Source organism: Rana temporaria, chromosome 3 (genome assembly GCF_905171775.1).
Source record: "Rana temporaria chromosome 3, aRanTem1.1, whole genome shotgun sequence".
NCBI classification, from domain to species: Eukaryota; Metazoa; Chordata; class Amphibia; order Anura; family Ranidae; genus Rana; species Rana temporaria.
In genome coordinates this window covers 358,321,362-358,423,960 of record NC_053491.1, presented here as the reverse complement: position 1 = coordinate 358,423,960, position 102,599 = coordinate 358,321,362, and the positions used below count along the sequence as shown (strand labels likewise).

The 102,599-nt window shown below is 44.0% G+C and overlaps 3 protein-coding genes across 7 annotated transcripts; 1 reads left to right on the top strand and 2 right to left on the bottom strand.

The window, feature by feature from the left end:
- Nucleotides 1-9,053: 9,053 nt before the first annotated feature.
- On the bottom strand, nucleotides 9,054-20,354 carry TEX52 (testis expressed 52). Of its 3 annotated transcripts, none has more exons than XM_040345238.1 (6): nucleotides 19,343-20,354; nucleotides 19,074-19,234; nucleotides 18,471-18,562; nucleotides 17,721-18,361; nucleotides 14,898-15,408; nucleotides 9,054-9,690 (listed from the first exon to the last, which is right to left on the bottom strand). In XM_040345238.1, exons 5-6 carry the CDS (start codon nucleotides 15,386-15,388, stop codon nucleotides 9,444-9,446), a joined length of 738 nt encoding a protein of 245 aa, XP_040201172.1. In that variant the 5' UTR covers nucleotides 15,389-15,408; nucleotides 17,721-18,361; nucleotides 18,471-18,562; nucleotides 19,074-19,234; nucleotides 19,343-20,354; the 3' UTR covers nucleotides 9,054-9,443. The 3 variants fall into 3 exon arrangements, with proteins under 3 accessions (XP_040201172.1, XP_040201174.1, XP_040201173.1); XM_040345240.1 differs by having other exon boundaries at nucleotides 9,054-9,687; XM_040345239.1 differs by lacking the exons at nucleotides 17,721-18,361; nucleotides 18,471-18,562; nucleotides 19,074-19,234.
- An 11,063-nt stretch (nucleotides 20,355-31,417) lies between these two features.
- On the bottom strand, nucleotides 31,418-75,709 carry FOXM1 (forkhead box M1). Of its 2 annotated transcripts, XM_040345235.1 has the most exons (10): nucleotides 75,570-75,708; nucleotides 63,183-63,859; nucleotides 59,656-59,804; nucleotides 58,021-58,221; nucleotides 52,775-52,903; nucleotides 50,538-50,573; nucleotides 45,453-45,510; nucleotides 41,095-41,264; nucleotides 40,900-41,007; nucleotides 31,418-31,871 (listed from the first exon to the last, which is right to left on the bottom strand). In XM_040345235.1, exons 2-10 carry the CDS (start codon nucleotides 63,817-63,819, stop codon nucleotides 31,617-31,619), a joined length of 1,743 nt encoding a protein of 580 aa, XP_040201169.1. In that variant the 5' UTR covers nucleotides 63,820-63,859; nucleotides 75,570-75,708; the 3' UTR covers nucleotides 31,418-31,616. The 2 variants fall into 2 exon arrangements, with proteins under 2 accessions (XP_040201169.1, XP_040201168.1); XM_040345234.1 differs by lacking the exon at nucleotides 31,418-31,871 and having other exon boundaries at nucleotides 39,101-41,007; nucleotides 75,570-75,709.
- Nucleotides 75,710-75,773: 64 nt separating this feature from the next.
- On the top strand, nucleotides 75,774-82,651 carry RHNO1 (RAD9-HUS1-RAD1 interacting nuclear orphan 1). Of its 2 annotated transcripts, none has more exons than XM_040345236.1 (3): nucleotides 75,774-76,017; nucleotides 76,263-76,568; nucleotides 81,966-82,651. In XM_040345236.1, the coding sequence occupies exons 2-3, from the start codon at nucleotides 76,401-76,403 to the stop codon at nucleotides 82,530-82,532; spliced, it is 735 nt and encodes a 244-aa protein (XP_040201170.1). In that variant the 5' UTR covers nucleotides 75,774-76,017; nucleotides 76,263-76,400; the 3' UTR covers nucleotides 82,533-82,651. The 2 variants fall into 2 exon arrangements, with proteins under 2 accessions (XP_040201170.1, XP_040201171.1); XM_040345237.1 differs by lacking the exon at nucleotides 75,774-76,017 and adding an exon at nucleotides 76,056-76,135.
- The last annotated feature ends 19,948 nt before the right edge of the window (nucleotides 82,652-102,599 follow it).

Below are 102,599 nucleotides of genomic sequence, written 5' to 3'. Positions count from 1 at the left end.
ATGAATACTTTTTGCAGGCACTGTACTTGCCTTTGGGGATCTGGAAAACATATTTCCCTGTTAGTACATGTAGGATGTTTTGGATCCCTGGCAGGTTTTGGATGTACGTTTTTTTTCAGCCTGACTTATTATTTAGCCCTGATGCATATTAGGCTATTCAGGAACAGATGCCACTGTACAATCTGCACACTTGCAAAAACCCAGCAGCTGCATATGGAGCTACGAGTTTGCAGACTCATCAGTATCGGTATTTACTGAAAAGATTTTTAAGGAAACATATTCTAGGTCTAATATTGGAGTAGTGATTTTTGGCCTTCCTCTGACAATGCTACTTTCCTTGCTTTTGTGCTGATCCCGTGTAACTAGCCTGGAATAAATATGTAACATATGAAGGGGGGGGAAAAAAACACTTCAGGAGGGTTTGTTTTAATTTTCTGCAGCATGTGGGGTTAATCTACAAAAAGTTTTGGCAACATCAGCCAAGCTCTGTCATGGGATTCTGGACTCTTTCAAATATTTAGATCCATCTGCAGAAAGTTTAGCGGGAAGGTTATTCCCACGCTCTGTGTAAGGCAGGAACAGACGGATCCATTAATAAACATTGGTCGCCTCTCTCTATATACCGTCTGCCCATGGTGTTTACTTGTACCGCGTGCTGACGCTTCTCAGATGGTTCTGTGAAAGTGAGCCTGTCCAGAACTCCAGAATTACAGCATGGATTCACAGAAACGTCTGCCCGGAACTGGAAGGTTCTAAGGACCCTAACGATTGGTTCCGAATGTTCACATTAACCAACAGATTGACAGCTTGCCAACCAACCCTCTAATGTAAATGCACAGCAGGTACTGTAATCTGCCAGTAGCTGACTGAATCCAGACTTTAACCACTTTCCATCTGCCCACTGTACATACATGATCTAGACGGCTGCTTTTCGAGGCACTGTACATAACTGCTTCCCCTTTGTGCCACTCGTGTGCACGAGCACCCTGTGTGATCACTGGCCCTGTACCATGTAATCACTGTGACCCAATCACAGAGATAATTATAAGCAAAGGCTGAATTTTGTCACCAGCGCCGTGTTATCGCTCACACATTAATCACTAATCACCTGTGAGAGAAAACTGGAGCCGCTGTGCACGGCAACCAATCAACTTCTATATTTCATTTACAAAGCTTAACTGAACAATCTAAAGATAGCAACTGATTGGTTGCCATATACAACTGCTTTTTAACAAGAGAATATACAGCTGCTTTAGTTTTGATAAATTCCCCCCAAAGTGATCAAGAGCAACATTTTTACAGTGTCCCTTGCTACCCATAACAGTACTTTCTCACCAGACGAGTGTCCCTGATCGCTAGCCCCACCAGTTAGCCACAAGAGTTACAATGTCACCAGACTAGTGTAAGCTTCTCACAGTATTTCTGATCACCACTACACTAGCCCCAGCGTTAACTGACCAGAGCATCCAGCAACAGTGTTCCTAAATGTCACCATACCAATGCAATATCACCAGACCAGTATAAACCAGCAACAATGTTCCTAATCGCTAGTAACACCAGTTCCAGTGCCATTAAACTAGTATAAGCCAGCAACAGTGTCCATGATCACTAACTACACAAGTACATTGTCACCAGAACAGTGTAAGCCAGCAACAGTATTCCCGATTGCCTCCACACAAGTCTCAGTGTCACCAGACCAGTGTCAGTAAGCAACAGTGTTTTTGATTGTTGTCATACCAGTCCCATTATCACTAAACCAGTGTAGACCAGCAACAGTGTTCCTGATAGTTAGCCACACCAGTCCCAGGGTCACCAGACCAGCGTAAGCAGCAATGTGTTCCTGATATTTGTCACTCCAGTACAGTGTCACCAGAGCCAATGCAGCCAGCTACAGCATTTTTGATGCTAGCCTCACCAGTGCCATCAGATCAGTGTATTTTACCAACAGTGTTCCTGATTGCCATCACACCAGTCCTGGTGTCGCCAGGCTAATGAAACGAGCAACAGTGTTCCTAATTGCCACCGCACTAGTACCAGTGTCAGTAGACCAGTGCAGTCGGCAAAAATGTTCCTAATCACAAGCCACACCACTGCCAGTGTCACCAGACTAGTGCGCCAGCAAAAGTGTTCCTGATCGCTAGCCACACTAGTGCTATTGTTGCCAGAGTCAGTGCAGCCAGCAACAGTGTTAATGATTGCTAGTCACATCATTGCTAGTGTCACTAGTCCAGTGCAGCCGCCAACAATGTTCCTGATTGGTGTTCTGGCCACCATGCCAGTGCAGTGACCCTTGTACCTGATGCCTAAACTGACCCTGGCCTGTTTATCAACCATATTTTTGCTGCCTATACCAATCATTTTCATGATTGCTGAACACAATTTTGCCTGCCACCTGAACAGACCCATCTGCAAGTCCCACTGACCTGACTATGTTCCATGCAAGACCCCAGTCCCAGGCATCCCGTGCGCACAACTGCACTCCACAGGTACTCGTTTGTATACCCTTTGTTCAGTGACCTGCAGTTCCTGGTCAGTGAACATGGCATTCCTGGGGGCAGCACATACCAGTAGGCTAGGCTTGCTTGGCTTAAAGGAATGGGGGCTGCTATATGGGATTCTACACAAAGTTATATTCTCTGACACTTGTACAAAGTGTTCTTGATACAATATTGGTTGATTTTTATGATACACAAGATACAATCTCAGACACATAATCAGTCCAAACATTAAAAGAGTCTCATACATGTGGTATTCCCATACTTGTGAGGAGTAGCAAAGTGATTTGGAGTGAAATCCTAAGTTATCCCATACTGTGTATGAAAAATATCTACATTAAATTGACAGCTTTATTTAAAAAAAAAAAAAAAACGTTTTTTCTTCCTTAATTTTTAAAAACTTGTTACAAAAATGAAATTTTCAAAAGACTCACCATGCTTCCTAAAAATACCATTGGGTGTTTACTTTCCAAAATGTAGTCATTTTGTGGGTGCTTCTACTGTTCTGACACTCCAGGGCCTCCATAAATGTGATAGATAGTCAGGAAATAAGTAATTTATGCTTCTTGAAGGCCTAAAGGTGCTCCTTAGATTTTGGGCCCCTCTTCGCAGGTAAGCTGAGAAAAAGTTTTACTCATGTGGTACACCCATACTCGGGAGGAGTAGCAGAATGTGTTTTAGGGTGTAGTAGTTATAAGTATGCTCATGCTGTGTGCTAGAAATATCTTAAAAATTTACAAGGTTTCCTATTATATTACAACTTTTTTTCTGCCTATTAATAGTGATTGGCTTGGGCATGTTCGCCAGGAAGCTGCACACTGCCAATCATAGGCAGTGAAACATCTCACGACTGACAGCTGCACATACACATGATGCCTATGATTGGCGGTGTGTAGTGTCGGCTTCCTGGCGGGTTTGATCAGAACACGCCTAAGCCCTTCACTACCTATTACCATAAGCAGCAAAAAAGTCTCAATGATGTGGTATCCCCATATTCACATATTTAAGAAGTAGAATAATGTGTTTAGGAGTGTAATTGTAAGTATGTCAATGCTGTGTGTAAAAAAAATAAAAATAAAAAATGACAACGTTGTGAAAAAAAAAATCTAATTATATTTACTTTCTTAATTTTCCAAAAATGGTGGCAAAAAATTACAACTTTGAAAAAACTTCCCATGCTTCTTGCTAAATATCTTACTTAAATTCCTACAATCCAAAAATAGGTCATTTTGAAGGTGTTTGTACTGTTCTGGCATTTTAGGGGCCCAAGAAATTAGATAGTCAAACATCAGAGCTGATAAATTTCAAATATATATATATATTTATATATATATATATTTATATATATATATATATATATATATATATATATATATATATATATATCTTACACACATACACCATGGTTTGTGTAGTCTATAACTTTCACACTGACTGAATAGTATATAAATGAAGTTAAAAAAAGATTATTTATTTACTGTTTTAGAACACAAAGGGAACAAGATTTTTCCCAATGTTTAGGCTCCATGCACACTGGATGCTAAAAAAAAGCTATAAAAAATGCCAGTAGCTTTGCAGAGAGCTTTTCAATTTTTTTTTGCGTTTTTGCAATAGCGTTTATTAGCGTGTTTTCGCTTTTTTTTTTCAATGGATAAAAAAAGCTAAAAAACACTGGCGAGCTGCGTTTTTGAGCGTTTATTAGCATTTTGCTTTTTTTCCTGCCGAAAAACTTTACTTTGAACGCAAATTTCTTGCGTTCAGAAAAAAGCCAATAATCTCCACTGCTCACTAAAGCTAAAAAACGTCCATGTGTGCATGGACACTTAGGCTAACATAGAGTGCAGTTTATGGGCTTTTAAAAAAAACACCAAAACGCCAATAAACTGCAGTTTATGAGCTTCAGTGTGCATGGAGCCTTAGAGCCGGTTCACACAGCCGTGGCACGACTTCGGGGGCGACTCTGCAAGTCGTCCTGAGGAAGACTTCAGAGGCGACCTGCAAAACGACTTCTGTATAGAAGTCAATGCAGGTCGCCCCGAGCCACCCCCAAAGTCGTACAGGAACCTCTTTCTAAGTCGGAGCGACTTGCGTCGCTCCTATTAGAACGGTTCCATTGCATTCAATGGGACGCGACTCGTCAGGCGGCTGAGTCGCCCCAGTGTGAACCGGCTCTTAGTCTTTTTCTTTATATAGTGAAAAGTAAACAAACAGTGGTGAATAAATAACACCAAAAGAGAGCTATGTCTGTAAAAACAATGATATAAAATGATTTGGGTACAGTGTTGCATGAATGAGTAATTGTCAAAGTATCACAGTATCAAAGCAGTTGTATAGAGGTTGTATAGTCCCATAGACAATTTTTTTTCTGGAGGCACAATGAGCTAGTATGCACCGCATACTAGCTCATTATGAAATACTTACTTTAGAACGAGGCATCGGTAACTTACCTGGTCCATGCCGAGGTAGCCGACATGTTGCCTCGGGGTGGCTTCCGGGTATCGCGGCTCCAGCGCTGTGAGTGTCTGGAGCTGCGTGTGTGCGGGAGACTTCTTTCCGGCAAGGTCCGGCGTCTGCCAGGCCTTAAGCAGAGAATCCCCTGTGCGCATGCGCCGCTGCAGTCAGCGGCTCATTGCAAGGGGAATATCTCCTAAACCGTAAAGGTTTAGGAGATATTTTTTTTACCTACAGGTAAGGCTTATTATAGGCTTACCTGTAGGTAAAAGTCCAAAAATGTACTATACAAACACTTTAATGGTAGGTTTTTTATTTAAAGCGGTTGTAAACTCTTACATATATTCAGTGAAGTGACTGGCCTCAGGTGACACCCACTGGCATCCGAATCGCTAAAATCAGATGCATGGGGATACTTTTGACATCCGTCGGGAAGATCGGATGACAATCAGATGGAAACGGACAGATGGTCCATTTCCACCCAACTGCCCCATATAGGAGAGCGGGCTGTGTCATCCACCTGTTCAGCGGAGAGATCCTCCACTGAACAGGGAGATCTGCTCTGTCTGAAAGGGGCCTTACAGTGCCGTTCCCTTTACATCACAGCCCCCTTCACATTAGTGCCCCCTTTAAAGAGTATTACTCGTTACATTAATGTAAAGGGGACAGCACTGTGATGTAAAGGGGCACTGTGATGTAAAGGGGACTGCACTGTAATGTAAAGGGGGGGGGCTGTGATGTAAAGGGGAACTGAGGACACTGATATAAAGGGGGGACTGTGGGCTGAGGATAGACTCAGTGAATAGCCCCTGGCCCCCCCCCCCCAGGGGAAATTGGCCAAAAAGGTTGGGGACCTCTGTGTGTAGTTGATTTTTTTTATAGTTGTAGACATTATCTGCGAAATGCAAATGCAATTAGCTATACTTTGTAACATCCGAATACATAATTATCTCTCTGCTACTTTTGTTGCCAAGAGTAGAACTATTTAGATCTTCAGAGTTTGCTGCTTGCACCAGCATTCCAGCTACCAAGAGCCTTTTCTGAGCATTCTTTATTTTTTAGCTGAGCATTGGCAGCTTTGAATCCAGAATCGACAAAATGCTCATTGCTTCCAGGTTCATTCACTAGAAATATGAGTAAATGGATTTTTACTGGTCACTTTCCCTTCTGCCAACAATGGCTTGCCCGAGCCCCCAGAATGGCAGTGGAGCCAAAGATGTGGGGGTCAGCCCATTCAAGGGTGTGTGGAAGTGATTGGGTGGCTTTAGCAGCAGAGTGTGACAGTTTAGCCAATGACTGCAGCTTATAGATTTTCAGACACTGAAACTACCTTATATTTGAATTCTCAAACAGGCATCACTTTTGGCAGGTGCTTTGCTGGGCTCCCCCTCCACCCAGGCCCGTCGCAACAGGACAGGCAAACCAAGCAATTGCTTGGGGCCCCGAGCTAGAAAGGGGCCCCCAAGCTGGCCTGTCTGTCTGCTGCTATGTTCACACCGCACCCCCTCCGCGATTATGTCAATGACAGCGCTGCAAGGCACGCAGGGAGAGGCAAGCTATAGTGGCGATGGGGGTGGGGGGGCTGTGCTGGGTGCATGGTGACACACCGCTGCACGAACCATCCCCTCCTCTCACGGCGCGGCTGTGTCTGAGCGATCCCGATTCCTGCCCGGCGCCTGATATCAGGCAGACGGTAGACTGCAGGGGCGAGGCGAATTGATGGAAGTGGGGGGGGGGGGTGCAGGGTGACACACCGCTACACCAACCATCCTCCCCCTTGCGGCCGCCGCTGTGTGCCTGAGCGATCCCATCCCGGATATCACACATGAAGCCGCCTCCCCCTCCTCTGTTATGTGTACACAGGGGAGGGGGACCTCACCTGCTGTGCATGTGCCGCCGTGGCCGCCGCGCTGATCTGAGGTACTGAATAGGGGGGTCCTGCACTGATCGGGGTAAACTGAAGGTGGGTGTCTGCACTGAAGGGGGGCTAAACTGAAGGGGGGTACCCTAAAGGGGGGATCTGCACTGAAGGAGGCTAAACTGAAGGTGGGTGTCTGCACTGAAGGGGGGCTAAACTGAAGGGGGGGTGCCCTTAAGGGGGTTCTGCACTGAAGGGGGGCTAAACTGAAGGTGGGGATCTGCACTGAAGGGGGTACCCTGAAGCGGGGATCTGCACTGAAGGGGGGTACCCTGAAGCGGGGATCTGCACTGAATGGAGCTAAACTGAAGGTGGGGGATCTGCACTGAAGGGGGGTATCCTGAGGCGGGAAATTGCACTGAAGGGGGTACCCTGAAACTGAAGGTGGGGGTATGCACTAAATGGGGTCTAAACTGAAGGGGGGGTCAGTCTGTGATGGGGGGGTCAGTCTGTGATGGAGGCACCAGTCTGTGATGGGGGGGCCAGTCTGTGATGGGGGGTCAGTCTGTGATGGGGGCACCAGTTTGTGATGAGGCACCAGTCTTTGATGGGGGCACCAGTCTGTGATGGGGGCACCAGTCTGTGATGGGGGCACCAGTCTGTGATAAGGGCACCAGTCTGTGATAAGGGCACCAGTCTGTGATAAGGGCACCAGTCTGTGATAAGGGCACCAGTCTGTGATGGGGGCACCAGTCTTTGAGTGTGGGTGAACTTAAACTGTATCGCTATGCTGCGGTTCCTGTAGGCTTTGTGTGCATTCAGGGGGGGTTGGGGGGCCTCTATGTCCATTTTGCTTGGGGCCCCCAAATTCCTTCAAACGGCCCTGCCTCCACCTGTCCGGCCCGCACTCCCTGGCTGGACCTTTGGATCCTACCCAGCTATACTGTGGGTCCCTGTAGGCCGTTTATGTGGGGCATCGTTGAGGCCCTTTTTGGGGGTGCCAACCACCCGTATGGAGACAAGTAACCAGGGATCCTCAGGATTCTAATCTTACTCTGGTCCAAATAGAACTCAGAAACACAACCTGTGAGTTGGTAACTATATACTCTAAATGTATTTGTCCTCACCTAAACTTTACTATGTATTATGTACTTTACTATTATATATCTATTTCCATTATAGTTTGCACCATATACCTTTTCCTCCGAAGAAGACCCATATGTGGGGGTCGAAACGCGTCAGGAACAACTTGACTCGAAGATCAGCCATTCATGTTGATCAGTGTCATGTAATTTTGGTGCTATATTTTTACATGTATGTGTTCTCAATGTAAACTGTACCAGAGCTCATTGTTTTACAACTTTTCAATTTTTCTACTTATTAAATATATTTTTTCTACTTTTATACAACAAATTGGTACGTCTCTGTAATTACTTATATAATTTTTTGCTGCCTAAAAACCCCATTGGGGAGCCCTTCCTTCTTCATTATCTTTTTAGGGGTGAGCAGCACTTCATTCATGACTGCAGCTTAAGGACAGATTTTTAATTATAAAAGATGTATTTTTTTGAGAAATGACACTGTTGCTGTATGATATCATGTCGATAATGTATTTATGCAGACTTGTAAATCCACTAAAAAGTACATATTAAGACTCCATGCACACTGTCCTAAAAATCGCTGCCAGTAGAAGCAGCTGTTATCCTATGTGTCCATGCACCTTAGGACGATTACAGGCATATTTTAAGTTTATCGTTTAGAGGCAGGAAAAAATACCCTTCTGGTTTGTGTTTTTGATTGGAGTGTTCGGTCAGAAAATAACGCTAAACACTCCTAAACGTGCCTAAATATATGTACAAAAACGCCCTATAAGAGTGTTCTTTTTTTTTTTCAGCCAAGGGAACTGCGTTTTTTTAAGCCCAGTGTGCATTGAGCCTTAGGCCCCTTTCACACGTGCGGACCGTATGTCCGCTTTTTTATCCATCCGTTTGCGGATGAAAAAGGGACATACATTGGTCCCTATGTGATTGCAGGTGTCAGCGGATGAACATGACCGCTGACACCCGTAATCGTCCGCCTCCGCAAACATCCGATTTTGCAGACGGAATGAGATCCTATTTTTTCTTCCGTCTGCAGAGCGGATCGGATGAACACGGACATACGGTCCGTGTTAATCCGCTTCCCCCCATAGGGGAGAGCGGAGAAAAGACAGGGCAGTCCCTGCACAGTATGCGGAGACTGCCCTGTCATCCGCCCGCTCAGCGGGGATCAACGGAGCGATCCCCGCTGAGCTTACGGACACACGGAGGAGGGGCCTAAGTATTCCCAGAACACCATGTTGCCTACAGGCCAAGGGATTTTGCACAGCTGTGTGGCATAGAATATTGAAGCGACACCAGAATGAAAAAACATCTGGGCTTGTATGCTGTACCATCTGCATGTCTTACCGTGCTGCAATGCCTTAACTCATATTTGTTATTGCTGTACCATACAGATCCATCATAGTTTTATCCTCAACAGTCAGGGGATGAGTGTACATCCTTAGATAACAATAAAAATATTCATAGTTTGCCGGGCTCTGCACTCCAAAGTGTATGTTGCAACGCTGACCAGTACTCTGATGGCTTTATGTGCATTCTTCAGGTTACTTGCATTACAGTCTTTGGTGTGCTTATTCTGCTGTTATGTGGCACCACAGTCCGTGCACCTCTCTGAAGTTCCCGATACCTCTGCAGGATCTCGCTGTAATTTGGGGAGTTACTCTTCAGGGTCAATTTGCGTGGTTTGCGCTGGTATTCGGGGGCAGAGAAGAAGCCAGACTCCTCTGGGGCGGGGACTGCATGTTCCAAATCGCTAGCAGCACCTCTGTCAAGCGACGAGTACCTGCTGAAAACACCAAAAGAATAAAAAGTGATCTGCATGGAGTTTGCATGTTCTCCCTGTGCTTGTATAGGTTTCCTTCAACACCCCAAAGACATGCTGGTAAGTTAATTGGCTTTAGCATGTGTATGTACGAATTAGAGTTAGGGACCTTGTAAGCTCCTTGAGGGCAGAGACTGATGTGAATGTACTGTATGTAATAAGTGGTGCGTAAAGTTTGAGTGCTATATAAAAAGACCTGTAATAAATAATGGATAAATAAATAATTTATATTAATAAACCCCTTGGCGCTGGCTGTACGCAAATATTTAGCCTCCCAGCGCCTGGTCCTTAGTGCAGAGGGACTGTATATTTGCGTTAACTGCTCCCAATACACTTGTGCCGAGAGCACAAACCTGGAACACTTACCATCACTTTACCGCAAGTTTTCAGACCACATATCAGTCAATCACAGTGGCTATCCTATTGAGAACATCCAATTGATGACGAAACGCGCCTGGGAGGACGTGCAGTGACGTCACCACGCTAAGGAGGAAGGGCTCCAACAGTTGCCGGCCGGCACTTTCGTTTTATATGCTGTTTTTATATCGATGTTCGTAAGTACGCCTACGCTTTTTAATAAATGCCAATATCTATACGGAATTACGCTATGGTGCACTTTCTTTCCATTCCTACATTCGGATGAGCCTGAGATCGTGCCTGGTGTCTTCCTTGGGACCTGTCTCTCCTTGTATTCCTGTGAGTCCACAAAGGCCGCGGCTGGGCTATAGCCGACTGCATATAAAGCTTGCCCTCTGGTAAGCGACCTTACATTTGGGTGAAGGGATCACTTTAGTGTTACAATACCTGTCACTTTGGGTGGTGTCTGCTTCCAGGATTCTATATCTGCATGAACTTTATTGTCATCTGGAGACATATGCTGTTAATTGCACTTTACGGACTTGATTTACACCATATCCTAAATGTGATTTATCTATTTAGAGTCTTTTGGCAGGGCTTTGTTTTGTATGCACACAGAGGTGCCCGGCGCCAAGAGGTTAAAGTAGAAAGCCCTAACTGGATGACATATAGTTTGCTCTATGCACTGTTCACCATAATTGCCATTTTTTAAATCAAATACTTGTTTTCACTTTTTTCATCCTTTGTTATATCTCAGTTCTGCTGATCTCCTTCAGCCCCTATGCAGCCATTTCCTGTCTACATGCACTCCAGTGATGGCTGTATGGCATTTCTCACAGTGGGTGTAATGTCAGTTGAATTGGCCACTTGTAGTCTCTACCAGATAGGAAGCCCATGTGACAGGGTGACAACACACAAGCATGACTAGGAGACAGAGTGCTTTCACCCTATAACAGGAAATGCCTGAATGATGGCCTTCATGGCAGGATCACTAGGCAATATTGTAATGACAGGTGCAAATTAAAAATAACTTTTGAACTGACATCTACATCTGACAAAACGTATTTTTCGATTTTAGCGAGACTTCCTTTTACTTTTATGAGTTCATGCTATTTGTATATGTACAGTTCTCAGACGACTATTTCTCTCTCTGGTTGCTCTTCAGCACTCAGTGCGGAGAGCATGTGAGAAAGAGAGGATTGTGCACTTAAAAAAGCTGTGAAATTTCCAATTATCATTCTATACCTCCTGGACTAAATGAATCCAGTCTGTTTGGCTGTCTTTCTCCTCTGTCCCTGTCTGTCTTCTATCTATTTTTTCCTGTCTGCATTGTCATTTTGTATTGGAGGCCTTTGCATAATGGAAGATTTTATCAGATTCTAGTGATCAATTTTACATTAAGGAAGGTATAAAAATGTGTAAAAAAGTTGTTTTTATTTCCTTACCGGGGTAAATTTAACACATAATATTTGAATAATTAATCTTTACCACTTGCAACTGGCAGCTTTCCCTGCTTTTTTTTCTACAGCTGTGAAAAAATCTCAACGGCAGGAAGATCAGATTACACAGACTGAAGAATGAGAAGAGACAGATACAACTTTCTTAGCAGAGATGGGACTGCCTGGATTTGTCAACTCTACACAGGTTGCTTAACCGCGTCAGCCCCGGACCATTTTGGTGGTCAAAGACCAGGCCACTTTTTGCGATTCGGCACTGCGTCGCTTTAACTGACAATTACGCAGCCGTGCGACGTGGCTCCCAAACAAAATTCACGTCCTTTTTTCCCCACAAATAGAGATTTCTTTTGGTGGTATTTGATCACCTTTGGGATTTTTATTGTTTGCTTTATAAACAAAAAAACAGCGACAATTTTGAAAAAAATACAATATTTTTTACTTTTTGCTATAATAAATATCCCCAAAAAATAGATAAAAAAATGTTTTCCACAGTTTAGGCTGATACGTATTCTTCTACATATTTTTGGTAAAAAAAAAATCGCAATAAGCATTTATTGATTGGTTTGCGCAAAAGTTATAGTGTCTACAAAATAGGGGACTGTTTTATGGCATTTTTGGTAATATTTTTTTTTTTACTAGTTATGGTAGCGGTCAGCGTTTTTTATCCTGGCTGCGACATTATGGCGGACACATCGGACACCATTTTGGGACCATTGTCATGTGTACAGCGATCAGTGCTATAAAAATGCACTGATTACTGTAAAAATGACACTGGCAGTGAAGGGGTTAACCACTAGGGGGCACTGCAGGGGCTAAGTGTTCCCTAGGGAGTGATTCTTACTGTTAGGGGGCGTGGCTACACATGACACGTCACTGATGACCGTTCCCGATCACGGGACACTGTAATCAGACAGCAGCACCCGCCGCAGTGGTGCTCCTTGGATTTTGGACCCCTCTATGCGGCTAGGCTGTGAAAAAGAGTCACGCATGTGGTATTCTCATACTCAGGAGGCATAGCAGAATGTGTTTTGCGGTGTAATTCTAAGTATGCCTTTGCCGTGTGTGAGACATAACTTGTTAAAATTATAACTGTGTGAAAAATAAAACACATATTATTTAAAGGGGTTGTAAAGGTAAATGTTTTTTCACCTTAATGCATCCTTTGCATTAAAGCGGAGGTTCACCCTTTAAAACATTTTTTGACACTACACAAAGTCGCGCCATCCTACCGACACAAGGCCAGTGTTTTTTTTTTTTGTCAGCACAAACCTGTTAATCCCGATTTTCACCTCACGGCGATCCCGCGGGAGTGGGCGTTCCCAAGCACTGCCTGTGATTGACAGGCTTCCGAACGGCGCATACTGCGCGTCACAGGTTGCCGACAGAACCCAAACGATGGTGCGCAGGCGCCGTATAGAGCCGCACTGACGTTCGGGTTTTTCCGGCAACCTGTGATGCGCAGTATGCGCCGTTCGGAAGCCTGTCAATCACAGGCAGTGCTTGGGAACGCCCACTCCCGCGGGATCGCCGTGAGGTGAAAATTGGGATTAACAGGTATGTGCTGACAAAAAAAAAAAAACACCGGCCTTGTGTCGGTAGGATGGCGCGACTTTGTGTAGTGTCAAAAAATGTTTTAAAGGGTAAACCTCCGCTTTAAGGTGAAAAAACATCCGACAGTACAGGCCCCCCCCCCGAACCCCCGTTTTACTTACCTTACCCCTCGAAAAGTCCCGCACGCGCCCCCGTGATCCTCTTCGGTTCCCAGCCTGGCCGTTAGTTGGCTAGGCTGGACTGATTGATAGCAGCGCAGCCATTGGCTGGTGCTACTGTCAATCACATCCGATGATGGGGCGCACCGAGTGATACATTCGGCGTCTATGCCCGCCGCTGTATCACGGGAGCGTGCCCGCAAAAGCTTTCCACCATGCGAGCTCACATGAAGGTGGAAAGCTCTTGCGAAGAGCAGCCGAGACAGCCGCCGAGGGACCCCAGAAGACAGGGTTCGGGGACACTCTGTGCAAAACGAGCTGCACAGTGGAGGTAAGTATGACATGTTTGTTATTTGACCAAATTTTTAGTGTTCCTTTAATTTCCTAATTTTGCAAAAAAATCGGACAAAAATTTACAACCTCTCAAAAATTCACCAAGATAAATACCTCGTACTAAATAACATGGACTGTTTACTTTGCAAAAATAGGTCATTTTGGGGTGTATTTGTACTGTCCTGGCATTTTAGAGCCTCAAGAAATGAGATAGGCCATCAATACATATATACCATAGCTTGTAGACTAGACTCTCTATAACTTTCACACATACTAAATAATATACACTGATTTAGGTTATTTTTTTTACCAAGGAAATATAGCAGAATACATTTTGGGCTAAGTTTATGCAGAAAGATTATTTACAAAATGCTATAACAGAAAAAGGAATAATAAAACAGAAAAGGGATTTTTTATTTTTTTTATTTCTGTATTTTTTTTGCAAAAAAATTAAAACCCAATGGTGATTAAGTACCGCCATAGGCAAACTCTCTCTGTCACAAGAAAATTATAAAGAAAAATCACTTTGGATACAGTGTTGCATGACTGAGTAAATGTCATTCAAAGTGTGAGAAGTGCTGAAATCTGAAAAATAGCCTCAGCAGAAACAAGGTGAAACAGTCCAGTCTTAAATTGGTTTAAGTGTTACGGGACCCTGCATTTATTATATCTGGTCCCCCACAGGACACAGAAATACAATTATTTTTGTAAATATCAACAGCTAAATACCCTTTCTTATAAGCAGTATATAGCAGTCTTGTGACTTTTATCAGTGTCTGGTTAAAGCTTGTAGGAGGAGTTTTCATTCTCCCCTGGCTGTCCTTAGAGGCTGTAGGACCCCTGACCCTCTGGACAGTGCTGATTGGCCCTGTGCTGATCACATCCACTCTCCCCCAAAAATAAAAATAAACTCTCTAGCAATACACACTAAACACTAAACTGAGCATGTGCAGAGTGACTCCAAGGGCTCTGTCTTATCAGGAGATGGATTGGGGACAGTGGAAGATCAGAGAAGACAGGGTCAAAAAGCCTTTTTACACAATGCACAGGATTAACCCCTTAGGTTTCACAGTGAGTATACCAACCATGCTTTAATGCATAACCAGACTGATTTTACCGTTGATGGTTTACTTTAAACTTTTCTAATCTTGCTGAACTGGAGGGGTTTGGTGATACAGGTTTACAGTTACTCCCACTAGCAGCTAAGGCTCGGTTCACACTGCTGCGACATGGGATGTAACTTGTGAGACAAGCAGTAGGAACTAGAGCAACTTCAAAAGTCTTAGGCTTATAACAACGAATTTGGACCACTCACCGTTTGTACCCAGGAGGTGGAAGTATGTTCCCTTGTGAGTCTATAGGAGGCGATCTTCCTTGGCTCCGTATATGTAAAGCACATGCTTCACTCTCATCCCTCCGAACCCCGCTGCAACGAGCAAACTTACTCCATGTGTTCTCCTCCATTCGGGAGGGTGCAGGGATGGAGTCCTGGGGTCTGGGGCTGGCTGGGGCCGCGGTTACCTGTCTCCACACAGCACTATTATATGGTCGGTCCGGCCGCAGCGGAAGGAGAGGGGGCAGCCGGCTGACCTCTAGCCAAGTCAGATAGCCCAGGGTGTGAGAAGTGGACTGCTCCATCTTTAGAGGGCTCCTCAGTCTTCTCAGCAGCTCCAATTTTGCATCACTGTAAGGAGGGCTCTGGAGTAATATCCGATGGTTTCCACGGGGTGCAAAGCCAGGGGAGTGAACTGGGGGATCGGGTAGCAAGGGCACAGGGTGGGGGGAGGGAATTACTGCCGTTGACATGTCTGTAAACCTCGAAAGACCTGAAACAGAAATCAAGCTTTAAAATCAGGTCAAACCTGACCCATAGATTTATACTAAGAGAGATCAAGGGGAACAGTTAGGCCGCATGTACACTGCTCTGCAGGGGCGGACTGACCATTGAGTCACTCGGGCACTGCCCGAGGGCCCCATGCCACTAGGGGGCCCCATCAGGGTTGCCAGGCTTAGTAAAACCAGGGACAGTATGTAAAAAATCTGTTTTTTTTACATCTGTCCCTGATATGTCTGAAACCGACATGCTTTTGATATGAAAATCCCGAGATTTTAGCTGCCCTGCCTCTGCACTGCCTCCTGGCGTGGTGGCCATCTGTACGCCCAGGGGCCCCATAATCTTCTATTGCCCGGGGGCCCCATGAGTTGTCAGTCCGCCCCTGCTGCTCTGGTAAACGGACGTTTAGGAGCAGTTGGGCATTTTTTTCCTGAACTCTCCTCAATGTTATCTTATCAGTATATGTACACAGGGTAGTTTATAGTAGTTTCTAGGAAGTTGAGTTTAGAGGCTTTTTTGGAAGGCAAAAAAAATGGGTTCAGAAGCTGAGTTTAGAGGCATTTCAAGCGCCAAAAGCTTCTAAAAGTGTTAACTCGCGTTTAGCGGCATTTCGTTTACAGACGTTTTTTTTTAAAAATGCTTCTAATATAAATGCGGCAAAACTGACTTTTTAAACGTGGGTTACTATCTGTCAAGTTAAATTGTTCAGGATAGGTTGTAAAAACGTCCCGTGAACACAAAAGCCTAAAGCTCAATAATTGTGCAACACTACATAACAAGCAAGGCCTGCATCGATAATAAGCAAAAATGGCTGCCCTGATGTCCAAATATATTTACAAACTACACACACAATTTGATTTCAAAAACATTTGTGCACCCCGATGAGATTATTTAACACCCTATATAGGAGGAGAAATATGGAGGCGGCCGTTCCTGACCTCCTTCTTTTAGTTTTCTGGCCTCAATGTTCTGACATTGAAGTAGTATGCAGCTAGTGAAATCAGAGCAAAGTTGTAACTTTTTTCTACATCCAGCTCAGTGATTTAATAGGTATAGAAGCCTGTGGATCAACATAACAACAGGCAGGTTATTTCACAGGCCGAGTTGTGGATTGAAAACATCCGCTAAGGCTACAGCTCCACCATCTGGCAGAAGGAGAATACTGCAGCCTGCAAGCATGATAGCAAAACCACTTAGGACCCATTCACACTTCTGTATGTGGAAACGTGCATTGCTACAAAGCATCTGTTCTATGTGCAGTGAAAGTCATTGTGAACGGCACTCCAATGTATTGTACATTTAAGTACAATGCACCACAACGCTTATACTGTGCATTGTCGTGCACTGCAATTTGAAAGAAATGTTAAATTTTTTAAAACATTGTGGTATGTTGGCAGCCCATTCACACATATGCATTGTGGCAAAACGCGTATTGCCACAACGCATGGCAATGCACCTGCTGTATGGGCAGTGCCAATCATTGTGAATTGCACCCCAACACATTGGGGGTTATTAACTAAAGGCAAATCCACTTTGCACTACAAGTGCAAAGTGCACTTGAAAGTGCAGTTGCTGTAAATCTCAGGGTTAGATCTGAAATGAGGGGAAGCTCTGCTGATTTTATCATCCAATCATGTGCAAGCTAAAATGCTGTTTTTCATTTTCCTTGCATCTCCTCAGATCTACAACAACTGCACTTTGAAGTGCACTTTCGGGTGCAATTTTTTAAATGCACTTTGAACTTGTAGTGCAAAGTGGATTTGCCTTTAGTAAATAACCCCCATTGTATAGTAATACTCAACAATACAACAGCACCACACAAGGCATATACCTTGCTTTGTTTAAAAAAAAAAAAAGGTGATGCATGTTTTTTCATCCACACAATATTAACAGGTGCCATGATGCGCCTTAACCCATGTGCATTAAAGCACTGCAAAGGAATTCTTAAGTGCGAATGGGCCCTTCTGGGGTATGTACATGATTTGGTTGAAATCAACATTTAGATTCACATTATCTAGCTAGGATTAGCACTACTTTCTATGAAAAATATTTTTTATTAATAAACTATGCAAAGGAAAAAAGAAACTAAAGGGGTTCAAACCTTTCCCTACTGTAGTCAAAACTTTTTAAAAAGTTATAGTTTCAGATACACTTTAAATCAAGGACTGCATGTGAGAAACAAGGCAAGTGGAAGTGCTGTGCTATACCCCATAGCAACCACTGAGAGAAGTGTTAGGGGAGATGACTATCACAGTGAATGAAGATTTTAGATTAGGAACAGATAAAAGTTACAGATAAACTCACCAGTCTAGTAGAGGTGACTCCACATTGTTTGCAGGCATGTGTATGTGTGTGTTTGCTATCCATGGCGACAGCCCGGGGAAGGGAGGTGAGGTGTATGTGTGCTCACAAATCTGAGCTCAGTGTGTGGTCACGGTAACAAAACAATGAATGGACTGCTTCTTATACCAACCACAAGCTCCTTATTTGCCCGTTCATTTTTCCAGATCTGGAATATTCAAAAAACGGGAGCATAAATACAATCTACAGAATATTATGACCTATACCACGTGTGATATAAAGTTGGCCTCTACAGGATACATATGATATAAAATTAGTTAAAAGTACCATCATCCAGGATTCTAAGTTAGATAAAGATTGGAATTTTGGGTCCCAAACCAAAAACCAGGGGGATTGTGGGCGATTGGACTATTGCGGTACGGTAAGCAAATATAAAAAATGCACATGAAAAGAAAAATACAATTTTTATTAATATTGATGTGAAACAATCAAATACAAACAAGCATGCGATTAAAAAAGTGACACTCTATGTGTATCACCACAATAAACGACCCCAAGAGGAGGGAAGGTCATAGTGGGAGTAGAGGTCACTAGGAGTTTCTCTACTAGTTTCGCGGCCATTGCCGCTTCTTCAGGAGAACAGTCTGGAATAAATGAACAAACAAACAATAACTAAACAGGTAACAAACATAGAAATACAGTCAAGCCTGACTTACATTAGATAAAGGGGAAAACAAGGGTTGAGCTGCTTACCTACGACCCCCATCATACGCGGGGGCAGGAGTGACCAGGTAAGGTCTCCTGCGGCGACCGACGGGGGACATATGTGTGGATGGACTTAAAATCTAGGCAGGGTAACAAATGGAAGCGTGTAAGGCAACCGTGAACATTGTGTGGCAATTGACAAAGGAACTCCAGAGGGAGGTGCAAAAAATGGTGATAATCAATAAAGGGGTAGATAGGTGAGGGTGGTGAGAGTGCGGGGTGAGACAATAAAAAAGAAAAGGGAAGAAAAAAGGGGAGAGGGTGAAAAGAGGGAGGGAAATGGGGGAAAGGGAGGAAGAGGAGGGTAAGAGGGTGGGAAAGGAATTGAGGGGAGGAAGGCACAGGAGGAAAGGGGGGCAAGAAAGGGGGGGAGGGGGAAGAGAGGAAACCAGGGATAAAGTCAGGAAAGAGGGGGTAAAAAAGGGAGGGGAAAGGGGAAAAAAAGGGGGGGGAAGGAGTGGAAAAAGGGACAAGGAAAGAAAGGGAGGGGGGAAGAGGAGGGGAAGGGGGGGGAGGAGAGAGAGAGAGAAAGGGAAGGGAGGGCGGGAAAGTGGTTGTGAGGAACACAGCAGTGTGTAAGGGGGAGAATACCTGTACTGGTAAGTAGCAGAAATAGGGGGTCCCCAGGAAAGGGGACCCAGCCGGAACTAGTGCTGGGACAACATGGTGGTTGAAGGCAGCAAAAAGCACTGCTTGGTGCATACATAGCACAAACAATTGTACCTGGGACTGGAGATTATAGCCATGGTAACCTATATATATGGGGGGAGAAGGAGAGGGATTAATCCACTGGAAACATGAGCCAGGTTGAGGGCTGACATGTAATGGAAGCCACGCAGGATAGAGAGGTTATAACTTACTGGGCACTCGTTAAAGTGGCAGCAATCCGGGACCCGGCGTCCGTCACACACAGAGCAGACTGTGTCTGCTTAAATATCCCCCGCTTGAGTGACGACAGTGCACGGCAGCATTCACCGGCGCACAGCGTCACTTGGACTGACCGCCCACATGCTGTCGGAAGATGATCGCGACCACGCATGCGCCCGTGTACTGCAAGCAAGGCATAGCCTTGTCAGTCCAGAGTAGGTGGGGCGGAGCCCCAGGGCGGGGGTTGTTAACCCCAATCGGGCGGGCATTGGATCGTCGCAAGAGAGAACACACTGGGACAGCCCAGCCGCGGAGGAATGGGGGGGAGTGTGGCAAAGCAGCTCAGTCCTTGGAAGAGCAATTGGTAAAGCAGGAAATACAATATGGATACATATTTTGTAAAAATAAGGTACAAACAGATACCGTAACAGTACAATGATATGTAATAAAGATATGGGCATTAATTGATAATAAATGCCACTGGGATCACAAGCAAGATATTTAGGGGTTAGCATAACAGGAAATAGGAAAACAAAAAACGATAAAAGGGAAAAGAAGAAGGAATTGCCGACAATCTAAACCCCAATGAGGTAAATAGGGTAGATAGTATGTAATTATACGGCCTCTATAGGCTGTAGGCAAGGACCACCAATATAAATTGCTAGTGAATCGCACAAGTAGAAAAAATAAAAGTAAAAATAACAAATTTACAAATGAGAGGCTAGTTGTCAGGCAAGATGCGGAACCCCACTAAGGAGCTAGACCACATAGCTCCGATCCATGGTGGTCACCGAAAGTCGCCAGACAGGGGCCCGGGTGTGTTATCCACCTAATCAATGTGATATAAAGTTGGCCTCTACAGGATACATATGATGTAAAATTAGTTAAAAGTACCATCATCCAGGATTCTAAGTTAGATAAAGATTGGAATTTTGGGTCCCAAACCAAAAACCAGGGGGATTGTGGGCGATTGGACTATTGCGGTACGGTAAGCAAATATAAAAAATGCACATGAAAAGAAAAATATAATTTTTATTAATATTGATGTGAAACAATCAAATACAAACAAGCATGCGATTAAAAAAGTTTTCCCCTTTATAATGTAAGTCAGGCTTGACTGTATTGCTATGCCTGTTACCTGTTTAGTTATTGTTGGTTTGTTAATTTATTCCAGACTGTTCTCCTGAAGAAGCGGCAATGGCCGCGAAACTAGTAGAGAAACTCCTAGTGACCTCTACTCCCACTATGACCTTCCCACCTCTTGGGGTCGTTTATTGTGGTGATACACATAGAGTGTCACTTTTTTAATCGCATGCTTGTTTGTATTTGATTGTTTCACATCAATATTAATAAAAAAATTATTTTTCTTTTCATGTGCATTTTTTATATTTGCTTACCGTACCGCAATAGTCCAATCGCCCACAATCCCCCTGGTTTTTGGTTTGGGACCCAAAATTCCTATGACCTATACCACAATATTATTTACCAGAATTATGTAACAGAGTGAGTTCAAGGGGCAAATTTATAAAGGAAGAGATTGGCCAATAGTGAATGTTTGGTTATTTTCAAATTTCCTGCTTTATAAGTAAAAATAAAGTATGTAAATCCCAAACTTTTTTAATTTTGGATAGAGAGGGGATGGAGCTAGAACCCTTTGTCAGGTTTTCATTGCCTGTATCCCTTTTGGGTTGATTCACTCTCTCCTTTTCCTGGTGGCCATTGTCACTGGGACAATTATGGAAATCCAAAATCTTAAGCCGGACATACAAGGATAAAAATTTGGTGGGTTCTAGACGATATTCAATCCATGTATGTACACCCTGGTTGTACAGAAGTTGAGCTAGAGATTGACTTCTGCACAACCACCCTCTTGTTTTTCCAAATGATCAGTGCCGCTGGCTATAGCCAGCAACACTAATTATTGTTCTCTGATAGTGGGGAAGGCTCCCACCGTGAGAACACAACTCATTGGGAGGGATTCCCTCATCTACCTTGATGTATGGATGGGGGAATTGGTAAAAAAAAAAAAAAAATTATTCAACCCGCAAGTTGCATAAAAAAATAAAATAAAAAATGTATTATCTTCCTTAGAGTTTCCACCAGGTGAAATCTTCCAATGGAGACACTATTCCTCAATTAATGGGAATTACCCTCATTTCCTGTTGCGTCTCCGGAATAGGAAGTGAATGGAAATTTTTCCAGTGGGCAACTGGGGGCGGTGGGGACACAAAGATGGAAGCACAATGTCCTCATTCACGTGAAAAGCCAAAACCACCTTCGGCAGAAAAGCAGGCTGCGGGCGTAGCACCGCTTTATCCTTATGGAGGATCAAGTAGGGGGACTTGCAGGACAAGGCTGCCAGCTCAGAAACCCTTCTGACTGATATAATGGCCACCAGAAAGGCAACCTTCTGAGAGAGTGTCAAAAGAGGAATCTCTCTAATGTTCTCAAAGGGAGGTTTCTGAAGTACCGAGAGATTCAAATCCCACGGAGGTAGTGGTGGTCGAACCGGAGAAGCCACATGTCGGACCCCCTTGTCCAAACATACTCACCAGTGAATGAGTCACCAAGGGTCGTTGAAATAAAACAGCCAAGGCTGAAATCTGCTCCTCAATGGTGCTTAAGGCAAGTTTTTCATCCACTCCACGCTGCAGAAATAGCAGGATCCTATAAACCGAATATGCCCGTGGGTGCCACCCCATCTCCTCACACATAGAGATGTAGGCCTTCCACGTGCGATGACTTCCGTGGCCTCAGCATGGTGGAAATAACCGAGTCCGACAGGCCTCGGTTCCTCAGAACCTGGCTTTCAACAGCCATGCCGTTAAAGCCAGTGACTGTAAAGCAGGATGCAGTATTGGACCTTGCGAGAAAGGTCCTCTTGCATTGGCAGTCGCCAAGGTGCATCCGCCACCAGGCTCACTAGGTTGGCATACCAGGGACGCCGAGGTCAATCTGGGGCAATTAGTATCACCGGAATTCCCTCGGTCTCCACTCTACGGAGCAGACGAGGAAGATTTTTCAAAGGGGGAAAGGCATAAATTAGCCGATACTGACCCCACGGGGGCCACTAACGCATCTGTCACTTCCGCCCAGGGATCTTTGGACCTGGCCACAAACCTCAATACTTTCCGATTGAGCTGAGAAGCCAGGAGATCCACATCTGGCGTGCCCCATTTCAGGCAAAAAAAGACGAAACACATCCGGGTGTAATGACCATTCTCCTCGGTCCAGCATCTGGCGACTTAGGTAGTCCGCTTGCCAGTTTTCTACGCCCCGGGATGTATACGGCCGACAGAGCCAGCATGCTCCGTTCTGCCCACCACAGGATGTGAGTGACCTCCGATTCTACAGCCGAGCTTCTTGTTCCTCCTTGATGGTTGACATATGCCACTGCCATGGCGTTGTCTGACTGGACGCCCTTGTAGCCTCTGTGACCATGTGGAGAGGCACTGCCTGATCGCCCGAAGTTCCAGTACATTGATCAGCAGGCGGGATTCTTCCTGTGTCCAGCGTCCCTGTGTCGACTGAACATCCCAAACTCCCCCCAACCGGTCAGGCTGGCATCCGGTGTGATCACCGTCCAGTGTAATGGAAGGAACGACTTTCTGGACCGAAGGGCTGGAGCTCTCAGCCACCAAACCAGGGAAGTCCTGACTAGTTGGCTCACCCAGATTTGACAATCCAGGGACCACGGAGACTTGGATCTCCCACTTGGACAGGATCTCCTTCTGCAAGGCTCGAGTGTGGAATTGGAAGGAGGCTACCATGACACCCAGGACTCGCATGCAAAAGTGCAGCGACGACCACCTGCGGGATGCCAACAGCTTCACAGACGTCTGAAGAGTCTGCAATTTTTCCAACAGGAGAAAAACTCTTGGTGTCCAGAATCAAGCCCAGGTACTCTAGGGACCTGAGTCGGCACCAACACCGACTTCTGGAGGTTCAGTACCCAACCAAATTCTTGAAGGGTCTGACTGGCAATTGCCACATCCTCCTCTAATTCTGAATCTAAAGCAGCTCTCAGGAGGAGGTGGTCCAGATAGCCCACGATAGCGATTCCTCGCCTGTCTCAGCAAGGCTAGAATCGGGGAGAGAACCTTGGTGAAAACCCTTGGTGCCGATGCCAGGCCAAAAGGGAGAGCCACAAATTGACAGTGGTCGTCACCAACTGCAAAAAGCAGGAATCTTTGATGCCCGACATATATGGGGACATGCAAGTATGCGTCCTTGATGTCCAAGGATGCCAGAAAATCCCTCGGATGGATTTCCATCGACCACAGAGCAAACCGATTCCATCCTGAACCTTCGTACTTTTACAAAGGAGTTGAGGGCCTTGAGGTCCAGGATTGGACGAACTCCGTCCTTCTTTGGGACTACAAACAGATTGGAGTAGAATCCCTGAAACCTTTCAGGCAGCGGCACAGGTACTATTACCCGCGCCTCAGCAGGTCCTGCACTGCCCCAAACAGGGCGTTCCGAAGGGCCGGAAGAAGACGAAGGTTTGAGGAAAAAAAATCTGTTTGGTGGACAAGAAAGAAACTCTATCTTGTACCCTGATGAAACCACTTCGCAAACCCACTGGTCGGAAAGCAGGGAGGTCCACCGAGCTGCAAACTCGCGAAGGCCACACCCCATCAGAGAGTCGGGCTGGGGCAAACTTTCATGTAGTCACAGATTTGTTTTTCGGCTTGCGAACCCAGGGACGCTTCTGTCCCGCAGTTGGCCCCTTGTCGGCCTGGGAACGCTTACCTGCGGGCCCAGATTTGCAAAAAAAAAACACTTCTGAGCGGAAAAGGAGGGCCCTGGCCTACGGCGTGGCTCCTCAACCTGTCTGGATTGTGGGATCAGTGTGCTCTTACCCCCAGTGGCATTCTTAATAATGTCATCCAGCGAGGCTCCAAATAGCCTCTCACCCTTGAAAGGCAAATCTGCCAGAGCTTCCTTGGAAGTTTGGTCCGCGGACCAACACTTAAGCCAAATCAGGCGACGTAGTACCACAGTAAATACTGATGCTCTGGAAAGCAAGGAAACTGTATCCAGGGCTGCATCGCAGACATACTTAAGGCCATGCACTAAGTGATCGGCCAGTTCCACACAGACCGGGGAAGCCTGCTGCTTCTCCAATTTACGGTGCATTAATTTTGCCCATTCTGTAAGAGTCTGTGACACCAGGGCCGTGCCCAATACTGGTCGCAAGGCTGACCCCAGCATGGTGAACATGGACCGGGTCACAGCTTTGGACCTTCTATCTGTAGGGTCCTTAAAAGCAGGGGTCCCCTCTACCGGAATTGTGGTGAACTTGTTCAATCTGCATAACGGGGGGTCCACCATGCCCATTTCTTCAGAAGGCTCTCTACAAAAGGGTAACGGGCCGCCGTGCATTTTGGGACTGAAAAGGCCCGCTGTGGTCGTTTCCCATTCCTTGTCTATAAACTTATCAAAATAAGATACATAAGGAAACATCTTAGTAGTGCGTGTCGGTTTGTGCGACCCAAAAGGGACAGACACTTCAGTAGTTGCCCCAGCTGCATCCTCCAGCTTGAGGGTTTCCCGCACTGCGCTGCTAAGTGCTCCAACACGCGCCTTCTCCTGCGCTGACCCAGACACAGAGTCCTCCTCACTGTCCGAATGGTCCCGGTCCGCATATTCTGACACAAAAGGGGTCCTGTGTCACAGCCAGGCCGAGTATGAGTCAGAACTTTCCCCAGAGGATGGTGGGGGAGGGGGCATTTTTTACCCCCCCTTCGCCCACACACCGCTTCCATCCTGGCAACAAATGACTCCAGGACTGCTGACAGAGCGTCCACAGGCACCGCAGGTGCAGGGGCAACAGTTGCTACCATCGGAATGTCTGGGGAAGAAACGCCAGCTTCTGACGCCATGCCGACCCACACACCAGACAGCCACTTAGGGACTAGGTCAAGGTACAAAAAATGCCCACCCTCCTAGCTGCACAGACCGAGGGGTATTCCCAGAGAACTCATCACCCTGAACCAGGCACTGCTGTCCACTCTAACACCTGCTCAGTGAGTGTCTGAGGTGTCTCTGAGGAGATCTGCCTTTCGCGCCGTTCAGTAGTGATAAGGAAGCGCTAGAGGCCAAACCATGTGAAAAAAAACCAAGAAGATGGCCGCCGGTTACCTCAGGAAAACCGTGCGGCTACAAGAAAATGGCCGACCGCTGTATAGGCCATAAAAACAGCATGGCTACAAGAAAATGGTCACCGCTGTGTTAGCAATAGGAAACAGCGCGACCACAAGAAAAACGGCGCCGGCGCTTCCAAAATGGCGCAGAACGATTCTGAGGTAAAAAATTAAGGGCCAAACAACACTGGGCACACAAACAGGGACCCCCAAAAAGGCAGACCACCAACATCAAAGCGGACCCAGGCACCCGCGCAGCCCCCAGTCAGGAACCGGAGCCCCCCTCACTGACCCCCCGGTGAGATACACAGCAGGCCCAGTCTAGCCTGGGGAGGAGGGATGGGCGGGGAGAGAGGAAAGGGAGGACTAAAGACCCCCTATCGACCAACCCATGAAAGCCCAGCTGTTCCATCCTGCCAAGACAGGTAGAACTGTACTTACCCGTCCTGGACGCGTTCCTGACAGACCCAAACCGAGCAGTACGGAGTCCACTGTGACTGGACAGCAGTAGCCCGGTCATATGTGGGCCCCGGAGCATATAGCTCACCGGCCACCCCTGGAGCAAACGGTGTATGTCGTGGCTGACCCAGCGCGTAGCTAGTGCCTGCTCACGCTCGATGGCCGGACGGGGGAGACTACAAGGATCTATATTATCCAGCCTGTCACCCAGCCGGCAGATGATAGTAGATCTCAGAATCCAATAGTAAAAATAAAAGTAAAACGTTTTTCAGGACCATGGGCCCTTAGGTAGCCAGGTTCTTCTACGCTAGGCAGAAAAAAACTGAGCTGCTGAGTGCAGGGTGAGGGGTTATGACCAGAGGGACCGCCCCCTGGGGGGGGGGGGGGCTGTTCAGCTTTGGTATAGTTACATGTTTTTAAGTATCTAACATGTCTGCCTAGTCCTCTCCTAATACACGGAACATAACCCAAATGTCAAGATTTAAGGAAGCTGTGTCCGTCCATGGGCAAAAGAGAAATATATTTTTTAATTATTTTTGTATAAATATATAGAGTAACATCATTACTACATCTCAGAGCATTACCAATCAACCTACAAAAACAAACAAAATGTTGACACATTGCAGATTTAAGTTACATTTAGCTAATCATTAAGAATAAAAGCCTATTCAACTCTATTCTCCTTAACTGGTTTACCCTAAATTTTCAAACCCTGCCACGATAGAGAAAACGGAATAAGAAATACGTACTTCTATCTCTCTTTAAAAAAAAAAAAAAGAAAAAAAGATAAACAAAAAGAAAAAAGCCCCCTCCCCTGGCATCTCTCTCAGGTCCTGTGTATCACCTACCCTCCTGAAAATTATCCCTCCGTTTATATAGAGGGAACTGATCTTTACACAAGCAGAAGTCCTCCAATATTTCTCACCCTGTTCTTTCATTGACATGAGATCTTCCATTTCCTGGATTTCTGTAATTCTAGCCATCCAGTGAGATTTAGTTCAGGTATACATTCTTTTGCAGCCATTAAACTGTGTTTTAACAGTGAGTTTTTATAACTTTTATTGGATAAGGGTATATCATGGTGTAAATATGCTACAGGCTTCCTCTCAAGAGACACACCCATTAGCTCTTTAACCGTCTGTTCAACTGTGTCCCAAAAGACACTCAACTTCGGACATTGAAATAGGGTACCCTCCGATTCCCGACAGCGCCAACAGACACCAGGATACTGAGGAAACCTACAATGTAGTACTAATAGAGTTTGGTACCATCTTGTATGGAGTTTATGTCCTCCTTCTTGATATCTTCTCGCTACTGAGGCCTTATGAGCAAATAATACAATTCTATCTTTTTGAGTTTGCGCGAGTGTAATTTGTAGATCTCTTTCCCATTGCTGAAGAAAAAGAAGGTCCTGTGGAGCATTGGCTGTTATCAACAAGGAGTACAGATATGATAGTGAATGTCTCATTGGCTTCCCTGTGAGGCAGGTCTATTCCTTCTCTGACATAGTACGGAGGTATGCACCCAACTGAGCACAGCGGAGGAAGTCCAACTGTGGGAAAAATTATGACAAACCAAGAAATTGGTAGTGAGTCGATTTTCTTGACAAAAATGCAACAGATGGGAGGAGCCCCGCCAAAAAATATACCAAATTGGAGATCGTTCATAAAATAACGTAAATATTTCCCCTAAGAAAAACTGTACCAGGGTATCTTCTTATGCTTTTCCCTAGACATAACACACATGCATACGAATTTTTATTTTGCCCAGGTTTTTTTTTTTTTAACTGAGCTTTTTAAAACTAGGCCCCTTGTCTGTGCTGCATGTGGACAACATAATATAGTCTGTATACATAAAGAGAGTATGTTTAACACGAGGAGTGATAATGAGCTTTGAAATGTTCTTTGTTTTCTTTTTAGACAAAGAAAGAAGCGGAGTGGAGAAAGAAGCATCCACAGAATTCTATTCTGAACAGCAACAAAAACCCTACTTTCCTGATCGACTCCATGGCAGCATATGTACGGATTAACCCCGGCTCCACTCCTCCCCTATAGGACCCCGCTCCCATAAATATTTGCTCTGAGCCAGAGGCCGCGTTCCTTTTTTCTCCTCCTCATAAGGACTGGTTTGGTTATTCGAGTACCTGACGTTTTTCCTCTCTGCGAACAAGATCGGCCAACGGCGACCACTGGGAAGACAGGTCACTATATTCCAATAAGTCTTAGCCCCCTTTCACACAGGCATGTCCGTGTACTCTGCTCAGCAGGGATCGCTCCATTGATCCCCACTGAGCCGGTGAATGACAGGTCCGTCTCTGCACACTGTGCAGGGATAGACCGGTCAGAGCTCCGCTCTCCTCTATGGGGGATTGGATGAAAACGGACCGCCTGTCCGTTTTCACCAGATCCAATCGACAGATGGAAAATAGGGGTTCCATCTGTCTGAATGGAGCGTCCGTTCAGGTCCGCCTAAAAAACTGACAAGGAGCCTTAGCTATTAGAAGATTATGGAGTGGGCAAGCAGGCAAGTGTCGCAATGGCCAGATAGAGCCATCCGCTAATAGCTGGGCTATCTGCCCCAAGTACAACGTGATCAGCCTAGATTGTGGAAGCAGGATTGAATTGCAAAATCGGTGTTCAGTGATGTAAACTTATATACTTATATATTACATATTCCATGGCAGCAGTTTTTTTTTCCGTTTGTCTGTTTTCTTCCCTGGCTTTGTCTTCCAGTCTATGGCTGCTGGAGCACATTGGTGTTCCAAGCCGCTGCTTTCTCTTTTGGCCGGGCATCCCTGCCCAGGGGCTCAGAGCATGCACACTGAGGGCAGCGGTGGCGTCATAATACTGGAGAAATTCAATCAGCAGCCAGTACTGTTGATATTATGATTTCTCTGTGGGCAGCTTGCATCAGTTTCCGTAAATGCTGTGTGCAATCATCACAGGTATATGCTCTGCATTGAGGTAGACTAAGTTAGAAAACATGTGAGGTGAGTCATCTCAAGGCAGGAATCAGATGCACGTTCCGTGGTACGATCCAATAATGGTTTACACAGGTGAGAGGAGTCACATCAAGGTATCACCCAAGGCATCCAAATGGTAAATGTAAAAGATGGATACTCTTACCAGATAAGGTGGACACACTTGTCAGCGAGTTGAAGAGCCAGTAGCTCGAAACATGTCGGGTACATAGCCTATATATATGTCACCTGCTTACCACGCTGCAATATTTTTTTTCCATGTGATCACTTGTACTGGTCTCTTCCAAAGACTTGTGCTTTTTTTTATCCTATTTCTTGTTTTTATTGTATTTATCCATGCCTAATAAAGGCCTTTTTTATTGGGAATAACTACACTATGTGGAGCTGTTTTCCTTTTCCAATGATTGAACATGTACACCTGCTGCCCTCTGTAAGGATTCCTTCAGGGATTTACCTCAATTTGGATATACTCAATTTCTGATGGTGATTATCAACAATTTCATCGGCTGTTCCATTGTTACCATCGTTTTGAGGAGCTCTTACAAGCCTGATTGACACACCGTCGCTGACGAGTGTGTCCACCTTATCTGGGATTTACCTCAATTTGGATATACTCAACTTCTGATGGTGATTATCAACAATTTCATCGGCTGTTCCATTGTTACCATCGTTTTGAGGAGCTCTTACAAGCCTGATTGACACACCGTCGCTGACAAGTGTGTCCACCTTATCTGGTAAGAGTATCCATCTTTTACATTTACCATTTGGATGCCTTGGCTGATCCTGTAGGGGTGATACCTTGATGTGACTCCTCCCACCTGTGTAAACCATTATTGGATCGTACCACGGAACGTGCATCTGATTCCTGCCTTGAGATGACTCACCTCACATGTTTTCTAACTTAGTCTACCTCAAAGACGTTTTTTCTTTATTTGCTTTTTATTAGAACGTTTCATAATAAGAACAGTTCCAACATTGGACTTCCTCCACATCACCCTTGTGGTATATATTGGTATTTACACGTACTATATATTTCTTTTTTCACATACCTCTAAGTATTTATATTTTGTTCATTTATTTTAGGTCCAATCTATTCTCACTTGGTTGTGAGCACCATATTTGCATTTTGCAAAGAATATATATTTTGTATATATGGTTCTTACCCTATGCAATTTAGCGCTGCACTTTTTTCTTTTTGTATACAACATTGTTGGTGCTGGCTGCTATATTTATTATTCATTTTTTCACAGGATTAGCGCAACTTTTTCTTTATTTTTTTTCATATGCTCTGCATTAACACCCTGGTATGCTGCCTCTGTGTGTTTCTGCTATGATTTGATCACATGTGCAGGTTGTCTGTCTGTCTGGGCAGTTTAACACCACGGATGTATGACTGCCCCCCGTGGCCAGCCCTTGTGTAGCAGGTATGAGAGGGTGGGTTTAACCCTTTCCTTGCCGATCTGGGTACTATTTTTGGGTTCTTTAACCATTTCCTTTCTACCCCATTTTGCTTTTGTGAGTCCTTCTAGGTATGATTGACAATACATGGCACAAAATGATAAAGACCTCATGAGGTCACAACATTCCTCCTCCAAATGTATTTTGCATAGGTCTTCATGAAACTAGGAATCCTCCTGTATGCAAGGAGGGAGCCTGCTGGGGATACAGGACTCCAGTCCCAGAGGGCAAGTCTCTGTGTGAGCTATGCTAAGCCCTGGGAAAAGGGGTGGCGATTCCCAGTAAATGGAATCTCTGGTGAGGCACGTGGTACAAGAACCCCTTAACCTCCTTAGTACCGCACACGGTGTCAACAGACGGCGGGCGGTATCCCCTGTTGTTCTGACAGGACGTCATATGACGTCCAGTCATTAGAAGCTGCTAGGGGGCGCGCGCGCGCACCCGTCGCGTTACTGGGAACACTGTGCGCGTGCCCGGCGGCTGCGATGGCCGCCGGGCACCCGCGATTGGCCGGTAACTGAGCGGGGACGTGGATCACTGTGTGTAAACACAGAGCTCCCTGTCCTGTCAGGGAGAGAGGAGACCGATCTGTGTCTCTTGTACATAGGGACACAGATCGGTCACCTCCCCCAGTCACCCCCTCCCCTTACAGTTAGAACACTGATCAGGCTATACATTTAACCCCTCCCTCACCCCCCTCGTGGTTAACCCCTTCCCTGCCAGTCACATTTATACAGTAATCAATGCATATTTATAGCACTGTTCACTGTATAAATGTGAATGGTCCCAAAAATGTGTAAAAAACGTCCGATGTGTCCGCTATAATGTCGCAGTCCCGAAAAAAAAAAAACGCAGATCGCTGCCATTCCTAGTACAAAATAAATTTAAAAAAAAATCATAATTATGTCCCCCTATTTTGTAGGAAATATAACAAACCAGTCATTATACGGTTAATTTTTTTTTTTTTTTTAACAAAAATATGTAGAAGAATACGTATCGGCCTAAACGGAGATAACATTTTTTTTTTTTAAAAAGGGATATTTATTGTAGCAAAAAATAGTGTTTTTTTTTTTCAAAATTGTCGCACCACACAGCAGAACCCAGTGCCTGAAAATCACAATCTAGGCTAGCCCCTCGATCGTCTAGTCTGGCCTTCAAATCTAGTGCTGAGGTAGCATCAATCTGGAGCTGCGTAGAGACAAGCTCAAGCAACCTGTAGAGGAATCATGACAAGAAAAAAAAAAAAAAAAAAATAGCAAGCAAAAACAACTTTTCTTTGCAGAGCAAAGCATATACATCCATGATTCTGGGCACTAGCAAAAAACAGGCATGCTCGGAGTAGAAGGGGTTTACCAAGTTGGCCACATATTTTTTTTTTCTTGGTTTGTGAGTGTCCAATTCTTCCTGTAGGTGGCAGTATAACCCAACAGTGACTTCCTGTGTTGTCCTTCCACATGTTTTATTATTCTTTAATACCAACTATAAAGTAGAATGATTTAATCAAATTATTATTAATGTTCCACAAGAAAAAAGACAGAAAAACACGAAATCCAAACACATATCAGAAGCAGAGGATTATTTCCTAATAACCCATGATTAATATATAAATAATACAATAAAACGTAGATTTCTGCTTTACATTTACAGTCAGATAATATTGTAAAGTGACATACTCTTCGATGCTATACATTTTTACATTAAAATATTCTGTTGAATTGGCACAAAGACCAGAAGGAAAACTGGACAGCGAGGAATATGGCATCTTCATTTGTAGAGCTCCTGCTGAGAATGCCTATTGCCTAGCTGTCTCTGGCATTCAGACTGACTCACTGAATTGGAACGAGCACATTGACCACTTAAAGCGGAGGTTCACCCTAAAAAACATATATGAATCATCCCATACAGCATACTAGCGTCAGCTATAGTATGTTTTTTTTTTTCCCCGCTGTATTTACCGTTTAATCCTTTAGTTTCGTTTCAGACTCCCGCAGGGAGTAGGCGTTCCTATGAAGAGGGGAACATGATTGACGTCCGGCTATGGCGCGTCACGCGTTCCGAAAATAGCCGTAGTAGGACTCGGCTCTTCACGGCGCCTGCGCACAGACGCCGTATATATCCGAGTCCTATTTCGGCTATTTTCGGAACTTGTGACGCGCCATAGCCGGACATCAATCATGTTCCCCTCTTCATAGGAACGCCTATTTCCCCGCCGGAGTCTGAAACGAAACTAAAGGATTAAACGGTAAATACATCGAAAAAAAAAAAAAACATACTACAGCTGACGCTAGTATGCTGGATGGGATGGTAGATAAATATTTTTTTTTTTTTTAGGGTGAACCCCCGCTTTAAGGGCCAGAAGGATTTGTCCCCTTAATGACCAGGCCATTTTTTATATGGCACTGTGTTGCTTTAACTGACAATTGCTTGGTTGTGCGACCCTGTTCCCAAACAAAATGTATGTCCTTTTTTCCCCACAAATAGAGATTTTGGTGTTTTTTGATCACCTCTTCGGTTTTTATTTTTTGAGCTATAAACAAAAAAAAGGAGTGACAATTTTGCTATAATAAATAAATATAAATATATATATATATATATATATATATATATATATATATATAAAAAAAATCCTTTCTCAGTTTAGGCTGATATGTATGCTTCTACATATTTTTTGTAAAAAAATAAAGCGTATATTGATTGGTTTATAAAGTTATAGGGCCAGATCCACAAAAGGGATACGACGGCGTATCTACTGATACGCCGTCGTATCCCTGTTTCTATCTATGGAACTGATCCACAGAATCAGTTTCCAATAGATAGGCAGAAGATCCGACATGTGTAAGGGACTTACACTGTCGGATCTTAGGATGCAGTACCGCATCCGCCGCTGGGGGCATTTCGAGTCGAAATGCCGGTTCGGGTATGCAAATTAGCACTTACGGAGATCCACGAAGCTTTTCAGCTTCGTTTTTTCTCCGTAAGTATTAGTTTGCAATCGCAAAATTAGGGCTGCTTTTACAAGGCCTAAACTGTTTAGGCCTTGTAAAAGTAGACCCTTCTATCCCGCGTCGCCGTCTTTTTTTTTTCCAAATTTTTTTCCCCCCCGTCGTATTTTTTTTTTACGCCCGTCGCGATTCTCAAAACCCGGAGCAACGTAAAACCGCGCAAAGCACGTCGGGAAAATGACGTCGTGAGCATGCGCAGTACGGCCGGGGCGGGAGCGCGCCTAATTTAAATGGGACTCGCCCCATTTGAATAGAAACGCCTCGCGCCCGCCGGATTTAAGTTGCACAGCCGAAAATTTCTAGGTAAGTGCTTTGTGGATCGGGCACTTAGGTAGAAATTTTCGGGCAGTGTAACTTAAATGGGAATATTTAAGTTACGGCAGCTGGCTGTGGATCTGGCCCATAGAGTCTACAAAATAGGGGAAAGATTCATGGCATTTTTATTATAAATTTTTTTTTTTTTTTACTAGTAATGTGGCGGACAGATCGAACACTTTTTTGGGACCATTGACACTTATACAGCGATCACAGCTAAAAATAGACAGCGATTAATGTATAAATGTCATTGGCAGGGAAGGGGTTAACACTAGGGGGGCGATCAAGAGGTTAAAGAGGAAGTAAACCCTCTAAAACGTTTCTTTAAAAAAAAAAAAAATGCAAGAGAAAGGCATAATGAGCTAGTATGCACAGCATATTAGCTCATTATGAATTACTTGCCCGAGATCGAAGCCCCCGAAGTGACTCTCGTTCCTCTCCTCCGCTGCCATGATACCCGAGTGACTTCCAGGTATCGCAGCTCCGGCGCTGTGATTGGCCGGAGCCGCGATGACGTCAAACTCAGTGCACCGTTGTCTACAGCGCGCATGCGCCGTAGACATCGGTGCAGTCTTTTCTGCAAATATCTCCTAAACCGTGTAGGTTTAGGAGATATTTGTTGCGCCTACAGGTAAGGCCTTAATCTAGGCTTACCTGTAGGTTAAAGTGGTCTGGAAGGGTTTACAACCACTTTAAATGTGTGTCCTAGGGAGTGTTTCTAACTGTGGGGGGGTGGGACTGCCTGGAGGAGGAGACCGATCGCTGTTCATAACCAGTATGAACAGCAGATGTCTCCTCACAGAACCGAGATTTGTCTATTTACATCGACAGATCTCTCTCAGGAGCAATCGCGGGTGTCCGGCGGACATCGTTGCACCGCCAACTAGTGCTCTTAAAGCGATTGATGGTAAAGTCAGAACTTTTGATTTAGAGCCTTATTCCTGTTCATGGATTGAAGCCTGCAGCATTTTCAGATCAGAAAAGATTCAGACAGCCTCTATATTATTTTCCCAGGTTTCCATTAACCTGTGACAGTTCTTTGCCATTGCAGAGGACCCTATTACCCAACTTTCAGGTGCAGTGCTGTTCCCAGGGCAGGACTATAGTGAGACTATACCTCGCTATAAAGTTTCCTTCCAGAGGCAGGACACATATACCCCACCACCTTATCCTACTGGCAGGCATAAGTCTATAGTCATAGTGTATGCCCTCCCACACCTTCTCAATAACAGAGTTTATGTCATACTTCATTCCCAAAATTGGCAGGTTATATACCACACTGCCCAGTGCACCCCCCCAAAACATTTGTCAGAACATGAAGTTACTCTTAACAATTCATAAATTATTTACAAAACAATAGTGACAACAAAAGCTACACATTAGAAATGTACAGTATGTACACAAGTAAACGTTAAATACTTTGTCTTAATACAAACACATTAAAATACAGAGGGTGCAAGAAGAGCAGTTTGGGTTATAGAATTTAGAGGGAATGTTTCACCAAAAGAAGCGTGCAGCAGTTCACAAATAAAATGATTGCCTTTGTCCGTCAGTGTATGTAATAATGATGCAGTGTGACGATATACTGTACACCAATCAGCCATACCATTACGACCAGTAACAGGTAAAGTGTATAAGGCCCGTTTCACACAGCGTTCAGCTTGTATAAGAGCAGTGTGAACAGTAAGCTTTGACAAAGCATTTGCAGAACTTCATTAAAGCTTTTAACCACTTGACCTCTGGAAGGTTTTACCCCCTTCATGACCAGGGCATTTTTTGCTACTTTAACTGGCAATTGCTCGGTCATGCAACACTATATCCAAATGAAATTTATATAATCACACACACAAAATAAAGCTTTGTTTTAGTGGCATTTGATTTTCTTCTAAAACAAGAAAAAAATACCTAAAAGTTTATAAAAAAAACAAACAATAGAAATTGTTAAATAATCAAAATTTAGGCCAAAATGTAGTCCGCTACATTTTGGTAAAAATATCCCAATTCAGTGTATATCATTTAGTCTGTAGGAGAGTTGTAGAGTTTACAAATTTATATATCTATCTAAATATAAATATATACACACACACAAAAATGTATTGACCCTAGCGTACTAACGGCCCATCTCATTTCTTGAGGCCGAAAACGCCAGGACAGTACAAATATCTCCCAAATGACCCATTTTTTGGGGTAAAGTAGACAATCCAAGGTATTTAAGCAATTTTTTTTTGTAAAACCTGGTACACACGATCGGATTTTCTGCGGACAAAGCGCAGGACTGAATAGAACTTTAAAATTTTCAACAAAGCTTACTGTAAGCTCTACAAATGCTTTGCCAAATCTTTCTGTTCACACGTCTTGTATACAAGCTGAAGCCCGTGTGAAACAACACTGATTATCTCATTACAATGGTATCTGTAAGTGGGTGCGAAATACAAGGCAGCAACTGAACATGTTGGCCATGAAGTTTATGTGTTGAAAGCAGAAAAAATGTCAAGAGTAAGGATTTGAACGACTTTGACAAGGCCAAGGACGACTGGGTCAGAGCAGCTCTAAAACAGCACATTGTGTGGTCTGCAGTGGTCAGAAACTACCCGAAGTGGTCCAAGGAAGAAAAACTGGCAAACCCAGTGACAGGGTCATGAGAGGCCAAGGCTCATTGATGCATGCGAGGAGCAAAGGCTGGCTCATATAGTCTGAACCAATAGAAAAGCTTCTGTAGCTCAAAATTGTTGTAAAATGTAATGCTGGTTCCAATAGAAAGGTGTTACAACGCCGTGCATCACAGTTCATTGCATATGGGGCTACATAGCCACAGACCGGTCAGGGTGCCCAATGCCAATCCTTGTCCACAAACAAAAGTGCCTTCAATGGTCATCAGAACTAGACTAGAGGTGGCCTGGACTTCGAGGTGTTGACTTGGTCTCCAAATTCTCCAGATCTCAATCCAATTGAGCATCTCTGGGATGCCTCAAAACTTACAGGGTAGGATCATTTTTTTTAGCCGTAGTTACTTTTGCTTTCCTATGACCCAGAGTCAACTGACAACAGGCTATTGCCTGCTATCAGGTGATTTCACAGGGCCACACCAGGCTCTGGAATAATCCCAATCATATGTCCGGGATCCACCCAGCTGCCTGATTGACAGATGCGCCTCTGGCTCTCAGCCATGTGCTGAGAGCCAAAAGGCAGCTGCGTCTGGTCCTTCTCCAGCCCGGCGTTCAAATCACTGCTCTCCTCTCTGAGAAAACCAAGGACTGAGCAATCAGTGGTCATGTGATCGTTTAGTTCTTCTTAGAGCCAACCCTGGACAGCTGAAGCATCAGACTGACGCTGCAGCATAGAGAGGGGTATATATGTATGTATATTTTTTTAATTCCTATACTTCAAGGGTAGGCAACTTTAACCACTTACCCCCCGGACCATATTGCTGCCCAAAGACCAGAGTACTTTTTGCGATTCGGGACTGCGTCGCTTTAACAGACAATTGCGCGGTCGTGCGACGTGGCTCCCAAACAAAATTGGCGTCCTTTTTTTCCCACAAATAGAGCTTTCTTTTGGTGGTATTTGATCACCTCTGCGTTTTTTATTTTTTGCGCTATAAACAAAAATAGAACGACAATTTTGAAAAAAATGAATATTTTTTACTTTTTGCTGTAATAAATATCCCCAAAAAATATATAGAAAAACATTTTTTTTCCTCAGTTTAGGCCGATACGTATTCTTCTACATATTTTTCGTAAAAAAAAATCGCAATAAGCGTTTATTGATTGGTTTGCGCAAAAGTTATAGCGTTTACAAAATAGGGGGTATTTTTATGGCATTTTTATTAATATTTTTTTTACTAGTAATGGCGGCGATCAGCGATTTTTTTTTCGGTATTGCGACATTATGGCGGACACTTCGGACATTTTTGACACATTTTTGGGACCATTGGCATTTTTATAGCAATCAGTGCTATAAAAATGCATTAGATTACTATAAAAATGCCACTGGCAGTGAAGGGGTTAACACTAGGGGGCGGGGAAGGGGTTAAGTATGTTCCCTGGGTGTGTTCTTACTGTGGGGGGGGGGGGGGGGGTGGCCTCACTAGGGGAAACACTGATTTTCTGTTCATACATTGTATGAACAGAAAATCAGCATTTCCCCTGCTGACAGGAACGAGAGCTGTGTGTTTACACACACAGCTCCCGTTCCCCGCTCTGTACCGAGCGATCGCGTGTGCCCGGCGGCGATCGCGCCCGCCGGGCACACGCACGGGAGTCGGGGGCGAGCGGGGGGCGCGCGCGCGCGCCTCCGGCGGCGCGCGTGCGCCCCTAGTGGCGGCTAATAGGCAGGACGTCCATTTACGTGGTCTCGCCTAGGAGAGCCACCTTGTGGACGTATTTCGGCGGTGCAGCGACGGCAAGTGGTTAAAGAGGTGGAGATCTACCTGAACAACATGGGAGAAGTCAAAGATCAGCGATCACAGTGTCGCCTCCTCACACCTGATTTAAATGTACAATTGCCATACTTCCATGTCACAATTGCATGGCAATCATGGGTTTAAATCAGGTGGTGAGGAGGCAACACATCGCCTCCCTCACCACCTGTCAAATACATTTGGATCACTTTTCAGAGAAGCAGCAGTGCCTGTTGCACTTGTGAATGAGCCTTTAGTTGCATTTAACAGTGACACCCTTGGGGCTTGTTTACACATGAAGTTGGGGGGTTGGTAAAACCCTGTTGTTGAGCTGCTTTCCTGCTGCTGGCACCACTCTGGAGACCGCTAGCCAGGATAAGAGGCAGAGCGTAGGTGTATCACTCCACATAGGACAGGAGGCGGCACTACAGAGCAGCCATCAGCTAATGTGGCTCCTGCTCCCTACTACAGCACCAACTTTACAAGTAGTACCTCTGCATTGCACTCCGTTTGATGCTCTGGAATGGAGGTTCAGCAAGCCCAGCCCACGATCTACCAGTCACCTGTCTGCGATCTACTGGTTGCTGACCCCCGTTATACTTCTCCTTTATAGGATTTTGCTGCAGGTGGCTTGGTTCTAGATATCACAGCATACCTTCAAAAGTCCATGTCTTGACAGATTATGGCAGGTGATAATAATGGTATGGCTAATCGGTGTATAGGATATAGTACTGATCACTGACTCTAGCTTTCTGCTGGAAAGTCAGAGGTTTACAAAGGAACCAAAGCAAACTTTCCACTGTGAATTGCGCTGTTTTAGCAATGTCAGAGAAGAGATTTCCATATGATTTTCTGTTATCTTGCTAGACATTTCGAAACATTTTGTATATTTCCACAACCATCTCTTGACAATAGTCGTTACAACTTTGCGATTATACATTGCTGCTGTAATTTTGCTGCAGGACCCTAAAGCAATTAGGATACCAATTAAATGTTTTCAGCATTATGGCCACATAGGTTTTATAAGCAATAATTGCTAAATGAACATAAATACCTCTCATCTCTATGAACTAGAAAATAGTTCAAGTCATCTCTAAAATCCCACTCAAAGCTGCTTTTGGCAAATCAATGAAAGTACAGAGAGATTGAACACCCACGAATGTGCACATTTGGCATTCTTATGTGGTCCTCTTCACTAATTTTCTTGTTGCAGATAACCTATGCCTATGAACTACCAACTATGATACAGAAGAATTCTTGACAAGGACATCTAAGAGCTACTGCTGCAGGCTGAACATCATATTAGCAGTGATCAAGGGCATGGCTCAGGGATGCCTTGGTATGTTGAATGATAAACTAAATTGGTCACAAGAAAAAAGGACAGTTGCCGGGCCCTTTTGCTGATAGTCTAGCTTCAAGAGTCATCAACTCAAAACAAGTGTACAAATTAGGAGTAAGGTGTTCTTGTCCACATACTTGTTCCAGGTCAGGGACTGCAAGTATTGGACCCAAAAAGGACAGCATGACAGCAGATTAAAGCCGTTTTATGAGGAGTGCCCAGCAATGGCTGACTATGTTTTTGGACTCTATGTAGACATCTTGTGGGCGCTCCTGGCTTTTCCTAGGCATACAAGCATGAAACTGCAAAACGCTAGACTGAATAGCTTTAAAAACAACTTTTTTGATCCAGCAGGAATGAGGATACTCCACTGATGTCTGCCTCTGACACCTTTTTCCCCCTTACTTAATTGAGCAATCAATTACCAGTGGGTGGTGAAATGAGCAGGTGCAAGTGCCCCAATTCCTGCTGATCAATAAAGTTTTTAAGCCATTTAGCTTAGTAGTGTGTGGCTTCACGTTTGTATTACAAAAGTTAGTTTGGGCATTGATGAATCCAGGGAGGTAGCAGGCACCTGCAGCTGAGGTGGATACAGCAGAGGACCTAGGAGGCAGAGAGGTATAAACCAGTGGGATGGTAAACTTTTCAGTATTAATGCAAAACTGATAGAAACTTGGAGGAGCTGATCCAGAAACAGAAATATCTGTTTTGGATAGACTTTAAAAGGCAAGCATAGAAGTAAATAAGTAGTTTTGAGATATAGGTTTCTCCCTTCTACCTCAGCTCAGATAAAAGTTGCCCCAAGTATGAGCTGTCTCCCCCTATGCCATTGTCGTCATCCAAGCCGCTAAAGCTGATATCCAGAAGGATCTTACTTAGACTCTCGTCCTTTGTGTCCAGCACAAGACCCTCCAGTAAGGAGCGATTGGCAGAGCTCCCTATGAGCAGCTCCTTGGAACATCGTCTATGTTTGCGCACACCCTTAGGTGTGTCCAGTGTGTCTGATTGGGGAGAAGGAGAAAGAGTGCCCAGGAGGTCTGAGGGTGAGCCAAAAATAGGAAGATCTTTAAAAGGAGTCTCTCCAAAACTCAAGGCACCATAGCTGTCCTTAAAGGGGGTGAGAGCAGTGCTGCAGGGGATTCGGACAGGGCTGAAGTCAGGCAGGTCTCTACTAAGGGAAGATTCAGAATCCCACGGTGGGAGGGTACTTGCTCCCAGAGGTTTACTGGGCGTTGAAGAGGAAGAAGGCTTCAGTCTCTCCTTAATAGGAGTTTTAAAGGCATAATCCTCACCCTGTGTGATCTGCGAAGGGCCCTCTTGTGCCTGTGTGTCCTGCAGGAAGGAAAAATCTGTGTCCAGGCCGGAATCGGATGCACTGCAGTCAGGAAGGACTAACTCTGGTTCCTGAGAATGTGGGGTGACCAGCTGCTGTTTCCGTCGGGATCCACTCACTTTTTTGTACTGGAAAGGAGGCGGAGTCTTAATATCTACAGGCTCCGACTGAGCCTTAACTTCCATTGCTTGGGCCAAAGGAGGAGGTTCCTCAGTCTCCTGTGGAATCTGAAAGAAATGTTGGGAGCCATGGGTCACAAAAACAGTTCTGCTAAATAAGAGGGGGGGGGGCTCATCCATTCACACTGCTCTAACCTTGGGGGCGATCTTGACACGTTTGCTGAAGTGCACTCCATCAAATGGTCCGAGATCAGCACTGAAGGCTTCCATGGGGGTTAAAAAGACAGATTGAGTAACAGGAAACTGGACTGGGATGAGATAGGAGTCAATCCGAGGCAGCAGAGGCTTCATCTTTCTCTCTGGAGCTTTAAAGTAGGAGAAAAAAAAAGGACATTTTGTATAAGTTCTATACTTACAGGCATTTTCTGTCTAAGCATTAAAGGGATTTCAAGAGGGAGGACAGACTTGATGGACTCCTGGTCTCCCCCCCCAATCCCTCTTCTATGTTTCTAATATTACCAAAGTTGGGGACATAAACCACAATAAAAAAAAAAAAAAGTACAGTATATTGGGGGAAGACTATCCTGTGCTAGAAGGATGCCAGAGATCTGGTCTGACTTGCCTCTACACAGCACCCTATTAAACAATGCTGCTTGGGGAGCGTGAATGTTGATTGATTTACTGAGCACACTGTGTGCTGGACTGCCAGAGATCGACTATATGTGTCAAAGCAGCGGTCCAAATCTGCAGCAAGCTGCCAGCACAAGGCTTGGTATAGTTGTGATTCACATGTTCATCTAAGCCTATCCTGTCCACAGGGCGACAACTTTGTTGTCCGATATCACTGCAGAAAGAACAGCATTATCATCCCTTAGCTGAAGAGGAAAAATAACTGATCGACTGGCAGGCTCAATAGGTAATGAAACCATTATAGGAGTACTCAGAAAAACAAAAAAACTGCTCGTTAATGTTACTGACAGATTGTATCATATCTTTTTTTTGTGTTGGCCATATACCAATAGGTTGTTTTTTGTTTAGCATGCAGGCTGAAACAAAAAATAAAAATAAAAAACAATCTAACCAATTCACACTAAGCCAAGCAGATGGACGAATCTTTTGAGGACATTATATTTGGACAGCCGTAGGACTAATAAGTAGAAACTGTGGGACAGATCCACAGAGAGAGTACGCCGGCATATCTACTGATACGCCGGCGTACTTTCAAATTTCTCGCGTCGTATCTTTGTTTTGAATCCTCAAAACAAGATACGACGGCATCTGGGTTAGATCCGACAGGCGTACGTCTTCGTACGCCTTCGGATCTAAGATGCAATACTTCGGCGTCCGCTGGGTGGCGTTCCCGTCGTTTTCCGCGTCGAGTATGCAAATGAACTATTTCCGACGATCCACGAACGTACGACGCATTTGTTTACGTCGTCTCTAGTTGGCTTTTTTCGGCGTATAGTTAAAGCTGCTATTTCGTGGCGTATAGTTAAACCTGCTATGTTAAGTATGGCCGTCGTTCCCGCGTTTAATTTGAATTTTTTTCCCCGTTTACGTAAGTCGTTTGTGAATCGGGCAGGACGTAATTTACGTCCACGTCACAAAAAATGATGTCCTTGCGACGTCATTTAGCGCAATGCACGGGGGGAAATTTAGGAACGGAGCATGTGCAGTTCGTTCGGCACAGGGAACGCGCTTCATTTAAATGAAACACGCCCCCTACTCGCCGCATTTGAATTCCGCGCCGTTACGCCGCTTCAGATACACTACGCCGCCGTAACTTACGGAGCAAAATCTTTATGGATTCGAACCAAAGCCAGGTAAGGTACGGCGGCGTAGCGTATCTCAGATACGATGCGCCGGGGCAGATCTTTGTGGATCTACCCCAGTGTGTGTGTGTATATATATATATTTTTATTAGGGCTGTGGAAATTAAAGATTAATTCTTCGATTAATCTTAACATTTTTTGATCGATCAAATTGTTTTTGATCGGTACTAGTGGTGCAACGGATCGTAAATGATCCGTAATCCGAACGGGTCACCATATGCAGATCGGCACACCACGTGATCCGCAGAGCTCCGCTGCTGCCTCGGCCATAGGAAAGGCCGCGGCTTCGGCCTAGCTCCCGGAGCGGCGGCCATCTTGGTCCACCCAGCGCCGACCTAGGTGAGCCTAGAGCGGCGCACTGACGCCAACTGCTCGTGTACGGCTGGCTTCTCTGGTAAGACTAAGCAAGCACTAATCTTCCTATACAGTGGGGGAGATGTGGACCATATTACAGTGGGGGAGAAGTCTGTGGATATTACAGTGGGGGAGAAGTCTGTGGATATTACAGTGGGGGGAGAAGTCTGTGGATATTACAGTGGGGGGAGAAGTCTGTGGATATTACAGTGGGGGGAGAAGTCTGTGGATATACAGTGGGGGAGATGTCTGTGGATATTACAGTGGGGGAAATGTCTGTGGATATTACAGTGGGGGAAATGTCTGTGGATATTACAGTGGGGGAGAAGTCTGTGGATATTACAGTGGGGGAGAAGTCTGTGGATATTACAGTGGGGGAGAAGTCTGTGGATATTACAGTGGGGGAGATGTCTGTGGATATTACAGTGGGGGAGATGTCTGTGGATATTACAGTGGGGGAGATGTCTGTGGATATTACAGTGGGGGAGATGTCTGTGGATATTACAGTGGGGGAGATGTCTGTGGATATTACAGTGGGGGAGATGTCTGTGGATATTACAGTGGGGGAGATGTCTGTGGATATTACAGTGGGGGAGATGTCTGTGGATATTACAGTGGGGGAGATGTCTGTGGATATTACAGTGGGGGAGATGTCTGTGGATATTACAGTGGGGGAGATGTCTGTGGATATTACAGTGGGGGAGATGTCTGTGGATATTACAGGGGGGGAGATGTCTGTGGATATTACAGTGGGGGAGATGTCTGTGGATATTACAGTGGGGGAGATGTCTGTGGATATTACAGTGGGGGAGATGTCTGTGGATATTACAGTGGGGGAGATGTCTGTGGATATTACAGTGGGGGAGATGTCTGTGGATATTACAGTGGGGGAGATGTCTGTGGATATTACAGTGGGGGAGATGTCTGTGGATATTACAGTGGGGGAGATGTCTGTGGATATTACAGTGGGGGAGATGTCTGTGGATATTACAGTGGGGGAGATGTCTGTGGATATTACAGTGGGGGAGATGTCTGTGGATATTACAGTGGGGGAGATGTCTGTGGATATTACAGTGGGGGAGATGTCTGTGGATATTACAGTGGGGGAGATGTCTGTGGATATTACAGTGGGGGAGATGTCTGTGGATATTACAGTGGGGGAGATGTCTGTGGATATTACAGTGGGGGAGATGTCTGTGGATATTACAGTGGGGGAGATGTCTGTGGATATTACAGTGGGGGAGATGTCTGTGGATATTACAGTGGGGGAGATGTCTGTGGATATTACAGTGGGGGAGATGTCTGTGGATATTACAGTGGGGACTATATATGGTGGTGATCCGAAAAATGTATGTGCGTTATAATTAATCGAAATTAGTCGATAAAAAAAAACACCAACATTTTAATCAGTAACAGCCCTAAAATATATATATAAATAAATGTGAACATTTAAAATATAATAAAAATGCCCACCCTCACATACATCAAATCACAAAAACAAAGTGTGATTTTTTTTAAAAGGTTAACACATTCTTATAAATTAGAAAAAAATAAATAAAATGGATACAGCTCCCCCTTAAGTTCACATCTAAGAGGCTGTGCTTAATGCATTTTTTAGGCACGTTTTGAAGTGCTTTTTCAAACCCTTGTCTATGTATTTTGCTTCCACCCTCTTTAAAACACACTGTAAAACACATTGTATATAGCGGGGAAGCCGGCTGCTACACCCTTAATGACCAATGAGTCATGAGCTGTCACCGGGGGTTCCCCGCTGACAACTGAATGTTAAAAAATAAAAGCATAGGGCCCCCCCCCCCAAAAAAATCCATACCAGACCCTTATCCAAGCATGCAGCCTGGCTGGTCAGGAAAGGGAGGGGACAAGTGAGTGCCACCTCCCCAAACATACCAGGTTGCATGCCCTCAACATGGGTGGGAGGGCTCGGGGGAACCCGCTGAGAGCTGATTGTTAAAGAAGTGGCGGGCGGCTTCCTGGCCCCCTCCCTTTTTTTGCAAATGTATTTTTATTTGTTTCTTTCCTGGCCCCCTCCTTAGCAACCACCTATATACAGTATTTAAACAGAAAACAAAACAAAAAAAACACACAAAAACATATAGAAATCACATCAAAGACAACAATTGCATTTCTGGTACAATTCCATTTAAGTCTATTACATGCAAAACACAAAAAAAAAGTCCCCGACCCTTTCCAAAAACCGCACTGGCCGCAAAACGCATAAATGTGAACGTGTACCATAAGAAACCATGTTAAATGGACTGTAGTGCATTTCTGCAAAATGCAAACAAAAAAAAATGCATAGGTGTGAACCTAGGGTAAAGAGCCCAGTTAATGGTAATGAGAACTTACCTTTAGTAGCAATGACTGCAGTCTGTGAGTTCCTGCTAAGTTCTGGGATTGACCTCTTCTGGAACGGGAAATTCTCAATTTATAAAAAAAAAATCAAAAAGGCAAATACAGTATTTTACAATCCCTAATACTAACATTAACCGAAACCATCTTAGGTAAAAAAGATGAATGAGGTTGTAAAGACCCCTTCTCATGGTGGACTACCAGGAACGGTTTCTTACAGGAAAGTAAATGGCAACCAGAAAAATAACCCGAGTCAGAAGGATTAAAAATATATGGATGGGTTGAAATAGAGATTTCTAACACAGAAAGTACCAAGTTTAAGTTCCCATGGAGTCAATGGAAGCTTAATACGAAAGTCCAGTCTAAAAAAACATATCCAAGCTTAAATCTAACCCCCTCCCCCTTCTAAATCCTATACCAACTACCCTGAAAAAGAAAACGTGTGTGTATACTAATCTAATGGCTCTCAGGTCCAGTCACATAATAGACTTCCAGTACCAGCTTCAGTGTAGAGGAGGGACAGCAAACAGATGCCCCATAGTAGATCTATAGGTGACATCGCTGTCAGGCACTGCCACTGTTATCACGGCTCTCTCCCCTGAAGCCAGCTGCCGGGGAGATCACATGACTGGACTGGAGCTCCCCTAGATTAGGTAGGTATATACACCTTTCCTTTACAGGGTAGTTAGTATAGGGATTAGAATGGGGGTGGGAGTAGCTTTAAGCTTAGATAAGTTTAGACTGGACTTCCACTTTACAATACAAGCGACTCCTTGCACCAAGGAATGTGAAGCAATCTTTGAAAAAAAGAATACCCGCCAACGCTGAAATTTGACCCCTAAAATCATATTCAAAGCCAGTCCCAGATCAACTCCGGATTGAAAATAAATATATAAAAAAAAAAGGGGTCAAGATTTGTGCTATGGCATACTTACAAGGATACAATCCCTGAGCCTCACACCAGACAAAAACAAGACTTTCAAGCCCTGCTGTAGATCTTCCTAAAGTTGCCTTCCCAGCCTTCATCAGAATAGGAATGATCAAATCAAAAGACTCCCCTGTCACTTAAGCCCCTGGCTTCAACAGTCATGTTGGTAAAGTAACAACTGTAAAAGAAGGGTGGAAGATCAGACCATGCAACAGTAGGTCGTGACTAGAGGTCGACCGATATATCGGCCGATATTTGGCGTTTTTAAATTAATCGGCATCGGCCGATTTGTGCTTTAAAAAAGCTGATTGATAAGTTCAGCGCCGCGACTTGCAAAAAGCTTCTGCAATACAAGTGCTTCCCGTAGAAGACCTCTCTCTCTCTCTCTCTCAAGTTTTAGAAAAGATATACAATGTTGCTACTTATCAATTAACTGAACTCCGTGTAGGAGAATTCTCAGTTTAACCATTTAAAGGCTAAATCTTTTTTTACATTTGTTGCTTACAAGTAAAAATCCTGTATTTTCTGCTAGAAAATTACTTTGAACCCCCAAACATTATAAAAAATTTTTTTAGCAGAGACCCTAGGAAATAAAATAGCGATTGCTGCAATATTTAATGTTACACGGTATTTGCGCAGCGGTCTTTCAAACACATTTTTTGGGGAAAAAATATACTTTAACAAATAAAAAAAAAAAAACTAAACAGTAAAGTTAGCCCATATTTATTTATTTTTTCGACCAAAAGTTTTCATTACCTGTTTTTGTGTATTACATTATATATATATTACACAAAAACAAGTAATGAAAACTTTTGGTTGAAAAAAAATAAATATGGGCTAACTTTACTGTTTAGCCCAAAAGCGCCTGAAAAATCGGCTTAACATATCGGCCCAAAAAAATCGGCATCATAAATCGGCTATCGGCCGCCGTGATTTCTAAATATCGGCATCGGTATCGGCCAGAGAAAAACCCATATCGGTCTACCTCTAGTCGTGACTAATGCCGCGTACACACGGTCGTTTTTCGGCGTAATTTAAAATCATTGTGTGTGGGCTTCACATCGTTTTTCGGCTTCTGAAAATTTCGTTTTTCAGGTTGTAAAAAATGATCGTGTGTGGTCTAAAACAACGTTTTAAACCTGCGCATGCCCAGAAGCGAGTTATGAGACGGGTAAAACTACCATTCATAATGGAGTAAGCACATTCATCACGCTGTAACAGACAAAAAAGCGCGAATCGTCTTTTACTAACAAGGAATCAGCTAAAAGCAGCCCAAAGGCGAATAGAACTTCCCCTTCAGAGTGCCGTCATACGTGTTGTACGTCACCGCGCTTTTGTTCATCATTTTTTAAAAACGATGGTGTGTGGGCAACATAATTTTTAATGATGAAGTTGGAAAAACTTTGTTTTTTGGACATGCTGAAAAACGTAGTTTTTTTTGTCATGCCGAAAACCGATCGTGTGTACGCGGCATTAGAACTGCGCATGGAGATTGGAGGCAGGGGGTGATTGGAGGCAGGGGGTGATGGTGGCTGCAGTGGCACCGCAGAGGGGGATGGAGGCAGGGGGAGATTGGAGGCAGAGGGAGATTGGAGGCACCGCAGAGGGGGGTGAAGGCAGGGGGTGTTGGTGGCAGAGGGGGATGGAGGCAGGGGGTGATGTGACTAAATAATTTGCCCTTATTATATTGAAAATAACTAAAATATGTTTTTTTTTTACCTTAATATCTACCTTAAATCACATTGCTATTTTCCCAGCGTACTTGTTTGTAGCCTAAATACTGAAATTTGCACCTAAAAATGTAATATAGTAACTTTTGTGAAGTGCCAGTAAAAACGTGGCTAAGCCAGTAAATTTCGGGTGGCACACCAGTAAATTTAAATCTGGCAGGTTGGCAACACTGCCTTGCGGGGGATGCAGGATTTCAGTCCTTCACGGCGTTGTGGGTTACCAAAAGTTTTCTTGGCTACTATGGTCCCAGCTGCCTTGGGATCATTGACAAGATTCTTCCGTGTAATTCTGAGCTGATTCCACACCACTCTCAAGATTATTGAAACTCCACGAGGAGAGATCTTGCATGGAGCTCCAGACCGAGGGAGATTGAGTTATTTTGTTTCTTCCATTTGTGAATAATCGCACCAACTGTTGTCACCCTCTCACCAAGCTGTTTGGCGGTGGTCTTGTAGCCCATTCCAGCCTTGTTTAGGTCTACAATTTTGTCTCTGACATCCTTGGACAGCTCTTGGCCATGGTAAAGCGATTGGAATCTGATTGAATGCTTCTGTGGACAGGTGTCTTTTATACGGGTAACAAGCTGAGATTAGGAGCACTCCCTTTAAGAGGAGCCTAATCTCAGCTCATTACCTGTATTGATAGAAGACACCTGGGAGCCATAAATCTTACTGATTGATAGGGCATCAAATACGTATTTCACTCATTAAAATGCAAATCAATTTATAACTTTTTTGAAATTGAAAAAGAAAAAAAAAAAATTCAAGGATGCACTTAGTTGAAAACTGATGGCTTGGGAGCACTTTTGAAAAAATGTAAACTAAAAAAAAATAATAATAATATATTGCAGCTTTCCCAGCAATATATTGCAGCTTTGCCAGTAATGTGGTGACCACATTTATTTGCCCCCCCCCCCTATTTATCAGGCTAAAAACATTTACAGCGAGTATAGAAAAATAATCACCAATTCCTTTCCTCCATATGCAAGGCCCTTTGCACCCTGGGCAGTCTAGAAGTAGTGCGTTCCTCCCTGAATTTTAAACAGCCTGTGGCTTGAGGGAGCTGAATGCTGTACTGACTGGTACCCATGTTTAAGGCATTGTGTTTTCACAAATAAAGATCTGTATCTAAACCAAAAAGTCTGATTTACAGTGCCTTGAAAACGTAACAATTCCCCTTGAAATGTTCCACGTTTTGTCATGTTACAGCCAAAAACCTAAATGTATTTTATTGGGATTTTATGTGATAGACCAACACAAAGTGGCACATAATTGTCAAGTGGAAGGAAAATTATAAATGGTTTTCAATTTTTTTTTTTACAAATAAAGTCAAAATAATGCACTTAGGGCCAATGCAGCATTGAGCCCTGGTTCACACTGGGTACGATTTGAGATGCGATTTGACATGTCAAATCGCATCTCAAATCAGCGGCAATTGTCGGCAATGGCACTGTCCTAATCAGTGCGACGCCGCATCTGTGATTTCAAAAAGTAGTTCCTGTACTACTTTTTGCGATTTCGGGCCGCGATTTACATTAAATTGCGGCCGAAATCGCAGCCGCGAAATCGCGGTAAAAACGCACATTTTACCGCGATTTTGAATTTGCAGCAGTGTGAATCTAGGCTGAGTGAAAGAAATAGTTTGAACCAGCTTGATTTAAAAAAAAAAAAAAAGAAGGGGGGGAAGAGGAAACCTGGAGATCAAACTGAGCAATCTGAAGGCTGAAAAGGGAGGAATCAGGCCTGTGATGACCCATTGGCTTCTGAAAGTGATACAATGTAAATGATGTAGAAAGGGGACTATAGCTCCACCTGTTGGGTGGAGAAAATACTGTATATTATCCAATATTTAAGGTTTTCCCAAGTCTTGAACATATTGCATTAATGTGTGCAAAACCGCTTTACAATTGCTTTTAAAAATCAGTCCACTCAGACGATTTAGGTTATAGAGAACCATCTGCTGACTTTTGTTAGTGCCGGGTGACTCCAGCAGCACAGCTCCCTGATCTTTTGGGGGAGGGGTCCTTCATCCATTGGAGGTGTTCTAACCCTCCTGCTGCATCAGATTAGGACTCATTCCTAATAAATGGGAACAGAGGTTTTTATTCCCCAGTCTGTTCAATTCGCCGCCATTTGCAAAAACTGTAATAAGAGTTTTGGTGGACTGAGCCATTTAATTATAAACCCATCTGAAACTTGATACTGTTGAGCAGGGCATTGGAATCACATTTTCAAGCTACCACCTTGCCCATTTAAGAAGTGACAATATTATTGCAATTACTGCCTCCTCCACCCAATTATATTAAAGAATTCAGCGTTTCTACAATGCTTCTAGGGCAGCTGGCGACAACAACCAGGTCTACACTTAGAAAAGACAATAAAAACAATGTAGCAGAGCAGTCACAAAAACACACATATACTTACAGGTTCGCTGCACACAGATTGCGTGGAACTGGAGGCCTGCGGGAGTTCAGTGCGGACATTGAGCCATTTAAAAAACAATATTCAGAAAGGTTAACAAAACCACTGCAAAAACACTTATCTAGCAGCAAGCCAAAGACTTAATTCATGGACAACGAAACAGTATTGGGTGAAATGTAATCATTCTAAATGTGACCAATGTTACAGACAGGCTAAAGTGAACTTCCAAGCAAAATTCTAGTTCTTAGCTTTGGATGCAGTAGGAAAGGATTGGAACCCCTGTCAGGTTTTCGCTGCTATCTAGGGCTCCATTGGAGAGATTTCCCCTTATTTCCTGTCCTGCTGACAACATTTTACCAGACAGGAGCTATCCAACAGTAACAGAAACAAAAATGCATTCCCTTAGAAGAAGAGGGAGAAGGCTAAAATATTTGTCTGTTTTATTTCTGTCTGCCCCTGTTGCAGATTTTCTCTTATTCCCTATCTGGCAAAACGCTTTGTCAGCAGGACAGGAAGTGAAGAAAAATCTCTGATGTCGCGTACACGCGACCATTTTTAATGGTCTAGAAAAAAAGTTTTTTTTTCAACACGTTCGTGAAAAAAAATTCTTGGGCAAAGCACGGTGACGTACAACGGCACTATAAAGGGGAAGTACCATTTGGATGGCGCCACCCTTGGGGCTGCTTTTGCTAATCCCACACACAATCGTTTTTAATGACATTAAAAATATTTTCCGTGTGTACGCGGCATCAGTCCCAATTTTCAAAATCTGGCAGGAGTTTTGAACCTTCCCCGTTACATCCGAAACTGGACAAAAACATTTCTGGGTTGACAAACGCTTTAGTATATGTCGGGGATATGCAATTAGCTGACCTCCAGCTGTTCCCATGAGGCATAGCAAGACTCTGACAGCCACAAGCATGACACCCAGAGTCAGAGGCATGTTTTGCAACAGCTGGAGGTCCGCTAATTGCATATCCCTGGTATATGTGAACTCCTGGTCCAACTTGAGATATGCAGCACTAGGTATAAAAAAAAAAAAAGAAAAAAAGAAGAACCTGCAAGCATTAAATAAAATCAATCTGTCCCTTACTAACATTATCCAGTTACCAGACTAGACCACCCAATGGAATGCAAACAAAGCTGAAGAAGTTTATAATCTTCGAAAGCTTTGCCTTCGCTGATCCCTCGACCCCATTAGCACGCAAAAAGTTTTTTTTAATAAAACCTATTTTCATAACATACTGTATTTTAGATGCAGAGTCATCACTGGTTCTCTGCTCTTCTTCTCTATGCAATGCAGGCAGATATGGCTCTCGGAAGGGACAGCAGGTTACTCCTGAGCCCGTCAAAGCACCCTGCCTCAGTAATCCTCTCAAGGGTAATCCTCTCAAGGGTCCTTGACCCTAATATGGTGGGCTGGCTCTTGGTAGGGGTCATGTAAATATTAAAATGCCTTCATAGGAGGAGGGGGCATTTTTAGGAACAATGTATTTGCATGCAGATTGCCCTAAGTAATGACCACATGCAACACTGTGCCTCCATGATTAAAAGAACTGCAATCCAATGAATGAAATAGGTGGGCAAGGGAGAGTCAAGGTGGAGAGGAAAGAGCCAAATGACCCTGGATGTCCTTTAAAGAGGAATTGCAGCAGCTTCTAATGCACACTGAGAAGCTCACCATTTGCAATCCAATCAGAGTAAGCAATTTCAGTACAGGAGAGGTGTCTGGATATGAAGACTGAAGTGAAGTCTGGAATTCAGCTTTAACCAAAGCTCATCTGGGTTGTCAGAGGGATTGGGACAAGTCAGGAATGATCATGTAGTTTGCAACCTCCCTTGTATTATTCAATTAGAATAGGTGGGCCCAGAGCAGAGAGACATGAATACATTGCCTGGCCCCTACTAATGGTCACACAAGTATAAGAAAGATGTAGAATTACCAATACTAGTGAGAGGACATTTTCTATAAAAGAAGAGGTGCTCTTCCTTTACACCTACCCACCCTGCCACCTATGCCTCCTAACTTGGCTTTCTTGCAGAGCTATGCTGACAGAGGAAGTATACACATCTGACACATGAAGTGTGTGGACTGATTAAGAGTCGACTGTGTGACTCGAACAGAGAGGGAAGATCGGAGGCATGGATGGCAGGACAAACAAGTATAAACTCCCTTAGTTGACTTAATTTTAATTTAATCTACTTCATCCCAATGTCAGAAGGGTTTTTGTGAAGCTCACCTTGAAGACCTGGTCGAGGGTCAGGCAGCGATCGGCCTGGGGGTGGATGGTCCAGTAAGAGATTTTATTGTTGGAAGGGCTTTCACGCACAAACATGTCATGTAGGGAGAGGTTGTGTCGGATGGAATTCTGTGGGAAGACAATATTAGAGATTCAGGGATATCCATTTCAGATAACTGTGGATGAAGGGCATCTGGCAACTTGCAAGAACCTGAAGGTGTCACCACTTAAGTCCCAGAGAGTGGGAAGAAACAATTTTTCACAGCAGATTCCTCCTTACCATCTTGTCTTTCCTCCTTACCATCTTGTTTTTTTGTTTTGTTTACCACTTGCTGACCAGACCTTTTCTTGAACTTTGCTTAAATGAGTATTTTTAACTTTTTTTAATTACTTAGAATCCCCAAACATTATATATAGATTACAATTGCGCATGCTCATGGAATGGCGACAAACTACAGTATTTAAAAATCTCCATAGGCGACGCTTGAATTTTTTTTACAGGTTACCCGTTTAGAGTTACAAAGAAGTTTAGTGCTAGAATTATTGCTCTTGCTCCAACAATCGCAGCGATACCTCACATGTGTCGTTTGAACACCGCTTACATATGCGGGCGCGACTTAGGTATGCTTCTCTACGCGAGCACGGAGGGTTGGGGCGCTTGAATTTATTTTATATCGATCACTTTTATTCCTATTACAAGGAATGGAAACATCCTTTGTAATAAAAATAAGCATGGCAGTTTTCTCTTTATCGAGAGATCTGGGGTCAAAAAAGACCCCAGATCTTTCATTAACAAAAAAACAACCACACGCACTTTTTAAAGCCTGAGAACTGTAAGGGACTTTGAGGGTTGCTCACGTCCTCTAAGGGCATAGAGCCGAGTGGTGGCCATCTTGTCCTCACTCGACTCCCTGCTTATCCAAGGGATCGGATCGCTTTCAGGTTTACTGATGGCTCTGGTAAACCCAGAAACTACCATAAAGCGGCAGTGCAGGGGGGCGCTGGGATCACTTTTAGCATATGCTGAATCGCCCACAGTAAAAAATGATACCAGGGTTGTGCTAGCTAGCGGCTGCCATAACCCTGGTATTAAACATCAAATTAAAGAAGTGTGTGTGTGTGTATATATATACACACACACTATATTATATACACACACACACACACACACACAAAGGGTGTCGGCAAGTGGTTAATTTAGGGGTAAAATGGACGAGCATTATTTTTAGGTTTAGAGCAAAGAGGACATGGCTTTACCAGAAAAGGATAAAGCAGAATAGATTTAAGTCTGATGTAGGGAAGAAGGCTGTCCCAAAAAGGACACCACAGACCACACTCTCGGAGAGTCAGGTCAACTGTATCTGTGGAAAAAGAATGCTAAAACATTTATTTTTAGCAAATATACTAAATTATGACGCAGTTTGCACCAAAAAGTAGCTGGTGCTTATACTCGCAACCCCAATTCCAAAAAGCTGGGATGCTGTGTAAAATCTGTGAAAAAACACACACCGACACACACCACAATGTATATTTCTTAAACTATAAATTATTCACAATGGGGAATTTTATATATATATATATATATATATATATATATATATATATATATATATATAGGTTTAAACTGAGAAAATTGATAATTTTAAGAAAAAATTAATAAAAAGGCAACTTTGAAATTGATAGCAGCAAAGAAAGGTGGGACAAGGCCTTGTAGCACCCCTCTTCTTTTAGCACTCTGTGAACTGAGAACAATTGCTGGAGTTTTCAGAAAATAATGTTATCCCATTCTTGCCCAGTATGCGGTTTAGCACTGTCCAGATGACATACTCAAGTCCTTCCCTGAAAAAGACATTGTCTGGATGGGAGCATATGCTGCTCCAAAACCAATATCTTTCAGCATGCGTACCTTTCCAGATGTGTAAGCTGCCCATTCTATACACACTAATGCATCCCAAACCATCAGAGATGCAAACATTTAAACTGAGCACCGATAAGCCGGAAGATCCTTCTCTTTAGTCTGGAGGATGCAGCTTCCATGGTTGCCAAAAAAAAAAGTAAAAGTTTGATTAGTCTGACCACAGAACAGTTTTCCACTTTGCAGCAGACCATTTTAAATGGGCTTTGGCCCAGAGAAGGCGGCGGCATTACTGGATCTTGTTAACTACTTTAGACCCGGACCTTTAGGCAGCTAAAGGACCGGGCCAGTTTTTGCGATTCGGCACTGCGTCGCTTTAACTGACAATTGTGCGGTCGTGCGACGTGGCTCCCAAACAAAATTGTCGTCCTTTTTTTCCTACAAATAGAGCTTTCTTTTGGTGGTATTTGATAACATCTGCGGTTTTTATTTTTTGCGCTATAAACAGAAATATAGCGACAATTTCGAAAAAAATTCAATATTTTTCACTTTTTGCTATAATAAATATCCCCCAGAAATATATATATAAAAAAATGTTTTCCTCAGTTTAGGCCGATACGTATTCTTCTACATATTTAAAAAAAAAAAATCGCAATAAGTGTTTATCGGTTGGTTTGCGCAAAATTTATAGCGTTCACAAAATAGGGGATAGTTTTATTGCATTTTTATTAAAAACATTTTTTTTTACTACTAATGGCGGCGATCAGCGATTTTTTTCGTGACTGCGACATAATGGCGGACACTTCGGACAATTTTGACACATTTTTGAGACCATTGTCATTTTCACAGCAAAAATGCATTGTTTACTGTGAAAATGACAATTGCAGTTTGGGAGTTAACCACAAGGTGGCGCTGATGGGGTTATGTATGACCTCATCTGTGTTTCTAACTGTAGGGGGGTGTGGCTGTAGGTGTGAGGTCATCGATTGTAATGACCTACATAAGGGAACACACGATCGATGACGGTGCCACAGTGAAGAACGGGGAAGCTGTGTTTACACACAGCTCTCCCCGTTCTTCAGCTCCGGGGACCGATCACGGGACTCCAGCAGTAATCCGGTCTGCGAGTCCCGCGGTCACGGAGCTTCGGGCCGGGTCGCGTGCACGCGCCTGACTCCACGGCTGGGCTTAAAGGGCAACGTACAGGTACGTTGATGTGCCCAGCAGTGCCATTCTGCCGACGCATATCGGCGTGAAGGGGTCCTTAAGTGGTTAAGGTATGGATTCTTCTTTGCATGATAGAGCTTTAACTTGCATTTTTTTGATGGCACTGCGAATTGTGTTAAACAGTGATTTTTCTGTAAAAATATAAAAGTGAGCGCTCTGAGGAAAACCGCAGCTTGCATGAAAAGGCAACACACCATATGGAAATATATAAAGACAATGTGCAATGTTCCAATTTATGGAAGTACTCCTGAGCCCATCACAGAATCATTCCCATTTTTAATGCAGTGCTGTCTGAGGGCTTGAAGATTATGGACATACAAAATTGCATTTTGGCCTTGTCTCTTGCGCACAGAGATTTCTCCAGATTCTCAGAATATGTTGATATGATTTACTGCAGACGATATCTTTTTACATTAAAGGAGCATTATGATGAAATTGTTCGACCATTTTTAGACACAGCTTTTCAGGCTGGGTTCACACTACTACACTACTTTCATCCTACTTTGCTCTGTGTTCAATGTTTCCCTATGAGAGCGTCTTGTAGCGTCCTACACAAGTCGGTCCGACTTTGAAAATGCTCCCTGTACTACTTTTGGTCCTACATTGATCCTACTTCAGGCCCATTGAATATCATTGAAGTCGGACCAAAGTAGTATCCTGTTCATGAAATTAGGATGGATGTAGGACCAATGTAGGATAAATGTAGGACCAATGTAGCAGAGCAAAGTAGGATGAAAGTAGTGTAGTAGTGTGAACCCAGCCTCAAACATTGGTGAACCTCTGCCTATCGTTACTTCTGAGACACTGACTCTCCAAATCCTCCTCCAGGAATGTTACTGACCTGTTGCTAATTACCCTAATTAGTTACACAATGTTCTTCCAGCTTTTCATTATTTGTATCACTTACTTTGCCAGCTTTTTGTTGCCCTGTCTCTCTTTAAGGCTGGGTTCACACTACTACACTACTTTCATCCTACTTTGCTCTGCTACATTGGTCCTACATTTATCCTACATTGGTCCTACATCCATCCTACTTTCATGAACAGGATACTACTTTGGTCCGACTTCAATGATATTCAATGGGCCTGAAGTAGGATCAATGTAGGACCAAAAGTAGTACAGGGAGCATTTTCAAAGTCGGACCGACTTGTGTAGGACGCTACAAGACGCTCTCATAGGGAAACATTGAACACAGAGCAAAGTAGGATGAAAGTAGTGTAGTAGTGTGAACCCAGCATTAGGCTGGGTTCACACTACTACACTACTTTCATCCTACTTTGCTCTGCTACATTGGTCCTACATTTATCCTACATTGGTCCTACATCCATCCTACTTTCATGAACAGGATACTACTTTGGTCCGACTTCAATGATATTCAATGGGTTGAAGTAGGATCAATGTAGGACCAAAAGTAGTACAGGGAGCATTTTCAAAGTCGGACCGACTTGTGTAGGACCAGTTAAAGCGGTGGTTCCCCCTAAAACAAATTTCTAACAATAGATTCGTAAGACCCGTTACACTGCGGGTAGGCTGGCTTTTGTTTTTGTTTTTTCGTACATACCGAGATCTCGCCGTTTCGTCCCTTGGCGGTGGGCGTTCCTAGTTGATTGACGTTTCTCCGACGGGCGCATACTGCGCGTCACGACTTTCCAACAGAAGCCGAACGTCATTGCGCAGGCGCCGTATAGAGTCGGCTCTATACGGCGCCTGCGCAGCGACGTTCGGCTTCTTTCGGAAAGTCGTGACGTCACGTATGTGCCCGTCAGAGAAACGTCAATCAACTAGGAACGCCCACCGCCAAGGGACGAAACGGCGAGATCGAGGTATGTACTAAAAAACAAAAGCCAGCCTACCCGCAGTGTAACGGGTCTTACGAATGTATTGTTAGAAATTTTTTTAGGGGGAACCACCCCTTTAAGACAGCTCTCATAGGGAAACATTGATTTTCACACGTCATGTGACATGAGCTCCCAATGTAGGACCGTTTGTTGGACAAGTGTGAACCCAGCCTAAGAGTTGAGACATGTGGCTGCCATCAATTTAAAAAAGAAAAATTTCTTAAAATCATACATTTTCTCAGTTTAAATATTTGATTGGTTTTCTATGGGAAATGAGACACGGGTTTATGAGATTTGTTCTACTAGTAGGTTCTGCATATTTTTACCTTCCAGCCAGGCTTGGCCACATATTTGAAGTAGGGGAAATGATCCTCGATCCAGGTATAGATGTCTTTCAGTGTCATTCGCTTGTTTGGTGTGCTGTTAATGGCAAACTGGATGAGTGCCATGTACGAGTACGGAGGGCGTTCAGAGATGGAGATGTGCCACGGCTGAGTGGAAGCTGGCTCTGTGATTTCCTCTTCCACCTGACAGGGGGGAGAAACAGATGCTGAAAAAAGATTCTTAGGATGCAACATTTGAGAATCACAGAACAAAAGAGCTTTCTGATAAAATGTGCTGCTTACAGCCATCAGACCAAAGCCGTCAATGACACGTGGTTTCTGATAGGTGAAGACAGAAGGAAAAAGCCAAACAAAAACGAATGCAGCCATCACATCTAACACCTGGTAAGCTGCAATATATTACATTTGGTTTTAATACCGCTTTAAATCAAACATCTTTCATTTAATCCGAACTGCAACAGCCATCTTGTGGCTTATCATGTCTGCTTACAATAGTGCCTTTTTTTTTTTTTTTTAAGAAAACTATAATTTTCACTGAATACAAGGCTGATGCCCTTATTCTTGTTTCATGTGACCAGCTGCAGCAGCTCTCTCCCTTAAACAGGACCAACACTCATGTAACAACCTTGTGTAATCTTTGTTGATTCCTCTCTGTCTTTTGTACATGAGTGCGCAATCTAATTTGATGGGCAGTCTATACAAATCAGGCAGTACAGTCCAATCCTACTAGTCACAGAAAAGAAGTCCTGTCACCGCACAGAGCTTTATTGTTATGTCCAGTACAACACACTTGACCCTCATCCCTGTGCCTGACCATAGCAAGGATTTCAGAAGCCAACACAAGTTAAATTAAACTTATGTCCAATTAGATATTTTAAAATGAAAAACACTAAAGCTTTCTTAAAATTGAACTTTCCACCCCCCTCTAATCCATTTGGCAAGGTGTTTTTCTGTGCTTATTTGGTGGAAAAATGTATAGTCATCCAAGTGCTTTATCTGGGTCACTTGTCAGTACTGTTTACAGATGTGGGCGACTGCTAATCCAGCGCAGCAGATGTGCTCGAGATCACCGCCCCCCCTTGTGTGATAGATAATTCCTCTTCTGGACAGCCAATAGGAAGCATCCACATCATGGATCATGGACACCCAAAGAAGCACCCATGTAGAAAGCAAAACAGAAGAGGAAGCTTGGGCCAGAGCATCACATGACTGCACCTTCAGATAACTAAAAAGGGCTTTTAGATTTAGTACCTACCCCCCCCCCCCCTTTATTTTTGTACCTACAGATAAGCCTATAATAAGGTTACCTGTAGGTACAGTGAATATCTCCTAAACTTGCAGTTTATGAGATGTCCACACTGCATACATCCGGTGATGTCATACCTGTGCCATCGCTTCAGAGCTCTGTGCAATGGGAGGGACATCATTGCAGCCAGATGGCCCATAGCCCATAGCACATGAAGTTGGAAGCCCTGTCAGCGGTGACAGTGTGCCACTGAAGGGCTTTGTTCTAAAGGTAAGTATTTCATAATGTGCTAGTATGCGATGCAAAGATTGGTGTTAAGGTTATGGGCTATGCGGGGGGTGGGGTGTGAGCAATGATTCAAAGATATTCACCTTGATACAATCTACTTCAGGAGTGAGATTTTCCTTCTCTTCAGGTTCTGGCGTCATACTGCGCGATCCCAGTCCATCTGAGCTCATCTTACCCAGCCACTGTATGTTCGTCAGGCTGATGTTCAGTTCCTCAGAGTCAACCTGCACCACTGAGAAAAAAATAAAAAGGGAAAAGAAAGGGTTAACATTCTCCAAAATGGACCTGACACCTAAACGCCCCCCCCCCCCCCTAGCCTCTTCCGTCTCTAAACCCTGGGGGGGAACAAAAGTAATATATTGCAGCTTACAAGTTCTTAGATGTAGTGGCTGCTTTTGTTTTTTTCAGTTAGTCCTTTATTTTCACTTGGTGAATCTACAAGTAACATTTCCTGTCCTGGAGCGACAACGCTTACTGTACTTTATGTATGGAGGATTAGTATTCTCATCCTGGAACAGGACTATAGAACTCCCCCTCTTCTCCATAACCCTGGGTGGTGGTTTTACGGAGGGGCCCTAAACCTCCACTCCTGTGGTCCCCTGCCGGCACTCTAGGCTCCTCCTCTTCTTGTCAGCCACCATAGGAAGTCGCTTGCCATGGCGGAAACAGCGTGGCTCAGCCCTGCCCCCTCCTCACAGGATTTGATTGACAACAGGAGCCAATAGCTTCTACTGCTGCTCCTGTGGGAAGAATGAGAGAAAGGAGAGGCAGAGTACTGCATCAATACCGGACTTGGGTATTTAGGAAGGGGTGGGGACTGCACAAAGTTGTAGGGCACTTTTTTACCTTAATACAAGCAATGCACCAAGGTAAAAATGTTTTACATTTAGAAAGACTAACAACTGCGAATAATGGAAAAGGATTTAGGACTTTTATATAAGCATGTAACCGAGGAGCTAACACAACATAAATGTGTCTGGCATGTACATGATAAGCTATAACCATGAACATTGAGTAAAGGCATAATGCACAACATAATAAAATCATTTGAATTTCTGCCCCCCCCAGCCTGCGGACCCCCCCCCCCCCCCCCTTTCCCTCTTCCTCCTATTCATTCTTCTCTTCCTCCTGTTTCTTTTCTTTTTTCTAGGGCTGTTACTGATTAAAAATGTTGTGTTTGATTAATCGATTTTTTTTTAAATCTATTAATCGACTAATTTCGATTAATTATAACGCACATACAGATCCAACTACTTTTAGCTGATCTCCTTGCATTGCAACTCTGCATTAGTCAGTGGTAAATGTGGTATACACTGTATACAATCACCCGACACTAGTTAGTTTCCACAATCCATGACTTAACTTCACAGTTCACACAAATACGTTTTAAATTCAAAATGTAGCACTGACGTAAGTAATTTTTTCTTATTAAACAAAAATGTAGAAAGTTAGTTTAACTTTATTTATAAAACTTATCTAGTATATTGACTGTCAGTCACTTTATAGTAGGCAAGTAGGCATCATCACTTACCAGAGTGTTTACATTTTCTGGAAGCAGACATGATCGCATGTTATTGACAATATACCCTGAAGAACTGAACAGTCTTTCGCACAGGAAACAGATGTTGCCGATACACAAAGAATTGTCTGCACAAAACTGCTTAGGAAAGGAAAACGATGGTTATTTTTTCCCCCTTCCCCTGATGGAGCCTGATGCATCCTCCTGCTTAACAGATGCAAAGGTACCTCAATCCAATGGGTGCAGTTTGCTCGCATCCAGCAGGGTAAGTCTCACTGTCAAGGCTGTCTGGTGACATCAAGAATTTTGATCGATCAAAAAAATTAAAGATTAATCGAAGAATTAATCTTTCAATTTCCCCAGCCCTACTTTTTTCCCTTGCTCTTTTATATATCCTTTCTTCTCATCAGGCCTCCAGGCTTGAGCCTGGCTGGTCATATGGTTAATATTCAGAATTATTGTTTTATATTCCCTCAAAATTATCTCCATAGAATAGATGGCTTGCTAAAGCGCTGTAGGCAAATGCCCATTTGGCCGCTCCCCATCTACACTCTAAGCAGCACGTTCTTGAATGCTGTAGATCTAGGAGGGGACACTCATCCCCCAATTGTTCTACTTTGTGGACATGAGCATATTAATGCACTCCTTCTTATTTGTCTTACTTTCCTTTATGATATCTTATGTTTATCTCCTATGTGACCATAGATGTGATGAGCTATACAGTTGAATTGATTATTAATAAAAACCTTTGTACAAGAAAATCACTATAATTTCACTGTAAATATATTAACTGTGAATGGCAATAGATGGAAAAGAAAAAAAAAAAAAAAAAAAACATAGAAAGTGAAAGATTATTTTATGAACCAATGTACTTTTTTTCAGTATTTTCTATTTTTTAAATAAGGGGGTTAGGGTATTTAGAAGAAAACCCCAGGGTATTATGGTGGAGGTGTGTCCAAACCTCACAATTCTCCATGAACAAAAAAAAAAAAATACACAGATAAATTTACCTCCGACAGAAAGCTTCCCCTGTTCCCTTAATAGTGGATGCGAGGTCCTCTACAAGTTTAATATCCTGGTAATCCACTGTGCCAAAGATAGGGGTCTGGCCAACGCCAAACAGCAGGGATGCATGCCCAGACTGAATTAAATGAATGAGCAGCAACCTCTAATACGTCTCTCTGGGGATCATGTTGTGATGGAGAAGGAAGAAGGTTGGGTCATGGGGGACTGGGAAGTCTAAACTTTTGAATAGATCTAATTGAGTGCCAAAATAGTTGGCGCCTAGGATATCCCCCCAAAAAATGAAGGATAGTGCCTTTGGCTTCCTTACACTGCCAGCACCCATTGGGAACTTAAGAAAGCACAGAGTGCAGAGCAGAAAGGACTCCATTTTATTGTGCGAGCAGTTTGTAATGCATTACTAATTGAGCATTCATGGACGTAGAAGACCCATTTGTCATTTTGTTCAGAGGAGAACCTAAACTTTAGATCCCTCTCCCATTTCTGGATAAGCGCATGGGAAAGGTCTATTCTGGGGGGTCACGAAAAGTAGTGCAGTTAAAGGGTTGTTCAGAAGCCTAATGGAGCATAAATGGGGTCTGCCTTTAGGTCATGGGCCAAAAGTCCCCATTGCGACTGGTACATCTTTCAATGGGGACACCTCTTCAAATGACAACTGACTGGGATTAGTGTTGTCTTACAATAAACAATAACGGAGCATCTCCCCAATAGCACACACACACAAAAAAAGTTTAATATGATAAGGGCCCAATCATACTTGGCTGTTGTGGTAACACATTTTATTGCAATGCATGCGTGTTGGTGTTATATGGCACCATTCATTTGAATGGCAACTCAATGCACCTTCTTAACAGATGTGTGACGCGTTGCCAAAAAAAAGATGCATGCACCATTTTTTGGCAGCATGCCACAATGTGTGTTGTGCTGCAAGGCACGTCCATTAAAAGGTGCGCTGGGTTGCGATTCAAATGAATTGCAACATACCTAAAGTGCATTGTGGTAAATCACACATTACTGCACCAACAAGGTATGAGGAGGCTTTAAAGTCTGTGAATACATTTTTAATACCTTTCTTGTCTTCCTCTGCAATTGGCTGAATGGATGCTGGAGCCTCAATCTGTAAAGTGGCCACCTCCTCCTCCTTAGTTTGGAAGCCCAGCTTCTCAGCCTGAGCGTGAAATGAAGGACTCCCACTGATGAGGATAAATTTGTTAGGTCCACCCATCTCTCTGCCTCGTGCAGTTAATGCCTGAATAATACTCTCCATATCATAATTTGGGGGAAGGACCACAAGCTGAGTGTTTGGAATGGTGGGATGACCCATGACTTTAATTTCAGAGGATATAGATTTCACGCTGACACAAGGTGACTGAGGAGTACAGGATGCTGCGATTCCCAGGGAGTTCTGATTTTGGTTAGGACTTAAGATAGTTTCAGTGCATTGGTTTTGTTCTGGGGTAAGGGACACCACCATCTCACTGTCCAAACTTGGGTCAGGTCTTGCAGCCACCCCTGTCTTCTGAACAAGGTTCTGCACAGGGTTTACATCTGCACTGGGAACCAAGTTCTGTTCGGGTTGTTCTCCAGATCTGGTCAAGGTGGTCGGTCTTTGTTCTGGTGTCCCCATACTGCAGGCGCCATCTTTTTGCGGTAGGGTTAACTTCCGCCTTTTCAGAATTAGTGGCCTACGGGGACTTGATCTCATGGTGTGATGACAAAGGTGGGGGCCATTGGAAAAACAGGTTCTGAAATAAATTAATTTGACAACAGCTTTATTATTATGGTTTCCCGAATTTATTAAGGTATATTAATTATTCCTTTACAGAATACAGAGCAGAAAACCTTACCATACAATCTCACTACCATTAAAAGACATACACATTTGGCCAATGTATTTATAATCTACCAGCACATTCTTAGATTAAGTAAAAAAACCTTAGAGGCCTGAAAAAAAAAAAAAAAAAAAAGAAGGAAGCCTGATAAACTCCCAGCTAAGGATTAATTCAGTTTTCTTGTGCTGTATGAATGAGGCCAATGTATTAGTCACCTTTATAAAACAGACATTCCATGTAAAGTGAACCTGTCTGTACAATTCTGCATGAATAAAGTCCTGACATGTCACAATATACAGTGTCATTTGTCAGAAAAGCTTCACTGTTTACCATAAAAAAAGACATCATTACTATGCAGTCAAGTGACATTGAAGCCATCAGTCTTCTGCAGGCAGATTGTAAGATTGTAGCAAGTCCCAAGGTAAGAGGCTGCAGCAGAGGTTGATCCATGTCAGACATTTGTGAACACAACCAAGAGGTGCACAGGTACCAGGATATATAGCACTGTGCAATCTCTAACCCGCACTGCAGTCCAGGAAAAAGATGATGACCCTGGATAATGCCTTAAAAAAAGATGACTCTAGAGATTAAAGCGGAGGTCCACACAAAAATGGAACCTCCACTGTCTGGATTCCCCACTTCCGGGCATAGACCCCCGCATATCTGCCGCAGTCTACGCCACGCCCCCCCTCCGCTGTCTTCTGGGAGACACAGGTCCCAGAAGACAGCAGGGACCAGTGGTATTGCGCAGCGCAAGTCACGCATGCGCAGTAGGGAACCAGGAAGTGAAGCCGCAAGGCTTCACTTCCTGATTCCCTTACCGAAGAGGCAGCATCCGAGGACCGAGGGACGGGTCGGCCTCGGGTGCTGACATCGCTGGACAGGTAAGTGTCCTTATTTTACAAGTCAGCAACTGCAGTATTTGTAGCTGCTGACTTTAAAACAAAAAGGCTGGGATCACACTATTGCGAATTGGATGCGGATTTTCCCATATCCAATTCGCCTAGCAAGAGATTGTGACCAGCTCTCCATAGAGCCGTTTAACACATCTCCACAGGAGACCTGTGCGTATTTTGGTCCGTTTTAGGTCAGAATTCAGCCTGAAATCAGACATGAAATGGTGAATGGGGATGCACCGGACTCCTGCTGTGATCAGCTGCATACTCAAGTGTGAACCCAGCCTTATGCCGCGTACACACGACCGTTTTCCGGGTTCTAAAAAATTACGTTTTTTTTAATGTCATTAAAAACAATCATGTGTGGGCTCCAGAGCATTTTTCACAATCTAAAAAATGGGCATTCAAAATTTCGAACATGTTCTAATTTTTTACGTCGTAAAAAATGGTCGTGTGTGGGCTTTAACGATGTGAAAAAAGTGTTCGTAAGGGAGTAAGCACATTCAGCATGCTGTAACAGACTGAAAAGCGCGAATCGTCTTTTACTAACACAAAATCAGCAAAAGCAGCCCCAAGGGTGGCGCCATCCGAATGGAACATGCCCTTTATAGTGCCGTCGTACGTGTTTTAAGTCACAGTGTTTTGCTAGAGCATTTTTTTTTCACGATTGTGTGTAGGCAAGGCCATTTTAATGATCGGGTTGAAAAAAAACTTAGTTTTTTCTAGAGCCTTAAAAACGTAATTTTTTTACAACCCGAAAAACGGGCGTGTGTACGCGGCATTATGCTGAATTCACACCTATGCATTTTTAGTGCATTTTGCAGATTTGCACTATAGAACATGTTCCATAGGAAACCATGTTAAGAGCGGAGGTTCACCCAAATAACATCTATATAAGACCAAATTCTTTACACTTCTAACATGTACAGTAGGCACTTCTTTTTTTAGGCTGTACATACCTTATTATCGCTATTTTCAATCCGGCTTCCGGGTACCCATTCCCACGGGAGTAGGCATTTCTATGCTGAGCCTCAATGTAATCTGGGAGTTCGCCCAGATGATTGATGTCCTTCAGAAAAAGTTCCCCCCGGCGGATAAGCCCCCCCCCCCCCAGTATTGCGTAGGCACGTCATGAGAGTCACAGAGTTTTTCCGAAAGTAGCCAAATCTTTAGAGCCGCGAGTTAGCTCTACAGGGCGCCTGTGCACCGACTAGGAGCCGTGTAAAGCCGAGTGCGCAGGCACCGTATAGAGCTGACTCGCAGCTCTACATGTTCGGGTACTTTCGGAAACTCCGTGACGCGCCTACGCAATACGGGAGGGGGGGGGGGGCTTATCCGCCAGGGGGAACTTTTTCTGAAGGACATCAATCATCTGGGCGAACTCCCAGATTACATTGCGGCTCAGCATGGAAACACCTACTCCCGCGGGAGTGGGTACCCGGATTGAAAATAGCGATAATTAGGTATGTACAGCCAAAAAAAAAAAAAAAAAAATGCCTACTGTACATGTTAGAAGTATAAAGAATGTGGTCTTATATAGATGTTATTTGGGTGAACCTCCGCTTTAAATGGACTATAGTGCATATCAGCAAAAAGCACTAAAAATGCATAGGTGTGAATCCAGCCTTAAGCAGATGAAGACATTGCCAGGGGGAGTACTGTGATCCCTGTGAGAGGTAATAAATAACTGGAAATGTTACACTTACATTACTTAGCTTGCATGCATATCGAATAATATACCTGATACTGGGTCCACTTCTGAGACATACTGTACAGCTATTAGGACTACAAAGTAGAATGCTCTCATCATGCCTACAACCTACTAGATAAAACTGATGTGTGACATACCAAAACACTTATGAGAAATGTGTTAATTTGTGAGGTTTGTATAAAAGCAGACAGCAAAGTGCAACTTAGCTACTGTAAAAGGAAAGAGGATGTGCATGACTGGCAAAGCATGAGGACAGCTGTGTGACTAACGGAGCAGATAAAGAAAAAGCATAACGCAAGTAAAAAGTAGAATACCATCAGCAACAACGATAACACAGGCAAATGTATTAGTAGGATTAGTATTAGGAGAGGACGGGTGGCCAATAGGATCCTCATAATTCACCTATAACTGGCCAAACAAGAGTAACCTACAGACTGATTGGGTGTTAAAGGAGTTGTAAAGGAAAAAAAAATATTTGCCTAAAATTAATGTCTGCAAGGTAGACAGACAGAATAGTGTAATGATTATGTTAAAAAACTAGTAAATACCTATTAAATTCCTTCATCTATATCACCTCCGGCGTTCTAGTTTCTGTTCTCTCATTCACTTCCTGGTTTGCATCGCTCGTTCATGTAAGAACTACATTTCCCAGTATGAATTGCGGCACGCCCAGTAATTCACACCTCCTTGAAGTCTCTAACACGTAGAGAGCGTCCTGCCGCACAGATGTAGTTCCCAGGAGGGGGTGAGCACGTTACTGACCACCGCAGTAAAGCCTCCCTTTATTGTGGTGAGTCACAATCAGACAAGCAGGAAGTGAACAGAACAGAGAAGAAATAGAGCAACTTCTGAGCAAAAGCGAACAATGAGGAAGTGAAAAGAGGAATGTCTGCAGGTAAAGGATGCTTATTATGAAAAAAAATGTTTCCTTTACAACCCCTTTAAAGTGGAGGTTCACCCCAAAAAAATCTATTTTTAACATTACATTCAGCCGAGTTGTCCTAATGACAATTGGCTGTCCCCCCCCCTTACATACTGTATTTTCACTGCCGCTTCTGGGTATGTCTTCTGCGGTAATGGGCGTTCCTATCTGATTGACAGGCTTCCGACCGTCACATACTGCGCGTCACGAGTTGCCGAAAGAAGCCGAACGTCGGTGCGCAGGCGCCGTATAGAGCCGCACCGACGTTCGGCTTCTTTCGGCAACTCGTGACGCGCTGTATGCGACGGTCGGAAGCCTGTCAATCAATTAGGAACGCCCAGTCCCGCAGAAGACATACCCGGAAGCGGCGGTGAAAATACGGTATGTACAGAAAAAACAAAAAAAAACAAAACAGCCGATTGTCATTAGGACAACTCGGCTGAATGTAATGTTAAAAATGTATTTTTGGGTGAACCCCCGCTTTAAGCTCCCATAGATGGATGGAAATTCAGTTTGATTGGCAGGGATTGTACAAATTTCAATCCATCTATGGCTGTTCCCAATCGACTGTCAGCAGAGTCCTGCAGTTCGAATACAATAGCACAGCGAGGAGGATTCCTTCCTCCACCTCCCACGTGTGGATGGGGGAATCCCTTGGTTTTTTGCTGATCAAGAAATGAACCGTATACGGCCAGCGTTAATGGGTCACAGTGTGCGCTGTAAAATTTGTCTTCCAAGTCTGGCTATAGGTGGCAATACTAGACAAAATTTGAGCCGTTGGTTGCTCTGGGCACAATGCGCCTTGACAAAAGTAAAATGAAAAATAGACTGAGGTGGGTGGAAAACTATTAGGCCTCATCAAAGCGGAAGTAAAATCCACTAAGAAACTTGTTTTTTAGGGCCCCCCCAGGTGGGTTATGCCAGAATGTGCTAGTATGCACAGCATATTACTACATTATGGCAGACTTGCCTGTCATATGGTGTCCTCCAGCCGGGCCGTGCACCCGGCGCTTCGATCTTCGCCTGGTCTTACTTACAGGTCCCGTGCCTTCAGCCATTTGATAGGCCAGGCCACAATGACATCACTCCCGCCCATGCACATGGGAGTAACATCGCCTTGGCACAGATCAGGGCTAAAAAAAATGTTCGCTGAGCTGTGCATGCGTGGCTCAGTGAACATGACAGCTGACAGGCAGAAGAGACCATTAGGGTCTCTTCTGTCAATACTACCCTGCCAGGTCAGCCGTTTGTATACAAATCAACTTTACTTCCACTTTAACATGGAAGCTGCCATCTTGGCCCCAATTTAATTTTCAACTGCCATAGTGCTGCACATGTGATCAATTATAATACCAACCATTGGACAGTTTGACAGTTGGTAGAAAGCACAAGCAAATGTGACAGTTACATTCCCAGGACATGCCACAAAACGTAACTGTTTTTTGAAACGGTTAAATCGATGGGTTTACTTCCACTTTAAAGTGGAACTTCATCCAAAAAAGGAAGTTCCGCATTTCCTTTTCCCCAGGCCTTTGACATATTTGGGACGTTTGTCGATTTAAATTCCTGGAATGCTGAGATTTTTAACTGTCCCATTTGCTTGTGTCTAGGGATGTCCCGATACCGATACTACTTTGGGTACCGATATCGAGCATTTCATGAGTACTTGTACTCGGGGGGAAATGCTCCGATGCTTCACCCGATACCAGGGCAGTCAGGTGTCGGGTGATGGGGGGGAGTTACAAGTCTTCTCAGTGTTGTCTTCTCCCCCGTGCTGTCTTCTCGTCCCCCTCCGTGCTGTGCTCCCCCCCCCCGCTGTCTTCTGTCCCCCTCCGTGCCATCTTCTGTCCAACTCTGTGCTGTGCTCCCTCCGTGCCATCTTCTCTCCCCCTTCGTGCTGTGCTCCCCTTGTGCCATCTTCTCCCCCCCCCCCGTGCCATCTTCTGTCCCCCTTCATGCTGTGCCCCCCCCGTGACATCTTCTCTCCCCCCTGTGCCGTCTTCTGTTAAAATCTGTGCTGTGCTCCCCCCTTGCCATCTTCTCTCCCCCCTGCCGTCTTCTGTCCCCCTCTGTGCTGTGCTCTCCCCCCGAGCCGTCTTCTCCCCCCTTAATCTGTCAGGAAGGAGAGCGGAGGTAGGAGCCGTTAAGACCCACAATATCTCACCAAAGCCCCCCCAACAGGGCTGATTAAAAAAAAGTGCAAAAAAAAGTGCAATAAATTATTTAAAAAATAAAATGTAAATAATAATAAAAAACAAAACAAAACACACCGACAATCCACTACAACCCCCCCCCCCCCCCCAAAAAAAAAAATCACTGTAAAAAAAAAAAAAATGCCACTGTCACATGACATTAAAAACAAGTATCGGTATTCGGAATCGGCGAGTACTTGAAAAAAAGTATCAGTACTTGTACTCGAAAAAATGGTATCGGGACAACCCTACTTGTGTCCTCAACCAAACTGTCAACCCATCAAATGTCTGGTGACAGAACTCATCACATGTGCAGTACCAGGGCAGTTGCAGATTAAACAGAAGCTGCTTCTGTTGGCTGTAAGGGATAGGAGGGTTTAATTCCGCTTTAAGGAAAACTCAGCAGTGCTTAAAAAGAGAGCAACTAAGCATATGCATAGCAGGGTGAGACAGTGTATTACTGGATTTCAGTATTAGGAGAGTATAGACATATTTAATATTTTACATAGTTATACAGTATCTACAAAAGGGGCCAGCCTGAAATGATGTAGCAATTATTTACTACCTCTTATATAAGAGGTAGTAAAGGTTCGTCTTTTATTTTCTAAACTGGTTCCTTTAAGCTAGTGCATTGTTGGTTCACTTACCTTTTCCTTCGATTTTCCTTCTAAATGTTTTTTTTCTCTTTGTTTGAATTTCTCACTTCCTGTTTCTCCTCAGTAAGCTTTCCACCATCCTCCGAGTGGTGGAAAGTCATTTAGAACAGCTTACTGAACACCTTACTAAAGGAGGAACAGGAAATGAGAAATCAAGACAAAGAAAACAAAGAAAAAAAACATTTAGAAAGGAAACTGAAGAAAAAGGTAAGTGAACCAACAATGCACTAGCTTAAAGGAACCTATTTAGAAAAACAAATGAACCTTTACAACCCCTTTAAGTACTCTGCGTGTAAACAAGGCCACTTCTTCCTAATCTATTCTCCTTGAATTAAAAATAAGAAAACAGTAAAGTTAGCCCAATGTTTTTCTATGATGTGAAAGATGATGTTGCGCTGAGAAATTTGATACCCAACATGCAATGCTTCAAAATTGCGACAAACTTTGGCACTTAGAAATCTCCATAGGCGACGTTTGAAAATGTCTACAGGTTACCAGTTTTGAGTTACAGAGGGGGTCTAGCACTAGAATTATTGCTCTCACTCCAACGATCATGGCGATACCTCGTGTGTGGTTTGAATAACGTTTACATCCAAGGGCGCAACTTACATATGCATTCGCTTCTGTGCGCGAGCATGGAGGGACTGAGGGGGTTTAAAAAAAAATGTTTTTCCTATTTTTACACTGTCCCGTTAAAAAGATTATTTGGATCACCTTTATTCCTATTGTAAAGATTTTAAACATCCCTTGTAATAGAAAAAAAGGCATGACAGGACCTCTTTAACCACTTCCCGACGGCTGTACGAATATGTGCGGCCGCAGGGTGGTTCTAAATCTCTAACAGGATGCATATATGCGTCCCCCGCTCTTCCAGGCCACTAGAGGGCGCGCGTGATGGGCGGCTACAGGGACAAGACGTGGAGCTCTGTGTGTAAACACAGAGCTCCACGTCCTGTCAGGGAGAGAGGAGACCGATCTGTGTCTCTTGTACATAGGGACACAGCATCGGTCACCCCCCTCCCCCCACAGTTAGAACATACCCAGGGAATACATTTAACCCCTTCCATGCCCCCCTAGTGTTAACCCCTTCACTGCCACTCACATTTATACAGTAATCGGTGCATTTTTATAGCACTGATCGCAGTATAAATGTAAATGGCGCCAAAAATGTGTCAAAAGTGTCCGATGTGTCCGCCATAACGTCGCAGTCCCAATAAAAATCGCAGATCGCCGCCATTACTAGTAAAAAAAAATTATACTAAAAATGAATAATAATTCTGTCCCCTATTTTGTAAGCGCTATAATTTTTGCGCAAACCAGTCGCTTATTGCGATTTTTTTTTTTTTACCAAAAATATGTAGAAGAATTCGTATCGGCCTAAACTGAGAGAAAAAAAAATATTTTTTTTTAAAAAAATTGGATATTTATTATAGTAACAAATATTGACTTTTTTTCAAAATTGTCGCTCTTTTTTTGTTTATGGCGCAAAAAATAAAAACCGCAGAGGTGATCAAATACCAGCAAAAGAAAGCTCTATTTGTGGGGGAAAAAGGACGCCAATTTTGTTTGGGAGACACGTCGCACGACCGCGCAATTGTCAGTTAAAGCGACGCAGTGCCAGAAGCTGAAATTTCACCTGGTCAGGAAGGGGTATACGTGCCCAGTAAGGAAGTGGTTAATGTGAGATCCTATATATATATATATTTTTTTAAATTGTCCCTTTAAGGTCGAAGGGCGGAAGTGACGTTTGACATCGCTCCGGTCCTTCATGGGTATATAAGGAGTGGGGGCAATCATGCCCTCACTCTACTTTCAGCCCATCAGGCCACAGGACTCAAAAGTAATCTTGCAGCGATTTATAATCCAGTGGGCGGGTCCAGAAGTGGCTAAGTATTGGTACTTGTACTCGGTCTTAAAAAAGTGGTATCGATGCAACACTAATATTTAGGTGTAATTGGGATTTTTTTTCCCTCTCTCTCTCTCCCATGTGCTGCCAGCTCTGAGGTCCTCCCATCTCCATCACTTAGTCAAGCTTTCTATTATCCAGTACCCCAGTGTCAGCCATCTGTCCCTTTTCCCATCGTTTACTAATGAGGACCCTTATCCCGGGGGTGTTGGCTCTGTGAAAGGAGTCTGTTGTGTACAAGTGCCATCATGTATTGTGGGTTTAGAGCGCCATCATCCTAGGAAGACAACCAGCAGACTGTGCACTGTGTATATTCAGGTCTTCTCATGTGTTTGCACGCACGGGGGGGGGGGGGGGGGGGGGGGGGTGTGTATGTGTATATGTGGGTGTGTGACGGGAGTCACTTGGGGGCACAAGGTGAATGAGAACCCTGTACATGCCATATTAGTAAGAGTGACCGATTCATACTGCTAATGTCATCACCTCCAGTCTGTCTGTTATAATGTAAATGAGTCTAGTGCGGCCTCTCTTGCAGCCATTGTTGTCTGGGCTAATTAACCCTGCAATTGTATGTGTTTAATAAGGATAAGCTCTGGCGTGTTCGCATAGAACACGTGCAGAGCCTGCCAGGAAGTGTGCACGGCGCTGTGCTAATCACAGCCAGGGAGACATTGTCCCGATGCTCGACTGCAGGGTTCGTGAAATGTCTCCCTGGCTGTTATTAGCGCAGCGCCGTGCTCACTTCCTGGCGGGCTCTGCACGTGTTCTATGCGAACACGCCAGAGCTCATCCTTAGTGTTTAAACTTATGATAACGTATCATCTACTGTGTGAAGCTTGTGACCAAGGATGAGCTCCGGTGTGTTTGCATAGAACACGTGCAGAGCCCGCCAGGAAGTGTGCACGGCGCTGCGCTAATAACAGCCAGGGAGACATTTCACGAACCCTGCATGTGACATGCGCGTGTGTATGGGGGGGGCAGGGTGTGCGCGCGCGTGTATGGGGGGGGGGGGCAGGTGTACGCGCATATGTATGGGGGGGATGCGTATGTGTACGGGGGGGGGGATGCGTACGCGCACGTGGGGGGGTTGGTGTGTGTACGTGCATGTGGGTGGGTGCTTGTGTGCGCGCGCGTGCATGATGGGGGCGCGCGCGTGTATATGAGGGGGAGGGTGTGTGCACGCGCTGTGTGTGGGGGAAGGGGGTGTAGGGGCGAGCGTGTGTGTATGGATAGGTGTGTAACTGGGAGTGTGTGTGTATATGCACACACACTTCATGGCGGGCTCTGCACGTGTTCTATGCGAACACGCCAGAGCTCATCCTTAGTGTTTAAACTTATGATAACGTATCATCTACTGTTTGAAGCTTGTGACAAGGATGAGCTCCGGTGTGTTCGCATAGAACACGTGCAGAGCCCGCCAGGAAGTGTGCGCTGCGCTAATAACAGCCAGGGAGACATTTCACGAACCCTGCATGTGACATGCGCGTGTGTATGGGGGGGCAGGGTGTGCGCGCGTGTTTATGGGGGGGGCAGGTGTACGCACATATGTATGGGGGCCGGTTGTGCGTACTCGCTTGTGTATGGTGGGGCTATGTGTACGGGGGGGGGGGGCGGGGTGTGTGTACGCGCACGTGGGGGGTGTGTGTGTGTACGCGCACGTGGGGGGGTGTGGGGGGGTGTACGCGCACGTGGGGGGGTGTGTGTGTACGCGCACGTGGGGGGGTGTGTGTGTGTGTACGCGCACGTGGGGGGGTGTGTGTGTACGCGCACGTGGGGGGGTGTGTGTGTACGCGCACGTGGGGGTGTGTGTGTACGCGCACGTGGGGGTGTGTGTGTGTACGCGCACGTGGGGGTGTGTGTGTGTACGCGCACGTGGGGGTGTGTGTGTGTACGCGCACGTGGGGGTGTGTGTGTGTGTACGCGCACGTGGGGGTGTGTGTGTGTACGCGCACGTGGGGGTGTGTGTGTGTACGCGCACGTGGGGGGTGTGTGTGTGTACGCGCACGTGGGGGGTGTGTGTGTACGCGCACGTGGGGGGGGGGTGTGTGTGTGTACGCGCACGTGGGGGGTGTGTGTGTGTACGCGCACGTGGGGGGTGTGTGTGTGTGTACGCGCACGTGGGGGGTGTGTGTGTGTACGCGCACGTGGGGGGTGTGTGTGTGTGTACGCGCACGTGGGGGGGGGTGTGTGTGTGTGTACGCGCACGGGGGGGTGTGTGTACGCGCACGTGGGGGGGGGGTGTACGCGCACGTGGGGGGGGGGGTGTACGCGCACGTGGGGGGGGGGTGTACGCGCACGTGGGGGGGGGGGTGTACGCGCACGTGGGGGGGGGGGTGTACGCGCACGTGGGGGGGGGGGTGTACGCGCACGTGGGGGGGGGGTGTACGCGCACGTGGGGGGGGGGGGGTGTGTACGCGCACGTGGGGGGGGGGGGTGTGTGTACGCGCACGTGGGGGGGGGGGGGGTGTGTGTACGCGCACGTGGGGGGGGGTGTGTGTACGCGCACGTGGGGGGGGGGTGTGTGTACGCGCACGTGGGGGGGGGGGGTGTGTGTGTACGCGCACGTGGGGGGGGGGTGTGTGTGTACGCGCACGTGGGGGGGGGGGGGGTGTGTGTACGCGCACGTGGGGGGGGGGGTGTGTGTGTACGCGCACGTGGGGGGGCGCACGCGCATGTGGGGGGTGGGTGCTTGTGTGCGGGGGGGTGTGTGCGCGTATGATGGGGGCACACGCATGTATATGAGGGGGTGCGTGTGTATTGGGGGGGAGGGTGTGTGCACGCGCTGTGTGTGGGGGAAGGGGGTGTAGGGGCGAGCGTGTGTGTATGGATAGGTGTGTAACTGGGAGTGTGTGTGTATATGAGAGTATGGCTTTATGTATGGGTGTGCACGAGTTTATGTGTGGGTGTACAGTATGTATGTATGTGGGTTTATGTGTATATATTGTAAGGAACTGGCACATACAGCATGCCATTAGATGTACAGCTAAACACATTTTGGAAAATTATTATTATTATTGTACAAGATTATGTAATGCCAACAATTTGTCCAGCGCTTTACAACAAAATAGAGATAGTACAAGACGGTTCAGACAAGTGTCAGCTTACAATATATAGATATAAAACACAGACTTGTGGAGGGGGAGGGGTGTCCTGCTCACGCCAATCCCGTAACTAGGCCCTGTAGTAGAAGTCCCGGCATTCCCCGCTCCCTTTCTCACTGTGTCATGGCAGTGCTAAGGAGCGGTAACTCCTTGCAACCATGTTCGCCCTCGCCCGGTTGCTATGCATTAGCTCCTCCCCCTGCCCCCTTCACACACACGGAAGCCTGTGCCCCATTTACCGAATTGTCTCTCCCGTTCGTCGCCGTCCTTTTCCCGAACTCTTCCAGCCGCCGCCGTTTGAATTTTCGCGCTTTGCGACACGTCCTGTCAAGTGACAAAACAAGCCAATGACGGTTCGCCGGAGTCCTACGTCACCCCTTGCCAGACCAATGGATGGAGGGTCCATAGCGTCTACTCATCAGCGGCCAATCGGCGCTAAGCCGTTTGGAAAGGAGCAGCTGGGACCAATGACGAGACAGAGCTGGGTGTCACATGAGGCAGCAGCCAATGGGAGGGAGAGCAGGCAGCCGGGAGATTTGGGCTCGGTACGGCTGTTTGTCCGGGCAATCAATCGTTCCTAGAGAGGGCGGGATCTCTTTGTATGCTGCAGGAAGTACTGATCCATTGTATACACATGGACTCTTTAGGGGAGTGAGGCGGGGTGTTATCTCCCATAGCAACCAGCAGGTATTGCTTCAAAATCACTGACTATCTCTATTGACGTTGTATTGCCCATAGCAATGTGGGGGGGATCCCCTCTAAGTGGTTGTCCCGATTGTTGGATTTCCTCTTGCTTCCTTTTCAGGTGACAACTGTAAATGTTGGATCTCTTTCTCTCGCTTTCTATTAGTGGGGCTTTTAACCCCTTCACACTCCATACAATCTAAAGAACAGCATTGACATTAGGCTTTAATGTTGAATCTTTTTTTCAGATTTGGGTCCTGCTGTGAACAGTTGGCTGTCGCCCTCCTGCAGCCATTGGATATCGGATATTTGGTTGCTCCTGTGTATGGCCCGTCCTCTGCACCATCTCATCATGTGGTTCCCACCTGGCCAGGATCTGACTGCTCATGCCTGCCAAGAAGCGGACTGCTTGTAACCCGCGGAAAGGACGCCTCACCTTTCTGGAGAGCCCCCAGAAGGGTTCCATTCATGAGTATGGCACGGCTCCACCCAAGGCAGAAAACCCCATATGTGTGCCCACCAAGCCCCTGGATGACATCGCATCCACTTCTTGGGTAAATTTTCACTTGGTCATACAGACGCAAATGAAATATAATATATATATATATATATATATATCTATCATTTTTTTTTTTTTTTTTCCATTTTGGATAGAGTAGGGAACACAGAAACACTAAGAATATTTTTAAGGGGCCCTGGATGGTATAAGAGAGATTTCCTCTCACTTCCTGTTGTGTTGTCAGGAAAAGAAGTGAAGAAAAATCTCTTCATTAGGGACACAGGTTTTACAGGTTTTACTTCAAAGCTTACCGTATTTATCGCGGTATAACGCGCTCCCGCGTATACCGCGCACCCCCAAAGTGACCCCCAATCCTGTGGAAAAAAAGTTATTTTTGTACTTACAGTTTTGGTGTCTTGCGCGGCGTCCATCGGCGGCCTCGTCGGGTCCGGCGTCCTTCTGCGGCGAGTTTTGAATACTGCGCCAGCATATACCGAGCGCAGTACACTCGGGCAGGCTCGGCAACTGTCGCGCTCACGTCCTGTACGTCCAGGACGTGACCGCGGAAGAAGCCGAGACTGGCCGACTATACCCGAGTGTACTGCGCTCGGTATATGTCGGCGCAGTATTCAAAACTCGGCACGGGTATCGGCGTATATCGCGCACCCATGATTTTGCCCTGATTTTCAGGTCAAAAAAGTGCGCGATATATGCCGATAAATACGGTAATTAAAAACAAAAAAAAGTTTTGGCTCTACATAAACTTTATATCCTGCAGCTATGTTAGGCCTCATTCACACTTGTGTACTTAAAGGAGTTATAAAGGGCAGAAGATTTTATCTTAATACATTCTGCAGCACCCCCTAATTACTTACCTGAGCCCCATCTCTCTCCAGCGATGTCCATGTGTGTCTTAGCCGTTTGGGACTCTCCTGATTTGGCTGAGACACATCATTGGCTCCCGTAGCTGTCAATCAAAGTCAGTTAGCCAATCAGAAGAAAGAGGGGACTGGGTCGGTGCTCTGTGTTTGGATAGACACACAGAGCTGTGACTTGGCTCAGGTGCCCCTAAAGCAAGCTGCTTGCTGTGGGGGAAATCAACAGGAGTGAGGGGCCAGGAGCAGCAAAGGGGGACCCGAGAAGAGGAGGATCGGGGCTGCTCCTAACCTCCACTACACAGAGGAGGTTAGGATGACATGTTTGTTATTTTTTTAACAAGAGTTTACAATCACTTTAACATTGGTTCTAAAGTCAAATTTCTTCTTTTTTTTTTTTTTTTTTACCTTAAAGTGATTCTTAAAGGGGTTGTAAAGGTTTGTTTTTTATTTTCTAAATAGGTTCCTTTAAGCTAGTGCATTGTTGGTTCACTAACCTTTTTCTTAGATTTCCCTTCTAAATGGTTTTTTTTCTTTGTCTGAATTTCTCACTTCCTGTTTCTCATCAGTAAGCTGTTCTGGCTGACTAACCCCATGGATGGTGGTGGAAAGCTTTACCGATGAGAAACAGGAAGTGAGAAATTCAGACAAAGAAAAAGAACATTTAGAAGGGAAATGGAAGGAAAAGGTAAGTGAACCAACAATGCACTAGCTTAAAGGAACCTATTTAGAAAATAAAAAACAAACCTTTACAACCCCCTTTACCCCTGCCCAGAGCAGCCCCAATTCTTCTCATCTTACATCAGCAGGATCAAATGGCTCGCACTGCTGTCGCTGAGCCAATGAGGGGGGGGGGGGGAAGAGCAGACAGAGACCTTGTGATGAGAGCGGGTGGCATGACTTACCGGTGCTGTGTGTATTTATAGATGCACACAGCTCAGCTCTGAAGCACATGTGGACAGGTGCTTCCACAGCACCTGGCTTGCTAAGGAGGCACCTGGAGGAAGGAGGATCAGACAGCGCCAGCAGGGGACTGCCAAATAGGAAGATCAGGGTCGCTCTGCACAGAGCAGGTAAGTATATTTTTCATTTTAACCTTATCTCACCGGCCGCACGCATACAGCGGGTAAAATAATTATTGAACACATCGCCATTTTTCTAGGTGAATATATTTCTAAAGGGGCCATTGACATCAAATTTGCACCACGTTGGTAACAACCCATGTAGTCCATAAACAAATACGTTCAGAAATTTAGTTAAGTGTAATAAAATGGAATGACACAGGGAAAAAGTATTGAACACATGAAGAAAGAGAGGTACAAAAAGGCATGGAAAGCCAAAACCAGCTGAAATCTATCAGTAATTGGAAAGCAATCCTGCCCCTTGTGAGTGCAAATTAGGATCCGCTGGTTCAGTCTCAACTGATGGCCTATGAAAAGATGTCTCATTAGCAAAGTCTCACACAAGAAACATCTCATAATGGGTAAAAGCAAAGGGCTCTTAAGATCCTTGCAACCTTATTGTTTCAAAACATACTGATGTTATTGTTTACAGAAGAATTTCTAAACTTCCAAATGTTCCAATGAGCACTGTTGGTGCCATATCCATAAGTGGAAAAAACATCTGCACTGAAAGTGCAGTCGCTGTAGATCCGAGGGGGACGTGCAAAGAACATAAAAAACAGCATTTTATCTTGCACATGATTGGATAATAAAGTCAGTAGAGCTTCCCCCCTCATTTCAGATCTGCCCCTCAGATTTACAGTGACTGCACTTCCAAGTGCAATTTCAAGTACACTTTGCACTTGTAGTGTAAAGTGGATTTGCCCTTCGTAAATAACCCCCATATGTTTGGAAGGCAAATGGCACTGCACATCACCCCAAAAACACCCCCATACCAACAGTGAAGTTTGGAGCTGGGAACATTATGGTGTGGGGTTGTTTTTCAGCATACGGTACTGGCAAACTTCATATCATTAACCACTTGCTTACTGTGCACATATACCCCCTTCCTGCCCAGAAATTTCAGCTTTCAGCACCGCGTCGCTTTAACTGACAATTGCACGTCGTGCGACGTGGCTCCCAAACAAAATTGACATGCTTTTTTTTCCCCCACAAATAGAGCTTTCTTTTGGTGGTATTTGATCGTCTGTGCGATTTTTATTTTTTGGGCTATAAACAAAAAAAAGTGTGCCTTTTGAAAAAAAAAAAATACAATATTTTTAATAAAAATCAATTAAAAAAAAAATGTTCTCAGTTTAGGCCGATACGTATTCTTCTACATATTTTTGGAAAAAACAAAATAAAAATCGCAAAATCCGTATAGTGACTGGTTTGCGCAAAAGTTATATTGCCTACAAAATAGAGGACATAATTATGATTTATTTTTTATTTATTTTTTACTAGGAATGGTGGCGATGTGCGATTTTATTTATTTTTTTCGGGACTGCGACATTATAGCGGACACATCAGACACTTATGACACATTTTTGGGACCATTCACATTTATACAGTGAACAGTGCTATAAATATGCATTTATTACTGTATAAATGTGACTGGCAGGGAAGGGGTTAACCACTAGGGGATGGGGAAGGGGTTAAATGTGTAGCCTAGTGAGTGATTCTAACTGTAGGGGAGGGGGACTGACCGGGGAGGTGACCGATCTGTGTCCCTATGTACAAGGGACACAGATCGGTCTCCTCTCCCTGACAGGACGTGGATCTCTGTGTTTACACACAGAGATCCACGGTCCTGCTCAGTTACTGGGCAGTCGCGATGGCCGCCGAGCACGCGCATTGTGTTCCCAGTAACGCGACGGGCGGCTTTAAATGACAGGACGTCCTGTCAGAATAACTGAGCTACATGACGGCGGCTGGTAGTATACTGGTTAAAGGATAAATGGAAAAATGTACCAAGACATTCTTGATAAAAACCTGCTGTCATCTACCAGGATGATGAAGATGAAAAGAGGGAGGACATTTCAGAAAAACAATGATCCCAAACACAAAGCCAAGGAAACTCCTCGATTTTTTTTTTTTTTTTTTTTTTAACCTTTACAACCCCTTTAAGCGGTTAAAGAGGAAGTAAACCCTGATGGGTTTTACTTCCTCTTTATTTCCCTGCAAAGTAAAAGTATAATGGGCTCGTATGCATCGCATACTAGCCCATTACATGGTACTTGCCTGCAAACGAAGCCCGTGATGTCCCCGCTGATGGAAGCAACCATCTTCTCCCCTCTTCCTTCTGGGCCTGCAGACTTCAGCTCTGTGACTGGCCGGAGCCACATGACATCACTCCTGCGCATGTGCACGGGAGCCACCAGTCACCGCACACGCTGGGGAAGAAACTGCACGGAGGGACGTTTTGTCACTGCGCATGCGCTGTTGACATAATCGGCGCACTACAAGATAAATATTTTCGAAACGTACATTTAGGAAATATTTTTAGTACCTATATAGGCTTACCTATATGTAAAAATGTCTCGGGGGGGGGGGGGGGGGTTTACAACCACTTTAACGCTAATAACCACAAACCCTAATCTTAACCCTAACCTAACATAATGAAGAAATAATACGTAAATAAATTAACCCCTAACCTTGAAAAAAATTAATAAACAAATAAGAATATTAAATAAAAACGTATTAAACTAAAAAATGGCAACAAATGATAAAATAGATATTTTTCTCTATTGGCTAAAAAACGCCAAATCTCAAACGCTGTAGAGACACTCATACAAACGTTTGACAAAATGCTCAAAAACGCAACGCTCTGGTGTGAGCCTCACACAGGTGTACGCTTTTTAGCATGCCCGTGTAAACGATGCCTTAACCATGCAGCATATGGGGAAAGTAATGCTGGGATCTAGGGCTGCAACTAACGATTATTTTCATAATCGATTAGTTGGCCGATTATTGTTTTGATTAATCGGATAATAGCCTTAAAAAAAAAAAATTGCATTTTAATTTTTTTTTGGGCCAATTTGTTGTTGGGCAGATTACAAAACACAAATTGCCGCTAAAACACATTACATGCTTTTCTGCAGCTTCTCCATTGAAGTATATTGAACCAAAAAAAATAAAAAATCGCACCGTTTTGCGTTAAAAAGTCCTTGCCCTTTCCAAATACGCAGCAGCTGAAAAAAAATCATGGATGTGAACGTGTCCCATAGGAAAACATGTAAATGAACTGTAGTGTGTTTCTGCAAAAAGCACCAAAAAACAGAGTTGTGACCCCGGCCCGAGATGTTTAGTAACATAATGGGGTTTAAAAAATAAAAATAAGTACAAAAAGAGGAAATAATCGCTACTGTAAGGGGTTCATATTTTTACTGTGGGACAGGGAAAGTAATATTTACAGTAGCGATTTGCTTTTTTGTACTATAAAGGGCTAATTTTAGTTTTTTTTAACCCCATTATGTTACTGGCCGATTAGGAAGTTAATCGATTACAATTTTCATAATCGTTTAGTTGTCGATTAATCGATTAGTTGTTTCGGCCCTACTGGGATCTAACGCCTATGTATACAAGCCTGTACTTTCAGCTGTCCAATAACTGACTGTATCCTTCTCACACATATAGGTGTCTCCACAATTTGATCAGACTGTAGAACTGCATTTCCCAGCACGACGTCGCCTCCGCCACACATCCTCCAACACCACTATACAGAGTCGCCCTGGAGACACGAGTCGGAATGCACTCAGAGCGGCAACAAGGAAACAGAGTGTCTGTAAATTTCCTTTGTTATCGTTTACCAGTCAGAACTCGACTAGTGTAATACAAACTCAGTCATTCTGTGCCAGGAGGAGGCCCAAGCAAAAGCTGGTTTTGCAAACCCCCATGCCAGAATCCCCTCAACGTTCATGTGATAACACTGCAAGCCCACCAGATATAAGGACTCCAGATGCAAGTCCGGCACAAACGACAACGCTGGCGCCTGCCACAGCTGGCTTGCCAACACCAGTCTCCAGGAGAGACACCACACAGGACGTAGCCAACACCCCCCAGGGGAGCAGGCAGGTGCTGGCAGAGGATACCCCAGAGCATGAGTACGGGGTCCGTGTAACGTGGAGGAGACGACAGGGACTAAAGAAATACTTAGAATCGAGGGGCAGGCTACAAAGTAGCCAGGTCCAGGTGAAGTTGTAAGATTCAAACCTTTGTAAATAGAATTTACGATCTCCTGGTGATGAAATAGAAATGACTAGGAATACTAATGTTAACAAAAAATTATATTAAATTTACAAAAGCACTTGATTTCTAAACTACCTGATACGGCTGTCTTCAACCCATTCGCCCTTAACTTCCAAGGATGGCATTGTCAAAATTTGTCTTTGGAATGTCACTGGTTTTCAGAATCCTCATTGCTCAACTCTTATTTCTGAAATTGCTAGGTGATCAGTTTGAATTGATGTTAGGTTCCTTTTTTCTTAAAGGTTAAGTGTACAGTATTTACCTTTTTTTAAGTAGGGATGCACCAATATCAGTATCGGTGCTGATACCAAGCATTTGCATGAGTGTTGGTACTCGTGCAAATTCTCCCAATACGGAAACCGATACTTTGTGGTGCGGTTTGCGTCAATACAAAATAAATGGTCGCAAATTGCACTGCAAAGAATCGCATGGCGATTTGAACAGGAATACGGAATGCGCATGTGCTTTCCCCCTCCACTCCTGTGTGTGTGTGTGTGTGACTTTATAGAAAGGGAAGCACCGTCTAGTGGGCAGTTTATTAAAATATTTTAACTTACATTAAATACATAAATTGTCAAATGCTAAATCTGCATAGTGTCCCGGTCCTGCCGATGATGGCAAATCACGACCGTTGGAAGCAACTCGCCCCCAGGCTGACATCACTTCAGCCCTATACCCACAAGGATCCCGGAACTTCTACAGCCCTGTGAGCACCTCCAGTGGCCGTGATTTGCTATCATTTGCCGCACTGGCACTTATGCAGATTTTGTATTTGAGCAGCTATGTACTTTAATGCAAGTTTTCTAAAAACTTCCTGGGAGAAATCGCATGCAATTCAGACAGGAATTGCACTGCATTCCTGTTCGAATCGCATGTGATTCTTTGCAGTGCAATTTGTATTGATACAGATCGCGCTGCAAAGTATTGACGCTCGTTATTGGCCAAAAGTATTGGTACACATGCTCGCCGATTCAAAAACAAGACATATAAAATTTTATTTTGGACTCCACGTGGTTCCCCTAGAGCAGGAAAATGCAATTAGTGTTGCAAAACTACAAGTCCCTTCATGCCTCTGGGTGTCATGCTTGTGGCTGTCAGTCTTGCTATGCCCCATGGGACTTGTAGTTCTGCAACAGCTGGAGGTCCGCTAATTGCATATATATATCTTGTGTGTGTGTGTGTGTGTGTGTGTGTGTGTGTGTATATATATATATATATATATATATATATATATATATATACACGCGCATGCTTTTTCAGAGGGAACTTGGTGGTCTTACTCAGATCCTTTGGTGCCTGCTCATCACAATCACTTGTAAACACAGAAGTATGTGTATATGTATGTATGTGTATATATATATGTGTATATGTATGTATGTGTATATATATATATATATATATATATATATATATATATATATATATATATATATATATATATATATATATATATATATATACACACCACTTGTCCTCATGCATAATAAAGTTCCGCTCAACTTGTTTTGCAACCACAAAGTTGCTTCTTCAGGAGCTTGGATATATCTATTTGAATAAAAATCCACATCCATGTCCACTCCCTTCTTTAACTTAAAGTGGTTGTAAACCTTTACATATACCCAGTAAAGTGCCTGGCTTTATGTGAAATACAGAGATTAAATAAATCTTCCTGCATACGTTGTACCCGTTTATCTGCAGTTTCTCTACAGCTGTTCAAATTACAGAATTTATAAAGCTGTCAGGAAAAAAAGGGCAGAGAGCTGAAATTGCACTCTGCAGAGCTAAGTTAGGAGAGATCTTAGAGCTGATTAGAGGGAAGGGACACACCCCTATTCACACAGAAACACAGCTGAGGTTATCAGTCACCTTTTTTTCTCATGGCGTCAGAAAAACTCCTCAGAAGTGACTCATGTAGATGGCAGAGGGATGAGGCAGCAGATAGTAATGACAGGTTTACAACCACTTTAACCTCTTGCTGACCACATAATGCATATATGCAGTAGAAAGAAAATTGGATTTTAAAGCCCTGCCTTTGCACATATGCATCCACGTCATCCTGAGGTATGTGCTGGGCATTATCTCACGCATGATTCCAGCACGCTGACTGGGTTATCACCAACAGCTCTTGACCCTGGCATCTGATCAGGAACCAATGGGATGGGCTCATGATCATGTGACTGCGGTGAGAGCCAATCACAGCAGTCACAATATGGAAACCAGGAGAAAAAAGGGGGGGACCATCCGAAGGTGTTTGGGACTTTAAATGAGAATACGTCTGTGATGTATCTCCATCCTTGTGTCTTGGACTTTATATGAGATTACATCCATACTATATCTCCATCCAGTATGCGGAAAATTGCAACAAAGGGAATTTGGGACTTTAAATGAAACAGTGGGCTAAATGGGGACAAATTAATGAAACAAACCATAGATGAAATGTTCATGTATTGAGAAAATAAAATATTTGGTAGAAACAAATAGCTTGTACAAAAGTACAGAACATACATTTCATACATAATACAATAGTTGATATAAAAATACATTAAATAAATAACAGTCGATGACAACATATATAGCCACATAGAGGTTGAGCATAACCACGCAATAGGTGAAGTATAAAATGTAAATAGATCATAGAAGTACTGGTTGATCAGAATGGGTCCCATAAACGCGTATAGCTACATCTTTATAAGCCCGGTGCGGCGTTTCGTGTATATGAAAAACACTCATCAGGGGCGGATGTAGTGGGATATCTGGAATACAGATTTGATTAGTGATCAAGGTATTAAAATTGGATCCACCAAAAAAGAGGTAGTAAGTCAATTCTGGTTACTTACATAGTATGTCAAAGTGGTAATGTAAATACAGTTAAGACCAAACATATGCCCGTCCCGGGACAGAGGTGGCAGACCAGCAGGCAAACAGCAGAGCGCATAAAGCATCCTTCCCAGACAGCACAGCGACCATGGGTAAAATAAAATTATAGTGTATCCTCATAGTACAGGTAGGTATCTGGAATGAATGAATGAATGAATAGGTCCATCAAACAGTGACCCACATGGTAAGGGGATAAGGGCATAGCAAATACATAGAAATTAACAAAGGATACCTGGAATGCGAGTAGGATGGCCACAGCTAGTGACGGCTGTAAGGCCTGCATAGAAAATGGCCACTGGCTGATTAGCTGGGAAGGTGCTTAAAGCGGTGGTTCCCCTAAAAATTAAATTTTAACATTGCTTTTCCCAAATAAATTACGATTAGAATCGGCCGGTTTTATTAAAAAAAAAAAGCTCCGTACATACCGTTTGTTATTTTCGTTCCCACCGCCACTTCCGGGTTAGATGCTGGCGGTGGGCGTTCCTAATTGATGGACAGGCATCCGACCGACGCATACATCGCGTCACGAGATGCCGAAAGAAGCCGAACGTCGGTGCGCATGCGCCGTATAGAGCAGCACCGACGTTCGGCTTCTTTCGGCATCTCGGTCGGATGCCTGTTCATCAATTAGGAACGCCCACCGCCAGCATCGTACCCGGAAGTGGCGGTGGGAGCGAAAATAACAAACGGTATGTACGGACCTTTTTTTTTTAATAAAACCGGCCGATTCTAATCGGAATTTATTTGGGAAAAGCAATGTTAAAATTTAATTTTTAGGGGAACCACTGCTTTAAGTACGTCCAGCAAATGCACCAGACTGCCCCCAATGTCACATCAGCTGGACAGTGTGGGGGCGGGGCCCTCAATCAGACAGCACAATTGCCTGTACTGAAGAGATGCTACACACACCCACTTGATCAGCTGTGATGGATACTAGCCATACAACAGGGCGACGCCCAATAAGGACATCATTCGGATGGCACGTAACGCCGATGCACCGACGGTAACCGCCCGTACCCCCGAAGGGGAGGAAGGGAAGCACAGTGAGTGCATCGCAATCCCGGGATGCAGACAACTGTATTTACATTACCACTTTGACATACTATGTAAGTAACCAGAATTGACTTACTACCTCTTTTTTGGTGGATCCAATTTTAATACCTTGATCACTAATCAAATCTGTATTCCAGATATCCCACTACATCCGCCCCTGATGAGTGTTTTTCATATACACGAAACGCCGCGCCGGGCTTATAAAGATGTAGCTATACGGGACCCATTCTGATCAACCAGTACTTCTATGATCTATTTACATTTTATACTTCACCTATTGCGTGGTTATGCCCAACCTCTATGTGGCTATATATATTGTCATCGACTGTTATTTATTTAATGTATTTTTATATCAACTATTGTATTATGTATGAAATGTATGTTCTGTACTTTTGTACAAGCTATTTGTTTCTACCAAATATTCTATTTTCTCAATACATGAACATTTCATCTATGGCTTGTCTCATTACTTTGTCCCCATTTAGCCCACTGTTTCATTTAAAGTCCCAAATTCCCTTCGTTGCAATATGGAAACCAGGCCACCTTCCAGGTATTAATAAGAACAATTAAATAGGAGGTGTAAAGATAGGACATATTCCACTTCTTTTTTTTTTTTTATGAATAAAGGCACTCATGTTGCAACAGGAAAAGATGTGCATTTATTAGTCTTTTGCATTGGAGCCATGATCAGTGTGATTGCTGGTGCATTGCAGACTGTTTCTCCAGCCGAGGTCTTTACAAAGGTATGAACCTTGTGTTATGGGGCTGGAGGAGGTAATCAATAGACTACAAGGGTGGGGACATCACCACACCTGTACCCCAGTGAGAACTACCGGTCCCTTTAGTGCGCTGACAGATGGAACTTGGGCTCCGTTCACACTAGTGCATGCTGTGCATTCCGATTGCGGGGTGCGAGAATCAAATTAATAGTCGCAGCTGTATTGTACTGCTTTTGCGAGAAGCGCAGGGTTGCCATTCATTCTGCGCAAAAATTGAATGGATAGATAGAGGGCGCTAAACTACAGGTGATAAACCAAATAAATCCCCTATAATCGTGAACACAAAAATATAATAATCAATCATACGAAGTGAACTAGTTATGAAAAATAATAATAAATAGTGTCTCTGTGTCATAGATATTCTCTATGACATAAAGTCCCAATATAAAAGTGCAATAAGTAGGTAATTCGCTCTTCTTATTTGCTGTGATCTTGATTAAGTGAAAAAAGTTCCACCACCACACTTGAATCTTCTTTACACCCAAAATGTGCTGAAGAAAATGGATGCGCTTACCAGAACGATTTGACTACTTTAAAGCAGTTGTAAACCGCATATATAATTATTATTTTTTTTTACCTGCAAGGCAAAATGCATAATCAGCTAGTATGCACCGCATAATAGCTGATTATGAAATACTTACCTCAAAACGAGGTAAACAACACTTACCTGGTTCACGCCGAGCGAGATGTCATCTTGCTCCGGCGTGTCTTCCGGGTATCGCCGCTCCAGCGCTGTGATTGGCTGGAGCGGCGATGACGTCACTCCCGCACGTGCGCACGGGAGATTTAAAATCGGCAAGGTCCGGCGGCTGCCGGATCTTTCGCCGTGGATTCCCCCCTGCGCATGCGCCGCCCGCATTGCGAGGGGAATATCTCCTAAACCGTACAGGTTTAGGAGATATTCTTTATACATACAGGTAAGCCTTGTTATAGGCTTACCTGTAGGTAAAAGTCAAAAATAAAGGTTTACAACCACTTTAATGAAAAAGATATTCAAAAGGGCTTGAGCAGGATTGTGCCTGCACACATGTTGACAGGATAATGGATGTATAACCTCGTCCCCGGCGTTCCAAATAGGGATATGTGAAAAAAACAGGGGAAAGCCAATAGCGTAATATTGTTTTTATTTAAAACTTTAAAAACATAAGGAAAAGCCAAATGGCCTCTTACTGTAAAAGTGCCTCCCGACACTGGGTCGTGGGTCGTCTGGGATCGTCGCCACCTCCGTAGCGAACACACAGGTTCCCGGCTGCTAGCTCCACAGGTCGGAGAGCATGTCACGTTACCAGGTACCGCCTCCGACGTACGTTTCGTTAATTTAACGTCTTCGGGGGGACGTACCTGGTCACTGGAGCATCATGGTATATGTAGTCTCACAGTACCACTCATTGGTCCGTATGGGGAAGACTAATTGGAAAGCAGCCTCAGCGCTGTTCGGCTCAAAATCTTAGCGCCTGATACATAATAGCAGTGAACAAACCAATTAGAAATATAAGGCATATTAAAAAACACATTCTGCATCTCTATATTCCGCTGACAGAGTACAGAAAAGCATCAAAACAGAGACATTGCCACCCTTGCACCCCTTTGGATGTGCAATGTAGTCTCCTATAGGGAACAATTAATACTAAATCACACGGATTGCATTACTAAAAGAAATATAGATATATACAAACCGATGATATTATGATTAAATACAAAAAATTAGTCATTAACTTCCTAAAAAAATGCCAATATCCGGAAGTCCTAGCACTAAATCAATAGAGAGAAAAAAGTGGCGCCACCCTTGCCTCCCTCTAGATGTGCATAGCAATCTCCCATATTGAATGGTATAGACAACCCACCATATCGATAGGATTTTGATGAGCCCCATCGCGGTGTCGCCGCCATAATCCACACCACGAATGGCCCACAGGTAAAACCAATAACGATTTTATAAATGAAAGTTTATAAAAAAAACATAGAAAAACCATCATAAGAAATGCATATAGAAAATATATACATAAAAGGAGGAGTTGGATATCTGGACCACAGTCAAAAATAGACACTCCCTACACCCCCCCCCCCCCCCTTTGATCAAAGGGCTAGAAATGGCCATGGGGAATAATTATTTTTGGGCGAATAACCAGTTTTTTTACAAACGTTACATCGATGACGCGATTCTGTTTTGGGAAGGGACAGCAGATGGTTTGAAATCTTTTTTAGAAAAAATAAACAATAAGTATGGGTTGACTTTTGTGTCAGAAGTCAGCACCACTTCAGTCAATTATCTGGATTTAACTATTAGGAAAAAGGACGCAAGTTTTCAAACCCTAACGTACTTTAAAGCAATGGACCAGAATGGGTTTGTACCCACTCGTAGCTGCCACCATCCTCTATGAATAGGGGCAGTACCCAAAGGGCAGTACATGCAACTCAAACGCAACTGCGACACAGAAGAAGATTTTGCAGTACAAGCCAATCACCTCACAAATAGATTCCTAGAAAAGGGGTACTCAGCAGATATACTACAACGAGTATGTGCCCAGGTCGCTGTTTTAGACAGACAATCTCTGCTGATTTCTAAACCCAAACAGGAGTTCAAAAGTGAGGTGGCGTTCGTTTCTGGATTTCATAGACAGTATCGACAGGTTGAAGCAATTTTCAAGCAACACTGGCCTATTCTAATGAAGGATAGAGATTTAAAAACATCTATTTCAAGTGTGCCTAAATGTATTGATAGGAGAGCCCCAGGCCTTAGGAATAAAATAGCCCCCAATGTCCCTGATCCACCTAAGAAACTTGTGACATTTCTGGATGGATCAGGATTTCATCATTGCACTCGGTGCAAAGCATGCAAAACCACACGCAAATCAGGAAACCGTAAAAAAATTACAAAATTTAAATCCAATGTGACAGGGGAGTCCTTTAAAATCAAGCCCCTTATCGCATGTGGATCAGACCATGTCACATACGTGCTGGAGTGCCCTTGTTTACTTCAGTACAAAGGGAGAACTACACGACAACTCAAAATTAGAATTAATGAGCATCTAGCAAGTATTAAAAAAAGTTTCCCGAACCATAGTGTGTCCAGGCACTTTGCTAACTATCATGATAGTGATCCCAGCCTGTGCACATTTTATGGGATTGACAAAATTAATAGACACTGGCGGGGAACACATATGACCCGTAGTGTCTCACAGAATGAGATGAAGTGGGTGCACAGATTACGAACAATGCAGCCCCGAGGTCTCAATATCGAACTAGATTTGAACTGTTTCTTAACCAACGATTGATATTGAAGTAAAAAATTTATCAGAAAAAACCTACGGATTATTCTGATCCCAGCGCTCGATGGAAAGTAAGTTAAATGTATAATTGTTTTATGCAGTAGAAAAGCAGCTATTATAATAAAATAGTGACATAAAAAACGATGTATTATTAAAAGATATAATAAAACATTAACAGCGCTAAAAAAGAGCCTATTACTGGCTTATGAGTCCAATACTCATGTACTGCAATAGTTAATTGAGGAAAAGATTTATGAGGCTATGTATGTATCGCATAAAAAATATTATGTAACATAAATTCACACTCTTAGTGAGTCAATTGGTGATAGTCCATGCACTTCCTCTGATATGCAGTTCTTTGTACGGAGTAATTTCACAGTATAGCTGTTTGTCTGCTCAAATGCTGATAGGGACTCTCTGTGATTTCCCCCTAAGGTTTTGTACTCACCAAAATGTAGTACTTTAGAAGCATTGGATACATCCACTGGTAGTAATCACTCATCGGTTCTCCTCCTTTGGTGTGTGGTGATGATCCGTCTGCTCTTCAGTCAGTGTAGCTTGGCAGTCATGCAGGGAGGCAAAAGAGACTTTGCATAGTGTAAAATCCTTTTATTTAAATCATAAAACCCCTGTTACCCGCTCATGCTTACACAAAAATAAGATAAAAATAGCGCTTGTCATAAAGGCTGCTGCCTCTGCTCACTCAGGAATATGGCTCCAAATTGCTCAGGCTCAAAATTTCCCTTCGTAAGTCCCGGGTAGAAGCTAGGCTGCCTTGCAAGCTGGATCGTCGTGTAGTCACGCCCTGACGCGTTTCGTGATAGGTCCACGTCTTCAGAGGGCGTGGCTACACGTCTTAGTCTGTTTAATTTATAGTGGGGACTCTGCTCTAGATACCTCCCCTCCGTGGACCCAATTGGTCAACCTTTGACAGGGCTGTGGGGAAACTCCCCATCAGCTGTGCACCTTTACTCTGGGTTGATTCTTAGTGACGACTACCGCTCACCTCTGATTGGTGCGCGGCGGTCACGTGGTCCGGGGGATCGGGATACAGAGTTCCCACCCCTCTGCTATGCTGACTGGACACACGTCAGTAGCCTTGGTGGGAATCCTCCCACTTTGCTGACCGTGCGTTCCAGCCACTGAAACCAGCCCTCGTTTTGGCAATCGCTTGTATTAGCTGATGTGTCTGAACGGCTGATGAATACTCGCACTCTAGCCTTCTTATGTGTTTGTAGAGGCGTGTATCCGTTCTTGTTAACCCCTCTGGTCCAGTTAATGCTCTCGCATTTTTGCTGATCCTAGTGAGGGAGGTAAGGGGATCATTTAGAATCATTTTTTAAACAGATTTATAATTCATATTTGTTTAAACTGATTATTTGAAAAGATTTTTTTAGAAAGCTTTCTTATAAACAATATGTTATTGTAATAAATAAGAATTTAAAAAAGTTTTATGCTAACTATAAAATAGATATATGTTTATCTCGGTGACAATATATGTGTGCGGCTGTCACCCTATTACTGTGTGAGCAGACACTTCTGACAGCCGAAAAACATTGAAACCATTATGCATATTGAATAGCAATATGTTTAAAATATTTAAAAAAAGGGAATGTATAGCAGCATCCATCATTAATATAGCTAAAGTGCAATCTCTAATATTTGTCCACAACAATTGTACATAGCTAATTTTACACAAAGTAATGATAAAAGTATTGTCACTGTAATCATTATTATTATCTAATAGATGGATCTGAATCGTTCCAATACTGTTCTATAAATAAATAAATAAATACAGATATAACACCTAGACTGTGATTAACATTGCATTCTAAATATTTGTAAATGTTATTATGTTGCATTGTTGAAAAAATGTTAATAATATTAAAATTATTAAAAATATTAAAAATATTAAAAATGTTAGATAGAGGACTTGAAAATTTTGTAGCGATAAGACAAGAATGGCTTGATCTTATTCTCATTTCTGTCTTTCTAATAATTGCTAATAAAACAATTGAGGTCCACATCTATATTCAAGCCATTTGGACTGAGGGTATTGGTCATGTACAGCCATTGCGTTTCGCGTTTTGAGATTTCTCGGACCATGTTGGCACCCCGCCAGTTGGGGCCAACATGGTCAATCCCCCAAAATTTCAGTTCTATGGGGTTCTTATCATGTTTCTTCAAAAAGTGTAGCGAAACACTATGTTCTTCATATCCAATGGTGATATTGTATATGTGTTCAGACACCCTTTTGGATAATTTTCTTTTTGTTCGTCCTATGTACATTAAGCCACAAGGGCATTCTAAAGCGTAGACCACATGTGTTGTAGCACACGTAATTGACTCTTTGATTTCAAAAGTTTTGCCATTGGCTGTGGATGTGAAGCTGCTTAAGCCCCTCAAATGGGTGGATACCTGGCGACAAGATTTACACTTTCTACAGGCTGTGAAACCTGGTTTGTTCCAAAACATCTGTAGTTTTTTTGGGGGGTCTAAAACTTTATGGACTACCTGGTCCCCAAAAGTTGCTGTTTTTCTGTAGATAAACACAGGAAATTCAGGTAACATTGGTTTTAGTGTTTTGTCCATAGCTAGTATGTTCCAATGCTTTTTGAAAATCATTTCCACTTCACGGTACTGGTCATGATAGTTTGATATAAAGCCCCATTCATGTGTTTGTTCACGTGGGCGTTCCTTAGGTTGTAGAAGGGCTACCTGTGTGCTCTCTCCCACCTGGAGTCTTATCTTATCTAGCAGTTCTTCTTTATACCCCTTTTCCACATATATATTCAATATGCATAATGGTTTCAATGTTTTTCGGCTGTCAGAAGTGTCTGCTCACACAGTAATAGGGTGACAGCCGCACACATATATTGTCACCAAGATAAACATATATCTATTTTATAGTTAGCATAAAACTTTTTTAAATTCTTATTTATTACAATAACATATTGTTTATAAGAAAGCTTTCTAAAAAAATCTTTTCAAATAATCAGTTTAAACAAATATGAATTATAAATCTGTTTAAAAAATGATTCTAAATGATCCCCTTACCTCCCTCACTAGGATCAGCAAAAATGCGAGAGCATTAACTGGACCAGAGGGGTTAACAAGAACGGATACACGCCTCTACAAACACATAAGAAGGCTAGAGTGCGAGTATTCATCAGCCGTTCAGACACATCAGCTAATACAAGCGATTGCCAAAACGAGGGCTGGTTTCAGTGGCTGGAACGCACGGTCAGCAAAGTGGGAGGATTCCCACCAAGGCTACTGACGTGTGTCCAGTCAGCATAGCAGAGGGGTGGGAACTCTGTATCCCGATCCCCCGGACCACGTGACCGCCGCGCACCAATCAGAGGTGAGCGGTAGTCGTCACTAAGAATCAACCCAGAGTAAAGGTGCACAGCTGATGGGGAGTTTCCCCACAGCCCTGTCAAAGGTTGACCAATTGGGTCCACGGAGGGGAGGTATCTAGAGCAGAGTCCCCACTATAAATTAAACAGACTAAGACGTGTAGCCACGCCCTCTGAAGACGTGGACCTATCACGAAACGCGTCAGGGCGTGACTACACGACGATCCAGCTTGCAAGGCAGCCTAGCTTCTACCCGGGACTTACGAAGGGAAATTTTGAGCCTGAGCAATTTGGAGCCATATTCCTGAGTGAGCAGAGGCAGCAGCCTTTATGACAAGCGCTATTTTTATCTTATTTTTGTGTAAGCATGAGCGGGTAACAGGGGTTTTATGATTTAAATAAAAGGATTTTACACTATGCAAAGTCTCTTTTGCCTCCCTGCATGACTGCCAAGCTACACTGACTGAAGAGCAGACGGATCATCACCACACACCAAAGGAGGAGAACCGATGAGTGATTACTACCAGTGGATGTATCCAATGCTTCTAAAGTACTACATTTTGGTGAGTACAAAACCTTAGGGGGAAATCACAGAGAGTCCCTATCAGCATTTGAGCAGACAAACAGCTATACTGTGAAATTACTCCGTACAAAGAACTGCATATCAGAGGAAGTGCATGGACTATCACCAATTGACTCACTAAGAGTGTGAATTTATGTTACATAATATTTTTTATACGATACATACATAGCCTCATAAATCTTTTCCTCAATTAACTATTGCAGTACATGAGTATTGGACTCATAAGCCAGTAATAGGCTCTTTTTTAGCGCTGTTAATGTTTTATTATATCTTTTAATAATACATCGTTTTTTATGATTGATATTGAAGGGTACAGATCCGGGTTCACCAAATTAGGTTCCCTTATTAACTTTAACCAAAATAATGCCTCCGTTTTTTGAGAGTTTATCTAACTAACTCCATGTATTAAATTTATTTAGGAAAGGGGGGGGGGGGTGTAGGGATTGTTTATTTTTGACTGTGGTCCAGATATCCAACTCCTCGTTTTATGTATATATTTTCTATATGCATTTCTAATGATGGTTTTCTATGGGTTTTTTATAAACTTTCAGGTTAAAATTGTTATTGGTTTTACCTGTGGGCCATTCGTGGTGTGGATTATGGTGGCGGCACCGCGATGGGGCTCATCAAAATCCTATCGATATGGTGGGTTATCTATACCATTCAATATGGGAGATTGCTATGCACATCTAGAGGGAGGCAAGGGTGGCGCCACTTTTTTCTCTCTATTGATTTAGTGCTAGGACTTCCAGATATTGGCATTTTTTTAGGATGTTAATGACTAATTTTTTGTATTTAATCATAATATCATCGGTTTGTATATATCTATATTTCTTCTAGTAATGCAATCCGTGTGATTTAGTATTAATTGTTCCCTATAGGAGACTACTTTGCATGTCCAAAGGGATGCAAGGGTGGCAATGTCTCTGTTTTGATGCTTTTCTGTACTCTGTCAGCGGAATATAGAGATGCAGAATGTGTTTTTTAACCACTTAAGCCCCGGACCAATATGCTGCCTAAAGACCCAAGGGGTTTTTACAGTTCGGGACTGCGTCGCTTTAACAGACAATTGTGCGGTCGTGCGACGTGGCTCCCAAACAAAATTGGCGTCCTTTTTTCCCCACAAATAGAGCTTTCTTTTGGTGGTATTTGATGACCTCTGCGGTTTTAATTTTTTGCGCTATAAACAAAAATAGAGCGACAATTTTGAAAAAAATTCAATATTTTTTACTTTTTGCTATAATAAATATCCCCAAAAACATATATAAAACATTTTTTTCCCCTCAGTTTAGGCCGATACGTATTCTTCTACCTATTTTTGGTAAAAAAAATCGCAATAATCGTTTATCGGTTGGTTTGCGCAAAATTTATAGCGTTTACAAAATAGGGGATAGTTTTATTGCATTTTTTTTTTTTTTTTTACTACTAATGGCGGCGATCAGCGATTTTTTTTCGTGACTGCGACATTATGGCGGACACTTTGGACAATTTTGACACATTTTTGGGACCATTGTCATTTTCACAGCAAAAAATGCATTTAAATTGCATTCTTTATTGTGAAAATGACAGTTGCAGTTTGGGAGTTAAACACAGGGGGCGCTGTAACATTTAGTGTTCACTTAGTGTGTGTTTACTACTGTAGGGGGGTGTGGCTGTAGGACTGACATCATCGATCGAGTCTCCCCTATAAAAGGGATCACTCGATCGATGCGCCGCCATAGTGAAGCACGGGGAAGCCGTGTTTACACACGGCTCTCCCCATTCTTCAGCTCCGGGGAGCGATCGCGACGGGGCGGCTATAAACGAATAGCCGCGCCGTCATCCCGGATCGCTCCCCGAGGCTTACCGACCGCGGCATGTAGCGGGGGGGTCCCGATCGGACCCCCCACCCACGTCAAGCAGAGCACGTACAGGTACGTTGATGTGCCTGTCCGTGCCGTCTACATGAGGAGGTCGGCAAGTGGTTAATATGCCTTCTATTTCTAATTGGTTTGTTCACTGCTATTATGTATCAGGCGCTAAGGTTTTGAGCCAAACGGCGCTGAGGCTGCTTTCCAATTGGTCTTCCCCATACGGACCAATGAGTAGTACTGTAAGACTACATATACCATGATGCTCCAGTGACCAGGTATGCCCCCCTGAAGACGTTCAATTAATGAAACGTACGTCGGAGGCGGTACCTGGTCACGTGACGTGCTCTCCCACCTGTGGAGCTAGCAGCCGGGAACCTGTGTGTTCGCTACGGAGGTTAGCGACGATCCCAGACGACCCACTACCTACCGCATATTGGCGGTGAAGTGTCTGCAGCCCCAATGCCGGGAGGCACTCTTACAGTAAGAGGCCATTTGGCTTTTCCTTATGTTTTTAAAGTTTTAAATAAAAACAATATTACGCTATTGGCTTTCCCCTGTTTTTTTCACATATCCCTATTTGGAACGCCGGATACGAGGTTATACATCCATTATCCTATCAACATGTGTGCAGGCACAATCCTGCTCAAGCCCTTTTGACTATCTTTTTCATTAAAGTAGTCAAATCGTTCTGGTAAGCGCATCCATTTTCTTCAGCACATTTTGGGTGTAAAGAAGATTCAGGCCCCGTACACACGACCGAGTTTCTCGGCAGAATTCAGCCAGAAACTCGATCAGAGCCGTATTCTGCCGAGAAACCTGGTCGTGTGTACACTTTTGGCTGAGGAAACCGACGAGGAACTCGTCGAGCCAAATAGAGAACATGTTCTCTATTTCCTCGTTAGTCAATGAGGAAACTTGGCTCGCCGAGATCCTCGGCGTCTTCACAAGAAACTCGACGAGCAAAACGATGTGTTTTGCCCGTCGAGTTTCTCGGACGTGTGTACGGTGTTGGCACTTTTTTCACTTAATCAAGACCACAGCAAATAAGAAGAGCGAATTACCTACTTATTGCACTTTTATATTGGGACTTTATGTCATAGAGAATATCTTTGACACAGAGACACTATTTATTATTATTTTTCATAACTAGTTCACTTCGTATGATTGATTATTATATTTTTGTGTTCACGATTATAGGGGATTTATTTGGTTTATCACCTGTAGTCTAGCACCCTCTATCTATCCATTCAACCATTATTATTTTATTTCTTTTTAAGTGTATTTTTGTGCGTGTACTCGAGAGAGGAGCCGGACTGCAGGAGTTGAGAGTAGGCAGGCCTTCTGCCATAAGCGTAGGGGCAGAGGCAATCTGCCATCTTTCTCCATGCCCCGGGTGGCAATATTGGGTGTGTGAGGGGGTCATCCCACACAGCCCGCCCTACCTGCTCCGCTTTGAAGCCCAACGGGGCAGAGGGACTCCCTATAAGGGAGTGAGAGGATCTAGCCCGCTGAACTAGCCCCGTTAGTCCTTCGCCTCTCTTTTTAGAGACCGCATGGTCAAAGTGCGTGCATGTTAACCCAATTTCGTGTGCGTGTAAGTGTGGTGGTTTTAAGTGTGGTGGTTTTTGTGGGAGGGGGGTGGGAGTACTAAGCGCAGGCTTACCTCGCATAGCACACCCACTGGGAGCCGGGCTGAGACCACCAAACTCAATTCACATGTAGCTGAGACCGGGATACAAACCCCTAGCTGCAGAAGTGAATGGCTTGTCAGCGCAGTGCCAATCGCGTTGAGCCACCGCAGCTCCCATTGCAATCATCATTGTATATGAGGAGCAGCTTTTTTTTTTTTATTATATTTGTATTTATTTTTGGCGCTGAATTACACTATTCCTATTCTGTGAAAAAAGACCATGCAGTTTCTCTACAGCTGTTTTAAAAAAGGTGCATGCACCTTTTTTGTCTGTTTCACGTGGCACATCAGCCCATTCAAATAAATGGGTTGCCATGGCCAAGCAAACGTGGGACCTAGTGTGAACCAAGCCTTATAGAGGGGATTCACCTCAGACAATCTTCATCAGATAGCTCAACTCATCAAACACTTGACTTCCACAAATGTCCCCCTGTGTGTGTCTTGCAGGGGAATATAGAGAAGCTCACACACCTTTGCCTGCCTTGAACTGCCTAACGAAAATTCAATTGGCATCCTTCAGTAAAATCCTACATACCATGGGGCAGATCCACATAGATCTGAGCCGGGCGCAGGGTATGTCAGATACGCTACGCCGCTGTAACTTACTTTGCCTTTGTTTGAATCCTCAACGAATTTGTGCCGTAAGTTACGGCGGCATAGTGTATCTCTCGTAAGTTGCGACGGCCGCTCGTACGTTCGTGGATCGTCGGAAATAGCTACTTTGCATATTCGACGCGGAATACGACGGAAACGCCACCTAGCGGCCGCAGAAAATCTGCATCTAAGATCCAACGGCGTACTAAGGCGTACGCCTGTCGGATCTAACCCAGATGCCGTCGTATCTTGTTTTGTGGATACCAAAACAAAGATACGATGTGCAAAATTTGAAATTAAGCGTAATTTCTTTGAGGATCTGCCCCCTTGTCGTTGGTGCACAGACCTTTAATGGAATTTGAGAGACTATGGAGTTGCATTGGAAGTGCAGTCGCTGTAGATCTCAGGGGGACATGGAAGGGGAAAAAACAGCATTTTTGCTTGTACATGATTGGATGATAAAATAGGCAGAGCTTCCCCTCATTTCAGATCTTCCCCTCAGATCTAAAACGATCTTCCCCTTCAGATCTAAAACGACTGCACTTCAGAGTTAACAGAGTAGTGCAAAGTGGATTTGCCTTTAGTAACTTAACCCCAGTCTTCTCTCAGAGGTGCCCCGCCACACTTTCTCACTGATATATATACAGTAAATTAATCTTGACTCATACCCATGATACACTTCCTACCTTTACCAAAGTATGGTCGGGGGAGCTGGGGTACGAGACCCCTCCCTAGAATTGGCATGCAGCCTTCATATTAACCCACAAGTCCTTGGATTCCAGTTACATTTAAGAGAAGAATTATAAATTGCTCTCCAGATAGTACAGTGACCCGGTCTCTCTCCATTGCATTTTTCCAATGCACTTGGATCTCTGCTGGTGTTACCATAAAGCTAGTGGAACGTATCTTCATATCTGGTGGGAGTGTGACCTGCTCCTACCATTTTTGACTACGATCTTCCAGGTGTATAATGAGCTCTATGATGAGTTTCTCACTTCATCCCCTACTATAGCTCTACTATCTATATTATCCCAAAAAGCAAGCCTTTTCAGATTTTTTTCTTTCAGCTGCAGGGCAATTTATTTCCACATTCTGGAAATCCACATCCCCTCCTCCTGTCTCTCTGGATATAGTGGACTATACTATGCTGATGGAGGAGATGCATGTGAGAGAATTAAATAAGTGACATAAGTTTACCACTCTGGTATATTTGGACGCATTACTCTGCTTCTTAGCTACTAAGGCTTGCCCATTAGGGTATATATCTTTATTTTCTTTCCTTACTTGCCTGCACCCCTTTCTTTGACCCTTATCCCCATCATGATAGCTATTATCCACCTCTCAGTCTTAGATAAGGCTGCCCTTTGCCATCTTGGCCACCTCAGCCTTTCCTTGTAGTAATGTAGCCCCCTCCTCTTTTTCACAGTGGGGTCTCACCATTACCCCATTATGTTTGCGTTTTATTATTAGCTTTACATTCATCCCTTTTTTTTGGACCATTTTGGAGACAAAAGGGCTGGGGTTTATATTTGGCAAATTTTGGGGACAAAGGGGCCGGGGTTAGATTTTGAACCATTTTGGGGACAAAAGGGGCGGGGGTTAGATATTAACCATTTTGGGGACAAAGGGCCGGGGGTTAGATATTGAACCATTTTGAATAATTTTGGGGATAAAAGGGCCGGGGGTTAGATTTTGAACCATTTGCGATCAAAAGGGCTGGGGGTTAGATTTTGGACCATTTTGAACTATTTTGGGGACAAAATAGCCAGGTGTTGGATTTTGGACCATTTTGAACCATTTTGGGGACAAAAGGGCCAGGGGTTAGATTTTGAACCATTATAAGGGCAAAAGGGCTGGGGATTCGATTTTGGACCATTTTGGGAACAAAGGGGCCGGGGTTAGATTTTGGACCATTCTGGGGACAAAAGGGCAGAGGGTTAGAATTTGAACCATTTTGGGGACAAAGGGGCTGGGGGTTAGATTTTGATCCATTTGAACCATTTTGGGGACAAAAGGGCCGGGGGTTAGATTTTTAACCATTTTAAACAAAAGGGCAGGGGGTTAGATTTTGGACCATTTTGGGGACAAAAGGGCCAGAGATTATATTTTGGACCCTTTTGAACCATTTTGGGGACAAAGGGGCCGGGGTTAGATTTTGAACCATTTTCGACAAAAGGGCCGGGGGTTAGAATTTGGACCATTTTGGGGGCAAAAGGGCCGGGGGTTAGATTTTGGACCATTTTTGACAAAAGGGCCAGGGGTTAGATTTTGGACCATTTTGAGGACAAAAGGGACGGGGGTTCGATTTTGGACCATTTTGGGGACAAAAGGGCCGAGCTAAGATTTTGGACCATTTTGGGGACAAAAGGGCCGGGGTTAGATTTTGAACCATTTTCGACAAAAGGGCCGGGGGTTAGATTTTGGACCATTTTTGACAAAAGGGCCGGGGGTTAGATTTTGAACCATTTTGGACCATTTTAGGGACAAAAGGGCTGGGGTTAGATTTTGAACCATTTTGGGAACAAAAGGGCCGGGGTTAGATTTTGAACCATTTTGGATCATTTTAGGGTAAAAAGGGCCGGGGTTAGATTTTGGACCATTTTGGGGACAAAAGGGCTGGGGGTTAGATTTTGAACCATTTTCGACAAAAGAGCCGGGGGTTCAATTTTGGACCATTTTGGATCATTTTGGGGATAAAAGGGCCGGGTTAGATTCTGGACCATTTTGGGGACAAAAGGGCCAGGGGTTAGATTTTGAACCAATTTAACCCCTTCCTTACCGGGCCATTGTAAAATGACGCTGGCAGGAACCCTCCCTCGATCCGGGTGGACGTCATATGATGTCCTTTGTTCCTGGCGATCTAGGGCACGCGTGTCACCGGCGGCCACGATTACTGGTGATCACGGCAGGAGTGTGGATCTGTGTGTGTAAACACACAGAACCACCTCCTGTCAGAGGTGAAGAGACCGATGCTGTGTTCCCAGTATAGAGGAACACACATCGGTCTCCTCCCCTTGTGAGTCCCCTCCCCCTACAGTTGGAACACAATTTAGGCAAACTGTTAACCCCTTCAGTGCCCCATAGTGTTAACCCCTTCCCTGCCAGTCACATTTACACAGTAGTCAGTGCATTTTTATAGCACTAATCGCTGTATAAATGTGAATGGTCCCAAAAAAGTGTCCGATGTGTCCGCCGCAATGTCACGGTCACAATAAAAAATCGCAGATCACCACCATTACTAGTAAAAAAATGAATAAAATAAAAATTGCATAAATCTATCACCTATTTTGTAGACGCTATAACTTTTGCGCAAACCAATCAATATACGATTATTGCATTTTTTTTTACCAAAAATACGTAGAAGAATACATATCGGTCTAAACTGAGGAAAACATTTTTTTTTTTATTATTGTGATATTTATTAAATAAAAAAGTAAAAAATATTGTGTTTTTTTTTTAATTGTCGATCTTCTTTTGTCATGCCTTCATTAAAGCGGTGGTTCACCCTCCTTCACATCATTATACCATTACATTCGGCATCGTAGCGCGAGCTACGGTATGCCGGTCTTAAATTTTTAATCCCCGTACTCACTGTGCTATCGATCATTGAAGAATCCGACTCCCGCGGGGAATGGGCGTGCCTATGGAGAGGGAGGATGATTGACGGCCGGCTCTGGCACGTCACGCTCCCCGAAGACAGCCGGAGTAGGTCTCGGCTCTTCACGGCGCCTGCGCACAGGCTATGCGCAGGCGCCGTGAATAGCCAAGCCTATTTCGGCTATTTCCGGAGAAGCGTGACGTGCCAGGGCCGGCCGTCAATCACCTTCTCTCACCATAGGAACGCCCATTCCCCGGAATCTTCAATGAGCCATAGCACAGTGAGTACGGGGATAAAAAATGTAAGACCGGCATACCGTAGCTCGCGCTACGATGCCGAATGTAATGGTCTAATAAAAAAAAACATT

Coding starts and splice junctions, on each gene's coding strand:
- FOXM1 (XM_040345234.1), bottom strand. CDS start 63,819: ATGAGATCAAGTCCCCGTAGGCCACTAATTCTGAAAAGGCGGAAGTTA. Junction 52,904..58,020: donor TGGCCAAGCCTGGCTGGAAG/GTAAAAATATGC, acceptor GTCTTCCCACAG/AATTCCATCCGACACAACCT. Junction 41,265..45,452: donor TGCAGTCATTGCTACTAAAG/GTAAGTTCTCAT, acceptor CCTACTTTAAAG/CTCCAGAGAGAAAGATGAAG.
- TEX52 (XM_040345238.1), bottom strand. CDS start 15,388: ATGTCAACGGCAGTAATTCCCTCCCCCCACCCTGTGCCCTTGCTACCC. Junction 9,691..14,897: donor CCACCTCCTGGGTACAAACG/GTGAGTGGTCCA, acceptor TGGTGTTTTCAG/CAGGTACTCGTCGCTTGACA.
- RHNO1 (XM_040345236.1), top strand. CDS start 76,401: ATGCCTGCCAAGAAGCGGACTGCTTGTAACCCGCGGAAAGGACGCCTC. Junction 76,569..81,965: donor ACATCGCATCCACTTCTTGG/GTAAATTTTCAC, acceptor TCACACATATAG/GTGTCTCCACAATTTGATCA.